Source organism: Gadus chalcogrammus, chromosome 7 (assembly GCF_026213295.1).
Source record: "Gadus chalcogrammus isolate NIFS_2021 chromosome 7, NIFS_Gcha_1.0, whole genome shotgun sequence".
NCBI classification, from domain to species: domain Eukaryota; kingdom Metazoa; phylum Chordata; class Actinopteri; order Gadiformes; family Gadidae; genus Gadus; species Gadus chalcogrammus.
Window position 1 is genome coordinate 15,910,177 of NC_079418.1, and position 120,427 is coordinate 16,030,603.

The 120,427-nt window shown below is 46.1% G+C and overlaps 18 protein-coding genes and 1 non-coding gene across 23 annotated transcripts; 6 read left to right on the forward strand and 13 right to left on the reverse strand.

Moving 5' to 3' along the window:
* Nucleotides 1-4,897: 4,897 nt before the first annotated feature.
* Nucleotides 4,898-6,666, forward strand: LOC130386005 (proline-rich protein 2-like). Its single transcript, XM_056594793.1, has 3 exons — nucleotides 4,898-5,445; nucleotides 6,374-6,408; nucleotides 6,491-6,666. Exons 1-3 carry the CDS (start codon nucleotides 4,898-4,900, stop codon nucleotides 6,664-6,666), a joined length of 759 nt encoding a protein of 252 aa, XP_056450768.1.
* Nucleotides 6,667-7,919: 1,253 nt separating this feature from the next.
* On the reverse strand, nucleotides 7,920-20,293 carry nf2b (NF2, moesin-ezrin-radixin like (MERLIN) tumor suppressor b). 2 transcript variants are annotated; one of them, XM_056594588.1, is made up of 17 exons: nucleotides 19,597-20,293; nucleotides 19,147-19,284; nucleotides 18,244-18,369; nucleotides 17,781-17,903; nucleotides 17,172-17,255; nucleotides 16,947-17,015; nucleotides 16,746-16,828; nucleotides 16,321-16,396; nucleotides 15,704-15,841; nucleotides 15,393-15,467; nucleotides 15,182-15,295; nucleotides 14,338-14,460; nucleotides 13,704-13,921; nucleotides 13,057-13,159; nucleotides 12,780-12,925; nucleotides 12,250-12,421; nucleotides 7,922-11,540 (listed from the first exon to the last, which is right to left on the reverse strand). In XM_056594588.1, the coding sequence occupies exons 2-17, from the start codon at nucleotides 19,234-19,236 to the stop codon at nucleotides 11,493-11,495; spliced, it is 1,788 nt and encodes a 595-aa protein (XP_056450563.1). In that variant the 5' UTR covers nucleotides 19,237-19,284; nucleotides 19,597-20,293; the 3' UTR covers nucleotides 7,922-11,492. The 2 variants fall into 2 exon arrangements, with proteins under 2 accessions (XP_056450564.1, XP_056450563.1); XM_056594589.1 differs by lacking the exon at nucleotides 19,597-20,293 and having other exon boundaries at nucleotides 7,920-11,540; nucleotides 19,147-19,246.
* Nucleotides 20,294-20,924: 631 nt separating this feature from the next.
* On the forward strand, nucleotides 20,925-24,205 carry mettl27 (methyltransferase like 27). 2 transcript variants are annotated; one of them, XM_056595321.1, is made up of 6 exons: nucleotides 20,925-21,131; nucleotides 21,411-21,541; nucleotides 22,225-22,353; nucleotides 22,444-22,579; nucleotides 22,886-22,981; nucleotides 23,072-24,205. In XM_056595321.1, the coding sequence occupies exons 2-6, from the start codon at nucleotides 21,422-21,424 to the stop codon at nucleotides 23,302-23,304; spliced, it is 714 nt and encodes a 237-aa protein (XP_056451296.1). In that variant the 5' UTR covers nucleotides 20,925-21,131; nucleotides 21,411-21,421; the 3' UTR covers nucleotides 23,305-24,205. The 2 variants fall into 2 exon arrangements, with proteins under 2 accessions (XP_056451296.1, XP_056451297.1); XM_056595322.1 differs by having other exon boundaries at nucleotides 22,889-22,981; nucleotides 23,072-24,203.
* Nucleotides 24,206-25,468: 1,263 nt separating this feature from the next.
* LOC130386408 (claudin-4-like) lies at nucleotides 25,469-27,933 on the reverse strand. Its single transcript, XM_056595320.1, has one exon. It carries the CDS (start codon nucleotides 27,591-27,593, stop codon nucleotides 26,676-26,678), a length of 918 nt encoding a protein of 305 aa, XP_056451295.1. The 5' UTR covers nucleotides 27,594-27,933; the 3' UTR covers nucleotides 25,469-26,675.
* A 1,150-nt stretch (nucleotides 27,934-29,083) lies between these two features.
* On the reverse strand, nucleotides 29,084-31,304 carry LOC130386190 (claudin-4-like). The gene has a single exon (XM_056594979.1). It carries the CDS (start codon nucleotides 30,963-30,965, stop codon nucleotides 30,282-30,284), a length of 684 nt encoding a protein of 227 aa, XP_056450954.1. The 5' UTR covers nucleotides 30,966-31,304; the 3' UTR covers nucleotides 29,084-30,281.
* Nucleotides 31,305-32,003: 699 nt separating this feature from the next.
* LOC130386512 (claudin-4-like) lies at nucleotides 32,004-33,214 on the reverse strand. Its single transcript, XM_056595458.1, has one exon. It carries the CDS (start codon nucleotides 33,091-33,093, stop codon nucleotides 32,467-32,469), a length of 627 nt encoding a protein of 208 aa, XP_056451433.1. The 5' UTR covers nucleotides 33,094-33,214; the 3' UTR covers nucleotides 32,004-32,466.
* A 186-nt stretch (nucleotides 33,215-33,400) lies between these two features.
* Nucleotides 33,401-35,445, reverse strand: LOC130386510 (claudin-4-like). The gene is made up of 3 exons (XM_056595456.1): nucleotides 35,134-35,445; nucleotides 34,640-34,888; nucleotides 33,401-34,355 (listed from the first exon to the last, which is right to left on the reverse strand). The coding sequence occupies exons 1-3, from the start codon at nucleotides 35,266-35,268 to the stop codon at nucleotides 33,960-33,962; spliced, it is 780 nt and encodes a 259-aa protein (XP_056451431.1). The 5' UTR covers nucleotides 35,269-35,445; the 3' UTR covers nucleotides 33,401-33,959.
* Nucleotides 35,446-35,786: 341 nt separating this feature from the next.
* LOC130386513 (claudin-like protein ZF-A89) lies at nucleotides 35,787-45,071 on the reverse strand. Of its 2 annotated transcripts, XM_056595460.1 has the most exons (3): nucleotides 44,657-45,071; nucleotides 39,554-40,167; nucleotides 37,551-38,062 (listed from the first exon to the last, which is right to left on the reverse strand). In XM_056595460.1, exons 1-3 carry the CDS (start codon nucleotides 45,069-45,071, stop codon nucleotides 37,664-37,666), a joined length of 1,428 nt encoding a protein of 475 aa, XP_056451435.1. In that variant the 3' UTR covers nucleotides 37,551-37,663. The 2 variants fall into 2 exon arrangements, with proteins under 2 accessions (XP_056451434.1, XP_056451435.1); XM_056595459.1 differs by lacking the exons at nucleotides 39,554-40,167; nucleotides 44,657-45,071 and adding an exon at nucleotides 35,787-36,638 and having other exon boundaries at nucleotides 37,812-38,373.
* On the forward strand, nucleotides 42,779-43,548 carry LOC130386511 (claudin-4-like). Its single transcript, XM_056595457.1, has one exon. The coding sequence runs from the start codon at nucleotides 42,785-42,787 to the stop codon at nucleotides 43,415-43,417; it is 633 nt and encodes a 210-aa protein (XP_056451432.1). The 5' UTR covers nucleotides 42,779-42,784; the 3' UTR covers nucleotides 43,418-43,548.
* A 2-nt stretch (nucleotides 45,072-45,073) lies between the features above and the next one.
* LOC130386006 (claudin-like protein ZF-A89) lies at nucleotides 45,074-45,531 on the forward strand (the record flags this gene model as incomplete). The annotated part of the gene is made up of 1 exon (XM_056594794.1): nucleotides 45,074-45,531. A coding segment is annotated over one exon (327 nt), but the record flags the coding sequence as incomplete, so codon positions are not given.
* A 765-nt stretch (nucleotides 45,532-46,296) lies between these two features.
* On the reverse strand, nucleotides 46,297-50,086 carry LOC130386509 (claudin-4-like). Its single transcript, XM_056595455.1, has 2 exons — nucleotides 49,383-50,086; nucleotides 46,297-47,144 (listed from the first exon to the last, which is right to left on the reverse strand). The coding sequence occupies exons 1-2, from the start codon at nucleotides 49,863-49,865 to the stop codon at nucleotides 46,503-46,505; spliced, it is 1,125 nt and encodes a 374-aa protein (XP_056451430.1). The 5' UTR covers nucleotides 49,866-50,086; the 3' UTR covers nucleotides 46,297-46,502.
* A 7,364-nt stretch (nucleotides 50,087-57,450) lies between these two features.
* On the forward strand, nucleotides 57,451-63,007 carry LOC130385803 (claudin-4-like). The gene is made up of 2 exons (XM_056594498.1): nucleotides 57,451-58,587; nucleotides 61,297-63,007. Exons 1-2 carry the CDS (start codon nucleotides 58,100-58,102, stop codon nucleotides 61,946-61,948), a joined length of 1,140 nt encoding a protein of 379 aa, XP_056450473.1. The 5' UTR covers nucleotides 57,451-58,099; the 3' UTR covers nucleotides 61,949-63,007.
* A 4,901-nt stretch (nucleotides 63,008-67,908) lies between these two features.
* On the forward strand, nucleotides 67,909-73,382 carry abhd11 (abhydrolase domain containing 11). Its single transcript, XM_056595358.1, has 6 exons — nucleotides 67,909-68,173; nucleotides 68,751-68,886; nucleotides 69,020-69,193; nucleotides 69,442-69,612; nucleotides 70,276-70,457; nucleotides 71,349-73,382. Exons 1-6 carry the CDS (start codon nucleotides 68,046-68,048, stop codon nucleotides 71,479-71,481), a joined length of 924 nt encoding a protein of 307 aa, XP_056451333.1. The 5' UTR covers nucleotides 67,909-68,045; the 3' UTR covers nucleotides 71,482-73,382.
* A 1,633-nt stretch (nucleotides 73,383-75,015) lies between these two features.
* bicdl2l (bicaudal-D-related protein 2-like) lies at nucleotides 75,016-80,331 on the reverse strand. Its single transcript, XM_056594795.1, has 7 exons — nucleotides 79,242-80,331; nucleotides 78,443-78,556; nucleotides 77,612-77,764; nucleotides 76,686-76,765; nucleotides 76,105-76,225; nucleotides 75,212-75,363; nucleotides 75,016-75,145 (listed from the first exon to the last, which is right to left on the reverse strand). Exons 1-7 carry the CDS (start codon nucleotides 79,821-79,823, stop codon nucleotides 75,016-75,018), a joined length of 1,332 nt encoding a protein of 443 aa, XP_056450770.1. The 5' UTR covers nucleotides 79,824-80,331.
* Nucleotides 80,332-80,989: 658 nt separating this feature from the next.
* sumf2 (sulfatase modifying factor 2) lies at nucleotides 80,990-84,916 on the reverse strand. Its single transcript, XM_056593859.1, has 9 exons — nucleotides 84,697-84,916; nucleotides 84,465-84,612; nucleotides 84,271-84,385; nucleotides 84,146-84,190; nucleotides 83,910-84,060; nucleotides 82,695-82,750; nucleotides 82,495-82,579; nucleotides 82,182-82,323; nucleotides 80,990-81,459 (listed from the first exon to the last, which is right to left on the reverse strand). Exons 1-9 carry the CDS (start codon nucleotides 84,788-84,790, stop codon nucleotides 81,357-81,359), a joined length of 939 nt encoding a protein of 312 aa, XP_056449834.1. The 5' UTR covers nucleotides 84,791-84,916; the 3' UTR covers nucleotides 80,990-81,356.
* Nucleotides 84,917-85,266: 350 nt separating this feature from the next.
* cct6a (chaperonin containing TCP1, subunit 6A (zeta 1)) lies at nucleotides 85,267-96,249 on the reverse strand. The gene is made up of 13 exons (XM_056593858.1): nucleotides 95,967-96,249; nucleotides 95,241-95,304; nucleotides 90,054-90,188; nucleotides 89,551-89,724; nucleotides 88,998-89,101; nucleotides 88,565-88,835; nucleotides 87,950-88,032; nucleotides 87,600-87,696; nucleotides 87,333-87,480; nucleotides 86,535-86,668; nucleotides 86,311-86,413; nucleotides 86,152-86,224; nucleotides 85,267-85,633 (listed from the first exon to the last, which is right to left on the reverse strand). Exons 1-13 carry the CDS (start codon nucleotides 96,101-96,103, stop codon nucleotides 85,561-85,563), a joined length of 1,596 nt encoding a protein of 531 aa, XP_056449833.1. The 5' UTR covers nucleotides 96,104-96,249; the 3' UTR covers nucleotides 85,267-85,560.
* Nucleotides 86,954-87,089, reverse strand: LOC130386761 (small nucleolar RNA SNORA22). The gene has a single exon (XR_008896209.1). It is a non-coding gene; the product is annotated as a small nucleolar RNA SNORA22 (small nucleolar RNA).
* A 394-nt stretch (nucleotides 96,250-96,643) lies between the features above and the next one.
* LOC130385373 (protein NipSnap homolog 2-like) lies at nucleotides 96,644-102,388 on the reverse strand. Its single transcript, XM_056593860.1, has 10 exons — nucleotides 102,212-102,388; nucleotides 101,244-101,383; nucleotides 100,572-100,617; nucleotides 100,266-100,360; nucleotides 100,055-100,125; nucleotides 99,591-99,731; nucleotides 99,187-99,218; nucleotides 98,584-98,678; nucleotides 98,285-98,368; nucleotides 96,644-98,208 (listed from the first exon to the last, which is right to left on the reverse strand). Exons 1-10 carry the CDS (start codon nucleotides 102,298-102,300, stop codon nucleotides 98,144-98,146), a joined length of 858 nt encoding a protein of 285 aa, XP_056449835.1. The 5' UTR covers nucleotides 102,301-102,388; the 3' UTR covers nucleotides 96,644-98,143.
* A 407-nt stretch (nucleotides 102,389-102,795) lies between these two features.
* Nucleotides 102,796-104,519, reverse strand: LOC130386180 (28S ribosomal protein S17, mitochondrial-like). Of its 2 annotated transcripts, none has more exons than XM_056594964.1 (3): nucleotides 104,342-104,510; nucleotides 104,108-104,241; nucleotides 102,796-103,829 (listed from the first exon to the last, which is right to left on the reverse strand). In XM_056594964.1, exons 1-3 carry the CDS (start codon nucleotides 104,355-104,357, stop codon nucleotides 103,512-103,514), a joined length of 468 nt encoding a protein of 155 aa, XP_056450939.1. In that variant the 5' UTR covers nucleotides 104,358-104,510; the 3' UTR covers nucleotides 102,796-103,511. The 2 variants fall into 2 exon arrangements, with proteins under 2 accessions (XP_056450939.1, XP_056450940.1); XM_056594965.1 differs by having other exon boundaries at nucleotides 102,803-103,829; nucleotides 104,433-104,519.
* Between the last annotated feature and the right edge of the window lie 15,908 nt (nucleotides 104,520-120,427).

Below are 120,427 nucleotides of genomic sequence, written 5' to 3' on the forward strand. Positions count from 1 at the left end.
AAAGCCATGAAATGACAGAGAAGGTGGACACAAAGAGAGGTGATAAATAATAAAAAGGAGCATGCAGACCACAGCAGACATTAAGAAAAGTCTAACAGATGTCACACTCAATATTCAGGATGGACTCAGAGAGAGAGAGAGAGAGAGAGAGAGAGAGAGAGAGAGAGAGAGAGAGAGAGAGAGAGAGAGAGAGAGAGAGAGAGGGAGAGACACAGCAAGAGAGCAAGGGATTAGAGAGTGGGAGAGAGAGCGAGACAGAGAGAGAGATAGAGTGAGAGAGTGAGAGATCAAGGGAGATAGAGCATGAGTGAGAGAGAGAGAGAGATCAAATGAGAGAGAGAGAGCGAGTATGAGCGCAATTGGGAGAGAGAGAGAGAGAGAGCGATTGTGAGCACAAGAGGGAGAGAGAGAGAGAGAGAGAGAGAGAGAGAGAGAGAGAGAGAGAGAGACACAGACAGATGGCAATAAAAGGGGGGCATAATGGGCATAATGACAGTGACATTTTCTTAAGGCTGGGGCCTTAATCAGGTCTACAGTCTCTGAAAGTTAGATATTTAAGGTTGAGAATGTGAACGCAGGTTGACTTGTGAGAGTGTGTGTCTTGCGAACGTGTGCGCCTCTAACAGCGTGGCCGCTGTGAGCGTTAGTGTCTCAGTGTTTCTGTGAGTGTGTTTGTGAGTGGGTGTGTCTGAGTGTGTGTGTGTGTCTGTGTGTGTGCGTGTGAGTTTGTGTGTCTGGCTGTGTGTGTGTGTCGAAGGCATAATGTGATTTCCGCGTGGTGGTTGGAGGAGAAGCTGGGGATGAAGGGCAGACTTAATATGGAGGAGTGCTCCCGCTCAACATGACAGCTCTCTGCAGCCCACCAAAGCCCCTCCAACACAAGCTTTTAAATCTCCTCCAAGAGACGAGCAAAGACAAAGGGAATGTATTCAGGGTGTTTGTATGGGGTTTAGAATATGATTTGCATTATTATTATTATTATTCAGACTTTCTAGGTTAACATCCACAGCTGAGCAGATATGGTGTACAGAATTAGGGGCAAAACATCAGGGCATCCAAGAGTCAAAACAACATCCCTGATCACCAACACTCTTTCCTTTGCATCCACAGCTAATCAACGTTACTTCCTGTATATCTTACTGAATCAAATACTGAAATAAGGCTTAATGTTCTGGTTTAAGGTCTGAAACTGGCTACCAGACAAGCATATGTGTTTATTCTGTATCTTCTGTGGTAAGGACCATATGAAGCCAATTAGCTGAACCAAACTTCTGATGTGTGTACGATGTAACATAAGAACAAATGAAGTCGCTCATAGGATGTGGCAAATCCAGCAAATACTAATAGTGTTGAAGAGATTGAGCGTGTTTTTTCACTTTTTGTGTGTAGAAAGGGTGAAGATGTCTTCAGATTCTTATCTTACCTTCTTGTCTCCTGCTGACGGAAGAAGGTCAAACTTTGTGTTTCTGTCTTGAGGGATCGGCTGTGTTTCGCTGGGTATGAAAACACTGAGAAAACACTCACACACACACACACAGACACACACACAGACACACACACACACACACACACACACACACACACAGACACACACACACACACACACACACACACACACACACACACACACACACACACACACACACACACACACACACACACGCCTGACGTGCTGGAGGTGATGGTTGCTATTTGCCGTCAGAAATGTTCTCTTGACGCATGACGACACAGAGAGGTACCCAAAGGATTCTGGGACCTGTACTACCCTCTCCAAAGCATGTGGGAACCTGTGCTTCTTCCATTTAATCACCTTGGACACCATCACATGACCAACAAAGTAAGTAGGCCACGACACACGACGGCACAATCCTCCAGAGAGCCCCTGTGTGTGTGTGTGTGTGTGTGTGTGTGTGTGTGTGTGTGTGTGTGTGTGTGTGTGTGTGTGTGTGTGTGTGTGTGTTAGAGAATGTGTGCCTTTACGTGTTTGTGTGTGTGTGTGTTAGAGAATGTGTGCCTGCAAGTGTGTGTGTGTGTGTGTGTGTATGTGTGTGTCTGTGAACATGGGTATGTGTGTGTGTTTGTGTGTGTGTGTGTGTATGAGTGTGTTTCTGAGAATGTGTGCCTGTACGTGTGTGTGTGTGTGTGTGTTATTGAATGTGTACCGGTATATGTGTCTGTGTGTGTGTTTATATATGGATATGTGTATGTGTGTACGTGTATGTGTATGTGTATGTGTGTTTGTGTGTGTGTCAGAGAATGTATGCCTGTACGTGTGTGTGTGTGTGTGTGTGTGTGTGTGTGTGGGTGCATGTGCATGTGTATGTGTATATGTATATGTGTATGCTTGTGAGTGTGTGTAAGATAATGTGTGCCTGTACGCGTTTGTGTGTGTGCATGTGTGTTAGAGAATGTGTGCCTGTATGTGTGTGTGTGTGTGTGTGTGTGATTGTGTGTGTGTTTGTGTGTGTATGCAGGAGTGTATGTGTATTTGTGTAAGTGTGTGTCTGTGTGTGTGTGTGTCTGTGTAAATGTGTGTATGTGTGTGTGTGTGTGTGTGTGTGTGTGTGTGTGTGTGTGTGTGTGTGTGTGTGTGTGTGTGGGGGGGGAGTTTGTGTGTGTTAGTGAATGTTTGCTTATCTTTATGTTAAAGACTGAGAAAGTGAGATGGAAAGAGTGAAAAAAATCCATATAGATATAAATAGAGAGAGAATGGAAATAGAAAACAGTATTAGCATGGCTGGACTCACATCACAAGAATAGAGAGACATTCACCCACGCACCGACAAGCACAGAGCACACACACACACACACACCTCCCAGGAAGATAGGAGCCAAGACATTTGGGAGCAGCCAAAACACACACACACGCACACAAATATGCACACATTCACACGTGCACCCTGGCACACAAACGCACGCACAAACACACGCACACGTTCACACACGCACCCACGCACACATAAGATTTAAAATGCATCATGAATACACACTGAATACACAAATACAGAATCAGAATCAATATATTGCCAAGTTCAATTTGCATGTACAAGGAAATTGTCATGGTGAGGTTGGTGCATAGAACCAAAAGCAGAACACTATTTACACCCTGAGCTCCTGAAGGATGATCCTAAAGGAGGCTGTGAGCATTGAGGCGGCTGGCGGCTATGAAGTGGATATGAAGCATGTGCTCTATAAGTATCATCGTTATAGCTCCACTTGGGTATGAATGTTTTATAACACATGGTTTGCTTACATGGTTGTAAAAGGTGTTGGTTGTGCTGGAACAGCAGGGCGTGCATGTACGTGTGCGTGCGTCCGTGCATGTGTGTGGGTGCGTTTCATAGACCAGAACCTGGCGCCAGATGGAAGACTTTGGAAGAGGTGATGACCGGGATGTGGTGGGGTCTGGTCCTGGAGGGGGATGGACCAGGACCACGGGACCAGGGATTATCCGTCTCCTCATGGAGTCATCACTGTTTAACCATGCCGTCTCCTCATGGAGTCATCACTGTTTAACCATGCCGTCTCCTCATGGAGTCATCACTGTTTAACCATGCCGCCTCCTCATGGAGTCATCACTGTTTAACCATGCCGTCTCCTCATGGAGTCAGCACTGTTTAACCATGCCGTCTCCTCATGGGGTCATCACTGTTTAACCCTGCCGTCTCCTCATGGGGTCATCACTGTTTAACCATGCCGTCTACTCATGGAGTCATCACTTCTTAACCATGCCGTCTACTAATGGATTGTTCCTAAAGGAGGTGTTCCTTTCTGTGGGCAGGATCCTCCTCAATGGAGATTAATCCAATGAGGGTCATTCACAAACTGCAGGAGTTTAACAAAAGTGTGGCTGGAGGTGGACTGTGTGTACTAGGAGGAGAGGAGAGAGCCCACAGCCGGGTGGTCTCCAGGGCTGAGGGTGTACTGGGAGGAGAGGAGAGAGCCCACAGCTCAAATGGCTGCAGAGCAGACCTGCTCTAAACCGGTCTACAGCCATTACAGAAACACAGGAAACATGTGCTATTAATTCCAGTGCAGATCTCCATGGGAAGCTCCTCACCAGAGTATGAGAGGAGGAACATTTCCAACCTAATAAATCATCGCCTGAATAGAGCAACCCACTGGGACTCCAGCGTGGGGCCTGACAGCGGTTTGTGTTCGCTGGTGGAGCTCAACCGCTGCCATCCATAGCTTATTCTCTACCTGCTGAGCTTTATATTTAGCTGCAGTACTGCTTTGATCCCGCTCATTTTCATTTTTAAATCATGCAAATAAATGATTAGCTGCTGCAGGGTTAATTCTGCACAACACTGGTGGATTCATAAAGAGGTCACAAGACAGAACCGGCAACATAGGACAGTATAATACAATATAGTACAGTTCAAGACAGCACCCACAACACAGGACAGTACAATACAATATGGTACAGTACAAGACAGTATCCACAACATAGAACAGTTGAATACAATATAGTAGAGTACAAGACAGAACCCACCACATAGGGCATCTCTCTTAAATGAAGATACACTCTCTCTCTTGAATGAAGATACACTCTCTCTCTTAAATGAAGACACACATATTCTCACTGAGCATTTACCTCGCTCAAAGCTGATGGATGCCGATGCTATTTGTAACAGAAATGGCAATTAAATAATAACTCTTAAATTGTACCTATAACCCTTTGAAGAACAGGTGGGAAAAAGTGATACCAGAGTGATGATCTGAATGTTTCTCTGCTGAATCTCCACCAATAGGAGGAGGCGTGACCCCTGAATGTCTCTTAGTGCTGGTGGTTTTGAGGCGTGAAGCGTACAGAGATATCGTCCCTCACCTCTCCGAACTAGGGTTGAAGTGGCACTGATATGATCTACACTTAAGAGCAGAATTATTTTAATGAATGGGCCCTCCTCCCAGCCTGGGGCCGCACCAGGGCCCTCCTCCCAGCCTGGGGCCGCACCAGGGCCCTCCTCCCAGCCTGGGGCCGGACCAGGGCCCTCCTCCCAGCCTGGGGCCGCACCGGGGCCCTCCTCCCAGCCTGGGGCCGCACCGGGGCCCTCCTCCCACCTTGGGGCTGGCCCGGGGCCCTCCTCCCAGCCTGGGGCCGCACCGGGGCCCTCCTCCCAGCCTGGGGCCGCACCGGGGCCCTCCTCCCAGCCTGGGGCCGCACCAGGGCCCTCCTCCCAGCCTGGGGCCGCACCGGGGCCCTGGTCCCACCTTGGGGCTGGCCCGGGGCCCTCCTCCCAGCCTGGGGCCGCACCGGGGCCCTCCTCCCAGCCTGGGGCCGCACCAGGGCCCTCCTCCCACCCTGGGGCCGCACCGGGGCCCTGGTCCCACCCTGGGGCCGGACCAGGGCCCTCCTCCCACCCTGGGGCCGCACCGGGGCCCTGGTCCCACCCTGGGGCCGGACCAGGGCCCTCCTCCCAGCCTGGGGCCGGATGATAGACGGTGCAGAGACAACATGTATAACTGCTATAAAATATAAAGTAATTTCTCCAAAACCAGTTTATTTTTTATCGTTATTCATTGAGGGACGCGTCAGCACATGTAAAAATAGAAGTAATTTCTATTTGAGCATTTTGCTCCGCGCCCGCTCGAGTGGGAGTGTTCCCTTACGATGATGTGATGCAGTGACACAGCGCAGGTTTAATGTTTAGAGGTTTTAAAGTTGAACTCCTGAAGACCTCTGGCCTGTGACGTCATGTCTTCTTTCATTCTTTCTATTTCATCAGAAGAGCAGCAGGGGAGTATATCTGACTAACCCTCTTCTCTACACAGATATGGAACATTTCTTTAACGCCATCTGAGAAACCAGTGGTTCTATGGAGCTCATTCTAACGGTTTGTCACAAGCAGAAATGAATGTTATCAATATCCTGCAGCATCCTCCCAATCTCCACGCACAGAGACACGGTCCCTTTAGGTCTGAGGCTCACTTTGAGGGGAACCGTCACTCATCCAAACTCGATGTCTATCGGCCCAGAATAAGGCAGGGGGGGGGGGGGGGGGGGGGGGCAGGACGTTTCAGAGCGGCTTGGGGGGGGTTGTCTCTGGTTCAGCACACTCCAACGGATTCTGACAGCCTGTTGGAGCCCCTCCCCCCGCCCCCATGGACAGCACGCCTGATCTGAGGGATTGACTGCGTCAGTCAAACACACACACACACACACACACACACACACACACACACACACACACACACACACACACACACACACACACACACACACACACAGACAGACACTTGTCCACTCTTAATCAAACAGACCTTCACAGGCACACTCCTCAGGCAGTGACACAGCCAGAGGAGCTCGACACACATCACCAGTCAAAGTTCTCCTCCACCTCCTCCTGCTCCTGTTGGACGCCATCTCCAGATGGGTTCTGGGGGAGAGCAGACATGACCAGAAAGGTAAACCAAACATACACAGACACAGAAATAAAGGATAAATTCACCCTCATTCCCTACCTTATGTGTTCGAACACTTCTGAAGCAGGCTGCAACGAGGACAACAGGAGTGAACCCAGGGCCCACATCGAGCCAGGACGTCAGCCTGTCCCAGCCTGTTCCTCTGAGTCCCCAGAGCGGCCCTGGGTCATCCAGAGCGTGTCTGTGCCACGCTGCGTGTCCTGGCGGGACGGCAATGCAGCGCCCGTCTGCTCGGACTGATAGCAGCCGCCCTGCCGGCCCGGGGGGGAGACACTGTCCCGGGCTCCACCGGGGTTATCACCCGGGCACCGGCCCACCAGCACACATCCACCGCTGCGGTAGTGTTTAAAGGGTGGTTGAGGGTCAACGGACCCCATTAGACAAAGCTACTTGATGTTATGTCATATTTTCAACCCAATTTCACCAGTTCACATCTTGGATGTCTGCGCTTGTATGATCACACACACACACACACACACACACACACACACACACACACACACACACACACACACACCTTATATTCGTTAGAAGATGTTAAGTAGCATTTTGTCTTTCAATAGAACTTTTGGAAATGTTCAACCTTTGTCAGAATATTGTGGTTTCATTTGGACAAAGTGGAAATGTGCAATGTTTGGTCTCTAGACCTAGACACCAACACTCCTCTTTCGGCTGCAAGACCAGTGTTTCAAAGATACAGATAGATTTTATATGTACAGTAAAAGAACAGCCTAGGAAAACACTTTGGATTAGGAATCTGCAGAAGGAAAAGAAAATGAAGGAAAATAGGTTTGGCTGAATCTGATATCAAATATCCCATTGGTATCTCTTCTCATCTTACAGGTGTAGTGTCTGTAAATAAAGCACTAACTTCACTCACATTGTTCTAGATCAGTAAGCCAGACAATAACATACTGAATATTCTGCCTAGGAACCAAATTGTCCAGTCTAGCTGTTGGTGACTAGCGGGGGCTTAAGCTCCCCCTGAAAATCCTCAACCCCCTCTAAGCCCTGCTCCAAAAAAAAACAGCCATTTTCTGATGAAAAATATGAATGGAAAAAGTATTATTTTAATTATGTGGCGATCAGCACGGGTATAACCAGACGGGAGCCCAAGTTATAGGAGTTCACAATTCTCGTGCACCATACTCTGCACGACCTGAGAGTTGCTGATATTTAAACACACCACGCACACACACACACACACACACACACACAACCCCCCCCCCCAACATAATTCTCTGACACCGCTGCTGCCTGTTTGGCCCCACAAGATCTTGTAACCAAGGGGTCATGCACCTTTTGATGTTACGTCTCCAGGCTTCTTACTCATGGGGTTAGTGTGATGTGTAGTGTTAGTTGAATAATGTGGCATGTGAAGCATCTGGTTACTCCCCCAACGCATGCAGGTTTACTTATTGGATAATCCAACATATGCTCCCGGCCATCGTCCCAGAGCCTGCACCGTTCAACATGGACATGATTGACTGCACGACCATGCGGACCAAGTGAAGCCAACCAAATTACACTTGCTTTTGATATCACTTATAATTTGTTCCAGAATTAAGTTCTTGAAAGTTGTTTAAGGGCATTCATGACAGATCTCTCCCGGTGCCTAGGCTGCTGTGATCGTCCGCAATCAACGCAAGCGCAGCCGAGGCATACTCGTTAGGTTCCAACTCATTAGGCTTCCACCTCAAGTGGAAAAAAGGCAATGTTCATCCCTGGAGATTAATATAAAGCAGCACATTGGCTGCCCTGCAGCTTGTAGAAAGGGGACTGATAAGAAGAAAACAGGCAGAAGTGACCGTATCTGCTCTCCCCAAATGACTAAGAGGACGTTCGCAACACGAGTCTCTGTTCCCTCCATGGAGGTTCCAGTTCATAAAGCAAGTATTATTCGATTGCATTCAAGTACCAAAAACTCAGTTGTTTATGAGCCACTTTCGGTTCGCAAGACTGAGGAGTTTCATTTTTTCAAGATATTGAAGGCCCCAGACTCCTTGCTGGGAAGATGATCATACATGACGGCTGCTTTGTGACAAACCAAAGGCCTGCCGACACAAAGGATACGAGAGAACTTAGGCTGGACCCAGTGACTCAAGGGCCATGAAAATCAACAGCATCCCCATTTAGATAGTTTTCACGTTGAGACTTTCCCGATCTTTATTCGTTGTGCAGTCGCTCCAAGTGTTGATTTAGTGATACCCGACAAGCGACGGCAGTTGGTGAGCATCCACCAGGTGATCTCCGACCACGCCCCTTTTAGAGGGACCAGTCGGAACAACACAGGCTCAGAACCCTAGGAACGAGTCTGCTCTTTTAGTAGGAACAACACAGGCTCAGAACCCTAGGAATGAGTCTGCTCTTATTACAGTGGCTAGTAGGAACACAGGCTCAGAACCCTATAGGAATGAGTCTGCTCCTGGTAGGGAAAGGAGCAAAGGGTGTATTCAAGTTTAATAAGGGTCAACAGAAGGCCGAGACTAGCGTGCTCCAATCTCAGGGCGGCCTCAGAGGGCTCATTAATGCAGGCCAGTGTTTAAAGGGTGGTTGAGGGTCAACGGACCCCATTAGACAAAGCTACTTGATGTTATGTCATATTTCCAACCCAATTTCACCAGTTCACATCTGCAGTTTAAATGGTTAACCTATGTGTTCAATCAAAATCGGAATAAAAAAACTTGTGCACGTTGAAAGGGTATGCGAGGTCAAGAAAAGTGCCTGATGTCTAGAAAAGAGCTTGAGGTCTAGAAAAGCGCTATGGTTGGAACCAAAAGTGAAGAAATCTCAGCCGATTTTGTTCTGAAATACGTTTTTCCAAATATAATTTACATTATGTTTGAGGAACCAAATAAGCTTCTGCTATTATTAATGTGGGCATACAGTCATGTTTTAAACTCAAATTACCATTCGGGAAATTGCTTTTACTATAAAAAGGAACTGTATTGAAATATTGTAGCAAAAAACTGAAACAAGGTTTTCAAGAAAGCTGCATTTTAGAAATACAAATGCTAAAGGTTATGAGGCAATCACAAGAAATACAAACGCGGAAGAACGCGTTTTCCATTTCAAACTGACGGTTTGAAAATGTTGTGTAATGAAATATACACTTCAATTTCTTTAAGAATATGTTCTGCGACATACAAATATGAAATACTTTACAGAATGATGGGGGGAAACAAACAGTAAAAAAAAAATGATATCGATACAAGCCGTAGACAGACTAAGCAAAACCATGACATTGCTTAGTTCATATTCCCATAGATCCAATACCCAACAGACTGATGAAGGCTGCAGTCTTGCATATCTCATGGAACACATGAAGGACTCATAAAACAACATGGGATGATGTCAACTGCAATAACTTAAATAAAGAACTTGGGGTGTACTCAAAGTTTTTCTGCCTCAGGTGAATAGAGACGTTAACAGTGGGCAGAACAAGTCAGGGATCCTAAAAACGCTGTTATCTTACTAAACCTGAGAGGAACACACACACACACACACACACACACACACACACACACACACACACACACACACACACACACACACACACACAAAAACATTAATCTGTAGTGAAACTTAATCAGGGCCGTCAATCTTCAACACCTCAAATCCAATATTACCACCAAAGCGCATAGGTATAGTATTTTAAATAGGAACACAGTAACACAAATGCGTGGGTAAAAACTAGAAACAGAAAACTCACATCGACAGTCTACAGTTACACAGCTAAAAGTTTGAAATGGCAAAGAGCTTGTAATTATCAAACTCGTGAAAAGCACGATAAGGCACTAGAAATGGTGTGGGCACATGGTGTACTTTCTACAAACAGGTGCAAGTCCAAAAAGAGGCCGGACATGTTCCAATACTGATTGGGGCAGTCTCTGATGTCACCGACCATGTGATCCCTTTCTGACATGTCCCAGCTGTGTTCTCGCAGCATGTGGACAGATAACTTTCCGATTAGGTAGGTGAAAGTCATTTAGTCCCAGAAGGAGGTCTTCAGCCCAACGCAGCGGGCAGCACCCGGTCTCAGTCCTCTGCAAACAGCACATAAGGCATGCCCAAGCACTGATCTCCAGGAGGGACATTGGGAATGCCCAGCCACTGATCTCCAGGAGGGACATTGGGAATGCCCAGGCACTGATCTCCAGGAGGGACATTGGGAATGCCCAGCCACTGATCTCCAGGAGGGACATTGGGAATGCCCAGGCACTGATCTCCAGGAGGGACATTGGGAATGCCCAGGCACTGATCTCCAGGAGGGACATTGGGAATGCCCAGGCACTGATCTCCAGGAGGGACATTGGGAATGCCCAGGCACTGATCTCCAGGAGGGACATTGGGAATGCCCAGCCACTAGTCTCTAGGAGGGGACACTGGGAATGCCCAGGCACTAGTCTCTAGGAGGGACATTGGGAATGCCCAGGCACTAGTCTCCTGATCTCCAGGATGGACATTGGGAATGCCCAGGCACTAGTCTCCTGATCTCCAGGATGGACATGTTTTCATGGTTCAGCTTTGATGACTGATAACCCATTTCATTTTTAGTCCTACAGGTTTATGCTGACTTCAGCGAGCTGGCCTGAGCTGGTTTGGGTCTTTAAAAAAAAGCCAGGGACTGCTAGGGCTTTAATGAAAATCTGGTGACATTTAAAAAAAAATAAAAAAAAACTCGCCAAATAACATCCCTTATTAAAAAAGTAAAAAAAAAACACACAGAAAAACAAATCAAATTCAAACAAACCTCAATCCATCCACGCACACCACTGTGGGTTTGGGCTGTCGGACGGGGCGCACCGAGAAGTCATGCGTTGGTAGTCCTGGCATTACAAAGACCTTTAGTGTACTAAATGGGCCATGGGCTTGAGGCGGCTGCCCAGGGGGAGCGGCGCAGGTCCAGGGGGGGGGGAGAGTCTCTTCATGGGGAACAGGTCACTCATGTCTTCTGTGTGAAAGTGTCTCATGATCGAAGGTAATATCACAAAGTAGCAAAAACATGAAATGAAAGATAAGTGTGGATAGTAAACAGAGCAGTGGAGGAGACGGCGGGCTGCGGATCACACCTCTTCAAAGAACGCCATCTGAGACATGTAGGCAGAGTTCCGCTGGACAGAAACACTCACTTTAGTATTCAGGTTACATTTCAGTACTTATAGGAACATATATAAATATATATACAAATATATACACATGTTCATGTTTCAAGTTGATTGATAGAATTGTCATTTTTACCAGCAACAAATCTCTCAACAGAAACAAAATGTTAAAAGCATGTCACTTGACCCCTCATTTCATTTCAACATGCATAAGAGACACTCATCATGATCTTATATCAATATCTCTACATAACCATCCATCTCTATAGATATCTCTATCTTTATAGCTATCTATGGATAGCGTGTCACCCGTCTCTGCAGTGGTTTGTGTTGACTCATCTCTGATTGGTCGAGCAGGAACCAGGCGTAGGGTTTTGTTTTCGAAAAGCCAGGCGTAAGAATACTATACTCGCATCCGGATCAATCTAAACACTGTTCTCAGTGATTGTGATCTAGCAGCCGTTTCTCTGCACGACATTTTATATTTTTCACACAGATGCTATTTCAACACGTGTTCATTGGAGCACTCGGTCTAGACCGTTCCATTTTCAGACGGGATTGAGATTTGGGTTGAAAGCTCTGTGCTGCCCCCATGTGAGCACGTTATGCGCCATTATAAATGCAGGAGGCTCCGACAAGAGGGGCGTCTCTTGGTCACCACGTGGGGACGCACTGAACCCCGTAGAAGGGTTAAATCTGGCGTGCTGGGCATACTCACGTTGCTGTGGGGCTGAGCGTAATGGGGCTGGGCGTACTGGCGGACATCCCCCCGCAGGCTGTAGAGGCTGGCCTGCTGCTGCTGCTGCTCCTCCAGCTTCAGAGACTCGATCTCCGTCTTCAGCTCCTTCAGCTGGTCCTGCAGGTGCTTACTCTTCTCCATGTACTCCAGCCTGCAGGGGGGGGGGGAGGAGAAGGAGCAGGTTGGTTTCAAGTGAGGGATGAAAAGGGAGGAAAGAGAGAGAGTGAAGGAGTGAGCGACAGCGACGGCAGAGGAGAGAGGCGGGGGAATTGTTAACACACGAGTAAAAACCAAAGGAACAGGGAGAAGAAAGTGTCCCAACATCAGTTAACAGAGTACGCGGCAGACCTCGGAGTGAGGCAGAGAGACGCAGGGGGAGCCAAGGGTGAGGAGGCGGGACGCGGGTCAGGGGGAAACTAAAAAGGGTACAACCCAACTGGGTGGACACCACAAACGAGAGGAGGAGAGACCCCGAAGGGCCGCGCACAGCGGGGGGGGGGGTCCCATACCTCTCCCTCTCGATCTCCATGGACAGCCGCTTCATGTCCGAGTCCTTGAAGTCCAGACGCATGGATGCCGCGTCGCAGCCGGCCTCCGCAGCCTCGGGGGGAGGGGGTGGCGGGGGAGGAGGTGGCGTGGAGTAGGCCGCTATGAGCTGCAAAGCACAATCTATTATCAACATGGGAGGAGGAACCTAGACCCAGGGCTGGACTGGAAGTGTGACGTTGAATGAGTGCAAACCCAATGTACGGACAATAAAACACCAGGGTATGAACTTGGGCGTACCGGGTACGTGGTCTTGGTGATCTCCAGGAGCTTCTGTTTGGCTCGGCGCTCCGCGTCTTTGGCCTCAGTCAGGTCCTGCTTCAGGTGATCCGCTTCCTTCAACCTGCACACCAGTTAGAGAGATAACTACAACAACCATCTTCCTTTAACCTGCACTCCAGTTAGAGAGGTAACTACAACAACCATCTTCCTTTAACCTGCACTCCAGTTAGAGAGGTAACTACAACAACTATCTTCCTTTAACCTGCACTCCAGTTAGAGAGGCAACTACACTAACAGCTTCCTTTAACCTGCAGACCGGTAAGAGGATAAATAACAGGACCACACCAGTTCATTCACCAGTGGAATGGAGGGTACCCTGAACAATGTATGGCAAGGGAAGATCAATCAATAAAAATACATGAATTGCCCGTCTATTGTCCTTCGCCAGGGAACATCAGGTGCATTACACACTGGTTTGAGAAGGTGGTGAAATTCTGAGAATTCGGGATTAACATGTTGGCTGTTGACTATCACCCTGGAATTGTACAAAATAACTTCTGACCACCTTTATGATGCTTCCTGACATACGTTTCAGCTTTGTTACAGGAAATGTGTGAATAAAGTTGTGCGGGGGAAACAACACAGTAAGTGGCCCCGCTGCAGACCTCCGCTCCGACTGCTCCACCAGCTTGACGGCCAGCTGCTCCGCCTCCCTCATCTTCTGCTCCATCAGCCTCTTCTCCTCCTTGGTCTTCATGGCCGTCACCTCCAGCCGCTGCCTCTCCTGCTCCGAGTCGGCGGCCTTGTGGGCCAGCAGCTTGGCCTCCTCCTCCGCTATCTGGGCCTTCTCCGCCAGCAGGTCCGCCGTCTCCTCCGACCGCAGCTGGGGAGGAAATGCCTTATTAGGTTAAAAAGGGTCGACTAACGTTTACGTATTATAATATTGGATAGGTTTTTGAGTGCTGTATTTACATTATCCAAATTGTATCCGATATTGTCCAAACACTGATAAATCTGTAGTTGTATTCATGGTAACGGTTAGGGTTCGTTACAGTTACAGCGCTTTAACCACCAACTTCCTGGGAAGCACTCCGACACAGTATTCCCGCAGAGACCTCCTGTGTTGATATGATATTTAAATAGAGATCTAGCTTGCGCTGCTTTAATAGGTCATGCCAGCCACCAAGCTCAGGCAGCGGTTTCAACATTGACCATTTTTGTAAATGGATCAAATGTTGGTCGCAGACGTGACGCGTGCAATGTAAAGAATAGAATCTTTCCAGGGAGTCCCGCCCTCACCAGTGCCTCATTGGCCAATCGTGCTTCGTCTTGGAGCTGAAAGAGTCTCCTCTCCATCTCCTCTTTGGCCCGCTCCGCCTCCTCCCTCATCTGCTTCTCCCGGGCCAGGATTTGCCGCTCCACCTGGCGAGAGAGAGAGAGAGCCAGCGAAGGGTTGAAACTAAGTTCAATTTAAATATGCAGACAAACAGATAAACCATTCTGTTAGTGTTGAAGTACTTGGCTTAATTAATGCATTTGGTCGTTTTTCAGAGACTTTTCGGAGGACTACAAACCATTTGGAGCGCAGTGGGTGTGGCCTACTTGAGTGCAGTGAATATTGATGCTGTTTTTGTCTCGATTAGTTTGTTTTGGATATAAAAGTATCACACCTAAATCCACCGAGAACATGACGCAGCAGGTGTGCTTTCATCGTATTCCATTAATCTTACTACTTCAATAGGTTCACTTCATCTAAAGAGTCCTTTTTCATGTTGGACCTCAGCAGGACTGCAGAGCACAGTTTGAATTTTAAATCAGTCTGGCCGTGGCTCGAGAGGAATTGATTTCCAAATATGAAATCAAATAAATAAAACTTGAGCCATGCCTTTTTCTTTCACCGTTGTTATTTCAGACCAAACTTTTTTAATTGCCCCTTAGTTCGCTACAACCTTCTTAGGCGCCACAATCTTTTTTTTTTTCTTTTTTTTTTTTAAGTTCAGCAGACTGTGGCCTTCTTTTTGGTCAGGACAAAACTCCCTGAGCACTGAATGGTCCAATCGTTTCGGTGGGATCAAGGCCACACTGATCTGCAGAGGGGAACGGGATGGTGGGGGTGTGTTGGGCCCATGTCTTAAAAGCGGACCTTCTTGCGGGCCTTCTCTTCTTTGGCCTGAGCCTTCATCTGCTGCACTTCGATGGAGTCCACCTTCCTCCTCCTCATGAACAGGTCATGGTTGCCGATGCACAGCTGCAGGATCTGGAAGAGTCCCGGACAAGAGCCCTTAGATGTCTCACCTCATCAATTAAGCATTTTTGTGAGAAATTCCATCTGATCGATGAAGAACCGAACTCACCAGTTTGTTGACACGCAGCTGGGAAGAGTAAAACTTGAACACATCTTTCTTCTTGTCCAGGGGTTTAATAGTGAACTGGATTGTGGAAATAAAGTTAGAAACGGCTTACGGGTAATATACAAGCCACAAGGAATTTAAAATAGAGGCCAACTTATTTGAATTATATGTTTTCAAAAGAAAATGTAAAATAATTTCCACCCAGGAAGGCGGTTCCATAGCGCCCTCTATTGCCCTATCACAGCTAGTCCAGATCATGAAACATCAGGGTGCACCACCAGAAAGTAATCATTAATACACAGCCCAGTCCCCACCTCCTTCTCGCTGTAGGATATGTTGCGGATGTCGCTCCAGGGGAAGGACTTGTTGGGGTTGAGCTTGCTGTTGGGGCTGTAGATGTGGAGACCCTGGGCGTCCACACCCAGCAGCAGGTCTGTGTCTCTCTTGTTTTGCTGTCATTTATCATTTGGACAAAAACAGGACGCAAGCAGGTAATCAACACATGTACTGAGTGGCTGTGTATCTGTGGTCTGCGAGGAGGTTACACTTCTAACAATTTTTTAATGGATCCAAGAAATGCAAAGTTGATTTTAGGCTTTGGTCGGGTGACTTAAATGGAAACACTGTTTCTGTTCTTCCACACTTCACTCGCATAACAATAAGCACGTTGGCATAAACAGACTAAATAATTTCACCTTCTTGGCGAGCCACATATTTTCATAGCCGGCGATGAAATACTTAATAGACTTCTGGTCAGGATTTTTTTGTTAAGATTAAATGGATTGCAGTGTTTATTCTGCTAGGTGTCCCCCTTCGGCTTACCACATGTATTTGAGAACAAAGGAAGCATCCCAAAAGAAAACTTCAAGGAATCTAGGAAAGAAGAACGAGCAGCAGTGTTTGAGTTTGAAAAAAAAACAACAATTCTTACAGTTATGGCAAAGTAGCTGATGCCGTACATCTCAAGGTCCTGGGCAATCTTGAGGTAGTCCATCTCAGCTTCATCTCTGCAGGGGTCCAAACAAAAGCAAAACAATAAGAAGAGTCTGACCTCATTTGACAGAAATCCTATTCCTTATTTATGACCACTTGATAAACTAATATGCATGTACTGACTAAATCAAACCCCATTAACACAATGGATGGAATAGTCCCACATGAACACACATGAACCGACAGCCATGTGGGCTTTAATGCTCAGTGTTGGTTAACAGAAAGAGGTACGTTTGCGAAGCCCTTGTTTAGATTGCATTTACAGCAACGCATCTCATTTGCCATGTTGGCAATGATACGCCTGGGGCTAGAGTATAGTTTAACAGCTTCTGTACAGGAGAGATTAGGATGATGATGTTGTACCTGGCGATACCTCTGTGCTCTGCATACCATGCAGTGATCTTCTCCTCCCACATCTCCGCTGTCATTTGGTACTGCATCAGAACCTGAGGAAGACAGACGTTTATACTAGGGCGACAGACAGACAGACAGACAGACAGACAGACAGACAGACAGACAGACAGACAGACAGACAGACAGACAGACAGACAGACAGACACTTACCCTTTGAGGCAACAGCTCATCTTGGGCTAAGAACCCAGGCTTGTGGAAGTTTGGGTCATAATCCCCATACTGCGTTAATTGAAAAGAAAGAAAAGAGATTTGGGAAAATGGTTACCGAGACACTCCAAAACAGACCTAAAGTACTTGATGCCTCAATGATATCTGATAGTGCAGAGCAGGAAAGGTTTCCACAAGGTCACCTTTGCTTCAGTAGGAGCTACTTACCTTGGCTTGGACAGCGTAGGACGCCAGCAGAACCGAGGCTTCGGGAGAGCAGAAGATCTCTTCATCCAAAATCTGTTTCTTCACCTATCAAACGTTATGTGTAAGTCACAAAGTGAACAAGGGAAAAACACTTTAACGCTTCAATTCCACCTGTTGTCTAGCCTAAATGACAACAGTCATGTCAATGTCTTACTGTGGGGTGAAACTCTGCAGAGTGTGACCAAAATAAATTAAGCTAATCTTATGTTGAAGGAGTTTTAAGAGGTAACGCTAGCCTATAAAGGGTAAATGGGCTCCAGTTTGAATAAAGGGCTTTGTCTTTAGCTTACTCAATAGTAAAGCTGAGGAATGATTGAATCGTGATTGCCCTCTCCTTAGCTAAAAACCCAACACCTGATGTTAATTCACAATAGCAATTGAGAACACCTTTAACACCTCCATTTTGTAAAATATTGTTGATGAAAACTTGATACTTGAACTAACCCTAACTGTAATTGCAACATTAGTTAACCGCCATCTGTGAAAGGTAAACCTGACCTGAATGCAGATGTAAATAACCCTGTTCCCATAGTAGTGGTTTACAAAGAGCAGAAGCAGTCGCATCCTCACCTGAAGGAAGAAGAGGTGCTGCGTAATCTCCTGGACCAATTCTTCTTCTACTTTTTCGGGGAAGAACTTAGCCAAGAAACTAAAGGTTATCGGTGAGTCCTTGGGAACTTCCTGATCGAGGACCTGCATCATCAGAAACATACAACAATATGAGACAAGCCCACCAGGTGAACTGGGGACTGGTAATCAGCTGGGGTCCTCCATTTCCCCGCACAACATACACTTCACTTCATTTAGAGAAGTCTGCCGTCTGCAGTGTTTGTTGAGCGGTGTCAGTCAACCTTTGCAGCTGATTGGCTTAGCTTCAGTAAGCGGGATATGGATGGACCGAATGGCGGCATTGCCCTGTTTTTAGTTCATTTCCTGCCCTTGGGCATTTAGAAATCAATGCATGCAGCTTTTCTAAATTGACACATTCAAGAGCATTAAATAAATTAATCTTTACTAAGTGATGCATGCTTACCCTCTTCTCAGGCTTCAGCCAGGCGTACGTGTCCTTCACGGTGTAGCGGAGGCCAAAGAACCAGGTCTCTCTCAGACCAACCGTCCTGCACACCAAATCAAACAGGTCCTTCCCCTTCCACTTGACCTGCAGGGGAGACAGAAAAACACCTGGCTTTGACTCTCTGTGTGGAGGAGGTCAAGTGAAATGCTAATCCTACATTTTGAATTGTGGTCATTTTTAAACCACTAAAACATATCCAATGGTCTCACACACACACCCAATAATATTCAAAAATATGTTTTAAATAGTGCATAATCCCCTTAGAATGACCCCTTTAATTCTACATAGGGGGCAGGTCCTCTTCAACGGAGCCCAGTGGTGAAGTTAAAAATAGTGAATGGCAGTTTGTGTGTTGTTGGGATCGTTTCTGAGGTTCTTTTCACTGTTCCACTCCAAAGATTGACCATCACTATTTCTGAGAAGGTTAGTATCCATAACCAAACTGTTGTGATACAACTGCAAACTGTCATGTTATCAAAAGTAAGCTATATTCACATCCTGCAGTGCAAGTTAACATGATTAGCTTGTAGACCCAACTTCTTGAGGTGAATGATCAATACAGAAAACAGATAGCTAATATGATAGGTCTCCGAATGTAGTTGAAACTATGAATGCATGGAGAGGACTGTGTTTGAGAAACGTGAATAGGCCGTTACCACTGCCATGTCCTACACCATGTATAGTCCCCATGAAGACTATGACAAAGATAGCTGATTGGTATTGATTGAGGTTCAACAGATTTATTCACAGAATCAGGCCCTCAAAACATGACCTTGCCTGCCAAGAAAGGGGCTAACTACAACCAACTGAAAAAATCAAAACAAATGGGAAGAAGTCGCTTTACTGAAAGTGATTCAATACCTCGCAGCTGAATTCCATTTCAGCATCCATGGTGATGACTTTGACTTTAAAGGTCTTTGGTTGTTTCTTTTTTAAGCCCAGTATAGACATCTTGGAGGTCTGAAGTTAAAAGGGAATCAGGAATCGAACGAAAACGGACTGTAAAATAAGAAACAGACATTATTCACTTCATTAAAAGATCTTTGTTTTGCACATTGCTGTAATGCATATTGCCCAAACCAAGAACGCTAGAAAAAGTTGTACTCGAGTTCATCACTTTTGGGGATACAAGACCCATCTATTACACATTAGGTTACAAAAGGACACTAGGACAAGAAGATTGTCTCACACTGGGCATACTTATTACATGCGTGTGAAAGATGAACGTGACATGGACAGATTGGCATGTGTAGGATAGCATACCATTAAACTGTGCAGAACAGATTACATTTTTACACATCCATAGTTTACCTTCGCAATGACTTAATCACGGGCTGGTCCTCTGGAAAAGTAATAAATCCTGTAGTTAAATTGTGATGGTGGAGACGATGGGACTCGTACAGTGGGTTGAAAAGTTAGCTAGCTAGCGTTAGTTTTCCAACTGTGCCACAAAAACAGACCAAAATAAATAATATAAAAAGTTGCAGACTTGGCAAATCGCCATAATTGCCTCACGCAAATAAAGTATTCTACGGCTATCTGGTTTTATTGCGTATTAATGGAAAGGATGAAGAGGTTAAAAGACAACAGGAGTAGCTACAGTTAGCTTAGCTGTTTTGGTTGGTTTGGTCAGACTACAGGCGAGAAACAGAAATGCATCTCCGCGCAGTGCGCATGTTCACCAGGGACAACAAGCTATGCTGGCGTGTCACGTTTAAAATACTATTTATTCTTTATTTTATGTGCAATGCGGTGTGGTTCCCGCGACATGACATTATGGACTTAACATAGGTTTTGGAATAGGAAAATATTGTTACAATATATCTTTTTGACATGTATAAAATAAAATACCTACCTGAATACTTACCAAATATCTTGAACATCAGAGGGAGATTAAGACATATTTAATTTACTGGTACCGTTCCATCCTCATCAACAGGCAACAGCTGATATGGGTCACTAGCACCTCCTTCCTCCTGGTTCCAGCTGTGGATCAGTAACACCTCCATTGGTTCCAGCTGGGTCACTACTAGCACCTCCTTCCTCCTGGTTCCAGCTGGGTCACACCTCCTTCCTCCTGGTTCCAGCTGGGTCATAGCACCTCCTTCCTCCTGGTTCCAGATGTGGATCACTAACACCTCCTTCCCCCTGGTTCCAGCTGGGTCACACCTCCTTCCCCCTGGTTCCAGCTGTGGGTCACTAACACCTCCTTCCTCCTGGTTCCAGCTGGGTCACTAACACCACCTTCCCCCTGGTTGCAGATGTGGGTCACTAACACCTCCTTCCCCCTGGTTCCAGATGTGGGTCACTAACACCTCCTTCCCACTGGTTCAAGCTGATAGGTCACTAACAATTTTACAATTAAATATTAATATAAAATAGAGCACTAAAGCATTAAATGATTTTTAAAAATGTGTGTCATGACATGGGAGCTATTGAAAAAAAGTAATTCTGCATTTATTCTTCGGTGAAATATTTATGTTATTATAACACATAAGCAATCAAAATAGGTTTGCTAGATGAGACCAATTCAGTTACATTATTTTATCTTTCTTTTATTTTTTAGATATGACCAAGTCAGCACGAAGGTAATGCAAATAACAACGATTCAAACTGTAATTGATTGACGGTCCCTAAGTGAAACCAATCCTCTGCTGCCACACTGCGTGAAACTGGGGGACAAGAAGCCGCTGAATCCGGCTCAATGTCCGTTGAATATCCAACTCCATAACGTCCAACGTCCACCGTCCTACCATAACTTTACCTAAGTCCGCCGTGTAAACCCTTCAGTAGCCTTGCTGTAGTCTGAGGAACACAAACTTCAAGGCTATAATAGACCAGCTGACGTAAGTACGATAGACGCTGTATACAGACCTACACTGGTTAAACTGACGTTGGTAATTATTGGTGGTAGTTAGGATTTCATATTACACTATGCAATAAGCAATAATGAATACTGATTGTTTCTATCGATTAATCAGCTGGAATTAGAATATTTCCCGCGGTGAACCCGGTCGATAGTTTGATTTGATGAAGCGCACTGATCTGCTGTGGTATAAACGGTTATAATTATAGTTATTTTGTGAGCTTGAATCAAAATAATTGGTGTACCTTTCTGTACATAGGTTGATTCAAAATGTCTTCTGAGACGAGGACGTTGGACAATGTGAAAGACGTTATTCTATCAGCTCACATGAACCTCTCACCAGCAGAAAAGGTGGAGTTCTACAACACGTGGTCAGAGAACTATGACAAGGTAAGCTTCTGGTTTGGAAAAAGTGGCAAACCCCTTGTTGGAGTGTGTGTGGTGGGCTAAGGTTAAAGGTGACATATTATACTACCAGGTGTGAGCGTGATTAGCTAGCGTTACAAGACGTTTTGAAATCTGCCTCTTCTGACATCACAAGTGGGCGTGTCCAGGTGGTAACCTTTAATCCAACCGTCAACACACACACACACACACACACACACACACACACACACACACACACACACACACACACACACACACACACACACACACACACACACACACACACACACACACACACACACACACACACACACACACACACACACACAGATGTTAACATGGTGAGGGTGCTTGTCAACACCAAGGTCTTTTATGTTTGAAGGAGCCCGGGAAAGACCCTAGGGGTGTGGCATGGGCCATGTTACACTCATGTTGTAATACAAATCATCATGATTCAAATTAAATCTCGTGAAAACAAAAATATCAGTTGCAATACTGTCAAACATTGCTTTTTGCCCGTTCAGATACATTTGTTGGAAATCTTAAATTTCTCTAGCCTGGAGTAACCTAGTTATACAATATTGCTATTTAATTTAGAGTATATTCCAGGTGCTAGCTATATTAGGCTCAACTCCGTATAAATGTAGCAGTCGTATACATCACTCCTCCTGTGGATGAACCGGCAGGATGTGTCTCTCCTGGACTACCGTGCGCCCCTTCTGGCAGCCGACCTGGTCTCCGCCCACTTCCCCGGGGAGCGGGGGGCGGCGTTGGTGCTGGACGTTGCGTGTGGGACCGGGCTGGTGGCTGCAGAGGTGAGAACCTGGGCTGGTGTGAACCGACTGCTTTTAATATCTGCCGTCACAGTATGTGGAAACTGTTAAGCGTGGCCCTTCTTCTGGCAGATGAAGAAGCACGGGTTTGGACGTCTTGTTGGCCTTGACGGAAGCAAGGGTATGCTCCAGCTGGCCACAAACACGGGGCTCTACGAAGACGTCAGGCAGTGCATGCTGGGAGAAGACCAGCTACCGGTGACATGGGGTAACGGTTCGCATAAGACATGTGTATCCGTTCACATAAAACATGTGCATTCCCTCCTAGTATAGATATTATTATTATACTAGATAGCCAATGTTGTACTTTCTGGAACAAATGGAACAACCAATAATACAATTTATCTAAACCTCTCAGAATCTTACATTGCGTTGTTCTATCGGGGGGTTTCAATCATGTGATCGAAAAATTCTATAATCACCAATGAACCAGTTGTTATTGTAGTTATTGTGAAAAACATGTGAAGCCTCCCTCTTACCACTAATAGAACGGTAACTACACCACTCTGTCCAGCAGGCTCCTTTGATGTGGTGTTAATTGTTGGAGCGCTTAGCGATGGTCAGGTTCCAGCTTGTATTGCCAAAGAGCTGTGGAAGGCCACCAAACCAGGTGAGACCTTTTGATGCCCCTCAAACCAACCTCCAAAGACCTGGCTCGTTAGAAGACACTTGACTCTATACTCCGACCTCTCTCCCCTAGGGGGCCTCGTCTGTATGACCACCAGAAGCAACCGAGACAACGTGCTGTACAAAGCGTGTTTGGAGCAGCAGCTGAAGCTCATGGAGGACGAAGGTCTGTGGAGTCGTGTGACCGCGACGGAGGTGGAGGAGTGGGAGAGAGCTGTGTCGGCGGATGAGGTGGGCTACATCGGCGGCTGTGTTTACATATACAGGGTCTCTGATGTAAAGCCATTATGCAGCCCTATGCTTTAAGAAACGAGGGCTGTTGAAGCCGAGTTTGCGTATACGTTATGCTGCACTGGGAAGATATCCTGCTGACACACAAAGGAATTCCTGATTGCGCCGTAAAAGGGACTCTGCACAGCCATACTGGTCTTAACAATTTCATGTTCATTTTTATCAGTCTAGCCATATTCCGATGAACTCATTACCTCGTCAAACTCAGGATTTCTGCAACCTCGGCAGGACAATGACGTCATTGGTCCGGGACTCACTTTATCTACAAATGTTCCCAGACGCTTTATTGGTCCTTGGACAGGAACATTTTCAACTGACAAAAGTCATCTTGTTGTTAAACTTTTAAACGGTCCTGTTAGGCTCTAAGTGCATATTAGCCTTCAGATGTAGCTCCAATGATGACCAAGTCATTGCATTGTTGTCATCCCTGGAAAATGCCGTTACACAACTTTGCACGACCCAATAAAAACGAGATTCAGTTTCCTTCTTATTATCGTGTTCGACTTATACACAGATATTGGTCAGAAACTTCCTAACGCATTTAGAGATCCACGGCTTACATCAAATCCGCTGATGCGTTCTTCAAGGGCCAGGCTTGTCTACTGGTGAGGGGGTTTCTCTCCTAGCAAGAGGTTTTGGGTTCAAACCTCAACGGCTGCAGTCTTACATGTAGACAGAGATGCCTAACCCCTGTAGCACCCAGGAGTTATGCACCTAGCTGTTTTCAAAACGCACAGAAAACATGAATGCTGAACTATAAGCCTTATTTTGGTTGCATAGGAACATTAAGCATGTCAGGTGACAACAGAACTTTTAGGATGTCTAAAAGTTAGAGATCCTATCTGCTAAGAGTTTCTGTAAATGTGATTAATTGTTCTTCAAATAAACTAGTTGTCCTTACCCTCAAAAATTCATAGATACAGCTTTTATCTGAAGGAGAATATGGATTATAAGGACCAAAACATTTCCTTTTCATGTTATTTGACTTTAACTATTATGAAAACATTCATTATTGATGAAAATGATTATGACCTGATGTTTTACACAGGCAGAGGTATCTCCTGCATACGACGCATATGCGTGTCGCCAGGGGCAGCGCATGCGTCAGGGGTTCAAGCTCCCCCGGGCCACCCCTTGGGGGCGCCACTGCACTGACATCAAAAGGATCGGGACTAGAATTAAATTGTATGGACCTTTTACTTTTTTGTAGTTCATCAGATAAAATCGGCTTTAGACTCAAGCTGAGAGCAACTAAGCTAGTCAATCAAAACAGGGATAGATACAAAATTCCAATTCAATGGTGGAATGAATAAAAAGCGTGGTAACAGAGTGGGCCCCTGGAAGAGGCCCCTGGAGCGGCAGGAACCAGAGAAACGGCCCTGTTGGCCCTTCACATGTAAAGAGCCCTCTAGAGTGGACGATATCCAGAATGAGGACGCTACACTTACACTTATTTTCTCCAGTAGAGAACATGGGATGCTGTAGGGGACTACATCTACAGGGGAGAAAATGAAAGAGGGACCCCAAAGAGGGGCCCCTCATGGATACCCCTCCAGTGGATTGAGTCCAGTGCAGTGTTGTAGAGGGGTCCCTATGTTTGAGAATTGGGATGGTTTCCTAAAGGATTTGAATTGTGATGTGGTGCCCTTTCAACAGGATTACTAGAGGTTCCGTTCCCTTACTGATGACAAAACGACAACATTCCCTCATAATAGTATGATTTAAATGTTTATAGTTCCCTGTGTGTTCTTATTGTAGAGGAGCAGGGGTCTGGAGTCTCTGGACCACCTGATAATATAACGTTAGTCCTGATCAAGGATGAACGCAATTTCATCAAACGTGATCATAGCTTTTTGCCCGCTGGCGGCCATGTTGCGCAGTAGCTGCTCTTAGTACTGAGCCTGACGCCACATGTAGCGCAGGAAATGGAGTGCAGAGTAGCCATTATAATCAGATCCAAAGTCAGTCATTTATTTTCTTACAATTTATATTTTTATTAGATGTAGAGCTTTTACAGCAGTGTCACATTTCTAAATCAAAGTGCTTCAATACTTAAACTATGTTTGCCTCCTTCCATCAGACGACCTCACTTCTCCTCAATATCGTTGATTGTTTTTCACCCGTGGGAAGAAGTTGATTTAGCCTTGCCAATGAAAAGGGGGGACATGCCCCCCCCCCCCCCCCCCCCCCCCCAGGATAATAACTGACAAAGTTAACACAAAACTGAAGCTTAAACACATGGGGTCGTCTACATAATTGACATTTATGAAAACGATCAAAATGGTGAGGAGATGGGAATGCGAAATAATAAATCGCTATATTGTAGTCATAGGATAATTTACTTAAGCCTTTGAAACTTCCTTTGTGCTGTCCATCTGAGCATTGTTAATATATTCATAATAAATCAAAAATAAAAACAAAAACATCACTCAAGCTGTCTTATCGTTTACAGAAAGTAAATCTCCAAGCCCATGAGTTGCTATTCTGGAGACCTAATTACCTGATATGAATGTCCTCTCAGAAGGAACTACCATAAGAAATGTTTATTTTAGATTGAAGATTGTAAATGTACAACAATTAAACTTGGTTTTAAAAGGATAAGCGGGCAGTTGTCTCGTACACAAATACAATATCAAAACTCATATGTAATATATCAATAATAACTAAATGTGCATTTTGCTCAGCATAAAAGTTCTTCTTTGCATCGAAACACCATATTTGAATATGCAAAAATGTTCCAATGCGGACAGCCAGAGCGCCCTGCAGTGAAACCTAATGTCATCCAAGGCCTCTCTGTATTGCCCGGCCTCGTGAAAGCTCACTTTCTGTCAAACCAGTTTACCATGTGGTTTGTAAAAGCATGAGAGCATTGTCAGATAGTGAGCTCCTATTTCAAACCTTCCATTGTTTCCACGAAAAAAACATTACTTTCAGTTAAGGTGAAAAAGGATATGTATAAATCTATCTAATCTATAAATGGGATACAACATACTAAAACATTGAATGTTTCCCTAAAATCTGAGTGCACGTTAACTTCATCGTCTTCATTAATTAAGAATAAACATTTACATCATAACAATCACAAATAAACATCTTCACCAGAGCTTTGAAGATGTACTTACACATCTTCAACATATCAAACATTTTTCAAAAAGGTTTTGAACAAATCCTTCATGTCTAAAGCATCTCATCACCCATTGCTAAACATAGCCAGGCATATGTTCTCAAACCATGTCACTGCAATGAAAAGTCAAATAGTGCAGGTTAACAGTGAAATGGTGAGTCCATGCTATATTGCTACACAGTGCAGTGTTTGTGGAGGAGCCGCATGGAGGCGGTGGGCTCAGGGCGCAGCATGGGGGTGGGGGTGGGGGGGGGTCGCGCTCCTATAAGTATGATTTGACCGCATTGGCCCGAGCGTCCTCGCTGCCCTCGGTCTTCACCGACTCCAGCGAAGCGTCGGCGGCGGCGGCGGCTCGCTTCAGCTGCGACTTGGTGGACAGGGCACTGCTCTGCTCAGACCTGGTGGACCCGGGTCTCTCCAGCTGAGACTTGGTGGACAGGGCCTTGCTGCCCTCCGACCTCGCCGACCCCTCCCCCCACGGCAGCTTGGCCGACCCCTGCAGTGCGGGCGGAGACACGGGGGTCCGGGGCGCCGTGCGGCCCGACCCGGTGGGCACGCGCACCGCCACGTAGCGCACGGCGGACCCGCTCCTCTTGTCGTCGTCCGGGGGGCGGAGCGGGCAGGAGGAGCCGATGAGCAGCGCCCCGCCCAGGATCAGCATGACGGACGCCGCCCAGCAGATGTACAGCGACGCCCCCATCTCCCGGCGCTGGGCGTCGTTGCTGGCGCTGTAGAACTTGCTGACCACCGAGGCGGCCGTCCACGACGAGGGGATCAGGAGCAGCAGTCCCGCGGCGATGAGCACGCCGCCCGCCGCCAGCACCACCATCACCTTGCTCCGGCCCGGCGCGTCGTCCAGGAAGCGCGTGCACTTGCCGCCGATGAAGGCCAGCAGGAGGCCCGCGGCGCCCGTGAGGATGGCGAGCACGGTCAGCGTCCGCGCGGCCTGCAGGTCGGAGCTCAGCGCCAGCATGGACTGGTACGGCTTGCAGGAGATCTGGCCCGTGCTCTGGCACACGCAGCTCATCCAGATGCCCTCCCAGATGGTCTGCGAGGTGACGATGGTGGACCCCACGAAGGCCGTGACCCGCCACAGGGGCATGACGCAGCCGAGGATGGCGCCCGCCCAGCCCATCAGGGCCAGGGCGCTGGCCAGCATCTGGATCCCCAGCGAAGCCATCGCAGATGGGGAGGCTCGAAGGACGGACGGCTTCCCCCGGGAAAAGCCTCTTCTGAGGGGTCGTAGGGGGGTCTTCTTCTCTTGGTCTTTATTGGGATCGCCGCTGTGAAGAGGAAGTTCTTGACATCCACTTCCTATCAACCTGTTTTCTCGCTCTCTTTCTCTCTCGCCCCTGCCACTATCTTTCTGTTCTGTTCTGTTCTTCTCCTTCTATCCTAGGAGGGTTTCCTCAGGTGGGCCTTTCTTCTGGGTCCCATCGGAAGCCTCACCCGTTCCCGCTGCCTCAAACCCCAGATCGTTCTCTTCCTCTCACAGCGTCAGTCCTGTCTGACCGCCTGCTTCCCTTCCATTCTGCAGCTGTCTGTGAGCGCTCAGGTGTATATTTCACCACGCCTACTCCCTGGGGTGGGCTGGGCGGGGGTGGAGAGAGAGCCAAACAGAGAAGGTAACTATGGTGGCCAATGACATCATCTGTTTGAGTCTGGGTTGGTGTGCATGCAGATTGAAATGAAAGTATGAATGTTTTCATTCGGTGGATTTGAGGGATAAAACCTGTTGGCATGTTGACTATGTTCCATTCTATTATTTATTATATTAAACTGGTGAATAATAGAGCTGAGAAGGAAAAGTAAAAAACAAATCTTATCTATGTCTATATTTATAATATAATTGTATTATAAATCCATCCTTAAACCCTCAAATAATGGCTTTTCTTAATTTAATTCTTAGGTATTTATTGTCCAAACAAAACCAAAATAGACTGCTCTTTGCTGTTTCTATTTGTATGCAAACAGTATTTTCCGTCCTCACCTGCCCCAGGTCTTTCAGAAGACTGTCATCAATCACTGTCATGAATTGTCATCATTTGAAGGGAAATTCTACCTTGTTATTTACCCATGCTTTTCACTAGGCTTATGTGTGTGTGTGTGTGTGTGTGTGTGTGTGTGTGTGTGTGTGTGTGTGTGTGTGTGTGTGTGTGTGTGTGTGTGTGTGTGTGTGTGTGTGTGTGTGTGTGTGTCCCTCAGGTTACTCTTTTTAAAGTATGCCACACATTGTTCTCAGACTTGTTCCTAAACCAGTTTACAAGTTGCCATCGGCAAATACTTCCTAGAGTGAGAAGCTGGACAGACAGGTTTCTTCAGCGTTTGTCATCATCACTGACACTTTATTCATTTTTTATAAAGAAATTGTACATAGATGTAGTACAATCATGCACACAATCAAAAAATAATAAAGTTAAACAAGGCAGATGCAGACATTCAGATTGGTGGAGAGGAGAAGCATTTCCAGGTCTACTCCACTGGTGGCTCAAAGCCAGGCCTCTCCATGGCAGCTAGTGAGGGACCAGCAGGCAGCTGCACCGACTCAGGCTTCATGGAGCAGCGTGACTCAGGACACACTTCGCAACGAGTTCAAATTCAATACATTCAACAAAGCGTCAAGCCAACAGTACACAGCATAGTTCCCCCACCCCCCCCCCCCCCCCCACAAGGATAATAACTGACAAAGATAAAACAAAACTGAAGCTTAAACACATGGGGTCGTCTACATAATTGACACTTGTGAAAACGATCAATATGGTGAGGAGATGGGAATGCGTAATAATAAATCGCTATAGTGTAGTCCTAGGATATTTTACTCAAGCCTTTGAAACTTCCTTTGTGCTGTCCATCTGAGCATTATTAATATATTCATAATAAATCAAAAATAAAAACAAAAACATCACTCAAGCTGTCTTATCGTTTCCAGAAAGTAAATCTCCAAGCCCATGAGTTGCTATTCTGGAGACCTAATTACCTGATATGAATGTCCTCTCAGAAGGAACTACGATAAGAAATGTTTATTTTAGATTGAAGAATGTAAATGTACAACACGTAAACTTGGTTTTAAAAGGATAAGCGGGCAGTTGTCTCGTACACAAATACAATATCAAAACTCATATGTAATATATCAATAATAACTAAATGTGCATTTTGCCCAGCATAAAAGTTCTTGTTTGCATCGAAACACCATATTTGAATATGCAAAAATGTTCCAGTGCGGACAGCCAGAGCGCCCTGCAGTGAAACCTAATGTCATCCAAGGCCTCTCTGTATTGCCCGGCCTCGTGAAAGCTCACTTTCTGTCAAACCAGTTTACCATGTGGTTTGTAAAAGCATGAGAGCATTGTCAGATAGTGAGCTCCTATTTCAAACCTTCCATTGTTTCCTTGAAAAAACAATTACTTTCAGTTAAGGTGAAAAAGGATACGTATTAATCTATCTAATCTATAAATGGGATACAACATACTAAAACATTGAACGTTTCCCTAAAATCTGAGTGCACGTTAACTTCATCGTCTTCATTAATTAAGAATAAACATTTACATCATAACAATCACAAATAAACATCTTCACCAGAGCTTTGAAGATGTACTTACACATCTTCAACATATCAACATTTTTTCAAAAAGGTTTTGAACAAATCCTTCATGTCTAAAGCATCTCATCACCCATTGCTAAACATAGCCAGGCATATGTTCTCAAACCATGTCACTGCAATGAAAAGTCAAATAGTGCAGGTTAACAGTGAAATGGTGAGTCCATGCTATATTGCTACACAGTGCAGTGTTTGTGGAGGAGCCGCATGGAGGCGGTGGGCTCAGGGCGCAGCATGGGGGGGGGGGGGGTCGCGCTCCTATAAGTATGATTAGACCGCGTTGGACCGAGCGTCCTCGCTGCCCTCGGTCTTCACCGACTCCAGCGACTCCAACGCCACGTAGCGCACGGCGGACCCGCTCCTCTCGTCGTCGACCGGGGGTCGGAGCGGGCAGGAGGAGCCGATGAGCAACGCCCCGCCCAGGATCAGCATGACGGACGCCGCCCAGCCGATGTACAGCGACGCCCCCATCTTCCGGCGTTGGCCGTTGAAGATGTAGAAGTTGTAGAAACTGCTGACCACCGAGGCGGCCGTCCACGACACGGGGATCAGGAGCAGCAGTCCCGCGGCGATGAGCACGCCGCCCGCCGCCAGCACCACCATCACCTTGCTCCGGCCCGGTGCGTCGTCCAGGAAGCGCGTGCACTTGCCGCCGATGAAGGCCAGCAGGAGGCCCGCGGCGCCCGTGAGGATGGCGAGCACGGTCAGCGTCCGCGCGGCCTGCAGGTCGGAGCTCAGCGCCTGCATGGACTGGTACGGCTCACAGGAGATCTGGCCCGTGGAATGGCACAAGCAGCTCATCCAGATGCCCTCCCAGACGTTCGGAATGGTGACGATGGTGCACCCCACGAAGCCCCTGACCCGCCACAGGGGCATGATGCAGCTGAGGATGGCGCCCGCCCAGCCCATCAGGGCCAGGGCGCTGGCCAGCATCTGGATCCCCAGCGAAGCCATCGCAGACGGGGAGGCTCGAAGGACGGACGGCTTCCCCCGGGAAAAGCCTCTTCTGAGGGGTCGTAGGGGGGGTCTTCTTCTCTTGGTCTTTATTGGGATCGCCGCTGTGAAGAGGAAGTTCTTGAACCTCCACTTCCTGTCAACCGGTTTTCTCGCTCTCTTTCTCTCTCGCCCCTGCCACTATCTTTCTGTTCTGTTCTGTTCTTCTCCTTCTATCCTAGGAGGGTTTCCTCAGGTGGGCCTTTCTTCTGGGTCCCATCGGAAGCCTCACCCGTTCACGTTGCCTCAAACCCCAGATCGTTCTCTTCCTCTCACAGCGTCAGTCCTGTCTGACCGCCTGCTTCCCTTCCATTCTGCAGCTGTCTGTGAGCGCTCAGGTGTATATTTCACCACGCCTACTCCCTGGGGTGGGCTGGGCGGGGGTGGAGAGAGAGCCAAACAGAGAAGGTAACTATGGTGGCCAATGACATCATCTGTTTAAGTCTGGGTTGGTGTGCATGCAGATTGAAATGAAAGTATGAATGTTTTCATTCGGTGGATTTGAGGGATAAAACCTGTTGGCATGTTGCCTATGTTCTATTCTATTATTTATTATATTAAACTGGTGAATAATAGAGCTGAGAAGGAAAAGTAAAAAACAAATCTTATCTATGTCTATATTTATAATATAATTTTATTATAAATCCATCCTTAAACCCACAAATAATGGCTTTTCTTGATTTAATTCTTAGGTATTTATTGTCTAAACGAAACCAAAATAGACTGCTCTTTGCTGTTTCTATTTGTATGCAAACAGTATTTTCCGTCCTCACCTGCCCCAGGTCTTTCAGAAGACTGAGAGATAGTCATAATTTGAAGGGAAATTCTACCTTGTTATTTACCCATGCTTTTCACTAGGCTTATGTGTATGTGTGTGTGTGTGTATGTGTATGTGTGTGTGTGTGTCCCTCAGGTTACTCTTTTTAAAGTATGCCTAACATTGTTCTCAGACCTGTTCCTAAACCAGTTTACAAGTTGCCATCGGCAAATACTTCCTAGAGTGAGAAGCTGGACAGACAGGTTTCTTCAGCGTTTGTCATCATCACTGACACTTTATTCATTTTTTATAAAGAAATTGTACATAGATATAGTACAATCACGCACACAATCAAAAAATAATAAAGTTAAACAAGGCAGATGCAGACATTCAGATTGGTGGAGAGGAGAAGCATTTCCAGGTCTACTCCACTGGTGGCTCAAAGCCAGGCCTCTCCATGGCAGCTAGTGAGCGACCAGCAGGCAGCTGCACCGACTCAGGCTTCGTGGAGCAGCATGACTCAGGACACACTTCGCAACGAGTTCACATTCAATACATTCAACAAAGCGTCAAGCCAACAATACACAGCATAGTTTCCAGGCAGCGGAAGCATGAGGCAATGCTTCATATCACATCGGACTGTATGTGTGAGCGCGTCTGTAGGGTTGTCTTTCAACAATTCAACCTCGCCATGGCTCCTTGCCTCTACACGTACGCCCGGCTGCTCGCCGCCTTGGAGTACGCCGCCTCGTACGGCCGGCGCTCCTCGCTGGGCGGGCAGGAGCTGCAGAGGAGGGCCCCCCCCAGGAGCAGCAGCCCGGCGGCCCCCCAGCCGATGTACAGCGAGGCCCCCAGCTCCCTCTTCTGGGCCCCCACCAGGATGGGGTTGTAGAAGTTCTGGATGACGGTGTTGGCCGTCCAGCACACGGGCACCAGCACCAGCACCCCCGCAATCAGGAACACCACGCCGGCCGCGATGCCGATCCTGCTCTTGGCCCGCTCCTCACTCACAAAGTTGGTGCACTTGCCGCCGACGATGCCCAGCAAGATGCCGACTACGCCCGCCACGATGGACACCACGGTCAGGGCCCTCGCCGCCTGCAGGTCCGAGCTCAGCGCCAGGAGAGAGTCGTACACCTTGCACTGCATCTGGCCCGTGCTCTGCACCACGCAGTTCATCCAGATGCCCTCCCAGGTGGTCTGCGCCGTGATGATGTTGGCGCCGATGAAGGCGCTCACCTTCCACATGGGCAGAGCGCACACCAAGATGGCGCCGATCCAGCCTACGATGGCCAGGGCCAAGCCCAGCAGTTGTCTCCCAGTAGAAACCATGGTGAGCACTGATGGAGGAACGCACCAGGAGGGGGAGTAAGCCGGAGCAGGTCAGGTGAGGGGACGGAGTGGAGGCACGGTCTGTGAAGGCTGTTTCCTCCTCGGCAGAGCTGGAGGTAACAATGAATGGCCGAGCTGGGTTTCTGGGCGTCACACTGACAACAGAGGAGTGGATCAGCCCTCCCCTTCCTCATGGATACCCACAACTGGTTTTTTCGAAGGAATCTCATCTGACGACATTAAAGTGAACAACAACACCAGGGAGGAAATGGTGTGATGCAAAGTAAACTACGACCTGTTGCCTGTCGACACGTTTATTGATTTTTTGAAATAGATAGAACCATTTATAATTAACACACACATGTACAGTATACATTCTATATTTAAATGGAATAGAAATTACAGCAAATGGTGTAGCAGAGATGTGCAATCTTTCTCTAGATTTGGTGTATTGAGTATAATAAACAGCAGAGGGTGACGGATCCCCCTCAGAAATTAAAGATGCTTCACAGGTTCTGGGATTGACCGTGTGCGAATGGGGTGATAAATAGATAGATAGATCATTTATTGTCCCCTTGGGAAGAAGTTTTCTCAGTGAATGAGACAGAGACACATGATTGTTAACCACAACAACAACATAAAAACAACCACTGACAAGACCCCAAAATCCTATTGTTGAGTGGATGTGTCCCAGTGATGGACAGAGTCCCACCAGGGGTTCAGGTTGAAGGAGAAAAGGATGGATGGAAGTTGTTCTATGAAGCATTCGTTTTGGATTCTTAAGTCGGCGTGTTGAAGTAATACGCCCGGGGCGGGGGGGGCGGTGATGCCAGGGCGTCCCCCTCCAGAGGCGCCCGTTCGGACCGTTATCTTGGGAAGGAGGCGGCGCTGGGCCCCGGGCTCCAAGCTGGGTACCGGGAGCCGTCCCGGGTCTCCAGGGGCTGGTCGTACGGCCCGTTCTTGCGCCACGACCGGCTGTCCTGGGAGGGGGCGGCATAGCTGTACTCTACCGGGGGGCGCAGGTAGACCCGCTGGGGGGCGCTAGGCTTGTTCCCGCACACCATGCAGACCACGGCCCCGCCCAGCAGCAGCAGGACCCCCGAGGCCAGGCCGATGTAGATGGAGGTGCCCACATCCCGCTTCAGGGAGGTCACAATCAGCGGGTCGTTGCTCACATAGGCGGTCAGCGCCGCCGACCAGATGACCGCCACCAGACACAGGACCCCGGCAACCAGACACAGGAGCCCCCCCAGCAGGGCGGCCTGGGAACAGGAGGACCAGGAAAACCGGGCAGACAGACAGAGAGACAGTCAGACAGACAGATACTGTAGTGCAGACAGAGAGACAGACAGTGACTGTAGTACAGACAGATAGACTGACAGACAGACACTGTTGTGCAGAGAGACAGACAGACAGACACACAGACAGACAGATAGATAGACGGATAGACTGTCAGAAAGACAGACAGTGTAGTGCAGACAGACAGACAGACCGTGTAGTGCAGACAAACAGACAGACACTGCAGTGCAGACAGACAGGCCCTGACCTTGTTCTGGGAGGACCGCGTGCCGGACTGACTGGTGGTGTAATAGTCGTCGGGTGGAGCGCTGCTGCAGTTGGCCACGCCCCCTCCCATGATGGCGATGATGAAGCCGATGAGGCCCAGGATGATGGACAGCAGCGTGAGGGCCCGCCCCGCCTGCAGGTCGGTGGTGTAGGTGATGCCCGACGGTTTCTTACACTGCATCTGGCCCGTGGACTGGACCACACAGGCCAGCCACAGGCCGTCCCAGATCTGGAAGGTTTGAGACATGGATGACGAGGCGGTGTTGGAGTGGAGCCGAGTCACTCGTCGGTCCAGCATGAAGGATGTGCTCCGTGACAATATGACGCTGCCGACCGGGTACAAAGTAACAAATACTTCTCCTACGTCTACTGGGGCAGCGGTTGAACTGCACATCTGATTGGATTGTAGAGTTGCTATTTCAAATGTAATAGAAAATACATATGAAAATACTGTAAACATATTTTACTACGTACCGTTTGTGCTGACACAATATTTGCACCCACAAAAGATGATTCTCGCCACATGGGCAGTCCCGTCGTCAGACCCACTCCCAGGATCCCCACCAGCACCAGAGCCAGACCCCCTATCAGTCTGCCTTGTCCTTCCATCCCAAATAAATCCTCTTTTCCCTGGAAACGTTTTCAAAAAACTGTTTTCTGAAAAGGAAAAACTGCCGCAAAAAGTGAGTTAATTTAGTTATACTTATTGCTTAAAAATGCCTCTTTGGCATCATGAAAAGAATCGTGTGTTGTTTGGTTGGTAGAGACACGTGAAGTGAAGCTGCTTCTCCCCTCATAGCCGACTGCTCTGAAGAAGCCAAAATAAGCTGGCTGCGTGGATCATGTGTTTGTGCTCTATGTAAATATGCATAGGGTGATTCCAGGCCCTTTCTTGATCTGGTTCTTCTGCTTATGTTTGAGACGGGCCGTAAACAAACCACAATGACACCATCCTATTTGGTCTTTCATTTTGCTGGACAAAATGGACAACCGTTCTTGAGTGCAGCAAAGCAGCAAAGTGGCATTGCGTTGTTCTTGGTTTCTACGAAGGGAAGACTATCAGGACAAAGACACCAAATAAAATGAGAAAATATATTCATTTATTTTCTTGCAAATGCCGGTAATACAAGAAATTACTAACATTCAATCATACATGTTCATTTCAAATATTACAAACTGTTGAAAAAGAGCGACATAATGTTTATCAATCAGTTTATCACGTCATGGAACAAGGAGACAATTCAGAGCTTAAACAATGTGGTCCTTTAACTAACTTCCATTTATGCAGGCAGACCGGTTGGACCCATCTACCCCTGCTATGTACACACACTGACCCAAGCAGCCTGGGTGAGCCTAACTTCCCCTGCTACGTATGCACACTACGCATGAACCATGTGGCTCTAGCTCCTCAGTATCTATAGGTGCTGCATAGCATTCCTCCACCAATCACGAGCAGCACTCCGGAGGCCCATCCCACGTAGATGGACGCCCCCAGCTCGCCCCGCCTCTCCTGGGTGGCGATGGGGTTAAAGAACCCTGTGATGATGGTGTAGGCTGACCAGCTGACAGGAATGAGGCAAAGGACCCCCGCCACGATGAACACGGCGCCTCCTGCGATGCCCACGCTGATCTTGGTGCGGCCGTCGTCGCGGAGGAAGTTGGTGAAGCGGGCGCCCGCCACCGTGAGCCCGATGGCCGCTACGCTGACGGCGATGGAGACGCAGACCAGCGCCCGCGACACCTGCAGGTTCTGGGGCAGGGCCAGCACCGAGTCGTAGGCCTTGCACTGGGACTGACCCGTGCTCTGGATCACGCAGTTCATCCACAGGCCCTCCCAGAAGACCTGCGCCGTGATGATGTTGGCGCCCACGAACGCCGTCACCTTCCACATGGGCAGGCCGCAGATCAAGATGGTTCCAAAGAACCCGAGGAGGGCCAGGAGGAGGGCGACCACCTGGTTTCCCATGGTAGTAGCAGAGCTGCCGAGCTTCAGAGAGCCGTTCCGCCAGACGAGGCCCGGTCAGTCACGAGTGGATCGTCAGAACCAGCATTCTTTCTCCCACTGGATCGAACAGGAAGCTGAACTAAGTCGGCCCCGTGTGTGTGTAGGCTCCGCTCAGTGTGGACGCAGGGCTCAGCTCACTTTAGTTACAAGGAAGACCAAAACAGGGGCGGAGACATTGCTAGTTTAAAGATCAGATTACCTGCTTGTCCTGATTCCTTTGATTTGAACAAGAGGGCGGGATAGTCGTTGCCATGGAGACGAGGTCTGAAAAGCCGCTTTGTTGCACAGAAAGCAATGATTTAGCATGGACATTGAGAGTCCCTCCATTTCGGAACAAGGGATGTCACCTATACAACATTATTCAACTGGTGAATTGCATTACAAGGATGCATGTGGCATTAGCCTTTCAGCAAGCCCCAAGGGCTCTAGACAAATAGTCTGTGGATCCAAGTTGGCCAGCAACAAACAATTAGCGCAGGAACAACCCATTTAAAGTGTAAATGTCAAAGAACGTTTCTTTTAAGGATTTCAAACAAAAGTAATCCCTGGCCTCCTAAATAGTGCAATTGGTTAAAACTGGCCAACTACCATGTTCGGTACCCCCTCTATTAGCAAACCCCCGTCTACGTCATGCATTTCTATGTGGAAGAGACGGAAAAGTCTCACATAAGGCAAAGGTTTTCTATTAATGCCAAGTCAGTGATGCAAAGTGGTAACATCTTCACTTGGACTGGTCCCCATTTTTATACAAAAACACAACTTTAGTGAACTAGAGGGTCAGAGCGAGTAAGATTTGTCTGCAAATAAGTTACAACTCAAACATGTGAATAAAAAGCCCACCACATTTAAACAAAGTTGAGACAAGATGTAAGATTTCATAAAATTTATTGAAACAATAAAATACTTAAAAAAATATTCATACATTTAAAAATGTTTTGCAAACTAAGTTAAAAGATCCATGCAGCAGGACGCAGCAGAACCGAACAGGATGCTGTCCTCTCAGACGTAGGCCCTACCGCTGGCGGCCGAGCGCGGCGCAGAGTACTTGGCCGAGTAGCCGTGCTCCTTGTTCTTCTTGCACTGGCAGCAGAGCAGAGCGCCGCCGATCAGAAGGAGCCCGGCAGAGCCCCAGCCGATGAAGAGGGACGCGCCCAGCTCCCGCTTCTGGCCGCTCATTAGGATGGGGTTGTAGAAGTTGCGGATGATCTCGTTGGCGGACCACGACACGGGGATGAGGCACAGGACGCCGGCCACGATGAAAAAGACCCCCGCCACGATGGCCACCTTGATCTTGGCCGCCTCGTCCTCAATGCAGTTGGTGCACTGGCCCCCGGCGGTGGCCAGCAGGAGCCCCATGACGGCCACAAGGAGGGAGATGATCACCAGGGCCCGGGCCGCCTGGAGGTCGGCGGGCAGGTTCAGCATGGAGTCGTAGATCTTGCACTGCAGCTGGCCCGTGCTCTGCTGCACGCAGGTCATCCACAGGCCCTCCCAGTAGGTTTGGGCCGTCACGATGTTGCTGCCGATGAACGCAGATACCTTCCACATGGGGAGGGCACAGATGATGATGTCCCCAATGAAGCCCACCGCGGCAAGGAAGATGCCAAAGATCTGGAGACCTGCAGATACCATGATGTCAATCGATTTGGTTTTGGGAGAGCCGGTTAAAACTGCTGCTACTGCTTCACTGCCAAAACTTGCCTTGATTTAATTGTGCGCTCACCTGTGTATTTTATACCCATTGCTTTGGCTGTGAAGCTTCTGATTGGTTGTTGGAAGATTGATTAATTGAAGGCACCTGTTGTGCTCAACCAGCACCCATAGGCCTTGGTCAGGGAGAGACCTGTGCTCTGCATCATCAATTAAGTCTAAATGTCAAATTTCCTCTCAAAGAATATTTTTTTAGGATGCCTCGTCCATAGGCCATAGGCGGTACTCCATGACCGCCTATGATAACGCAATGGTTAAAACTAGGCAACTATCATGATTAATCCCTTATATGTGTAAACCCCAGTCTAACATACGCATTTCTACATGGAAGGGACAGACAAGTCTCGCTAGAGGCAACGGTTCAAGTTTTCTACAAATGCCGAATCAGTGAGGAAAGTAACCCATTCACATGTATATATGGTGAGCTCAAGAGGCCTTGTACACAACACGCACAAGTTTAAAACTGCGATATCTCCCAGCTTGTGGCATTCCACTGACCCACGCCCCCTTTGTGTTAATATCTTGGGATTCTGAGAGTCCACAAAGTTCAGTGAGGTTGACCATGGGACTCGGTAGGCAAAGATGGCTGCGCCCATAATGAGATGTACTTTTTGTATATGCATTCCGTACCACGTTAGTCGTTCTAAAATGATCTCAAACTTGATAACATTGCTGCTTTAATCCTGTCAATTCATGCATTGCACGGTCTTGCAATACAATGTAAAGTTGTATTCGACCTGGTTTGCTAAAGAGGCAAATGTTGCTTACAATAACTTCTTCCGACTAGTCGTATAGCGATTCCCAAAAAGACGAACTGGTACGCTAACAGTCAGGAAATTAAATCACAAGAGCATCATGTTTGGATGATGAACGATGCCTCTCAACACAAGTAGGCCTACTTAGTTTAAGTGTAGGCTACTAATGGGTCAGAGTAGATTTGTTTGCAAATAAGTTTGATCCCACAGTCCTGTCTGAGGAAGAAGCCAAAAGCATGCAACAATTTTAGAGACGAGATAATGTAAGATTTTCATAAAATTTAATGAAGCAATAAAATACTTTAAAACACAATCATAATTTAAAAATGTCCGAGTTTTACCAAACTACTAAATGCAACTTAAAAGATCCATGCAGCAGGACGCTGTAGTCTCAGACCCCCAACAGGATGCCGTCCTCTCAGACGTAGGCCCCGCCGCTGTCGGCCGAGCGCGGCGCAGAGTACTTGGCCGAGTAGCCGTGCTCCTTGTGCTTCTTGCACTGGCAGCAGAGAAGAGCGCCGCCGATCAGAAGGAGCCCGGCAGAGCCCCAGCCGATGAAGAGGGACGCGCCCAGCTCCCGCTTCTGGCCGCTCATTAGGATGGGGTTGTAGAAGTTGCGGATGATCTCGTTGGCGGACCACGACACGGGGATGAGGCACAGGACGCCGGCCACGATGAAAAAGACCCCCGCCACGATGGCAACCTTGATCTTGGCCGCCTCGTCCTCAATGCAGTTGGTGCACTGGCCCCCGGCGGTGGCCAGCAGGAGCCCCATGACGGCCACAAGGAGTGATATGATCACCAGGGCCCGGGCCGCCTGGAGGTCGGCGGGCAGGTTCAGCATGGAGTCGTAGATCTTGCACTGCAGCTGGCCCGTGCTCTGCTGCACGCAGGTCATCCACAGGCCCTCCCAGTAGGTTTGGGCCGTCACGATGTTGCTGCCGATGAACGCAGATACCTTCCACATGGGGAGGGCACAGATGATGATGTCCCCAATGAAGCCCACCGCGGCAAGGAAGATGCCGAAGATCTGGAGACCTGCAGATACCATGATGTCAATCGATTTGGTTTTGGCGAGCCGGTGGATACTGCTGTTACTGCTTCTCTGCCAAAACTTGCCTTGATTTAAAAGTTAGCTCACCTGTGTATTTTAAACCCGTTGCTTTGGCTGGGATAGCTTCTGATTGGTTGTTGGATAATTGACTCATTGAAAAGCACCTCTGGCATTTATAAGAATTTTATTAGAGCCACTTTGAACGTTTGTATTATCGTTGGAGAGGAATCGTTTTTGGATTAGAAATCAACTCTTAATGTTAGTGGGGGATTGCGTTAGTATAACAGGATATTGGTTATGAAAAGGATAGAAGCTATATCAGAGTTACACTTCAAACACTTCAAATTTCCCTCTCATATCCACTTCACATTCCCTCCCACGTTGATTGATAGACACGCCCTATTCCCTGAGTACCCACTCAAGTCAGGAGGATCTATTCCTCTGATGTGGTTCTGAGGCAGAAGCTGTTCTCCTTTCTCATGCAGACCTTTGCTAAGTACCTACAAAGGTCTTGAGCTTCTTCTAGTTTGTCAGTCTTTTATGTTATTTTGTTGTGACTTTTATCTGCTGTTTTAACTGATTTTATCTTTAGGGTAAGTGATCATTAATTAATCTGATGGGACATTGGATATTTATAATGCATAATTCTTGATTCAATAATTGGCATGATTATAATAATGCCTACTTGCCTTTCAATATTTACTACTGTATTATCTTTTGAGCATGCTGTTAGCATTGTTGTGTTTAACCTAATCTTTCTACCTATAATCTTGTACTTGGTCATGAACTCATCTTCACCATATGGTTCTCATGTTGGATTTCTTGGGCACAATTCAATGTCTAGAGGTTGTTGACTTCAGTATGCATACATTGACCAAGATAAGTTGTATCTGAATAAGTCATGTTTTGGATAAAGTTTTCATTGGAAGAGCCAGTAAAGGCTCCTCCATAGTGAATGACCACACCACTACATAATGTTTATTGAACTTCACATGCCATATGTTGTGTTGTACCTCATCTACACTATTGACCCACTTCTACACACTTTTCCCAGGACCAGCAGAAGATGAGATGGTGCTCATTAACCCACATGGCTTCTTCAGGGGGCTCAAACCCAGAGTCTCTGGTTCCCCATTAGCCTTAACCATCCACCGTCTTTAATAGGGCTTTATCCATGCGCCACAGTTGGTCTTCATAAGTTATTTGTTAGTTTCATGAGTTCATTTGTCCTTACAATTTGTAGACAAAACCTTTTTGTGGTCGTTTCGTAAGAAGAAATTCTCAACTTCCAATGATTGTCTTTACAAGTGTAAGATTGTTTAAATGTTCTTTTAAGCGCTGTTGTACTGACCCTGATTGCTGCTGGGTTTAGATTTAATATAATATAGTGCTGGGATTAGATCCAATATATTGCTGGGTTTAGCTCTGATATTATACTGCCGGGTTTCAATGTTATTTTATAGTGCTGGGTTTAGATATTATATTATAGCGCTGGGTTTAGATGTTAAATTATAATGCTGGGTTCAGATGTTATACTATAGCGGTGTGTTTAGATGTTATATTATAGCGCTATGGTTTATATATAATATAATAGTGCTGGGTTTAGAAGTCATATTATATTATAGTGCTGGGTTTATATATATATATATATATATATATATATATATATATATATATATAGTTCTGGGTTTAGATGTCTATGGAAAGCACTGGAACATTTGAGACCCAAATGGTTTGCATGTGGGCGCTACTTGACATTGCTACAGGTGATATTTCCTAATGTTTTAAACTGAATAAAATGAAGTTTCTCCACCTTGAAGTGTTTTATTCCTATCCCTGTTATTGACAAGCAAGCTGGATTCCCCAAAGAAATCACAAGAGATTCCAGATGGGTTAGAAATGAGCTTGGTGCGATCTATAATAGAAATGGTCTAAAACGGAGGCAGGTGGCATCATCATGAAATGGCCATTCTCTCTGCCCAGTTCACCCACTGAGAGCTGATTGGTGGCTAGGCCATTCCTAACAACTGAAACTAAAACAATAGCGCTCAAATTGCACGCAACAAATTTAAACTGAATTAAATGTGTCAGAATTGCACTGAAGCCCACTGCAGATGGTTACTGGTCGCATCGTATGAAGAGTAAGACATGCCATGGTAGAGAGACACCAGTGGTCCTAATGAGCTCGACGAGACAACGTGAGTATCCTCATTAAATCAGCCTGCTGTCCCTTCACAGGAGGGGGTGGTTGGAGGGCAGAGGCACATGGGGGCGGAACCTGTCTGTAAACGCTGTTAAATGTTGTCCCATGTGACGTAACAGTGTTCTGAACCAACAAAGGCTTCTTTCATGCCTCCCTGGTAACCATGTCAGCAGGCTAGGCTCCACACGGTCTGTAGCCGTCGGGCTCTGAGGCTGGGGGGCTCTGAGGCTGGGGTGGCCCTGTAAATCTCCACTGGGGCTGAAGCCCACCCATGGGTGGCGGGGTCCCTAGGGGGGGGGGGCTCTCCCATTATAAAGCCCCTCTCTCTCTGTGGGAGCCCCATCTTCTTGGTGTGGGTTGAGTAGGTTTCCAGTCCGCGGAGGAACCCCCGGCCAGCCATGGCGTCGATGGGGCTTCAGCTCGTGGGCGTGGGGCTGGCGGTGCTGGGGTGGCTGGGCACCGTCACCATCTGCCTGCTGCCCATGTGGAAGGTGTCGGCCTTCGTCGGCAACAACATCATCACGGCGCAGACCATCTGGGAGGGCCTGTGGATGAGCTGCGCGGTGCAGAGCACGGGCCAGATGCAGTGCAAGATCTACGACTCCCTGCTGGCGCTGCCCACCGACCTGCAAGCGGCCCGCGCCATGGTGGTCATCGCCATCCTGCTCTCGCTGCTGGCCGTCCTGCTGTCGGTGGTGGGGGGGGAGTGCACCACGTGCGTGGGCGACCCGGCCGCCAAGGCCAGGGTGGGCCTAGCGGCGGGGGGGCTTTTTGTGCTGAGCGGGGCCCTGTGCTTGGGCACGGTGTGTTGGCCCACCCACACCATCATCAAGGACTTCTACGACCCCATGGTGCCCGACGCCCAGAGGAGGGAGCTGGGGGCCTGCCTGTACGTGGGCTGGGGGGCGTCCGGGCTGCTCCTGGTGGGGGGGGTGCTGCTCTGCTGCCGCTGCCCCTGCGGGGGAGACCCCTACCACGGAGGGAGATACGCCCCGCCCAGGTCCACCGTCCCAGGGAAGGAGTTTGTGTGAGCTCACACGTCTGGGGCTCAAGGTCACGGGCTACTGTGAAGTAACTTTCATTTTATTTTTTGCTTGGAATAATGTTTTGATTTGTCGACGCACTTAAAACGTAATAACTGTACAACCATTGTATTTTTATATTATGCACTGTAATGCTATATAATTTTATGGGCCTATGGACTAGCAAACTAGTCCACTTGTTTTCCGACTGCAGAACTGGCGAAAATGTTTCCTAACTTCCTGCCTACTTCGTTATTATGTTTGCTGTAGTCTATGTGTAGATCTAACCTAACTTTTTATCAGATTAATGGACTTCTTTATACTGGGTTTTCCACTTTGGAGGAAACCACTTATTGTTTGAATAATATATTCCACTCCGATTATTGTTTTAATAATATATTTGTATACCCAATCAAAAACAAAATGAGTAAGCTTTGTCAAATGTCTATATGTCTAGCCTAAGGGTTATCTGTTCTTATCCCTGTCTTTAAAAATAAAATAAAAGACAATTATCCACGCTGTGAATATGTGCAGCAGTCGCTTGGCAATATCTCTCCCAGCATGCAGCAGAATAGTTCTGGATCTAAGAGCCAGAGTGTGCATGGAGCCCCTGACGTTCTGTTTTGGCCCCAGCTGAACCAAGAACACGTTAATGTGGGAGCGTTGGAGAGACAAACTAAGAAGCAGAGAAAACATATAATTTTTCTACAAATTGTAATTCTTTAATGTTTCTTTAAAGGATAGAAGAATAAAACATAAAATAATTTGATAAATTTAAACCTTTTAAAAAGCAATGTACTTACAAAAGGAAGAACAATAAGCCCTGTAGAGCCTCTGTTATCAGTGTTATATGTTATTAATACAAATCATACACTAGTATCATGCATCAGGCTTTCACAACATGCAAAAGATATGATGGAAAAATAAAGAGCTATCTATAGGAATCAAATCAAATATACACATGTCAAGCGCCTGTAGCTTGGATTGATTGTTAAGATACTTCAAATACATTGACAGACACTGATCAAGTCCTAGTCATTTCTATCCTAGTACTCCCTCTCATTCCCACAGGACCCAACATGACCCACATCCTGTCCTCACCGTGAGAGACTCACACATAGTCCTTGTTCGCAGAGGCCGACCTGAGGGGCGCGAACTTGGCCGCAGTGTAGGGCCGGTTCTCCTTCGGGGGGCAGTTGTTACACAGCAGCCCCCCACCCAACAGGAGCAGCCCTGCCGACCCCCAGCCCAGGTAGAGCGAGGCGCCCAGCTCCCGGCGCTGGGCGGCGTTCACCAGGGGGTTGTAGAAGTCCCGGATGATGGTGTGGGCCGACCAGGACACAGGGATGAGCACCAGGAAGGCGGAGATGAGAAAGATCACCCCCGCGACGACGCAGGCTTTGGCCTTGGCCGTCGGGTCCTCCATGCAGTTGGTGCACTTCCCCCCCATGATGGCGGTGAGCGCCCCGAACACGCCCACCACCACCGAGACGATCACCATGGCCCGGGCCGCCTGCAGGTCCGAGCTCAGCGCCAGCATGGAGTCGTAGATCTTGCACTGCATCTGGCCCGTGCTCTGCACCACGCAGGTCATCCACAGGCCCTCCCAGATGGTCTGCGCCGTCACGATGTTGGCGCCCACGAAGGCGGTGACCCTCCACATGGGAGTGCACCACGTGCGTGGGCGACCCGGCCGCCAAGGCCAGGGTGGGCCTGGCGGCGGGGGGGCTGTTTGTGCTGAGCGGGGCCCTGTGCTTGGGCACGGTGTGCTGGCCCACCCACACCATCATCAAGGACTTCTACGACCCCATGGTGCCCGACGCCCAGAGGAGGGAGCTGGGGGCCTGCCTGTACGTGGGCTGGGGGGCGTCCGGGCTGCTCCTGGTGGGGGGGGTGCTGCTCTGCTGCCGCTGCCCCTGCGGGGGAGACCCCTACCACGGAGGGAGATACGCCCCGCCCAGGTCCACCGTCCCAGGGAAGGAGTTTGTGTGAGCTCACACGTCTGGGGCTCAAGGTCACGGGCTACTGTGAAGTAACTTTCATTTTATTTTTTGCTTGGAATAATGTTTTGATTTGTCGACGCACTTAAAACGTAATAACTGTACAACCATTGTATTTTTATATTATGCACTGTAATGCTATATAATTTTATGGGCCTATGGACTAGCAAACTAGTCCACTTGTTTTCCGACTGCAGAACTGGCGAAAATGTTTCCTAACTTCCTGCCTACTTCGTTATTATGTTTGCTGTAGTCTATGTGTAGATCTAACCTAACTTTTTATCAGATTAATGGACTTCTTTATACTGGGTTTTCCACTTTGGAGGAAACCACTTATTGTTTGAATAATATATTCCACTCCGATTATTGTTTTAATAATATATTTGTATACCCAATCAAAAACTAAATGAGTAAGCTTTGTCAAATGTCTATATGTCTAGCCTAAGGGTTATCTGTTCTTATCCCTGTCTTTAAAAATAAAATAAAAGACAATTATCCACGCTGTGAATATGTGCAGCAGTCGCTTGGCAATATCTCTCCCAGCATGCAGCAGAATAGTTCTGGATCTAAGAGCCAGAGTGTGCATGGAGCCCCTGACGTTCTGTTTTGGCCCCAGCTGAACCAAGAACACGTTAATGTGGGAGCGTTGGAGAGACAAACTAAGAAGCAGAGAAAACATATAATTTTTCTACAAATTGTAATTCTTTAATGTTTCTTTAAAGGATAGAAGAATAAAACATAAAATAATTTGATAAATTTAAACCTTTTAAAAAGCAATGTACTTACAAAAGGAAGAACAATAAGCCCTGTAGAGCCTCTGTTATCAGTGTTATATGTTATTAATACAAATCATACACTAGTATCATGCATCAGGCTTTCACAACATGCAAAAGATATGATGGAAAAATAAAGAGCTATCTATAGGAATCAAATCAAATATACACATGTCAAGCGCCTGTAGCTTGGATTGATTGTTAAGATACTTCAAATACATTGACAGACACTGATCAAGTCCTAGTCATTTCTATCCTAGTACTCCCTCTCATTCCCACAGGACCCAACATGACCCACATCCTGTCCTCACCGTGAGAGACTCACACATAGTCCTTGTTCGCAGAGGCCGACCTGAGGGGCGCGAACTTGGCCGCAGTGTAGGGCCGGTTCTCCTTCGGGGGGCAGTTGTTACACAGCAGCCCCCCACCCAACAGGAGCAGCCCTGCCGACCCCCAGCCCAGGTAGAGCGAGGCGCCCAGCTCCCGGCGCTGGGCGGCGTTCACCAGGGGGTTGTAGAAGTCCCGGATGATGGTGTGGGCCGACCAGGACACAGGGATGAGCACCAGGAAGGCGGAGATGAGAAAGATCACCCCCGCGACGACGCAGGCTTTGGCCTTGGCCGTCGGGTCCTCCATGCAGTTGGTGCACTTCCCCCCCATGATGGCGGTGAGCGCCCCGAACACGCCCACCACCACCGAGACGATCACCATGGCCCGGGCCGCCTGCAGGTCCGAGCTCAGCGCCAGCATGGAGTCGTAGATCTTGCACTGCATCTGGCCCGTGCTCTGCACCACGCAGGTCATCCACAGGCCCTCCCAGATGGTCTGCGCCGTCACGATGTTGGCGCCCACGAAGGCGGTGACCCTCCACATGGGCATGGCGCAGCTGGCGATGGTGCCCACCCAGCCCACGAAGGCCAGGAGCACCCCCATCAGCTGGAGGCCCTGGGACGCCATGGTAACCTGCCGGGGAGCCCGCTGCGTCTCAAAAAGATGAGGAGGAGGAGGAGGAGGAGGAGCACGTCCACGGCTTTGCTTGAGACTTTGAGGAGAGTTGTAAGTGCAACCGGCGCTGTACGGCGGTTATGCAGGTGCAGGCGATAAAGATGGAGCCTCTGGTGTTGCACCTGGACTGAGGTCTGGGTCTGGCTGCGTAGGTGTGCTGGGAGGGAACCTTCCCTGATCTCTTATAGGATGAACTTTCAGGGTGGAGTTTCTGCCCTCCCGAAACAAAAGCGGAAAGCCGACACTGGAACCCCCCAGCTTTGTGCGCTGCGCTCCTTCATTGTTCACACGTTTGGTTTCTTCAAGCACCGTTCACAGAGCCCAGGACAATGCGTCAGTTCTCCCACCTGGGCTAATGCCGGCCAACACACACACACACACACACACACACACACACACACACACACACACACACACACACACACTTACATAATGTAAGTGTGTGTGTGTGTGTGTGTGTGTGTGTGTGTGTGTGTGTGTTTGTTTGTATGTGCGTATGTGTATGCAAGTGTGTGTGTGTATGTGCTTGTGTGTTTTTGTGTGTCTGTGTGTGTGTATGTAAGTTACATACACACACACACAAGCACATACACACACACACTTGCATACACATACGCACAAACACACACACACACAACGTACACAAAAAGACACAAACACACAAGCAAATACACACATGCATTCATAGACAGGCACACAAGCACCCAAACACACACGCAAAAGCTTGCATGTTCACACACACACACACACACACACACACACACACACACACACACACACACACACACACACACACACACACACACACACACACACACACACACACACACACACACACACACACACACACACATGCACGCAGACACAATAACCCTTATTACTGAGGTTCTCTGCAATATGTTGTATTGTATATATTAGTACATCTTTGTAACAAAGAAACTCTTCACCTAACAGCATTTTGTCCCCAACCTGTTCCATAAAAGACAAGGTTATCAATGCTTGACAAGGTTCCACCCATTGATAGAGCTTTTCCCGCTCATAATTACGTTATTAAAATGAACAGCAGAGGGCACTGTGCTGTATAATGTCTTTTGTTGTTATTCATTCCATAAAAGGCGTTGCACCTGCCTCTTCAGCAGGTGTAATTCACAGGTGCAATGGTTGACGTTGTCGGTATGGAAACTTGAAGAAAAATCAAGCTTGTAGATCAATCACATTTTCAGAAGAAATGTGTTGTTGTTTTATTTATTTAAAAGTGAATAACATTTGTATTAATAGAACAGCAACCAAAAACAATCATAATACCTTACTGTAATTTAACCCAAATTAATAAATGAAAAGAAAACATTTTCAAGGTTTGTTCAATGTAAAGTTTGAACAAAGACTGGTTTTCAACTAGCCGCTAAGTCTTTGTTTTGCCACGCCTAGAACTGATCCACAGGAAAATGAAAGAAAAGAAAATGGATGCTTGCGTGAAGGCATACTGAGGCTTCTTTCAAAATGGTGGCTTCCTCCATGTGTAAATAGCAGAATTATTTAATGTGATCATAGCAAAACAACATCATGCTGTGATTTGTGATTAAATCAAAAACAATTCAACAAGAAAGTCTACATTATACAAATGTAAACCAATCTTTAGGGCGTTACAGCGAAAAAACATTTAAAAAATAAATGACTTAATCATAAACACAATACAAGAGGATTATATTTGTAAACAAAATATTTATTCTGATGCAGTGTTTCAGAAAAGAAAAAAACAGTCGTAGTCCAAACAAACTCGTTTGACAGACAAAATGCACTTGTTGGGTGTGGTTTGGTCTGAATACCAAGCCCTGCATTCAGCCTCCATACAACTGCTTTGACATTTAAACAGCACCCTTAACCGTGTAAAAAAAACCACTTTAATATGCTGGCCCCTGGTCAGAGAGTCTTTAAGATGCTTAGCCCCTCTCAGACAAAGTCTTTAAAATGCTGGCCCCCTCTCAGAAACAGTCTTCATCTTCATCATATGCCTTCCTCCTCTCTCCCGCCACCCCTTCAGACATAGTCCTTACTGGGTTTCGCCGACGGCGCCTCAGAGCTGGCTGCCTTGTATCTGGCCTCGTACGGGCTGTCGTCCTTGGGACAGTTGGCGCAGAGCAGCGCTCCTCCGATCAGCAGGAGTCCCGCCGCCCCCCAGCCGATGTACAGCGAGGCCCCCAGCTCCCTCTTCTGGGCCCCCACCAGGATGGGGTTGTAGAAGTTCTGGATGATGGTGTTGGCCGTCCAGCACACGGGCACCAGCACCAGCACCCCCGTCACCAGGAACATGACGCCGGCCGCGATGCCCACTTTGGCCTTGGAGGACTGGTCCTCTATACAGTTGGTGCACTTGCCTCCGGCCACCGCCAGCAGGATGGCCACCACGCCCACCACGATGGACAAGATGGTCAGGGCCCTCGCCGCCTGCAGGTCGGAGCTCAGCGCCAGCAGAGAGTCGTACACCTTGCACTGCATCTGGCCCGTGCTCTGCACCACGCAGTTCATCCAGATGCCCTCCCAGGTGGTTTGCGCCGTGATGATGTTGGTGCCGATGAAGGCGCTCACCTTCCACATGGGCAGAGCGCACACCACGATGGCGCCGATCCAGCCCAGGACGGCCAGCGCCGCACCCAGCATCTGCAGCCCGGCAGAAACCATGTCGGATCAGGTGGGTGGATGGTTTGAAGTCCTTCTTGATTCGGCGAGGGAAGTTGGTAACAGTGTTGATAGACGGCTACAGTGCTGTCCCTGTTGATCTCCCTGCTGTTGTCTCTGTGACGTAAAGCCCCCCTGTGTTTTTTTGTCCCTTGTACCGTGGTGGAGAGAGCGAGAGAGAGAGCCTGTCAACCAGTCCAATGCGAGATGAGGAGCCGAGGGCCGGTTCATATGATGTCCCTTGTCACAGGAGGGGGAGGTCCATGGAGGGGAGCAGCTCACCAGCCACCCGACCGGCTCCACAGGTTCGCCCAGCCCTTCCCACACACACACACAGGAGCCCGATGTACACCCACACACACAACACTTCCTCACTCCATGACGTCAGCTGGCCACACACTTTCTGGTTTGACCAAAGCAACCCCAGAGTTTAAGCATTATGTCTGTGTCTTGCACACCAGGGGTTTGGTCAATCCCTGGAGTTTAAGACACAACATCAAGTACACAACTTGATCAATTATACAATGCAATTAAACAATCGGATGGTAATCAGATCGGCTATCAGCATTTGTTGTGGAACCCTTCACTCCTGGGATGGACTCCAGCACAAACAGCCCGGGGGCCGGCGGACTGTGGCCCCGCCCTCAGGGAGTCATATACAACCTCTGTGACATCACAACATGTCCCTTTGAACTAGAATCCTGTGTTACCGCACACACACACACCCACATGACTCGTAAACAATGACTTATACATTGTTAGAAGTTGAATCATGCCCTGAAACATGAGGCACAACAAGTAGCTGACTTGAAGGTTTCTCTTACGTGCCACCGATACTACTGGGCCCCGAAAGCTATTTATTTATTATCACATGATCTTACGTCAGAACCATATCTTATCTCTCTATCTGTTTTCACACTACCGTTTGTGTGTGTTTAAGGTTGGAACATCATACAAGTCTTAACTTTACCTTCAGAATTACACCTGTCTGAAGAGTTGACCAGAATAGAACCATGAGATGTTCTCTGGATACGTTGTCTTGCGGGTGCATTTTATTCCTGAGAAACTGGTTCAAGTATAAGTCCATAGCTGCAGTAGTAGAGTTACGTAGAGCATACCAGACACTAATCCGACCCTGGGGGCTGTGGGGGGTTTTGGGACACACCGGTTACCATGGTTGCATCTGATTGGCAAACATTTGTGCCAAGGGAATTGTCCTTGGTCAACTGTTGAGCTAAATTTAGCAGATCTGTATAACAGGCCTTGGCCTATGTCACACTTCCACACACTGTGGATGACATCAAGTCCAGCTTCCAACTCTTTTTACCAGAGTCCATTGTGGAAATTATACTGGCGATGACAAACCTGGAAGGTTTGCGGACACATGGAAGACATTGGACCAGGTAGACCCCCAACACAGTGGACCAGCGCAGTGGACGAGCGCCTGGTCCCTTTCAGAGGTCGCTGTCCATTCAAACAGTACATCCCAAGCAAACCAGGCAAGTATGGGATCAAGATCTGGGCAGCATGTGATGCCAGGAGCAGCTACGCCTGGAATATGCAGGTTTACACAGGGAAACCTGTTACTGGAAGGCCAGAAAAAAATAAGGCATGCGTGTAAGGCAAAGCTCACCATGGCGGGGACAGTGAGGAAGAACAAGCCTCAACTTCCCTCTGCACTGGTTTCGACCAGAGGGAGAAATGCACTCTCATCCAAATTAGCTTTCACTGACACATAGTCTTGTGTCCTATTTGCCCAAGAAAAATAAGAATGTCATCCTGATGAGCACTCGACACAAATACGCCGCTGTCAGCAAAGCAGAGCACAGGAAACCCCAGATCATCCTGGACTACAACAGAAACAAAGGAGGCGTTGACTGCCTTGATAAGGTAATGTATATTTCCATCTGTCATTGTTCAAATCTAGTCATTGTGAAGTTGTGCAAGTGAATGACAGCTCATTGGCCTGTGGCAGTGTTCCACAACATCCTTGATGTGTCTGCATGTAATGCATATGTGGTGTGGACAGCGATTGACCCAGCCTGGAATCAGGGGAAATGTTTCAAGAGGAGACTCTTCTTGGCATTGCTTGGGAAAGCTTTAGTGACTCCTCTAATTCAACGGCGCCAGCACCTTCCCCGCACACCAGCCTATGGCAGTCTGGTGAGGAGTCTGCAAGCCCCAGCCACTGCCCTGGCCGCTCTCCCCCCAAACGAGTGGCAGAAATGGAAGAGATGCGAGCTCTGTGCCCCTAGAGACAATGCGACAAGTTTTACATGTTTCAAATGTGATGCATACGTTTGCAAGGCACACTGCGACCTGATTGCAAAATGCCACTCCTGTGTTTGAACACACACACACACACACACACACACACACACACACACACACACACACACACACACACACACACACACACACACACACACACACACACACACACACACACACACACACACACAAACGATGTGTTCATGTTGATGTTCTGTGAATTTGGTCTCTGTTTTGATTTTTCTGTCATTTTTTTAACAATAATTCCTATTGTAACTCCTATTCACTGCAGTTATTCATGTAAACCAGTAGTCTGGAGACATTGTTTACAGGTTAAAAGGAATTCAAAAAATGTGGTAATGATCATTGGTTTTTTTGTTATTGTAAGGGCAGTTAAAACAGGCCGGTCAAATTTGACCGGGAGCACCAAAGTAAGGGGAGAGAAACGAACACGACACAAAGGTTAACACCGTCTGACTCCCGGATCGTGGCCGGGCCTTGCTGTGGTGATTATCCACCTGCAAAATCAACCACATGCAATCAGTATCCAAATAAGGTTGTGTTTCCTGTTTGTTATCTTTAAGTCTGTTTGGCTGTGTGACCATATGTCTACATTGGTAAGTGATTCATTAACTTATCAAAGTTATACTTAGATAAAGTATGTCGCCCAACAGAACCGTATCTCACGTCTGAAGTTGTTCTTATTAATTGTAGATAATACAAGATTGCAACATGAGGAAAATCAACAATCTACATAAACTATGGCTATCAGGCCAGGTACACACAGGTGAGACACAGATGAGACACATACAGTACACACTGGTGAGACAGGTACACACAGTTGAGACAGATGCAAACAATCGTCTCAGCACTTTGAATTTCATTTATTATGCCGACTGCTCTGGTGACCAACTAAGATTGCCACCAGTACCAGTTAAATCTACTGATATGCTTTCTCACGCTTTCTCCCAGTCTCATGAGGTAATCCTGTTGGGTGTGTCGGCTGGTTAGAGCAGCCTCGCCTGGCCGAGTCAGACTGGTAGACTCTGGGGCTGGTGAGGCTGCTCACCTGTGTACATTGAGGAATCAATGGGCTGGTTAGACCAGTGATCACCACACACTCACGACCAGTGATCACCACACACTCATGACCAGTGATCGCCACACACTCATGACCAGTGATCACCACACACTCATGACCAGTGATCACCACACACTCATCATGCCATGCATTCTGCCATGCAGAATGCATGGCATGATGAGTGTCACATCGATCACTATCTCATTGATCATTGTTTTCAAACTCTACAATAAACGGGTTTCCAACCCCACCACACTGCGTCCTGGTCTGGAGGAGCCCGGTGAGCCGCCCAGACTGCGTGTGGCAGGGTCATTGCTTCACATTCATTCCAAAATGATGAGCTTAACTTATGTAACTTTAAAGTCATAAAGAACAAAGAATGAACTACGCCTCTGAATATTCTAGAAACTGGTGACGATTAAGAAGCAGATATGATGTGTTCCTGGAGATCAGCCATGTCCCAGGGGACTGATGGAGGCCCCTCCCCTCATCCCCGGGCCTGATGGATGCTCCTCCCCTCCTCCCCAGGCCTGATGGAGGCTCCTCCCCTCCTCCCCAGGCCTGATGGAGGCTCCTCCCCTCATCCCCAGGCCTGATGGAGGCTCCTCCCCTCCTCCCCAGGCCTGACGGAGGCTCCTCCCCTGTACCCCAGGGCTGATGGAGGCTCCTCCCCTCCTCCCCAGGCCTGACGGAGGCTCCTCCCCTGTACCCCAGGGCTGATGGAGGCTCCTCCCCTGTTCCCCAGGCCTGACGGAGGCTCCTCCCCTGTACCCCAGGGCTGATGGAGGCTCCTCCCCTGTTCCCCAGGCCTGACGGAGGCTCCTCCCCTGTACCCCAGGGCTGATGGATAACATGTTGAATGTGCCAGCAGATGAACCAGGACCGGGCTTTGGGAACAGGGCTGGAGCATGAACATCATCACCTTACTTCCAGTCCTACTCCCAAATACTCTTTTAATCATGTTATTTTGTGGCTGTGTATTTTTATTCACGTGTGTGTGTGAGTGTGTGTGTGTGTGTGTGTGTGTGTGTGTGTGTGTGTGTGTGTGTGTGTGTGTGTGTGTGTGTGTGTGTGTGTGTGTGTGTGTTTGTGTTTGTACATGTGTGTGCATATACGTGTGGGTGTGTTTGTGGGTGTTTTTCTTCAGACGTACATGCCGTGACGTTTTGATTGTCATTGTTCACAAAGTGGTGGAGTGTGACATTGCCAGTTCATTGCTTATGCATGGCGTGATTGCATCAGTATGCTCCTCACAAAGCACTGCCAGCACTCTGCCCTATCAGCACTGGGTTCCCCCCGGTTCCCACGGAGAGAGAAGCTCTGAGACTGGCTCCTCACTCTGTGATCAACAGCCTTTTCACCGCAGCATTTTCAGGTGGCCATAAATCTCCTCAAAAGACCCCAGACTAGGAAGGCCTCCCAGTCCCAGAGTGCTCCCTGCCCTGCTGGTCATACTGGGGACTGCTAGTCATACTGGTATGATATGAACTTGAGGACTGCTGGTCATACTGGTATGATATGAACTTGAGGACTGCTGGTCATACTGGTATGATATGAACTTGAGGACTGCTGGTCATACCGGTATGATATGAACTTCAGGACTGTTGGTCATACTGGTGTGATATGAATGATGGGAGTGGATATAAACCACTCAATCAAGGGGAGGAGTTAGTTTACTGCGCGTCGTGTGACGTGAGTGGGTTCCTAGAAACATGGAGACATCTCCTGTCCCCTCTGAGCGTCTGGCTTCATGGCCCAGGGGAGCGGGTTACAGACAAAGACAGAGAGGGAAATTAATAAGTTTGTGTGAAAAAGACAACCTGAAATTCTGGTTCGGGAGATGTTGCTGGGATCCATGATGGACCGGTTGAGGCAGTCCGCAAAACATTCAACACAAACCAGTGTAAAAAAGTCTTTGTGGAACAACAGAATGATTTATTCTATCGGTAACACAGTAACTCTTCTCCCATCTTAGGAACTGTAGACTATTTTCAGTTTTTGTATATGTGTGTGTGTGTGTATGTGTGTGTGTGTGTGTGTGTGTGTGTGTGTGTGTGTGTGTGTGTGTGTGTGTGTGTGTGTGTGTGTGTGTGTGTGTGTATGTGTGTGTGTGTGTGTGTGTGTGTGTGTGTGTGTGTGTGGGTGTGTGTGTGTGTGTGTGTGTGTGTGTGTGTGTATGTGTATGTGTGTGTGTGTGTGTGTGTGTGTATATGTGGTTTTTTTTACAGGAAGAAGCATCATTAACTAGAACGGTGGCTCACCGGTTCCTAGGCATGCAGAACAAACAGATTGAATGCGTTCCAGTTGGCAAAGGAATTGTATTTCTCTCCTCTTATCGCATACATACGAAAATATTTAAAGGGCTTGTTTACAATAAAAAGATGGTAACATTCAAAGGCATTTGGAATACACATCCATAGTCTTTATTCATTACTGCAATATTGTATTATTAATTAAATTATATTATATTTTCTTCGGTCAAGTGATATTTAGGCTAAGCTAAATCTGAAAACTGTAAACATATGCTTTTTTTTAGCAGCTCCAACCAAAACCAATCTTGTGGAATTAGTCATTATTTAGTACAGTTAATCAGGGTTGTGTTATGTCAATGATAATCAAAAAGCATTTGATGTCTGTATTTAACAGTAGACAGGGAAGTGGTGTCCCACTTGCTCAAAGCCAACACTAACCAACGTATGCATGAATACGTAAATATGAGTATTATTAATATATTTATTTATTTTGCTTTTATGTATCTAAATATACCATAAATCGAATAAGGCTGTCATCGATTAAAAAGAGTATCTTATCAATCATATGATATGCTGGTTGCTGTGCGGGCTCGCGCAGTTTACAAACGGCGACAATAACTGATGTTTGACTCCCAGTGCCATTAAACGCATCTAAAGAGCTCTGGACTAGAGAGCATCTCTCTAAAGAGCTCTGGACCAGAGAGCATCTCTCTCTAAAGAGCTCTGGACTAAAGAACATCTAAAGAGCTCTGGAATAGAGAAGCAGTATGACGCAGCCCACAACCATGTGAGAAATCACATCCAAACCTGTTGGGCCTTTCCCCCCAGACAAGGAGATATCAGACAGCACCAATCGAACACCAGATACGGTAAGCTGGCAGGTCTGACTTTTCCATCACAATCAGAGCGGTAAGGCACAGAATAAGGAAGTGTGACATTGGTTCAGGTAGTAAATGAACTCGTTTGGGTTTCTAGATTAATCACAACGTTAAATCGTAAACCTTGACATCCATATATATACAAATACAGGTATATCCAGGTATATATATATAAATAAATATATATATATATACACAAATAAATATGACTTTATTATTTCCTTCAGCGGCCCACCGTGGCCGCCTGGCCCAGGTTTATTCGGTGGTTCAAAGTCCCCCTCGGTGAGATGGACCATGTGACACAACAAGCTCGATCGGCTCCACAATCCAGACAGCTAATCAACGTTTCCTGGTACTCCACAACAGACAACATAGAACTGCCTATTTGTGATACGAAGCCCTGAACAAAGAATGTGTGGTCTTTATGTAGGCATAGAAATTAAAGTATAAGAAATTAGTTCATCAATGTTCACTACACTTTCTTTATTTCTTTTTTTCATGTTACTATTTTTGTTTTACATTTTAAAATTCATTTCCGAGCACTTCACATTCTGTAACCATGACCAAATCGTTACAGCTAACTGGGAATCATTGACAGAGACAGGGAAGGGTATCTTGCAATTCCGCCGGATGGAATTATCATGATTATATTGTCGTTTATACATCTTTAATCCTATATATTATAATTCTGTATCATGATCTTAATAGAAAACATTACAAATATTTTCTACTCCTATAATGCAATTCAGTGGACATTATATTCACATGTGCGAGCTATATATATATGCCATGTTATATTACCGCAAAAAGGCATATCAGGCAATATTTAGCGATGCATATTGTAAATACACTGGATAGGTGGAAAGAAGAAGTTGATGAAGAAGGGAGTAGTTCCACACACACTCAGATAAAGTCACTCATCAACCACGTACACAACCTGCCATGGCCACTCATTACCCACACACTGCCATAAAGGGGCCACCCCATGCTACCATAGGGCAGGACGAGTCGTCTTAGTTTGAAAACACACACATCGTTTCTTTGTGTTTTTTTAAGTAGAGCGAAGGCTAGCTCTGCTTCACTCTGATTGGTCTGGTCATGAGTGACGTGGCTGGGGGTGACGGTTTCTAATAAAAAGTTTATTTATAAGAATCCGAATTGCGTTACAACATAACAGCATAACACTGATTCACTACACGTCCAGGGTGGAGAGATACTGAGTGGAAACACAGAGAGAGACTAAGAGGGGCCGTGAGAGACCGAGAAAGACCAAGAGAAACAGAGAGAGACCAAGAGAGACCGTGAGAGAGAGAGAGATACCAAGAGAGACAGTGAGAGACCGAGAGAGTCCAAGATACACCAAGAGAGAGCTTGAGAGACGAGAAAGACCAAGAGAAACAGAGAGAGACCGTGAGAGACCCAGAGCGTCCGAGAGAGACCAAGCGAGACCAAGCGAGACCGAGAGAGACCGAGAGAGCACACTGTGAGGCGTCAATTATTTTCTTCGTGATCAACAGGTACAGTTGATAAGAGTTTTAGCAGAGGAATCCTCCTCAGGAAGAAGAGGCTAAAAGCTTGAGTAAAGCTTTGGAAAGTCAAGGTCCGAACGAGGAACAAACAACAACAACTAAAACAAGCAACGCAGCACAGAAACATCTCGAGGAAGACGACCAAGCGAGTACTCATCGTCCCCGAGAAGATTTCGGAACAGCAGAAGATACTTTGGGTTTGTGCGTGACTGTCTCGGGGTGAAGAATGGCCTCCTTTGCGCTGGAGCTTGTCGGGGTCCTGCTCTCCGTGCTGGGGCTGCTGCTCGGCGTGACCAGCTGCGCCTTGCCCATGTGGCGCGTGTCCGCCTTCATCGGCGCCAACATCATCACGGCCCAGGTGTACTGGGAGGGCCTGTGGATGAGCTGCGTGGTGCAGAGCACGGGCCAGATGCAGTGCAAGATGTACGACTCCATGCTGGCGCTGCCCACCGACCTGCAGGCGGCGCGCGCCCTCTCCGTTCTCTCCATCGTGGCGGGCGTGGTGGGGCTGCTCATCGCCACGGTGGGGGCCAAGTGCACCAACTGCATCGTGGACGAGGGGGCGAAGGCCCGGGCCATGGTGGCGTCGGGCGCCACCTTCCTGCTGGCCGCTCTGGCCCAGCTGGTGCCCGCCTCCTGGTCGGCCCACAGCATCGTGCAGGAGTTCTACAGCCCCCTGGTGCCCAGCAGCCAGAAGATGGAGATCGGGGCGGCGCTGTACCTGGGCTGGGCCGCCGCCGCCCTGCTGGTGATCGGGGGGTCCATCCTGTGCGCCAGCTGCCCCCCCCCCCGGGAGGAGAAGACCCAGAGGTACTTCCCCTCCGCCCAGAGTGGCATGGCTTACTCGGCGGCCCCCAGGTCCGTGGCCCAGAGCTCCTACCCCAGGAAGGATTATGTGTAGGGGCGCCCTTTCTTCTGGAACAACTGGAATAACTTTGTGTTTATGCAACATTGTTTATCTATAGCTCTCTATATATAGTATAAATAACATCATGGATATACAACATATGTGGTTTATCTAAAGCTCTATATATATTGAGTACATATAATATTATAATGTGTATATATATTCGTAATACATAGCTCTATATATATTGAGGGGATATAATATGATGTCTATTCTATATATATATGTTGTTTATCTATAGCTCTTTGTGAATTGAGTAGATATAACATAATGTATATACAGCAATGTTTATCTATAGCTCTATAAGTAGATATAATATAATCTGTATATATATTGTTTATCTATAGCTCTGTTTTTTTTTGTATTCAGCTACTTAGCCTGAAATCCACTTTGGAACAATTGTTTATGTATGAGAGAAAATTGGTGAGGGTTAAATGGTTAATTCATGTCCTAAATTCTGATAAAAATATGAATAAGACTGGGAATGATATTAGCAATGTTTTGCCATGTAAGCTGTGGTTCATCATAAAATGGTTTGTAAAGTACAAATTCAAGCTGTAATATATTTATTAAAGTATTTTAGTTTCTTGGAGGTTGGTTTTAAATGTCTCTTATCCATCACTATGGTTACATGTCAATCGACTCCCTTGGTGGTTCATAGTTCACAGAGCATCGGCCGTGTCATGCTGGGTTCTTGTTGAGTCATTTTATTGGTGGTTATAGAGCTCCATAGCAGCTATGCAATTATAGTTAGAGGAAGAAATGAGAAACGCTCATTGGCAGGGAAGACAGGCCGCAGTAAAAGCATTAGTTATTCTATGAAGCTGAAAACATAAAACCATTTATTGCCCTTCGTGAGCAGATTGAATTTACCCTGATCATTCCTGAACTAGCAGGTTTCTTGGTGTTTTTTTTTTATACGCCTTATATAGATGTTAAAACACAGTGTACAAGGTTGTTTAGGGGTCAGCCATCGGGCCGCCCTTTCACTTCACCAACACTGAGCTGTGACCACCCGGATCTGACAGAGAGCGTCTCCCTCTTTCACTCTCAGATGCTGCACTCTGGGCCCTGGGAATAGTTAGCACAAGGACGGTAACCAGGGAGAACTTAAAAAATAGCAACTCTCTTTGTCTCTGCCTCTCTGCCTCTGTTTGTGTTCCTCTCTCTCTCTCTGCCTCTGTTTGTGTTCCTCTCTCTCTCTCTCTCTCTCTCTCTCTCTCTCTCTCTCTCTCTCTCTCTTCACTCTCTGTCTCTCTCTCTCTCTCTCTCTCTCGCTCTCTCTCTCTCTCTCTCTCTCTCTCTCTCTCTCTCTCTCTCTCTCTCTCTCTCTCTCTCTCTCTCTCTCTTCACTCTCTGTCTCTGTCTCTCTCTATATCTAATACATATACATATATATATATTATATATATATTTATATCTATGAAGGACTCCGTAAGTGTGGGATTGGACCACCCCCCCCCCCCCCCCACCAGGTGTCTGGTGACACTTTGGACTGGTGGGTATATGACCGATACTGGGATGATCGTGTGGTCTGTGTGCTCAGGGAAGGCCAGCCTATCATGTTTTCTTTTCCCGGCCTGTTTGCTCTGGGAGCAGTTAATCTGGTTTCAGGAGCTGGGACGGTTTCCTAACACAGCTTCAGTCGGACGCCGGTCTTATCCGGAACAAGGAAGAACCAGAATCGGTGGCCGGGCCAGGTATATTACACACCTTCAGCAAGGGTGTGTGTTTGTGTCTGTGTCTGTATGTGTGTGGGTGTTTGTGTGTGCTTGTTCGGTGTGTGTTAACATATTTCGTTTCCATGCGTACTCACAACAAGGTATCTTAGCAGCCAGGGGCCTGTCTCTATTGTCCTAAACTGCCCTTAACAATGGAGGGGGATGGGACTGCGGGCCAATCAACTGTCTACCTCAGTGTTTGTTGTCAAACACAGGCCCCTCCTCATTCATCAGTTCATCATCACACAGTGATTGGATCTTAAAGTGATGGCGTCTTCAGAATTAGCTTTGTAAATGGAAGTCTCTTGATTATGCTAATCTCTTCCTTAGTGTGATCCAAGTCTCCATAGATCATTGTTCCTCCCCCTGACTCAACTCCCCCTCCTTCACCCACTCCTCAGAGGACTCATTGAGAGCACACAGGTGGTGTTTTTGTAAAAGCGGCTTCAGGCAAGCTACCGTGACATTATGAACACTGGACTCCTCCTTGCTCACCTGCCTCCCTCCCTCCCAGGTATAATTGACCTCTGTTTCCGTGGCAGTATCTGCCTCGATCCCGCCCTCTTCCAAATCCTCACACCTTCCAAAGACAAACGTTGGAGCCCAGCACAAAGGAGTTGGTAGATAGAGAGAAGGAGCGAAGGAGAGAGAGAGAGGAGAGAGCCACTCGACACTCACAGTTTGGGATTTACATTTGATTTGGAACTTGAAGAATCGCTGGACTTGCTGGACTTGCTGGGCTTCCTGGACTTCCTGATCTGATTCTGGTGCTGTTGTCCTCACCGATAATCCCAGCATGTCTATGGGTATGGAGATTGTGGGCATCGCCCTGGGAGTGGTCGGCTTCATCCTTTCCATCGTGGTGTGCGCTCTGCCCATGTGGAAGGTCACCGCCTTCATCGGCGCCAACATCATCACGGCGCAGACCATCTGGGAGGGCATCTGGATGACCTGCGTGGTGCAGAGCACGGGCCAGATGCAGTGCAAGATGTACGACTCCATGCTGGCGCTCAGCTCCGACCTGCAGGCGGCGCGCGCCCTGACCATCGTGGCCATCCTGCTGGGCGTGCTGGCGGTGCTCGTCTCCATCGTGGGAGCCAAGTGCACCAACTGCATCGAGGATGAGGCGTCCAAGGCCAAGGTGATGATCATCTCCGGCATCTTCTTCCTGCTGGCGGGGTTGCTGCTCATCATCCCCGTCTCCTGGACGGCCAGCACCATTATCCAGAACTTCTACAACCCCCTGCTGACCGACGGCCAGCGGCGGGAGCTGGGATCGGCGCTCTACATCGGCTGGGGCGGGGCCGCCTTGCTGCTGATCGGAGGAGCCATGCTGTGCAGCTCCTGCCCGCCCAAGGAGCAGAGGTACAAGCCCCCGCGCATGGCCTACTCTGCGCCGCGCAGCGCCAGCGCGGCCGCGGGCTACGACCGGAAGGACTATGTGTGAGAGGGGTGGCGGCAGGCCAGAGGAAGAGGGGCCAGAGGACGGGGGCCTTCAGCGTGTGAATGTGAAGCGCTGTGAGAAAGAAGCGCAGCTTGAATCTCCTGAGTTGACTCCGACATGAAGGCTTATGGTGTGTGGTATTGGTTTTGTTTGAAGTTTAGTATGCGCATTATATAAATATATACTTATAGCAAAACATTTGTATCCAATAAATATATATACATATATCTATATTTATTGGTTACAAATGTTTTGTCTCGTTCGAATATTTGTACATACTTTTTTTGTAACATATGATCTGTACCTCTCCACGTGTAATTCAAAATGTCTGTGTCACTGTGTGTGAGCGTGGAGGGAAGGCTAGGGCTAGGGTTAACCCAAACCCTACCCCTACCCCTAGCCCCAACCCTAACCCCCAAAGTCCCCTTCTGAGAGGGGTGTCGCGTTTCACTGAAACCAGTTTTTAGAAGAATCACTTCCCAGCGTTTGCAGACAATGACAGGGAAAAGCCTGTTGGTCTGGGAGCGTCTGTGTGTGGGGAGGGGGGTTTTTTGCATGCGTTTGCTTACCTGAGTTTCTGTTGAGACTGAAACCTAAGCTCCAGGTGTCCGTGGAAGGCCCCGGTCACGGATATTCTTGGTTCTTGGCCAATGTTACTCTTGAGGACATGGGAGGAGTGGACGACATTTCAGTTTATTTATTTTTATCTTTGTGTATGCGACTGTGTGTTTGTGGGGCGTCTGTTGATTCCATACAACCCGATACACAACCATTTTGTATTTTACAGTCTTCGTTGCAATAATGAAGAGTAGTGTCTGTTGTTGTGATCTGTGGTGTTCTGTGTACTGTAAGACACGAAGCAGAACGGGTATCTGGGTTGTGGCCCAGCAGCCCTCTGTTTGACAAACATGCAAATAAAGAAAGGCAATGTACAGCAGGGAAGAGCAGGGGACATAAAGACAGAGAGGAGGAGGCGGTTTCTGAAAACCTTGTATATATATATATATATATATATATATATATATATATAAATATATATATATATACGTGGAAAAAATATATATACGCATATATTTAAACATATATATATATATATATATATATAGATGTATATATAAACATATTTATATATAATTATATATATTTGTATATTTCAACTTATAATTTTCGTCCTGCAAAAAGAATGACTCTTTAAGTCCAATACTTTGATGTTTATGTTTTTTAATGCATTGCATATATTCATTCCACTTCGCATCATCACGGTTCTGGGTTCAAGGACGATTCCAATTTACAGTCTGAGTGTAGAAGTTTTGTTATGTTTAATAAAAGTCAAGTGTTGTAATCATGGAGTAACTGGTGTTGTTTTGTGTTCTGCCTAGAAATGTATATTTCTAAGGTCGGCCGAAGTGATATCTTCAGTCCAGAGGTCGTAAAACAGAAAGACCATTATAAAAAACAAAATCTACTAAGAAAACTGTACAGATGTGACAAAAGATTTTACCACCACTCCCGCAACGCACACACTAACAAACACACCCATACACGCAAACACACATAAACTAGGGCTGGGCGATATTGCAAAAAATATTATCACGATTATTTTTTCGATATCGATCGATATCGATATTAATCACGATATATAATATAAAAAATATATATATATTAAAAAATATATATATCTTTAAAAAATATATTTTTTTCATATCGAGCATTTATGTCTAATGCTTATCGTCGTAATCGACTTGAGATTTATCGCGATTAATAATCGTAATCGATTTTTCGCCCACATAAACCCCCACACACACACACACACACACACACACACACACACACACACACACACACACACACACACACACACACACACACACACACACACACAAAGGCAAGTACACAACACTTTATTGAAGCTACACTTCATTGCAAAGCGATATTCTTTCTCTGGATGCCACGGACCTTCTTAACACTCCCTTCTAGTGCACTCTCAAATATATTAAAATCAAAGCATCAATGTGATCTGACATACATATTCATCATGTTATAAATCACCAAAGATGGAGCGATTGTTTTTGCACGCTGATGGCAGCTTATATAAGGGAAGGGTCCGATTCTGAAGCAAACTGCTTATTTTTACTGCCAAATAATCTGTTGGTAAAAGATCCAAAGGTGCTTTCATGTGATAGGAAATTACCTCCTGTCCTCACCTTCAGAAACCAGCCTCTTTCACCAGGAGCAAGGAGCTGCCCTCACCGATGGCCTGGCCACATTTCCTTCCTTCACTTCCAACTGTGTATATATATATATATATATATATATATATATATATATATACATATATACACACCTATATATACACCTATATATATAGTTATATATATATATATAGACATATATAGAAATATGCTGTATATCCATATATATTAATATATATATATATATATATATATATATATATTAATATATAGATATTCATATATACATATTTAGTTATATGTATATATATTTATATACTGTAGGCAGAAGCAAAGTCCAACTGATAGGTGGTATTAGCACAATCACCCAGTTTATCAAAGATTATTTAACCTCCATAAATGTTTAGGTGAAGCAGAGATAACTGTTGCAAACATCCCAAAGAGCTCCTCTAAGTTTGCACATAATGAACAAGATAACAGGGATGCTGCCGAAAAGGGGAAGAAGAGAAGTGTGATTCACCTAACTCAATATAAAGTGCCATTCCATATTCAATATTTCAAATATTCTCTTTTTCGTTTTGTATCTTTTAACCAAATATATTTAAAATCCAGGCCAGCTGAACCCCCGTGCCAGTGTTCCACCTTTCCTCCACCTTTATGTTGGAGGAGCTCTATTTGACTAACAAACCTCTTCTCAAATAAGGGAAATTAATTTCCATATTTAGACCTACAGGGACGCAGCTCTTGTCCACCCACCCGTTTATCAACGCTTTTTGAATCATGACGTGATCAAAATATGGAACCAAGCTGCCATCGTTGCCATGGAATGGTGGTGTAGCTGGGAAGCTTCTGGAATTAAAGGAAGGAAATGGCAGAGAACTCTGAATTCTACTAAGCTATACATGGAAGCAACAGCCTGAAAGACCTGTCGTCATATCATTCATTCCTTCATATGATTCATAGAAGGAATGAATCCTGTGTCTGGCAGGGTCCTGCAGGGCACTAAAACTGACAGTTCCTTTCTGCTTTCTGTCTCTCTCTCAATACCATCTCTCTTTCTGTCTGTCTCTCTCTCTCTCTCTCTCTCTCTCTCTCTCTCTCTCTCTCTCTCTCTCTCTCTCTCTCTCTATACCATCTCTCTTTCTGTCTCTCTCTTTCTGTGCCTCTCCAAATCATCTCTCTTTGTGTGTGTCTCTCTCTCTCCATACCATCTCTATTTCTGTCTCTCTCTCTTTCTCACTTCATCCCATCTCTCTTTCTGTCTCTCTCCCCATACCATCTCCCTTTCTGTCTGTCTCTCTCTCTCTCTCTCTCTCTCTGTCTCTCTCTCTCTCTCTCTCTCTCTCTCTCTCTCTCTCTCTCTCTCTCTCTCTCTCTCTCTCTCTCTCTCTCTCTCTCTCTCTCTCTCTCTCCTCTCTCTCTCTCTCTCTCTCTCTCTCTCTCTCTCTCTCTCTCTCTCTCTCTCTCTCTCCGTACCATCTCTCTTTCCCCAAACCATTTCTCTTTCTGTCTCTCTCTCCATATTGTCCCTCTTTCTGTCAGTATCTCATATGATAAATGACAACAGCCGATACCACGAAGAGAAACTCCTGTATGAAACAAGGGCACTATGACCTCATTAAGTGTGACGTGTGACAGATACTGTTTTTCAGTATCTTTCAGTAGCAGGTGTTTTTCCTGGGCTGGTGTCATGACACACACACACCGGACGTGGGTCATTTTAAGAACTTTATGATGTTTCGATTCAGATATAATCCTATGATATTTTATGGCCCAATTCAGCTGTTCATGTTTTTCTTCAAAATCACATCAGTCAGTGTTAGTTTGAGTTCAGGTTGGCATTTTATACTTTATTGGGGGTTATCTTCAATAGAAACCTGCAATGCTGGTTTCTCTCGATATATACCTGTATACAGTATCTCTCTCTCTCTCTATCTCTCTCTCTCTCCCTCTCTCTCTCTCTCTCTCTCTCCCTCTCCCTCTCTCCCTCTCTCTCACAAACAAAACACACAAAAATATCAGCACACACGCATCCACATCCACATCCACACCCACACGCAACCCCTTCTCCCCCAGCTTTGGGGATATGTCTGTTCCCAGTGGGTTTCACTCCAAGAGACCATCCCCATGGCAACAACAGGATGTAACCACACACAGTTCCATCCCAGTGGGCTTGTCACGGTGAGAGAGGAGTAGCTACTGCAGGGCCCAAGCGGGTGCGCTTCGGCCCTGCACGGCTTGGCCCAGTAGTGAAGTTGCGGTTTTGCCCCAGTTCAGTAACGGCTCGCGTTGGTAGAGCGGGGTTTAAGCCGGAAGGCGATAACCTTGACAGCTACATAAGCATCATGACCTCATAGCAGCCTGACACATTGTAGACTGCTAATAAATCCAAGGAAAAAGAAGAACATGACGCAATGAACAAAGAGCAATAAACTAAGCTTCTGCTGTTGTCCAGAAATAACTTGCGGGTACTGTGTTTGTTATTATCCCCATGTCGCCCGGAAGGGACAATTCTGTCGACCAATCAACCGACGGTGTGTGTAGCTCGAACTTGCCGGCACCCTTTCAGGCGTCTCAGCACCCCAACGGAGGATGGGTACTGAGACGGAGGAGGGGTACTGAGACGGAGGAGGGGTACTAACGGAGGAGGGGTACGGAGGGCGCATTTCCAACGCACCCTCCATTGGAAATGCGCCCTTAGAGGCTCCTCCATGTTTCACGGGACAGGGCTCCTGTCAGGAGAGAGCAGTGAAACATGGAGGCCCCTCCATGTTGCTCTCTCCTGTTCTTCAACTGCCCGCTGCAGGGATCTCGCTGTATATACTAAATACTGAAGGTGAAGAAAGGAGCAAGTAGCTGATTATAGATCAGCTGTTCACACAACTACACATCACACAGGCAAATGCGTTTTTTTGTCAAAGATGTGTTTCAAAATGGAGCTGTAATGCAAATCATAAATAGTACTGATTATATTGTAAATAGGAACAACTTTCAATACATTATTCACTACATGGTTGTTAGCATTGCTGTTACTTACGTTTTTGTTTGAACAGATGTGATGTAGGGTCGAGTTACATCATCTCTAACCTGGCAGTTGGCGTGGACAACATGGACATTTAGCTGCTTGCAAAATGAAATATGTTACCTTTCCAAAATAATAGGTAAATTCATTTAAATTTGAGGACATTTTGCACACTGATAAAGGAGGCCAAACCCCAATAGGGAAACAGTGAAACGTTTCCCCATGTCAACCTTTGGTTACAGGTATACAATGTCAGGACTCAAACACGTATCCCAGTAACACGGCCAAGAGAGACTCTTGAGGCACATATGATGTAAGATAATTGGCCTTATCACGACAATGTAATCCGTTGTATTCCAATACAGCTCCCCCTGGTGGACGGTGCAATGAACTCAGCATTGTGAAGGCAGTGTTACAACAAGTCCCAATTAGTAAGAACTATTGATTACATCTCAGATATTATACAATAGGATACATAACTAATATTACAATCCATGTTTTATTTCATTCTTTCTAAACTAAATATGTTTCATATGATCACAAATGTTTTATATTTAATTTAGGGCTGGAAACTTGGGCTGGAATTATATGTTAGTTACAACAAAAACATGTGCGCATGAAAGACCCATAATAAAATGGATCTGAATTGCATATTTGTTATATTATATCATGTCATATAATATACTCCGCCAGTGGTTTACGTTGCGTGACGAACGTATTGTCTACGTCATGACGCATGACCAGCTGTCAACGCGACGCGATGACTCCTCATCCTGGCATCCTGGGCAGCGGGCACGAAGGTGGACGCACAGATTTACGTTAGCTTCTGTTGCGAGATTGATCATCGCATGTCCTTGTCCCGACCCTGCGCCGGACCGATCGTACCATGAGTGTGTTGCGTCGCTGGTTCCAGACCGGTCTGTTGTGCGGGAGGGCGCAGTGCCGCTCAGCCGCGGGACGGGGGTCCATGTGCGGCGGGGCTCCTGCTCTGGCCCGGTTCTCCAGCTCTGAAAGGTACAAATGATATCTGAAAAAAAACCTCAGTGTCGACTTTTATCATGAGGGAGTTTTCCATAGCTCTGTTATCGATTAATTGGCCATACACGTCTTTAAAAAGCAGGAGCGGATAATGGAGGTTAGTGATGCAGCGTTATGTCTGATGGTCCATTAGGGTCAAATTGACTGGATGACATTCAGAAGCAGCTACTTGGCTAGCTCCGACTGTGATCCAGTGTGTTGGATTCCTCTGATGAATTAGGCTCAGACTTGTCTAGACATGGCAGTTAAATAAAGCTCAATGTCGAGACAGTTGTTTGCGATAGGACCCCTGTTGAGAGGGACGAGGACCAGCGAATGGCGATACAAAAATTATCCTCTTCCGGGTGATGGAACCAAATAGCATTTGTATTGCTTACATATTTGTAAAACAATTATGTGACAATGATAACGGCAACGATCGCAACAACGACTTAATGCTCACGTAATAAAAGCTTATGAGCGGTTCTCCCTCCTCAGCGCGGTGAATTGGACCTATGAACGGTTCTCCCCACAGCCCAGTGAACCTGCCCTCTGACCTGTTCTCCCCCCTCAGCCCGGTGAACCTCACCTATGACGTGTTCGACGGGAAGGGCGAGAGCACTCCGCTCGTGTTCCTCCACGGCCTGTTTGGGAGCAAGTCCAACTTCCACTCCATCGCCAAGTCCCTGGTGCAGCGCACCGGCAGGAAGGTAACGCAGGGAGGGGGGAGCGCTGTAGCAGCCCTGAGTGCGGTTAGCTGAGAGCCTGTAGTAATGGATGGGGGTCTCAGCCACCTTGTTTTCCCCCCATCCCAAGTGTTGTAACCATCTTTTGTCCAGTTAGGTGCTGACCATTGATGCCCGTAACCATGGTACCAGCCCACACCATCCGGTGCTGACCTACGAGGCCATGGCCAGCGATCTCAAGCACCTGCTCACCAAGCTCCACATTGAGAAGTGTGTTCTGATTGGCCACAGCATGGGAGGGAAGGTAGCCATGACTACGGCGCTGACACAGGTAATGTCCTCAGTATAACAGGAGTTTAGGGCCAAAGCACGGGGTATTGAATTGAAAAGTATGACCACTCTGGCCCATTATAGGTACCACAACAACAAATCCATGAACAGGGGCAGACAGTGTTTAGTCAAGGTCGTTGTTCCTTGTCCTGCTCACCTTCTTCTTCTTCTTCTTCTTCTTCTTCTTCTTCTTCTTCTTCTTCTTCTTCTTCTTCTTCTTCTTCCTCCCCCTGTTGTCTGGTCCTCCAGCCTGACCTGGTGGAGAGGCTGGTGGTGGTGGACATCAGCCCCGCCCAGACCACCACGCGGACCAACTTCCGCTTCTACATCAACGCCATGCAGGCGGTGACGGTGTCCAGCACGCTGCCCCGCTCCACCGCCAGGAGGATGGCCGAGGACCAGCTCCGCAAGCAAGTCAAGGTCTGACCCAGGGCCGGCCCTCCTGACCCAGCGCTGTCTCCCCTGACCAAGTGGAGTCCCCCTGGCCTAGTGGGGTCCCTAGTGGGGTCCCTCCTGGCCTAGTGGGGTCCCTTACCTAGTGGGGTCCCTCCTGGCCTAGTGGGGTCCCTCCTGTCCTAGTGGGGTCCCTCCTAGCCTAGTGAGGTACCTCCTGATCTAGTGGGGTCCCTCCTGGCCTAGTGAGGTACCTCCTGATCTAGTGGGGTCCCTCCTGGCCTAGTGGGGTCCCTCCTGTCCTAGTGGGGTCCCTCCTGGCTTGGTGGGGTCCCTCCTGACCTAGTGGGGTCCCTCCTGACCTAGTGGGGTCCCTCCTGGCCTAGTGGGGTCCCTCCTGTCCTAGTGGGGTCCCTCCTGGCTTGGTGGGGTCCCTCCTAACCTAGTGGGGTCCCTTCCGGCCTGGTGGGGTCACTCCTGTCCTAGTGGGGTCCCTCCTGGCCTAGTGGGGTCCCTTGTGGGGGCTAAAGTAGAGCCGTCCATGCTTGTGATCCACACTGGTTCCAAGCCAGACCGTCCTCCTCACACCTCCCCTCTCCAGAGCCCCCAGACCCTAACCCTAACACTGTAGGAATCCTACGCTCTTCCCCTTCAGGAACACTATCTGAATCCTACGCTCTTCCCCTTCAGGAACACTCTGTTCGCCAGTTCCTGCTGACCAACCTGGTGGAGACCAACGGCCAGTACTCCTGGAGAGTCAACCTGGCGGCCATTTCGGCGCACCTTGATGACATCATGAGCTTTCCAAGTCTGGACACCACCTACGACGGCCCCACCCTGTTCCTGGGTGGAGCGAGTTCTGCCTATATCAGGTAGGACCCACGGACCTGTCATGGACACAGACGGCTGGATAGAAGGGGGACTCTGTAGGAATGGCTGATCTGCACTGGTCTGGTACTGGTTGGTCTGGTTCTGGTTTAGCTGTACTGGGCTTGTACTGGTTGAACCGTACTGGCTGGTCTTGTACTGCTTGAGCTGTACTGGTTGAGATGTACTGGTTGAGCTGTACTGGTTGAGCAGTACTGGTTGAGATGTACTGGTTGAGCAGTACTGGCTGGTCTTGTACTGGTTGAGCCGTATTGGTTGAGATTTACCGGTCTTGTACTGGTTGAGCTGGTACTGGTTGAGCTGAGTCGTACTGTTTGCTATGACTACCTCAGTGTAGAGCAGATGCTTGTATTATGGATAGGAAGTGGTCGCTCAGTGCAGCAGTGGTCCAGGTCCTGGACCACATATGAAGACGTTACATGATATGAATTGGTTACATGACAGGAGGTGGTTACATGTTATGAAGTGGTTAGTGTGCCGAACACACTGCTGTTGTCTGACACGAGGCACCAGACGTGGATCATTAATTGGATCATGGCATTAGGCGTCTAATGGATTAGATATCTCTGTTTAGAAGTCTGCGTAAGTATCAGCCCTTTAAGTGGTGTCTGTGGATTCCTAAGTATTAGCATGAAGTATAAAGCTAGTTGTGTTCCACCAGAATCAGGCACCGAACAGAACAAATCCCCTGTAATGGAAATGGATTATCTCATAATGTGAGTGTGAATAATAGTATCAGGGACCCTAGTGGTTCCTAAATTCGTTCTCTAGCCATTGCAGCAACACGTCTATCACAGATGGTGCAGCCTCTTTCTTTTGTGACAGTGCTGGTCTTCCTGTCTCCCCCCCCCCCCCCCCCCCCCCCCCCCCCGCAGCTCAGAGGACTATCCAGAGATCCAGCGGTTGTTTCCCTGCGCTGACATCCAGTACATCCCGGACGCAAGCCATTGGATCCACGCGGACAAACCGCTGGACTTCATCAGCTCCATCAGTTCCTTCCTGCAGTAGTAGGGAGGCTGAGCGGGCTCCCTCCCCAGCCTCGCAGCCTCCCAGCCCCCCTGCTGAGGGGGGGGCCCAGAGCAGGGGGGGGCCCTGGCTGCAAACTCTCATGGTGCAGATGGTTCCCAGGTCCCCAGGACGTCCACCCGTGGTCCTAACAAGACTAATGTTTAAAGTTCCGGACCCAAACCCTTTCTCTAATGCAGTCGGTTTGAGTTCAACATGTGTAGTGCATAGTAGCGTGTTTGTTGATGATGTTTCCGTCTTTTTTACTTTGTGCATTTCTCATCAATGGCTGGCAGATGTAGAATGTTGAGTTTGTAGAGTTGGTGTTAGTTGAATTAGTGGACTAGTAGCAAGGCGGCATAAAAGTACTTGATGCTATCGGGTCTTAATTGAGGGAAGTTGGAGATAAATCCTTATCCAAAGAATTTGTTTGCACAGGTCCGTGGCGGTGAAGGATGTGTGTGGAAATGTCATTCCTCCCTGCTTCTAGAACGGCCTTGATGTAGTTAAACAGAGGGTCCAGAATGATGATAGAGAGGCTTGTCTCCTTTGGAGTAAGTCAAGAATGTGCGTCTTCAAACCAGACTGCAAGAAAGAAAGAATTGTGTACGCTAGTGTAAGTGTTTTGTGACGTGATCCTTATAGTCGTGCATTACTGGTGTTGTAGAACTCATGTAGTTGTTTACCGCGTCACCTCCTCCATGTCAACCTGGTCCATAGATGAGGTGCTCTCCTGGGTCGCTGGAATAGCTGGCTGTGCTTTTATATAATGCCAACCAGAACAGCTACGTCAAGCTGTGTGCTGAATATTTCAGGTTACAACTGTGTGAGTGAGTGTGTGTGTGTGTGTGTGCGTGTGTGTGTATGTGTGTTTGTGCGGGCGCCTGCTTGGGATAAAGAAGCCGTATTGTGCAGTCCTGTCTTTTCTTATTTCTATCCCACCTATCAGTGTGGAGATGGTTGTTCCTAAACCATGTACATGTATCACCCTTATCTTTGGGGGTAAAGGCTGTATAGTCTTCTGTATGCTGCAGTGTTTCATGTTGGGTCATCATCGTGTTGTTAACGGCGTTGTTTTCCTTATTTCAGAAGGGACTTCTTGGTGTTTTATCATTTCAAATAGGAGTAGTTCAGCTACTGCCATGTGTCTCTTGTCTCTTGGTGAGTAGGGTGTGTTTGACTCAGGGTGTCGTAGGTCAGCACCTTCCTCCCCCCCCCACGCATGGGGGGGTCTGTTCCTTCAGGGAGCAGGGTGTACATGGAGGAGCAGACCAGAGGGGGTCCTGGCGGAGCCCTGCAGAGCTCGGGGAGTCCTCTTTAACCAGTGGGCAGCTGGGCTGTCGCTTGGGGGGCAAATGGATTGAATCTCCAACGTATTAAAGGTCTAGCACAATATCGTTTTTTGTACACGATTATAACGGCACTTGCTATTAGATCCAAGCAATCCCATTTAGTTTTTTGTTATGACAATTTTCTGAATGACTTGAAATATAGGATTTGTATCTGAATGCAACCAGAGGGGCAAAGGCCCTTTATGACATGAGCAACTTAAACAGTGTCAGCTGAGTGAGGGTGGTTGAGAATGTCTTCAGAGCTCCAATGTAAAAGTATATGAATTCATTTGATTTAGAAACGGGCCGAAGTGTCTGATGCTGTAGTCTAAGCATGCCTTTCTCCTGGTTCTATGTGGATGTTTGCGTCTCCAGGCTACATGTTTTTTAGCCGATTTGATTTATTTTTTAAATGATATTCCTTATAGACAATGAAATAACATAAACAAAATGCAGAATTAAAAAAAGAATATGGGATGTGTATATGAGTGAATTATTTAGATGTACATTATAAATATATATATTTACAAAATGTATAATGGATATATACAATAAAATCGACCTAACATTGAGTCTGTTAATCACCATGGTGTGTTATATATAGATATATATTCATATTGATATTTATATAAATATATATATTTATATAAATATATCCAGAGGTGGAAAGTAACTAATTACATTTACTAAAGTAAATGTAATGAGTTTTTTGGTATTTTTTCAGTACTTTTACTTTTAGTTGAAGTATTGTAATTAGTTACATATTAAACCACACAAGTTACTGAGTAAAAAATTGCAGGCGAGTATGTTGAGAACTACAAGCTGCATTGGCCTGAGAATTTCTGAGTTCACCTAGCAAAAATCCTACCTTTCAGCCCTCAGTGCAGTCAGACTCAGGTGTAGTCGGTAGGCTGAATGGATAATGGCTGACTGTCTTATTGTGTCCAGCTTCAAAATTAGACTTCAGTTATGGACTTTAATTAGTTTGAGTCGTTTCGTGTAGGCAATTGAACAAATGATTCAGAGATAAGAGGAATGTTAATATCACAGATTTCACACTCCTTCAGGGTCAAAGTAGGCTATAGACTAAAATAGAAGGCCTTATTGTATGTTTTGTTGGGTTTGAAAAAAGCTTATTAAGTCACGATAACCAATATATTCAAGTTACGTTTTCAAGACGTACAGGATGTCAATTTTACAAGATTTAAAATTGCTATGACAGGATGTAAAATGGATATGACAGGATGTAAAAATGCTCAAAATCATTGTCCAAAGTTAACCCTGATTAGAGATTTTGGATCACCCCTTGCAGTTGAAAACATTTGATTGGTAAGGCAATAAATATGACCAGTTAAAAATAACTAGTAACTATTACTTTTGAGTAGGTTTTGAAAAGAGTTAGTACTTTTGAGTACTTTGTACTTACACTTGAGTAAATTTTAACTACAATACTTGTACTTGGAATTGAGAAAGATTTCAGTGATGTAACTGTACTTTAATTTGAGTTTTTCCACCTCACGCTATATCTATATAAATATAGATATTTTTATGTATTATATATATATGTATCTATATTTTCTTATTTATGTGTATATAAATATATTTATATAGAAATGTATTGATACATATATATATATTTATATATAGAGATTTGTAAATATACATATATATATTTATTTTGGAAGCTTCAATATTTAAACCAGTTACTCAGTTAAGTCTGAGTTTTAAATTTTATTTGTTTAAAATATGATATGACGATATTTTGTAAAGCTATTTTACTGCTATATATGAACATGTTTAGCGCTGGGTGAAGGCGTGTCAAACACCTGATGAGCAGTCATGTATTAGCCATGTATATCGGCCAATCAGCAAGATGAAAACACATCCTAATCTGTTCCGTCACACCAATACACACTCAAGAGCACTTGATTTAGGCTTTATGTGTCACCATTCTTTCACTTTTAAGGTTATACCATGGTTAAATGCACTTTGGATGAATGCGTCAGCCAAACAAATATAACATAAAACAAATCCTTTGGGGTAGTTATGAAGCACCCACTTATTATAAAAGATAATAAAAGATAAAAAAAAGATATCTTATAGGATATGGTTTGGCGATAATTATTGATTAATCATTCATAAAAATGTGTGTGTGTGACTGTCTGTGTTTGTGAATGTCTTCTTAGTATATTCTTGACTGACTGTTTTAGTCCAGCGATACAGTCTGGAAACCAGTGGCTGACGCCTGCTGTACATCGGGGCCCGCCGGCTCCTGGTCTCCTTGGCGACCGACCTTGCCCCTCCTGAACCGGCCCTTGAAGGCGCGGGACAGCGAGCTGAAGCCGTCCGAGGGGAAGGCCTTGGTGACGGCAGGAGGAGGAGGCGGAGGGGGGCTCGGGTTGGGGGCGGGGGCGGGGGCGGGGGGGTCGGGTCTCTGGACCGGCACCCGGTGGGTCCTCCTCAGCAGCCCCCCGCGGCTCCTCTTCTGGGTCTCCTCCGCCTGCTGGCTCTGCTGCTGCTGCAGCTGCTGGTTGAGGATGTACTGGAGGTCCTCCTGGAAGACATGAGGGGGGTAAGAACAGAAGGCCGCTTCCCATGGGACCTGCCTGGCTCCTCCTTTTCTTTCAAAACATGCTTTTCAACTCGAGGTCGTCCAAGGAAAAGGGCCAATGGAGGCAGTGCCCGTTCCAGATGAATGAATGAATGAATGAATGAATGAGGAGACTAGCGGGGCTAAGCGCATCACTCTCTCTGCTAGTGCTACACCATGCTGCTTAGCCTCACACGAGTACAGTGTTTAGTTATATCAAGTAGAGTCACTCTAAAGACTATAACAGTTATATAAACAGATTCATTCTAAAGACTGTATAATAGTTATATAGAGTAGAGTCAATCTAAAGACACTATAATAGTTATAAAGAGTAGAGTCACTCGATAATAGTGACTCTACAACAGAAAGACCTCTAAAGACCTAGTAAAAACACTCTTCCGTTTACTGCATCATTTGATGGTGAGTGCAGCAGGTCGGTCAGCCGGAGGTCCTACCACTGGGTCCTATGAGGTGCCTGGTGGTGTGTGACCGGGGTCAGACCTACCACTGGGTCCTATGAGGTGCCTGGTGGTGTGTGACCGGGGTCACACCTACCACTGGGTCCTATGAGGTGCCTGGTGGTGTGTGACCGGGGTCAGACCTACCACTGGGTCCTATGAGGTGCCTGGTGGTGTGTGACCGGGGTCAGACCTACCACTGGGTCCTATGAGGTGCCTGGTGGTGTGTGACCGGGGTCAGACCTACCTTCCACGCCTCCAGCTCCAGAGAGAGCTCCAGTCGTTTCTGCACGGCTTCCAGAAGCTGGTTATTCAGACACATCATCTCTGACTTACTGCGAAGCAACTCCGCCTCCATTCCTTTCTTCCTGCAGAACAGAACAGGAAGGAGACACCGTGACACATTCCTCTGAGACAGCTGCAAACAGCTCCTTGACTTCCTTTTGTATCATGAATCACTTTCTCGTGATTTGACCAGATACATCTGTGTGTGTGTGTGTGTGTGTGTGTGTGTGTGTGTGTGTGTGTGTGTGTGTGTGTGTGTGTGTGTGTGTGTGTGTGTGTGTGTGTGTGTGTGTGTGTGTGTGTGTGTGTGTCTGTGGTGTGTGTGTGTGTGTGCGTGTGGGTGTGTGTATATATGTGTGGATGTGTGGGCATGGTGTTTGCGTGTGCGCATGGTGTTTGTGTGTGCGTGATGTGTGTGTGTTTGTGTGGTATGCCTGTGGTGTGTGTGGTGTGCGCGTGTGTATTTGGGTGTGTATGCGTGTGTGTGTGTGTGTGTGTGTGTGTGTTATGTGCGTGTGTTTGTGTGTGTGTGTGCTTGCCCACTTCTCTATAGCCTCGTCTCTGTCTCTGAGGGCTTGCTCCAGAATGGCCATGTCCTCTGACCTCTTCCCCACTCCAGATGACTGAGAAAAAACACATAAGGAAAAACTTGATAGCATGTATGCCTGTCTTGTCTGTCTATGTATTACAGTGGCTTGTATTCTTTGAACAACTTGGACCAAACAGAGCATATTCATTCCTGCAGCCCAATATTAACTAGTTGGTTAATGTAATTGGGTTCTTAACATAATGAGCTATTATGGCTAATTGAAGAGTTTATTGTATGGTATAAATGTATTAGTTTGAGACCAACTCATAACCATAAAGCCAGCCCTAAAGCTGGCACTTATGATGACAGATGATAATCTAGCTAGATGTTAATAGTGAAGATGATAACAGCAGAGGAGAATGTACAGGAAACTAGGGTTCCTCTTAGCCAATGATATTCCAGCAAAATGTATCCAACGATATACTGCAACAACAATACTTCAGTTGAGAAAGCCTATCCGAGCCTCAGACACGCCCCCACCTCGGACATGCCACCATGTCAGACACGCCCCCGCCTCAGACGCTCCCCCATAGCAGACACGCCCTCGCCCCAGGGGAGGGCTGGTATCTCCCTGACAAGACACTGTCTCTCATTCATGTCAACATTGAAAAACCTATTGCCGGGTTCTTATGTTTTGTATTCATTATACCGTCATATCTATTGTTGGGTTGTTTTTGATCTGTTTATTGGGTTTTCAGGACAGCGCATTTACACATTATAAGGGCGCACTGTGTTAAACACAAAGGCAGGAGCAGGTCATGTCCGGGTCAAATAACATGATGAAAGAAGGTACATGTACTAATACAGTTAGAAACAGGATTCACTAACTAACCATCCGTGCAGACGGACAGGAAGGCCTTATAAGGCGGCGGGACTGTACCTGGTTGCCGTGGCTGAGGGCCAGCGAGCGGGCGACGTGCTGCAGCTGGCTGAGCCCAGCGTCCAGCCGGTCGGCGCTGGACGAGGGCTCCACCAGCCTGGCGTCGCTCAGAGGACGGAGCAGCTTCAGGATGGACAGCACCTCCTCCGTCACCTGCCCCCAAACCAGAAGCTTCTTATTGGCATTTCCTCAGAGCATCGAATACAAAGCTCATTTAATTGTCGACACAAACTGTTTGTAACCGTACATAAAAAAGATAAAACAAAGGGACTCACAAAGACAACTAAATCACTTTTGTGAAGAGCAAATGAAAGCAAATGCTAAACAGTCAATTCTTAAAAGTCTAGCTTGTAGCTTAAAATAACCCAGACATATCTGGAGTCAAAGCTGGTTGCTCTGAGTAATGTTCAAATCACATCCTGTAACTGATCAATTCTACCAATAAAAAGTAACCGTCTTTGTTAAAAACCAATCTCCATCCACACTCCCAACCAACCCCTCCCTCCCTCGGGCCCGCCGAGCTACACTGCCGGGTCAAAGAGCTGCTGCCCTCCTGCTGGAGTGGAAGCACAATATTACCTCTGCCATGTTTTAAGATTCAGAGAACCAAGCTACAGAGACAAATACTGGATTACATTTTTGACATTTATGATAAAATTCCCCAAACAGAGTACCACTGCAGGAAACAGAACGTCCTCTCTCTGCTGCATTCCGTGGTGATGTCCCATACCATTGTCAGGGATCACCTCATACTAATTTGAACCAATGACGGGGCAGCTCCAGCATGTGATGCTGTGTGCAGGCTGGAGGCTGATATGAAGGGTGTTTTACCCTCTCTCTGTGCTGGCTCCATCCGGGGCCCTCCTCCTGCAGCTTGTCCACCTGAGCCTTCAGACGGATGCTGCGGCTCCGGGAAAGAGCCACCTCCCGCCGCACCTCCTTCAGCTGGACACACACACACACACACACACATATAGACACGCACACACACACACATAGACACACACACAGACACGCATACATAGACACGCACACACACACACACACACACACATAGACACGCACACACACACACACACACACACACACACACACACACATAGACACGCACACACACACAGACACACAAACAGACATGCATACATAGACACGCACACACACACACACACACACACACACACACACACATATAGACACGCAAACATAGACAAGCACACAGACACGCACACAAAGACACACACACACACACACAAGTGGCACACAAGCACATTCAAAGTTTAGCATGCTTATATAAATAAATTCCTTGCTGGTCTGCATTCACGATCAAAACCTTGAGAACAAATCCTGTCTTTCGAGCTGAGACCAGCTGCTGCACCACAAACCATAATACAGTACTCATAATCAGGCCCAACCATTACCCTGTTCAGGTGATGATGTTCAATGGGCTGTACATAGCGAGCTACAGCGCACACAGAGCTGCATGTGAACTGCTCTTGAGAGTATCTTAAGACCGAAGCTTCCCTGTGTTTGTTCTTTAAGGGGACTGAGCGTGGTTTGCCATGAAAGTGAAGACACACATCATGTTACACAACCAACCAACAATACTTGGAGCGTCTGTTTGTCAGCCTACCGTGTCCGAGACGGGCCCCAGCGTCCGCCGCCTGCTCAGCGGCCGCCCGCTCCCCCGGAGCAGGTCCGGTAGGCTCCGGTCCGCTCCGCGTGGGTCCGCTCCGCGTGAGTCCGCTCCCCGTCCCGTCTCCCGGGCGGGGCAGGAGGAGGAGCCCTCGGGGAGGTCGGAGCTCCTCTCCGTGGAGGAGGGGGAGCTGGCATCGGGCCGGCCCTCGGCCGGGTCCTCCAGCCCCTCGGAGCCGGTGTCTGTGAGCCTCATGGCGGGGTCCAGACACTGGGTCAGGAGGGACAGGAGGTCCGAGCGGTTCCCTTGGTCTTCGTTCATGGAGGACCCGCCGTCCGAGTCCAAGCTCCCCGTCTCTGAGTCCTCCTCGGCGGGCTCTTCGGACCCGGCGTTAGACTCCTCTGGGTCGGGCCTCCCCTGGTACGGCGTGGGTCGGGCCCCCCCCCCCGAGGGGCCCTCCCTGAGGGGGCGGGGGGTCTGTCTGTCCTCCCAGATGCTGGGGGGGGCGTACAGGCGCTGCGGGGTGCTGTGGGGCCTCAGCCTGTCGTTGAGCGCGGAGAAGGGCAGGGAGCCCTCCATGACGGGACGGGACAGGACCAGCCACCAGGGCAGAGCAGGACCGACGAGGACCGGGCCGCAGACGCAGTGGAGTGGAGTGGACGCAGTGGAGTGGACGCAGTGGCGTGGACGCAGTGGCGTGGACGCAGTGGAGTGGACGCAGTGGAGTGGACGCAGTGGAGTGGACGCAGTGGCGTGGACGCAGCGAAACGTCCCCAGCTGCTGTCAGGCCCGTGTGTCTGAAACAACTGAGAAGAGGAAGACAGAGAATAGAGCGAGCGAGGGAGGGAGGGAAACCAACAGAATGTCCACCGACTTGTTTTTCCTGAACGGCGTGCGAGTCTGCCGTCTGACGCGAGTCACAAGGTCATTGGATTCCTCGCGATGGATCGCGCTTGCATGGCGTTCTCTCTTCCTCCTTCTTGTGTAAATGAAGGCAGAGTGGGAGTATGGCGGCAGAGAGGGAGAACGGCCGTGACACAGTGTTTGTCCACACACCCCGGGGGGGGCGGGTCCTGGCCCGTCACCGGTTAACAAAGGTCTGACGAGAGCAGACCTGAGCTATTTTAAACTGTTGTATCTGTCAGCAGGGTTGGTCACAGCAAGTCAGTGTTGGAGACGGATGACGTGATTGAAGAGATCACATGTCTCGCTGTATGCTTCTAATGAATCCCTGTGGGACCTTTACAGAAACACTATGAATGTAGTGAGGGCCACAATGATTCAAAAAAGGGTAAAAAACGATTCATTTTACGTTAGAATTGCCCCCGTTTGTGTAATGGTATAAGTCGACAAGGTTCTATCCCTAGTAACTCTAGGTTTCTCAGATAAGGATTGAAGGACAAATTCTTATTTTGACTGAAACTATTAAGCTATTTACCAATCCAAAAACTTGCATAAAGAATTGGACGTTTAGGCTCAAATTTGCCTATTATTATTAAATTTGTTTTAATATTTTACATTCTAAAATCTCTTTTTGTTGTCAAACATAGTGGTTCACATGTCTATCTGTCGCCACTGACAACAAAATGAGCTGAAAGACAACTCGATTGAAGAATGACTCAGGACTTTGTACAGGAAGTTCTTGTTCCCATAGCAACAGATAAGATCCCATTGTAAGAATATCCTAAGTCCTTGTGTTGCTTAGTATATGTCAACATATATCCTTACAGATTTAGACTGCCCAGGTCAAGTTCATATATAACCTCATAGATTTTGCTTAGTAATATTTGTAAAATTCAGATTGCATGCAAAGTTATGCAAGGAAAACGGCATAGAGATATGATTCATATTCATATTTATTCAAATGTATTTCTTTACAAGGTCTTTAACAGGTCAAATATGTTTGGAAATTATACAATGTCAACCTTTTTAAATCTCCAGAAGTTCTCCTTGGGAGAAATAGCAGCGAAATGTTATCATAATCATCACATTTTTCCCTCCGTATGTCATCGGCTTCCTACTCTGCCTACTACTACTAACATCAAAATAGAAAATAAGAAATTGCACATTTCATTTCATGCATTATATAGTCAAGCTGGACAATTGTTGTGACTACAACTCAGAATTTCCTTTGTTCTTGGCTTGTTTCTGTTCCCCGCTGGCTGCACACCTGAAGCCCAGGTTATCTGAGGCGGAGTCAGGGGTGTTCCCCATCCTGCAGAGAACACAAACAGTGAAATGTACTGAAACACAGTGAAATGTACTGAAACACAGTGAAAACATAGTGAAAACATACTGAAATATGGTGAAACATACTGAAAACATGCTGAAATATGGTGAAACATACTGAAACATAGTGAAAACATAGTGAAATCATACTGAAAACATACTGAAATATGGTGAAAGATCCTGAAAACAGTGAAAACCTACTGAAAACATAGTGAAACATAGTGGCCAACAGGTGATCTTGAAAGATTAGTAGTATTTAACCTGTAGTCAACAGGTGATCCTGAATGATTGGCAGTATTTAACCTCTTGTCAACAGGTGATCCTGAATGATTGGTAGTATTCAACCTCTTGTCAACAGGTGATCCTGAATGATTAGTAGTATTTAAGCATTGAGTTTTTATTTTGCTTGACAGCTCATGGCTAAGGAGGTCAGTATAATTCCACTTTACTAGCATATACTATATCATATCAATAAACTTGACTTTTTCTGGTTGCAAAATACATCAACTTTGAGAAAGCATGAGACCGGAACAGACATTCAGCAACCAGATTAAGAGTACAATACAATACAATACAATACAAACCACCAAAGAGCTCTGAATATTGTCGCTGAATCATCTAATTAGAATAAACATCTGGAGAATTAAGGAGCTGCGTCTGACATCACATAAAAACACGACACCACGCACAACATAGGAACCCACTCACCTGGTAGTGATTCTTGCCTTGTGATTGGCCGAGCCGTCCACAGAGTCGATCCAGGAAGCACCACGCAGGACGTACATTGGCTGAGCTCCAGGAAAGGAGGTGGAAGTCCATTCCCAAGTGTTTCCCATCATGTCATACAACCCTGTGGCAGACGGCACGTTCACACTGCATCAGAGCATGGATCCAGGGTCCAACGCAGTAGCTCACTGTTCCACTGCATGAGATGGATTCAGTCCTGTCTGCCTCAACAGCGCTACAGCTGGGACACGCCTTTAACAATAGTGTGGTTCTCATGGATGTGTGGATGAAGTACCGTAGTTATTCTGCGGAGGAAAGGCCTTCACAGGGGAGACGCCATGGTAACCGTCCTCTGCAGTGTCTCTATCAGGAAACTTGCCCTGAAACACATCAGTTCACTTTGAGACAAAAGGTGAGATGTTTTCTGCAACATGTTATAGTGACACATGTTAGAGCAGGGGGTGCCAATGATGTGTGTTTTGACTGCAGGCCGACCTGCCAGAGGTTGGTTTTGTTGGACTGGAACTTGTTTCCCCAGGGATATGTCCTTCCTAGAACGTTGGAATATGATGTCAGGATGGTACTAGCGGTCAGGTGTTAACTCAGGATGCAAACACACGAAGACCTGAGCCTGTAGGATGACCCTGTGAGCGGGTGGTGTGTTTATATCTCGTAGGTAACAAAACAGAGTGATAATACTCACTAACAGATATCGGAACATTTATAATGGATGTCAGTGGCTGTGTCTCAATTCAGGGGACGCATCCTTCAAAGGATGCATTCAAAGGCCGATTGCGTCACTGCGACGCGTCCAGGCTGTCCCATTTCGAAGGCTCCTTCAAATGCCGCCGACAAATGCAGCCTTCTTTTCCCGGATTTTCCACCGGCTGGATCCTTCACAGCCCAACGTATCCCAAGATTCATTGCGCGTAAGGATTTTTTCAGAAATGGTGTTGGAGAGAGCGGAAACAGCAGTTGCAGCAAATTACATATTTAATGACAAAACTGTTATCTATGTAAAACTAAATTTTTTATACATTAAAATAAAGTTGGGAATATTTTAAATGTGTAACTTTATTGTCAAAGTTCAATGACATTAACACGAGCCATATAACTTTAAACTAATTTACGTTATATTTTATATAATTATTATATCACGGCTCCATATTTCTCCTCTGCCGTCCGGTTTGAACCGCAGCTGTCAGGGTTGCTAGGTGACAGGAGCGGCGCATTGTCACGCAAGGTAAAGGGTGTTACCGGCTTGTTAAGCAAACTTGAAATTCTCCGTAGGCCAGACCGTCTCATTTAAAAACGTTTGTTCGGCCATCACGGTCTACGAAGGCCACACCTTCGAAGGATGCGTCCCCTGAATTGAGACACAGCCAATATCAAATTCCTGATTCATTGTAAAAATTCTGCAATCTCACAATTCAGGAAAATACTTATTTTGAGTGTGGCAGATTAAAGGATTGTAAACGTTAAGAGAGTTTTAAGCGATGTGAAAACGCTTTCCCCTGGACCAACATACCTAGACCTAGAACTGGACCACGAGATCATACCTAGACCTCGACCAAACCTAGCCCTCACCCATAACTAGACCATACCTCCACCCACCCTAGACCTCAACCATAATTAGACGATACCTAGACCTAGACGATACCTAGAGCGACCCAGGGCCGTTGGAAGGTCCCTTCTAGCTAAGCCACGTACCCTGCAGCCCCCCGCGGGCAGCCCACTCCCACTCCTCCTCCGTGGGCAGCCGTCCGTCCCTCCAGCGGCAGAAGGCCAGCGCATCGTTCCAGCTCACTTGGACCACCGGGAAGTCCAGACGCTCTTTGATGCCAGACCCTGGTCCTGCGGGCTGGAGTGCGATGAACCACATCAAGGTTTACAATCTGCCCTTGGATTTTTTTTTTTTTTTTGCCAACAAATATATTTGACCTCACCTGTCGCCAAAAAACCCTTTCTATTGGCAACCACCAGGGGGCAGACTGTTGAGGAAATCAAAAAGTCAAGCAGAATTCATCAGTGGCCAAAAGGATATCATGTAGGCTTATAGGAAGATAGATACCTTTATCGTTTCTGTCACTTTGCTTTTCAGCTCCACGGATACAAAGTCTTGGAAAACAAAACTCCAACCAAACTTCTCAGCTTCTGTTTTGTACTTATGTGCTCGCACGAAGTCTCTGATGGTTAAAGACCAAGACATCATGGTTAAATCCTTACCTTTCAGTTATTATTCTAACTTACAGGTTTAAAGATCACCTAAAATCCGCATTAGTAACTGGGTATTTGTCGATGTTAAACGGTCCGACTGCGACTCCTTTAGTCGGCGCCTCTCCATCTCTGGCGTCTCCTTCATTGGTCCCCATGGTCATCTTTCCTCCTGGAATGTGAACCATCCTCAGGTCGTCTTTCCGAGGACATGATACGGACAGTTAATCACGCGAGTCAAGTTTCTAGAAAATAAAGACTTGTTTCACGTTGAATAGCTTACCTGCCAGTGCCAAGAAAGAAAATGCACATATCCATAATACAATGTTTACACACATTTTGAAACACTTATATACTACTGGGGCATCAAAGGGCATTTCATACGTTCATGATATGGGGTACAACGACATAAACACCGATGTTTCATCTACCGATGTTAAAGTTGTCCAATTCAAGACGGAACGATTTCACCGGCAAACCGGAAGCTGGTGCCACGATAAAAAGAGTCCGTGGCATCTGGATTTCGGTCAGTTTCCATTTATTTGGAAACATACCATAGTTAAAGCTTTCCGAATGCAGTGGAAGCGTTCACCCCTAGACCACTGGGATATTACCTCATTTATTTAGACTTCTCTTCCTCAGCCCAAGACCGAAAAACGACAGCCGCGAATTTGAAACAAACGTCCCATAACAAAGTATTTTCCCCACTAACGTTTAACTTGTGCAATTAAAGAAATATAGCAAGCGTTTTAACTTGTATTATAGCTACATCAATTTAATAGCTTTTCAGCTAAAATTGTAATCTTTCAGACTCAATCCACTTATTGTTAACAAATAACACAACACAATGAGCTTCATGAGCAAGGAACACTTTTAATGAGTAGAAACAAAACTGGATGACCGTTCAGTGCTTAACAATCTCTTAAATAGACAAGTCATTTAAAAGAAGTGATGACAAATCCATAAACTGGGAGCTAGCAATTATCTTTGACACAGATAATGGACAAAGGGACATATAATAATGGGCTGTCCATCAGACTGCAGGGTGCATCATTGTGCCACAAGCAGTGAGGCGCTGTGGACCATCCGGTTTGCTAGAGGACCATCCATGGGGACATGGGACAGCGACGTGGTCTATAGGCAGCGCTTAACCCTTCAGAGAAGACATTCCAGCTCTCATGATCTCATCTACCAGCAAGATGTTACTGGCAATCACCGTGCTGGAAAGAGGCAGAAAGGTTGACAACGTTATCAATAAGCGCCCCCAAGGGGAAGGATATTTTTTGGAGATTGTGAACCCCATATTGAACTCCACCCCATATTGAACTCCAATCAAACACACAGAAATATATGCAGACAGGTTTAAGTGCCATCTTTTTGTGGGAGCATTATAAGGAGGGCATATGAGGAGCATTATACTACTAGGGTCCAAGCAGCTTAACCCTTCCCCCCACTGCCATCAATAAACCGCTGCCCAGAAAGTACACCCCACTGCAGGGGACTTCCATGAGTAAACTAAAGAGGTCTTAGTTTAACAGAACGGGACGGAGCACAGTGGCACATTCACACGAGTAAAAACTCAATTTTAGTCCCATCTTCTCTCTTAGTGACATGTTATTTCAGTTAGTCACTAAAAGGTAATTGATATCATGTCCAAGATCATACCAGAAATATTAGCTAATAAATATAACTTTTGGGGTCATTACCCCTTTAGAACAAAGAAAAAGAGTGAGCTAACCATGAATGAAGGAGCTGTTTCTTGACGCTGTAGTTATCCCAAACGCCTGCTTCTGAAGCCACCATTGGTTCACCTGGGAAGAAGGGAAAAGGTCAGTTCACAGAGAGGTGGATGACTACGCAGCGTCTCGAATTAGATTTGTCATGGCCGGTGCCTCACCTGTACTGAGGTCCACTCCCACTAGCTGGCCAGACTCCTTATACTCCGTCTGCAGCTTCACCAGAGTCTCCATGGGGTCGTAGCCAGAGTTCTGGGCCAGAACCTACAGTCAGGAGCAGAAGAACATGAGATACAGACGAGTCGGTAAGGGAATCAGGAGGCTGTCAGTGAATTCAGAGAGCTGGGAGTTCAGAGTAGATTCAGAGAGATGAGGTCAGACGCACCTTGGGAATGATGAGGAGAGCGTCGGCGAAGGCCTGCACTCCCAGCTGGGCCCTTCCCTTGACCTTGGGCTTGTGCTTCACCAGGGCGTCGGCCACTGCCACCTCAAACGCCCCTGCCCCGGACACCACGCATCCTGCAGAGGGACACACCAGCGGCTGGTCAGTAACAGGGAAGTCTAATCACCAACCCCTGAGCAGGACCGGCCTCCACATCAGGGTATTAACGGCCACCCATCATGTGTCAATATGCAAACACATGCCAACTGTCATCAGCTTGGGAGGAATGGTGTGGATAGACATGCATCTTTGTGAGTTCACACACCAGATTTACACAGAAACAGCATCTAACGATTCAATAAGACCTATATTTGATGGTTTAAATGGGGAAGGTAAATCTCTCTAAACCTTCCTCCACAAAAGTTTGTACTGATCCGCTGAATACATTTATGGAGACGAGGACTCTCCTAATGCAGAGGTACAGAGCAGAGTTACTGTAGCACAGAAGTAAGAGACCAGAGAGAGCCACACTAGCGTCCCTGGGTGTTCTCCGTGCAAGAAACAGTGTAGCGTTACCAAACCTTTAACTGGTTAGGCATTGGGAAAGGAGCATTTTCTCGAGAAGAGAAATTATGTAAACTACGTTTGCTTTATATGCATCTATGAGATTATGTTTCTCAACACCCCTATAACATTTGCATGAAGCTAATGAAAAAACAGGGGGATGATGAGGGTGTATTTTGTCCCGGTGAACAAGCAGACGAGTGGAGCCTCGAGGCGGCTGGCAGACCGAGCCCTCACCGTCCTCGATGGCGTTCTTGACGGCGCGCAGCCCATCCCTGACAGCATCTTTGATCTGTGTGAGGGTGTGCTTGTTGGGCCCCTTCACCAGCAGGGTCACCGAGCGAGGGTTACCACACTTCTCCACAAACGTGTACTTCTCCTCTCCCTGCAGAGAGATGGCCCGTCAGGGTTAGAGGCTGACTAGAGCATCAGACAACAGGAAGAAAAGGCATTTGAAACACTAAATTAGCATGCAAACCTGACCAAGAGATGGCCAACACTCACCAGTGTGTGTTCGTACACAAGTCCGGCATGGCCCAAGCACTCTGGAGTGAGGTCATCAACGGAATTCATTGCAATGCCACCGCAAGCTAATGTGAGTCTGCAAACAGAGTCAAGCATGTGACACTTTGGTTAATTTCGTCCCTCATGTGCTCTAGAGGTATTAATCTGTCCTTTACCCGTGATTGTGCTACACGTTTAAGATGAGGAGACAGCTGAAAGGTAGTCATCCTCCATCTTTAATGTTTAGCACATTTAAGATAAGGAGACAGCTGACCAGGAGGTCCACCTCACCAGCTTTATCAATAGATTTGTTGAGAAGTTAGTCTATTCATGAGTCCTTCTCGCCATACCTCTCCATGTTCCTCCTCTTTGCTCTGCGCAGAGCAACAATGCCTTCCTTGGCGAGGGAATCCAGAGAGTATGGATCAATACCCTACGAAAGGCCAATTGGAAAATAGGGAAAACATTAATGTTGTTTCAATATTAAGAGCAAAGACAGACAATGAGAAGGCATTAAGCACCTTGACATGAGCTCAACACCACAACCTTGTTGAGTGCTAATTCTGTCCATACATATGATTTATTTTGGATGCCCGCCAAAACCAATATAGTTGTTGTACCCTTAATGGGAGGTCTTCCGTCACGTACCATCCATATGGGTAGATTTATTCAAAAGATTCACTTAAAATAAATTGTTCAGTGTTTTTATCTGTCGACCCGCTATACATCAAAGCTCTGCCGTAACAGAGAGGCACTTGAGATTAAAAGTCGATCCACATTATAAAGGGTTGCACTCCTGGTCCCTGGCCTATAACAATAAACAAAGTCCTCTGCATCCAGCTTCTCATCTCATACTGAGAAAAACTAATTTCTGGTCTTCATCTACTAGTCCTTAATGCCACTGTGCATTCTACCTACAGGGTGGCAGCCCCCCGTATCACATAGCAGAAACCTCACAAGCATACCTTCTGGTTGATGACCACAAAGCCCTTCTTGCCATCGGGACAGACGGCTTTCTTGAGCGCGATGATCTTCTGCACGCGCTCCTCTATGAACTTCCTCTCCGCCGACACAAGCTTCTCCCGGTCCTCTGCGCTCTTGTAGAAGAAGCCGGAGTTAACCTCCGTCTTCTCGTACTCCAGGGAGAGGTTGCAGGTCAGCACAAAGGCGTCCTCCACCCTCTTCTTCATGTCGGGGTGTCTGGCACCGTGGTCCAGGACCAGCCCTCGGATCAGCCTAGTGAAATGAACCACAGGAACGCTCATGAGGAACACTCGCATAACGGCTAGTAAAACTAGGTAGACATTTTTATAGCCAAATATATAAAAACATTTTTAGACTAGGAGTGGCCACAGCATAATGAAACAAAGGGTAGGCATGCAGCCACTGCAGACTCACTGAGTGTCGCTGTCGGTCTTGTGCCTCATCTCCATGATCTCCACCATGTACAGGTCAATGGACTCATTGGGAACAGCGATGGCAAGCACAGCATCGACAACAGCCTACAGACGAGACAGGAGGTGGCGGCCCGGTTAGCAGAATCAAAGGGTCTTCTATTACATTTCTGCATACTTCCATGGTACGATTTTTATTTAGATAACTTAAATCAACGTAGAAGAAAAATCTAGAAAAACTTGGAAAATGTGTACTGATCTGTTGAATACATTTATGGAGACGAGAACACTCCTAATGCAGAGGTACAGAGCAGAGTTACTGTAGCACAGAAGTAAGAGACCAGAGCGAGCCACAATAGCGTCCCTGGGTGTTCTCCGTGCAAGAAAAGGTAGCGGAATCAATCCTTTACTGGCCAATAAGGGAGACCCATCAACAATTATGGTACATTTGTATGGTTGTCACACATGTGCAGAAAGACAACATATGCATCCATTTGATTTCTTCAAATCTAAACAAGAAGTTGACGACAACATGAGGTCAGTTCCTCTATGCTCACCTCAGTGAGGAGGTCGGCCAGCTCCTTGTGGACCTTGGTTCTGAGGGAGGTGCGTGCTACGCTGATCAGAGTCTCCCTGTCCATCTCTCGCACCACCTTCACCTCCTCCAGGAAGGCCAGGGCCTTCCCCTTGGCCTCCTCAAAGCCCTCGGCGATGATTCTGGGATGGAGGCCCTGGGTAGATGGGGACCGGCAGAAATCATTAGACACTGTACTCAAACATTGATTATAGTAAGCATTGATTGGTCTATGACATTCAGATCCTGAACGATTAAAGTGTGGCGCGGTGATGCATTTTGGATTATGGTCGAGTGTACTGATTGGTCTTAAATAGGAAACATTTCTTTTGGACATTTTGTGGCATAATTTGTACAATAGAGAGCCTTTCATTTGACTGCAATTCAAACATGTAGGTAATGGATTCCCTCTTCATTAACAATAAATGAAGGGCTTAACCAGTGAACTGTAGTCAGTGTGGGCGCTTTGCCATCCTGAGGCCCTACCTCTGACACGTAGAGGTCAGCCTGCTTCAGCAGTTCACCGATGATGAGGACATTGGAGGTGGTCCCGTCTCCCGTGATGTCATCCTGCGCCGTGGCAACCTTAGCGATGAGTGTTGCAGTGGGATGCTGAATTTGCTTTGGGAACAAAAAAAAAAGAACATCAGAGCGAGACTCTGGATCTTGAGTCAAGTTCCAGACAATGAGAAAACCAGGGCTTTCAAGTTTTGGTTGGTTGGTCGGTATGCATTTGACTAAACTCCTTGGTCGGCCAATCGCAGATGATCCGTTCATATGGAGAAAGCGATTCTCAATGCACTGATGCATTCCAAATTGAGTGATGGGCTGCATTGTGTTTGAAATAACGTATAAATCAAAATAATATTCAAGGCTCTGTAGTTTCTGATTTAATAATCATACATTTTAATATAGTAGGAATTATAAAACGGGTCAAAGCGCCCCGGTTATCACAACTTGGGAATCTCCAATGTTAAGGACTGCTTGTCTTAACCCATTTAGGCCTAAAACGCCTACTAAAAAAGGCCTTTTTATGCCTAAGAACTTTTCTGTAAACCCCCTCTCAAAACCTGAAGGTTTTCAGAACAATATTCAAAGTTTGTCAACGCCTAATAAAACCTTAATTTCTCAGGCTCTATAGCAGATAAAAACATGAGGTAAAAGGCATTTGAGAGATTAATTCTTTGGCTGTCAACTTGACTGACTTGCTTGGCCATAAACTTCAACTGCATATTTTTAAAAAATCAATAGACATCAAAAACATCAAGAACATTTTGAAAATCTATACAGATCTGCTTCTATGTCATACTTTTGAGGCACCAAAGTGACAAGTGATAGACACTGAAACACAGATAGAACAAAACAAAACAGAGGGTTACTTCTTCTTTACCTAATAATTTCAATTTTTATTAATGTTCATTTTCTTTGTATTATTTTGATGGATCATATTATCATCATATTATTATCCATAATCATCCATTATTATCAGTGACTTGTGACATAACGTATTGTAATTAGTATCAGGATCAAATCATTATCATCAGACATGAATTATTATCGTAAGAATAATCTATAATTGTCATTTGTATTGTTTTTATGTATCATATTATTATTCAAATCATCCATTATTATCAGTGACTTGTGACATAACGTATTGTAATTAGTATCAGGATCAAATCATTATCATGTATCCCCATGGCCAGACACAGTCCCACGAACGTCTTAATTTCATGGATTGTGACGGGATCCCACTTGCTGTTCGAAGGCGTTGCACTCCGCGTTTGCTCAGCATAGAGGTTGGTTTGCGTTATAAGACGCATCCACATTTCTTCCGTGAAGATATTGGAGAATACCTGCACCGGTGTTATAACATCTGGCACTGGCAGCTCGATCTTTATGCCAGGTTAGCGATTGAATGGAATCTTTTCCCGCGAGTGAAAGTTGCCACTCTTCCACTCGTTCGCGAAGCCTTCAAACTCGCTCAAATCCTCTTCTTCCCCAAACATCACTTGAATCCATTGCTCTTACCACGCGATCAGATGGTAAAATATTTTCTTCCAAGTTATCTAATTCATCTAAGTTATCTAATTCAGTGTCTTCGATGTCACTAACTTCACTCGAATGTGTGATGTTCGATGCCATATTCGATCGCTTCGGCGATTTAAAGTTTAAACGTCCCACTGACTAAAACATGATCCACGTGTATTTCGACCAATAGAATGCTTCGCTATTAATTTAAAAAAAATCCCAAGCATCTCGTTCGCTCACCCCAAGAATATATCAACCAATCACAGTGAGTATAACTGGTCATTTGCCTTGAAAAAGACTGCATTGCTGAAAATGACAGACTCGTTTCCCGGTCTCAATGGTAACAACGCATAGATGCGTGTTCCGGTCTTAAAGGTAAATACACACGTATGCGTGATCCGGTCTGAATGGGTTAACCAACATCTCTGCAATTTAATAAGATGGATGTATTAACAAATGGGGGCAAATCTTAAAAAAAAAAAAACGTCTGGCATAACTAACTTATATTTATTAATTACAAGATCCCATGGCATGAAAATGTCCCTTTAAAAGTTAATCTAACATTAGTGCCTTCAAGCGATTAAAATATTTAATCGCGTCAGCAAAGATGGGAAATACTTTAACATTTAAACCAGTAGGAATATTCCTACCGTACGTAGGCCTATACACATTACCAGGCTACACACACACACACACACACACACACACACACACACACACACACACACACACACACACACACACACACACACACACACACACACACACACACACACACACACACACACACACACACACACACACACACACACACACACACACACACACACACACACACACACACACACGAGAGTCTGGAGAATTCCCGGTGGGCCGCTAACGTTTCGGGGCTGTCGGGCTGATTACTGCGGGATAACAATATTGCGTTTATAAAAGTTCCTTGCAGCGCTGGCCAGCAGCCTGAGCTGTGCGCCCACAACGGCTCTCACTCACTCAAAAGACGCGACACTCACAAAAGTCAATTTTGTCTAGAGGGGAGTATATTTTATATATTTTACATTTTATGTTATTTTACAGGTTACACTGTTTACAATGGCAGGGCTAGACCATATCGCCCAGCCCTAGTGTGCTTGTTGTTTTCTGTGTAGCTAGATCCGGTATGGTGTTGTCGTTTTTCTAACGTGACTAGTTGTTGCTAGTCAGCAGTTGAAAAAACAACGACGTTTGCCAAGCCAAAAGAGCGTTAATCGCGTGAATTAACGCTGTTAAAATAGGTTTGCGTTAACGCCGTTAATAACGCGTTAAACTGACAGCACGAGTTCCCCTAGCCTGATTATGGTCGCCAGTAGCTAGAAATGTCGTTTGGTATAAAACGAGCACTAGGTATGCTGTTCTGCCTTTGAAAAAAACAAAGCTCAGAAGCGCCGATTTGGAATCGCGGGCAACAATCCCTTTCTCCTCCACGTAGTGGTTCAGGCTACTTCAGATTGATGTGAAAGAACCAGAGACGTAGTAGAACCCGACGCAGTCATTTGAGATTCATAATATCATCTGGAGGCGCACACAGCTTTTGGCCGTGATAATATGCATTATATGATAAATATCTATGCATACTATGATATTATTAAAGGGGACATATTATACCACCAGGTGTGAGTGTGATTAGCCTTACAAGCAGTTGCGGAAATCTGCCCCATATAACATCACTAGTGGGCGTGTCCAACGAGATCTGTGCTGGATAGATCAGTCTACCAGCCTACCCAGTGGACTGAAGTAAGCATTGCTCATCTATCAAGCAGAGATCTAGGTGGACAGGCCCACTAGTGATGTCATGTGGGGCAGATTTTCAAAACGGCTTTTAAGGCTACTCATACTCACACCTGGTGGTATAATATGTCCCCTTTAAGATATAGAGCTCCAGTACTGTAACGCAAGTGTTGTACACTTCTTTGTTATTTGGATAACCGTTCTGCTGTTGGTGTTTACACGTCGGGTTCTGGCGTCTCTGGTATTTCCACAACGAGACAATCGTAGTGGGGGTTATCTCAGCCATGGTTGAGAAGGAATTGGGGGGAAAGGAACTTTGTGTGACTGGCTGGTAGTAGCTGTCATTCGGCACCACGGCTGAATTTCAGGAACGTCTTCAAATACGGTGTTAGGGGCCCAATAACACCTATATTAAAGCATCCATAAAGTAGCATGCCATGGGACCTTTAACACTGCGTAAACTTTCCTGTTCAACGCTCGATGGCTTGAATGTGAAACTATCAGAATTGGCACCTTGGAATTCATCAAGTGAATTGGCTCATCTGGTGTGTGACCCACTTTACTTCATATTGAAGCGCTGCCGTAAACGAGTCTTACTCTGACCGAGAGTTGATCTGAAACCCACCACTTTTATTATACAATCGGTTTGTCACAGTTGGTCCCCCATGATTATCTTAGGTTGACTTAAAGGGGTAGTTCGGAATTTTGGACATAGGGCTAAACTGTCATCACTGGAGACAGTTTAACACATTTCATTCAGTCCTTCTAGTTGCAGAGTTCGCTCGTGCTAGGCTAGCGCAGGTCAACGCTAGCCTGCTATTAAAAACAGTCTTACCCACTCCACAGTACACCCGAGGTAAATCAATTATAACGCCAGACTATAGATTTAAATGTCTGTGTTGATAGAATAATGTTAGAAATAAAACTAACCTTGCATCGCATGAATCATCGAGTGACTACTTTCTCAGCAGAAGCGGAATTTTACTATGCGCTGGTTAGGTTTCTAACCGAATCACGACAGAACGTAAACAGAGACGCGTGGGACAGAAGCGCAATTGAACGACCTAGGTATCAGTCCGCCGCTGCCGTAGCCTACTACCAGGAATATAACACTGCTGCTGAGACCCAGCAATTCCCTCAAAATGCAATGCAAGGTTGGTTATATTTCTAACATTAAACAGACATTTAAATTTATAGTCTGTCGTTATAATTGATTTACCTCGGGTGCACTGTGGAGTGGGCAACACTGTTTTTAATAGCAGGCTAGCATTGCCCGTTGACGTGCGCTAGCCTAGCACGAGCGAACTCTGCAACTAGAAGGACTGAATGAAATGTGTTGAAAACTGTCCAGTGATATAGAATACCAATGCTCACTTGGGAATCAGGCCCTATGTCCAAAATTCCGAACTACCCCTTTAAGCCCTAGAAAAACATGTAATCCTGTGTAATTAAATTGTGTCCTAGTCTGTTGAATACATGAGGGAGTGAAAATGTTCCTCAATGCAGCGGTACAGAGCAGTTACTGCAGAACAGAAGACCCGCGGGTCCTCCTAAAATCTGTTCTCTGTGCAGCACTGAACCTTTTAAATGGGACTCCTCAATGTATACATTTTCTGTGGTACAACCTGAGAGTTAAGATAAGGCCTGCAGTAAGTTAAAAGCATCACTGCCTTATCTTACACATTAGAAACAAAGCAGTATACCCCTTTCCCACCTATGCAGGAATGGAAGAATAAAACCTACAATCCCGTCAGAGACCCACCCCATATACCTGCATGGAAAATACGACCTAGCATCTTGCTAACAATAGAGGTGTGGTTATATAGCAATCAAAAAATAAAAATTTGGGGCAAAGGCCTTCGTTTATCCAGTTCTTACCATCTCGTGTAACAAAACATTTCCATCTTTGGTCAACTTGATGTCGCCTGCGCCGGAGACCAGCCTGCGGTAGACAACACAGGTGTCATTATCAGTTTCTGTAGCTAGAATAAATAGCATTTTATTAATTTAAGCCAAATGGTAATCATCATATATTCAAACTGACTGAACTCAAGTATATTTATTTTACGGCATGTTAGTTGTTCACATTTGATGTGTCAATATGTCAGTTATTCCAACCACTATTGCCTTTCTTTAATAATCGGTAGCATCACAGCATCATATTTCCGGAGAACTCAACAGCTATCAAGGAGCATTCAAACAAGACTAATTAAAACCACCCCAAAATAGGACCAATCTTAAAAACGCTGCTCTCAAGACACTGCCTGCTGACATGCGTATGCTAGCCCTAGCTAGTTGAGCTAGCCCTAACTATTGGGTTTGCGGAGCCGTGACACTGCAGCGTGCAGAGCAGGGACCCGCTAGCGACAGGATGCTAATGCCGATACATTAGCTTGGCACCGCTCAGGAGCTGCAATTATAGTTTAGGGAATTTCACAAATACAGTAATCGTTCATTTATATCAGAAGGTCCAACACATTTGCAAAGTCACTTCACACATATTCTTAGTTTATCCAACATCATCTAGTTAGCAAACGGGGCGCATAGCATTAGCACGCGTGCTCAACAAAGGTTCGGCTGTGTGCTACGAGTAGCGGGACTCACATCTTCATGGTGCCTTTCGGACCCAGGTTGCTCTTCAGCACGTCCTGGAGCCCGCGGGCCGCGCTGATGTTGACCGCAAGGGCGGCATGGGCGCGGGCCACTTCGGCTTTCGGGTTCAGGGACTTTATGGCCGACATAGTGGAGCAAGAGAGCCAGCGACGGAGTGATGTTTCGCCGGTAGGGAGTCTAGACTGCTTGGCCTAGGCGGCTCGTGAAAAGGGAGCGATCTTCCAGAAGCATCCACCACGTGCTCTTGGTCACGCCCTTAAAGACGCACCCATGATGTGTCTTATTGGTTCAAGCGTGAGTCAATCATATGTTCGTAATCTTTTAAACTCATTAAACGATTACTATACTACTACAAACATATGGATATGTATTATATGTGAAGCATCGTCTCACAAAAGTTACCTATACTATAGCAAGTATAAAGAGGAAAGCGGATTGATCCAGCAGGTGATTAACGTTTTATAATGGTCTGTCCTAGGAAAACATTAATATGCTCAGATATGGCCTTGTGTGAGAAGAGTAGTGATGTGGTTGAATACACTAAGCCAAACACAAATGATCTGAGCAATGTGCCCAGACCCTTTTTAGAGTCAGACCTTGGACTGTATGGTTCATCAACGACTTTGATCACAGCCAAACAAAATGAGGAAACATTCAATTATTTTGCATCAAAGGTTTTATTTCATATTTACAAATAATCGTAATAATCCACTGCATTTCACCTCTGCCACATGGAGATTAACATCACACATAATTTACAAATAGACTGACCTGCTGTTAATAGTAACTGTGCCAGCTATGCACATCTATGTGCATCTACATTTTCCTTCCTTCCTTCCTGCATTTTGATGCTGACACATTTCAAAACATTTGCCGGATATCATGTGCTGCTCCTCCACTCGGCTAGCGCAGAAGCCTCCAGGACATAAACTACAACGGCAGTTTCTGATTGGTTCAAACCAGGAAAGGTGGGACCCTGTGTGTTCACCCGAGGGTCCTGTCCCAAGCTCCAGGGGTCAGTTTATATGATACCGTCTGGCAGGTTGTGTTCAACACACAGGCCTCAATAACCAAATCTGATCAAAACATCAGATTAAAGTTCCATACATTGGTCATATCCTTAGGAATCCACATGCTCTTTGCTTTTGAACAAGGCAATGTCTTTCTTTAGAAAACTTTTCTTATAAATTGGCCAAAACAAGGAGACATTATTGTATTACAGACAATGATCATTTAAAGACCAAATATGGTTAGAAACGCAGGTTTCAATTCCATGGTGAAATCACAAACAATGAGTAGCGACTAACAGCTTAACATTGTTTAGTTATTTTGTCTAATGTACAAAGAAATCTAACCCCTGGCAACAAATGCTAATGGCGTTCGGGTCCCCAATGGTTGATATCTTGATGAGTTTACTAACATCCACCACTTCAAACTAAACAGCATTTTAATATACATTTCTAAGTGATTTTTAAGATCCAACCAGTTTTTGTTCCACAAACTGAGCTTCTGAAGTATTCCAAACACAACCTAGGTTATTATACCCAAATAGAACACACGTCAACAACCCTTGCTTTTATTGTTTTAAGACATGACACTGAATATAAGACGGAAGTCTACTCATTCATTACTCCATCAATAATACATTTCTACATTTGGGAGGAAAGACCACATGTGTTCAATTGCTTGGGCATGTCAACTGGCTGAGCCACTTGCATTTAAAGGAAAATGATTTCCACAGAGGATTTAACACCCAGCTGGGTAGTACAAAACAGAGGATCATACTAGACCAATTATCCACATCATTCTCATCCTCAAAAGTAAACTCAGAAGTTTGCTTATAGTGCCTTTCAGAGGGAATGGTACTGCATCCACTTCATCCTAACTTGGTTTATCAAATCCTGAACGGATAGATACATTCTCATAATGAATGATCACAGCATATCATTAATTAGTCACAGAACATCTGCAATATGGCATTATATTAAATCACCATTTTAGGCCAAAAGCAGGGGAGAGAAAATGTACGACAGCTAAGACAAAGAAAAGGAACAGGCGATGACGTGTTTCGATTTCCCTGGTTGTGCTCAGTCAGTTAACTCTGAGTAGATTAACAGGGGCGACTGGAACTTGGTTGGTCGATGGTTAGTTTGTTCCTGGCCGGGATGTTACTTCAAGGGTGAACCGTTCATAGGAATCATAATTCTGGACTCCATGTGCTGGATGAGAGGAACTGAGGGAGGGGAACAGAAGGCTCTTAGGCACTCATCTCTGAGACACAACAACCACAACCACTAACTGAGGCTTACCTGTGTAGTAGACCACCTCATCCCAACCGTCGTGCTGCCAGGCTGCGTTCCTAGTGTCCTCTCTCGACTGGAGATCTTTGTAGGCTGAAATAGATGGAGGAATACAGTGAAAGAAAGAACATTTAAAAAGGAATAGGTCACATGACGGCATCAGTCACGAGTGCTGCACTGTTTTACAACACACATTGATTAAAATGCCATGCCACGAGGATTAATCAAATACATGTAGATTAAGAGACATCCCTAGACAATAGTGCTTGGGCTGTGGTTCTCAAGAGAGCCATTGGAACTCAGCTCACCCCATAGGTGGTGGACCATGTAGAGATCTCCAATCTGGGAGAAGAAGCCGCCCACTGCCTCGCTGTTCTGCTGGCGGAACTCTATGGCGCGGGCCCTGTGGACCACAGCGGTTACGCACAAGAGAAACAACTCCAACACATGAGGACTAAGGCCCTGTGGACCACTGCGGTTAGCGCACATTCTAAGCACCTCCCACACATGAGAATTAAGGCCCAGAGATAATGTGAATGCGTCCACTTATTAACAACCCCATTTTTTTTCTGTCCAATCCAAATCGGCATGTTATCCCATTATTGCAGTTTCAATGATTCGGTCCATATCGTTATACTTACAATCACCCTGTTCCATTTTATGATGTGATTATGGATCGTTTTCAGCACAAACCTCATTGTTTTATGAATCAAGTAAATATAATCAATTATATAGCCTGTTTTCCACTCATGCATGGATGGACGAGCAAGAAATACCGTGAATGTGGCTTCAAACATCTGAAAAAGGCAACAGTATCTCAGTGATATTCCTCGATGATTTTAAAATAACAAGGATTTATTCTAACAAAATCCATCAGGTCAACCCCAGTATCAGGAAAGGTGATTTCTTACCAGTAGTTTCCCCACTCGATCATAGTACCTGGCTGAGAAAAAGAGCAGAGATGGAGCGCATTAGGTGGTGTTCAAAATAAAAATAAACATCTTGCAGGGTTGGATTAGAAGCAAACTGCAACCGAATACAGATCTGCTCAATCATAAAACTTCCAACAACTTAAAAATAACCTGTTTTAAAATTTCCATTACAGCTCTTAAATAATACCACAGTACAGCAAACATTGATAAATCATTACAAATGAAGCTAAAGAGCAAATCGGTCTGATTACAAGGGCTCACTGGAAAACTATGGTTACAGCACCAATACATTCATCTGAATACTTGTTCTTAAGGAGATGAAGGCACAGCCACAGAAAGCAGCCCAGGCGTTAAGGCCATGCATGCAGGCAGGGTGGGTTTACCCTGAGCTGGTATGAACGCAGCTCGTAGATGTTAGGGCCGGGCCGGGCCACCGGCTCGTTCCAGAAGCTGAACTCCAGGAGCAGCTGGTTCCTGCGGGACAGCAGCATCTTCCCCCTCTCCTTCCTGTAATCCACAAACTCCTGCATCCAGCAGGGCCGCGGCCACACACCAGAGCACCCAGAGGACATACGCTCAGATCCAGAGACCCACCCGGAATAGACACTCCAAAACTGCTTTTGGAGCGCCAATATCATTTGTACTAATCTTAGCGGGTGATATTGAATACACAAGTAGTAGGATATGATTAACCTTACAGGTTAAAACGATCAGATTCAGAAGATAACCAATCCATGCTGTAATCCATACTTCCGTCACATCAAGATTATGGTTAGTTTTTTCCATCAATCACTTTCAAACAAAGGCTTAACATGGACAGTTAACCGTAGAGACAGTGGAACCATACCCGATTCTGCCGCAGTTTGTTCATGACCTCCGTGAGGGCCGGGTACCCCCCCCGGTATCTCCACAGGTGGACTAGGATACAGAGAGGGAACCACAGAGCTTGTTTGTTTGTTTGTTCTTCTTTAACAATACTCAGTCATGCTATTCCCATCGGTCGGCTAATGGATCCGCTGAGTGTGTGCTCGTGCTGCCCCAAGGTGGACCCTTCTTACCTGCCTGGTCCTGCTCGCCATACCAGGTGTTCCAGGTGCCCACCAGCTCACAGGGGTAGTGGGGGTCCGCGTGGACGGAGGGAAGGACGTCCTCGCTGAAGACGCACACACACACACACACACACACACCAAACAAACACACCAGTTCAGTGAGGAGAGAAATTGCACACGAAAAGGGTCCCTTCCAAGCCTGCTTCACTTCGTGATTTAATTCTGCAGTTTTCCAAACTGGAACCTTAGCTAACCTCAGCAGTGGTTGTCATTACAACAGTTTTACACAGCTGAACATAACCATGGGGGTCTTACCAAAGCTTGTTGTAAGCATCAAGGCACTCAGGCTTGACATTGTGAACTGCAAAAGAAGGACTTGAGTTACGCAAACGCAGCATGCAGCAGACTCTTCGGACTGTTCTAGAGCAAACGTCTTTTACTAATCCAGTACAATCCTGTGGCATGGAACTAAATAAAAACCACAGCCAGACTGTCCAATTTCGATGATTAATAGTAACTTATGTTGTGTCTTTTTTGGTCTATTATTGTTTATTGTCGATTGTGCTTCCTGCAATATAGGGACTAGTATCTTAGTTTGACACTAGTCAAAACACAATGTGTAGGGTTTGTGCCAACTATCCCAGCCTAGTATTTTTAGCATTCAAAACTAAAAGTCAGCCAAAACCCACAATTTAGCAAAGGGTAAAGTTTGGAATGGTTAATTCCTTAGTCTGTTGATGATATATGTCATGCCTGGAGGATTATTGCCAAAACTAAATTTGCATAATATCAGCCAAATGGTTCAGTCAAGAGAAAAGATATGATGTACAAGATGAATGTAATATTTTTTCAGATAAGATGGATCAGTCGTTCCTTGCCGTACAGAGAGGGTTTAATCATCAGAAGAGCTTGGTGATCGTCCGTAATGTGCCAGACACAGGTAGCACATATACTAAGTACGGAATGAAGGACTCAAGTAATACATACACTGAATTTTGTAGAGGTTACTTTCTTCCTTCTTGGCCAGCAGATGAGAGTGAGCGCCTTTTCTGGGATCAACTTTTCTGACAAACAAAGACTTGAACCAGCTGTCTTCACCCGGTCTGTTATTGGAGGCACAGAGGCTCCTATATTGCAAGGCACCCAAGGGAGAAATAAAAAGAAAACAATGCATCTAAACGGCAATGCAGAGTAAAATGTCTCCATCTAAACATTGGCAAAATATATCTGACATCGGTTTGTTAATTATTAGGGATATTGGGATATATCCAAGAAGAAATGCTCTTCTAAAACAAATGCTGAATATTTCAAGGATTACTTTAAACTAATCTTTGTAAGATTTACAGATTATTATTGTTGTTCCCCTGTACTGGTAGAGTATTAACACATTCTTCTTCTGCATAAAACATGAGCCTCAATGTTTGAATCTCTACAGGAGGTTCAATCTGAAGACAGACGTTCCCCATTTAAATTGCTGATATAATGAAGCAGATGAATACCAGAAACTACGGTTTTGATAGTTTAATCGATTGATAGCTGCCAATGTTACATCCAGATAGCAACAGAGAGTATGCAACGATCATGAGTATGTCGAATACAATACCGCAATGGTGAAACATTTCACAGTGCACAGGGTTGCGCCCACAAAGTAAACATACGATAATTTAGAAGTTGACCTTGAGGTGAATTCAATGAGCGACCCACAAGTAACTTCAGCTTTAATGCGGGTCTGTAAGGTCAACGTGTAGGACACACACGTCGACGAGTTTAAACTTCAGGAGGACTCAACCAGAATAACCTGCAGAAGAGGCTGGTGAGAAGTTCACCATCAACACCTCGCTACTTCTGGATGCTATCGGAGCAACACTGAATGGGGAAATCAATGCAAATGGACACGGATAACCGCAAGCAGTCTGGGACACCCAGCAGCATGTTCTCTGAGCAACATATCTAACCTGATGACCATGGAGGCATGTCGGGTTACTGGTCTCACACTCGTCTGTTTCAGGCCGTTGCCCGCACGTTGAAGAGCTCGGGTCGCCATCTTCCTGTGTTGCTGTAGTGAGGAAAGCCTCTCATGTTCAGCATCAGCTGACTGCTAATCCTGCCCCCCCGTGGCTCTAGCGTGTTGTTCTGCAGGTCAACTGCATGTCATTACGAAGCAGTTAGGGCTGTTTATTCTTTATACCCGGAATACATATACATATATATATACATATATATATATATATATACATATATATATATATATATATATATATATATATATACATATATATAGATATAGATATATACACATATATATATACATATATATATATATATACATATACATATATATATATATATATATTATATATATGTACATACAAATACATATACAATTAGGTATATATAATATATACATCTATAAATACATATATATACATACACAATTGTGCATATATAAACACATACATGTATATACATGTATATATATACACACATATATATACATCTATAAACAGTATCTCACAAAAGTGAATGCACCCCTCATATTTTTGTAAAGAGGTTTTCTGGAACTCTTGATGGGAAAACACCATAATATGTCTCCTTTAAACCTATAGAGCATCGTAAAACAGAAGGTGGAGGATCCCAGGTCTCTAACATCCATCAGCTCGGTGATGTCGTCAAGGACGAGTGGATGAGGATTCCAGTGACAACCTGTGAAGCTCTTGTGAACTCCATGCCAAGAGGGATAAGGCAGTGCTGAAAAAATAATGGTGGCCACACAAAATATGAACACTTCGAGCCAAATTTTGACATTTCCACTTTGCCTGTTTGTCCCCATCCAGAACCATATAAGGAAATATCATATTACTTATTTACTGAGCGATGAGGTTTGGATTTAAGAGGACAGATCCATTACAATCAATATGAATAGTTCCCTTCAGGGCTAAACAATAAATAAAGAGCAGCTATTTTAAACATTGTAAACATCCCAATCCACTGTTAAATTCTGCAGAGGGCTGATGGTCTGCATTCAGACACAAGTAATACATGATCAGGATTCTAGAAGAGAAAAAGTACCAAGAATGGATCTGGAAGTTGTTGATAAAACATCATTCCAGTAATATGACAGGAAAGTCTTTATCATTAAACATACAACAACAAAACAAACAGACCTCTGCTGGCTTACATTTTAATGAACCACACATCATGCTGGACAAACATAAACATTATTCAATTAAATAAAAAATATGAGTGAATTTCAGCTCAAGGTGTTCGTGGCTCCAGGGATGAGGCTGTACTGGATGAGGCAGAAGAGTCCCCTTCTGGTATTTGATCTGATAATGACATCTTCTTATCCAGGTCGTCTGCTAGGTCAGCAAAAGGCTCCAGAAACTGAGTTCCTTCGACTTTCAGTCCAGTAAATGGGTCAACAACCCTGCCTACTTTATACACAATCTCGACCAGTTCATGTTTCACATGTTTGGACCGTGGTTCCGGTAAGGCCTTGAGAAGAACAACATCTCCCATGGTGCATTGCTGTATTGCATCATGAGCAAAGTAGGTCTTCCTCTTGTTGTAGTACTATGGACAAAAAGTTATATTTAGTTATATGAAAAACATAGTTATATATACTTTACGATTAACACTACTATATATTTAGATTCTACAAACCTAATTATTGGTTACCTACACTATAGCACAGACTATGAAAATAAACAATAGCACCAACTGGACTCAGAGTCAGACCACTTCAATGTTAAAACATGAGAAACAGAGCTGCGTGCTGTCTCGACTTGAGGAGCTAGGGAGCCAGCACCAGTCTGGTTGTTAAAGTATGAGAAACAAGGCTGTGTGATTACCTTGAGGAGGTAGGGGTCCAGCACCAGTCTTGTTACTCGGACCTTGGCCGTCTTCAGCATCTTGGTCCCGATCACTCTGCCGATGATCCACTTGGCATGGACTGATGCCTGCTTGGCCGACATTGTGGATATACCTAAAGACCACAGTAGAAAAACAAACAACACACTTTAACTTATATTAAATGCAACCAATCCTGCTCTGCAGCGAACGTTAGCAAGCTGATGTCTTTGTACCTTGAGCTATAAACATGAACAATGACGTTGATCAGCAGAGACTAATCTTATTCCATGATTTTGTCAAATGGTCAATCAAATATCATCTCACCTCTCAATACTATGTTAATGTTTATAATACAGAAGGTCACACTTCAATACGAATCCTCCATGCTTTTCCTCTTGGCTTATTCTGATGACGTAGCTACGGCTAGGAAAGAGGGACAGATATTACTACTAAAAGTAACATCCCATTTTAATTTTTAAATGAATTAAAATAACGTGTAAACATATAAAATGTCGATATCTTCTTACAGACACCATACAATAAATAACTGTCAAGCAAAAAACATAAAATAATTGAAATAGCTCGCTGCAACTACCAGTCTCTCCGCCAGAGGTCAGTATTTCACTCAAATAAACTTGGGGCACCAAAAGTGGTAATTCTTGAAGAATATACCCTGCATACCGTTTACATAAGTGCAACGCTTTGTTCTTATTGTTATTCCCATAGGTTGTACATTATTTTTTTTTAAAGTATCTATCGGATACTACTGCAATCTATATTTATAACTTGGCCATTATGCATAGTATAACCTATAACGCATTTGGCCTCAAAGCATGACAATTACAGCAGTAATCCACACTTTTATGGGTCATAGCGGCTGCAGCCATTCAACATGTAAGATACAGCCTATTACACATGAGAATGGTGCGTCAAAATGGAAAAAACATATATACATGATTCTATACATGAACCTCAGCGTTTGAGGGGCGCTGAGTGGGGACTTGGCCGTGGACCAGCAGGAGCGTGGGCCTAATCAGAGCCATGTCATGGTCCGGTGGTTAGGTACGTCTGCCTCCCTCTGGGTTCCCATTTAAGGCAGTGCAATAGGGGGAACTCATGACATAATCGCAGCATGGAGCATAGCACCCTTCATTAGACACTCTCATACCGACACAAACCCCATGTGGCTCAGCCTTCACTAAACTACACTATCGCTTAATTTATTTTAAATCGTTCTATCAAACAATCGTTAACCATAGCAACGATGGCTCATGTTAAATATGTTCTCAAGGGTATGAGGTTGGACTTTGGTTTGATGCATTGTGGGAGAGACACACTAGAGCATTTTAATTGCAACGTCTGTGCCTTAACGAGCCAGTGAATACGCTCACAGACACAAACCACTTGATATATTTACACAATGATAACCAGGGACATATCCTCTGGTGCTGTTTGTATTGTATTATATGGGTTGCTTACATTAGAGTTATCAGCTCTGAATTCTATTCATGGTTTGGGTGACATAGCCCAGGCAGGGAGATTACACAGCCCTGTTGTGATAACACATATATACTTTTATGATGACATAATGACCACCACAGGGAATTCATTATGGCTGTTCCCAGATTTAAAGGATAATATGCCGTTGGCATACATTCTGTGTTTTGGAACTAGCCTGATGTGTTTTCTTTGGACTATTTGATTGCAGACGTCCTCTGCACCCTATATCTTCCCCTGCTCCCTATATCTTAGCCGTGTAGCCATTACGTCAAATGTCAGTAGAAAAAGAGTTTGAAAGTACCATTTGCAATTGAGTTTTTGAAGTTAAAAGGCATTATAACATTGAAAGAGTATCAGTGAAGTTTGATGTAGCCTAGTTATCATTTACACATCATGAATATAGATTTGAGCTATCTTGAACCTAAAAGGTACACTAAATGCTCTGTAATTCAAAGCGCCTGGTAGATGAACACCCTTCACTGTGACCAGGCATCTGTTGGGCTTTATTTCTGTGTGGGCAGATTACCCTGATGGGATACTATGCATGCACTTCCAGTGAACTTGAATGATTGTATAAAACATTAATAAAAGCAGCTGGGCTGAGACCAGAAATCCTGAATAATCCTGAACAGACAACTGAGAAACCACCCTGCCCTGACTTTGTGATCTCTCCTTCAGGTTGCCTATTAACTGAAAATTATTACTTCAAGACGTCAATGGTTCATCACCCAGTAATAATATCTCTCTCACAAACACACACACACACACACACACACACACACACACACACACACACACACACACACACACACACACACACACACACACACACACACACACACACACACACACACACACACACACACACACTCACACGCACACGCACACACAAAAATCCCAGGCAAGGGCTGGAGTCTACTGTGAGTGGCTCACTGGAGGTCAGAGAAGAGGACAGAGCAGGAAATCCCCTGACACCAGCCATGACAACATCATCATCATCATCATCGGCTTCGGCATTCCTCCTCCTCATCTTCATCATCATCATCATCATCATCCAGCCATTTTAACGGTAAGACAGTTCATGGACCATTAAGCCATATATCTGTCAGGTAAGGCCAGAACCACTAAGAAAACGTTGGAAGGGGAGTGAGAGGAGAAACAATAACTATTTTGCATTGCGGATGGTGATAATGAATCATAATGAAAAATATATAAGCTGTATTTTTTGGTTCTCTGGACTGTTATACACATAAATCAACACAGTAAAATTGGTTTTACGTATCAATTCACTAGAGACAATATGCCACACTCATAATTAATAACTACTACTAATAATAATGATAAATCATGGTTGCCCTGATTGTTGTAAGAGAAAAATCCTATTGCCATTGGCAACAATGCTGCATCACTCTGTACTTGGCCTTCAAGCTTGTTTGTGCTTCTTTTGGGGAGAGGTGTGAGGTGTTTTCCATTTTACAGGGAACCTAACACAGAAACAGATACCTCCAGCAAAACACATAATGAAAGAGTATGATAAAGCACAAACCCAACATCCTGCCCTCCTCCTGCCCTTGTTGTAGGTCAGGTCTCCGAGTTGAAAAGATAGTGAGCGGAGGAGGTGAGACTTAGATTCTAAACAACAAAATGTCCCTCCCTCTGTGCTCACTCCCTCTGAGCTCACTCCCTCTCTGCTCACTCCCTCTCTCCTTACTCCCTCTGAGCTCACTCCCTCTCTGCTCACTCCCTCTGTGCTCACTCCCTCTGGGCTCACTCCCTCTGTGCTCACTCCCTCTGAGCTCACTCCCTCTCTGCTCACTCCCTCTCTCCTCACTCTCTCTCTCCTCACTCCCTCTGAGCTCACTCCCTCTCTGCTCACTCCCTCTCTGCTCACTCCTTTCTCCTCACTCTCTCTCTCCTCACTCCCTCTCTGCTCACTCCTCTCTCCTCACTCTCTCTCTCCTCACTCTCTCTCTGCTCACTCCCTCTCAGCTCACTCCCTCTCTCCTCACTCCCTCTCTCCTCACTCTCTCTCTGCTCACTCCCTCTCAGCTCACTCCCTCTCTCCTCACTCCCTCTCAGCTCACTCCCTCTCTCCTCACTCTCTCTCTCCTCACTCCCTCTGAGCTCACTCCCTCTCTGCTCACTCCCTCTCTGCTCACTCCTTTCTCCTCACTCTCTCTCTCCTCACTCCCTCTCTGCTCACTCCTCTCTCCTCACTCTCTCTCTCCTCACTCTCTCTCTGCTCACTCCCTCTCAGCTCACTCCCTCTCTCCTCACTCCCTCTCTCCTCACTCTCTCTCTGCTCACTCCCTCTCAGCTCACTCCCTCTCTCCTCACTCCCTCTCAGCTCACTCCCTCTCTCCTCACTCCCTCTCTCCTCACTCTCTCTCTCTGCTCACTCCCTCTCAGCTCACTCCCTCTCTCCTCACTCCCTCTGAGCTCACTCCCTCTTTGCTCACTCCCTTTCTATGTTTCTCCACCGTGGTGAAGAGTTGCATTCCACGCACCTTGTTTGACAGGCCATATGGGTTCAAGCTCCTGGGTCGGATTGACCCCGTCCAAGATGTACTACGGCTCATCAGAGACAGGTGTAGCCAACTCAAGGCAGATGTTCTCACACAGCAATTTAATCACTAATAGCTGATGGATGGTTTTACCATTCGTAACAAATTACACTCATATAAAAGCTCTTAAATCGTACCAACTTCCCCTTAAATCGATCAGCAGAATACCATGCGTGCCTCTGGTAAGGCCTGTGATGGTGTTGTTCTCATTAGACACTATAGTCTTTAAGTTCATATGCATACAATATATACATTCACAAGCAAATCTGTAAGAATATGGGGATTTTGTAAATATACTCTCTAAATATCTTACAAAGCTATATTCGTGTTTCCATACTCTCAATAAAAAATGATGACCATATTTCATCATCGCAACACACATATACAGGTATTTGAATATTTAAATTCGTATGCTTCCAAATCTATGGTAAATATGGCACATAATAACATGTAACATGTAACTATTACCCCCCTCCACCCCCATACACCACACACACACACACACACACACACACACACACACACACACACACACACACACACACACACACACACACACACACACACACACACACACACACACACACTCTCACTCTCACACACACACACACACACACACACACACACACACACACACACTCACACACACACACACACACACACACACACACACACACACACACACACACACACACACACACACACACACACACACACACACACACACACACACACACATATCTTTGCCCCCAAGAATTCCCCATGTTCATAGTTTAAGCATTTACATCACAGTTTTAGTTGCCAAAGTGTCTTAATTCAGTATTTATGTCCTGGCGTCTGGCTTGTTTCTATGTATGGTCAGGGAGAACGAGTGCACTGCAGGTATGCACTGCTGGGCTGATCAGCCTGCTGCCAGACTGCTGACTGACAGACCAGCACTGCTCCAATATCCCCCCTTCCTCGCTCATTGTGCTCTCTCTCAGCTCTCTATCCCCCCCACCAACCCACACACACACACGCAAACACAAACACTCACACACACGCACACACACACGCACGCACGCACGCACGCACGCACGCACGCACGCACGCACACACACACACACACACACACACACACACACACACACACACACACACACACACACACACACACACACACACACACACACACACACAAACATTCCTCAATCTTTCATGATTAAATTCTCCTTTTGTGTCTCGCCTGTGATTCATGAATTTGGTATGTTGGCTGACAGAACAATCACACACACAGGCATGCGTGTGCACACACACACACTCGCACATACACAGACACACACACACACACACACACACACACACACACACACACACACACACACACACACACACACATACACTTACACACAAACACAAAACCTGTGTGCATGCACACAGAGACACACACCCCAGTTGTAATGATTTGTGTACTGTAGATAGTTTTAAGTTGATAGTGTTCGAATGTCAGTCTTTTCTTTTTCTATAAATAGTGTCTGAAAGAGGGATTGTATTTGTTAAACCTCTATGGTTGAACAAAGTTGGACTTGACTGGATCCAAGTCCGAGATCGACTTTGAAAATATCCTTTGTCCTTTTAGATGACTTGTTAAGAAGGATCATAACCTTTAGACAACCTCCTCCCGCCAAAATGTCAGACAGCAACTGGAAACGAAGTCGGTCTGAAGGCCAAACAGAACCTATAAAAACACACTGAAATTTCAAGCGGGGAGTAATTCATCATTCATTCGATATGCTCACTATTGTTTTATTGTTGCCCGTTCCTCGAAACAAATAACATGTTCTCACAGCGGTTAAGAATAGTGAAGAGAGCGGGCCAATGAAAAGTCAGTGGTATCCTGATGCAGCCCATGCCTGATAGCGATGCAAACTTTCTCTATGTGTGTTACACTCGCACCCGGGATGACACACGTCTTGATGTGACTGTGTAGCATCAGCCTCCGCCGGACCTCAGCCCGGACCACCAGCCCATTCTGGGGCGGGGGACTGTTGACTGATGTGTGATAAGTCTCCACCACTCAGTGTAGCAGCCAGCCAGCCTCAGCCTGCCACACTAATGGTTCATAGAGAGGGTCTGAGGTACGGGCCCTCCCAAGGTTTCCCCCTGGGCTCCTGAGAGTTCCTCTTCAACCTGTTGAGAAATGGATTAGGCTAAATGGGGGCTGTCACATCCCATTTGAATGGTAACTTGTGAAGCCCTGGGGATTGATCTGCAACCCTCTGTACCTCAAAAGCCTCCCCCCCTCATAATGACCGGCGCTCTGGGGTCACAGCCCGCTGTCTCACTGAACTTTGTGTACACAAAGGACCAATGTGCTTTTCATTAAGCACCATTCACTTTGTGTAGTCTTATGTCTCTCATTTAGCGATGTTATGTCAAAGCAGAATGAAAGACAATTCAATATAATGTGGTGTTGTGTTAAGTATGCAAAACAATTTAGGTGTAATGTGCAGGATGTAACACACGTTAACGAGATCATAACAACGTGGGATGGAAAGAGTGAGGGCATGTTCTTCGGCAAATAACGTTCCAAGTGTGTGCGTTATCTTTCGATAACGGGATGCCTTCCTACAGTTCCAGATGAATGCACTACAAATCCAACATGACCAACAACAGTAGTTTAGAACTGTCCACCACATGTTTCATGACAACGCAAAAAATGACATGCTAAAAGTGCTGCTGGAGAATATTACAATTCCAGCCGTGGATAAAGAATCAATGATGTCCTTGATGCAGTAACTAATATCTAATCATTGCCGATCATGGTGGTAAACCAGAATAAACCACTGCCGGCCCCACCTCGGCCCCACCTCCTCAGCTAATGGTTGGTCCTACTTAACACAACATAAAGTAGAATAGATTACATTAAGAGTAGAGCAGCATAATGTTGCATTACCGTACCAAAGATAATGCAGCGTGACAAAGGGTAAGAATGGACAAAGGACGTAGAAGTGCTTCATCTTTTACTACTGAACCACATTTGCCACTCTCTAGACATTTTTCTACTACGCTGTGCACGGAGGTGCGTGCACGTGCGTCGTGCATGTGTGCCTGTGTGTGTTCTGTCAGCCTTGCGTCAGCACACTACAGCCAGCTCGACACAAAGCTGGTCATCGCTCCATCGGGGAAGTGATGCCAGATCTTTTTATCTGGCTGGCACACTTCCAGCCCTGTCTCTGAGGAGAGGGAGAAGCTTTAGGGGGCTTACCTCTGAAAGTTCCCTTTCAAAGAGTACCTCAGTGGGGCCCGAGTGTACCTAAGCCTTGGTAAGCTTCTTGAAATGTTTTTTGCTCGCTCCGTTGTTATCTTCTACATCTTGGAATCTACGCCTAGCTCGGTCAGAATGCCTGCTTGCTCTCTTGCACAAACGCAGACCATAAAAGCATGTTGGGAGAGCACCGTCAGCTGACGTAGGGTGTATAGATGTGTTCGTATGTGTGTGGCCTTGCTGTTGTCTCACACTTTAATGGTTTAAAGTTCTGTTTTTGTTCAATTTGTTATGTTTTAGATAAGCCTGGTTGTTGTTAAGAATATTCTTTAAAAAAATTCACACCCCATCTGCCCTTAGATCTGAACCAAATGGAATTGACCCATGATTACCGCACACAACGTTTGTCTGATTGCGACCAATCAGAGTAAGGTTAAGATGCCCCCGCAAGAGCACCACTAAGGTGTGAATTGCATCACAAGAAGACTTTCCCCGGAGTTTGAGTAAACACTTTATGACTTGGCAAGAGGAGCGATGAGCTCGTCCTATAATCGGTCCGCAATGATGAAGTCAGAGGAAGAATGAGGGCAATGAGAGAGGCCAAACCATCGATAGCCCTAAGGGCCAAACAATCTCCATCTATAGCCCTAAGGGCCAAACCATCTATAGCCATAAGGGCCAAACCATCTATAGCCATAAGGGCCAAACCATCTCCATCTATAGCCCTAAGGGCCAAACCATCTCCGTCTATACTCTGAGTGCCAAACCTTCTCCATCTATAGCCCTGAGTGCCAAACCTTCTCCATCTATAGCCCTGAGGGCCAAACCTCCTCCATCTATAGCAGTAAGGAGGGATCATCAACTCTGCCTTTCTGCGCTCTGGCTACGCTAGCGACTAGCTACACCTCTCCTCTCATCATGTTCACCTCTGGTTGAACATGATGAGTGAATGAGAAAATCAATCAGCTGCTCCAGTGCTCTTCAAGCAGCCTGCCCCTTTGCAGACATGACCTCCTCCTCATTACTCATTACTACATGGATGAGGAGCCAAATACAGCTAAATAACCTCTTCTACAGTTTTTGCCAACAAAGTATTTATTCTGTGCAAAGACTCTGAAGATCAGTGAAAACCTTAAAATATACATTCTCAGTTCAAATAGATTCGCCTTAAAACAAAAATGTATTTGTACACTTCAATATTTACAATTAAATAGTGCAGGTGTCAAAAAATAAGGTTGGTTAAAGAGTAAAAACAAAAACCACAGGACACCCCATACAGATGTTTTTCTTTACTGGTCTCTGTTTTCAGTTTCTCTATGATCAAATAAACATTTGTTTTTCAGAATTACCCCGAAAATTGACATTCTTGTCTATGACTAGATGCGGCAACATGGATGTATGTCCACTTCATGTCAGAGAAATCGTGCATTAGGGCTCTTCCTCATATTGTGCTGAGATCAGTCCACTTCCTGTCAGAGAGAGCGTGCATTAGGGCTCTTCCTCATATTGGGCTGAGATCAGTCCACTTCCTGTCAGAGAGAGCGTTGCGTGAGGCCTCTACTTCGTGTTGTGCTGAGGTCACTCCACTTCAAGGGGAGGGCCGCTAAACATTAGCAGCCCTGTGCCTCACCAACGGTTCCTTTCCATCCGCTCTGGGGCTCCACTGACCCTCTGACCCGTACGGGGATCCCTGCGTCTGATCTCACAGGCTGGTTCAGACCGGCATCGTTCACCTCTAGTGACTTTATACGAGGAATGTGACGCTCATAACACAGAGCATGTTGGGAGCCTCCTGTCGTCAGTCATACACACGCACACACAGAGACACACACACACACACACACACACACACACACACACACACACACGCACACACACACGCGCACACACACACACACACACACACACACACACACACACACACACACACACACATGCACACACACACACACACACACACACACACACACACACACACACACACACACACACACACACACACACACACACACACACACATTCACACACATACACACATAAACACATTCACACATTCTCACACACACACACACACACACACACACACACACACACACACACACACACACACACACACACACACACACACACACACACATACAATCCCCCCACACACACACACACAGCACACAGACACACACGCGCACACACACACACACACACACACACACACACACACACACACACACACACACACACACACACACACACACACACACACACACACACACACGCACACACACACACACACACACACTCACATGCATGCACACTTGCACACAGACAGACAAACACAGACAAATATACATGCTCACCAGTAGTGTATCATACTTGAGAGTACAGATATTTGAGTTTAAAATGTACTTAACCAACATTCATATTTATCTGGGTAAATAATAAACAGGGGAATATTCCCATATCCCGTGTGGGAGGAGTATTGGAGTTCTCCCTCCCCGGCCCACGGGTCACTATCAGTCCTGGGAAAGCACTGTTATGCCTGTGTGCATGTGTGTGTAACCATTTGTGCATGTGTGTGTAGCCATGTGTGGGCATGTGTGTGTAGCCATGTGTGTATATGGGTTTATGTCCCTATATTTACATTTAGTCATCAGCGTCTGTGTGTATTGGTGTGTGTGTGTGATTGTGGTGTGTATGTGTGTGTGGGAACAGAGACTACGACTGATGGACACCTGGAAGGGCGTGTTTTATTCTTTTAACTTTCTAGTCTAGATATTATTATTATTTTAAGTAAAAGTGGAACAGGGCAGTTTTAACGTGTCTATATTCTCTCTTTGTGAATCAACTGCGGTAGTCCGATTTAATACTCGATGCGTTCTCGCTTTGATGTTGTCTCCATGACAACCATGACAGGTGCACCTGCACCAGGGAAGCTGAGGGTTCTGCTCGGCTCCGCTGTGAGAAACGAATGGTCTTGGCTGCGATCAGCGGGAACCTGATCCTTTCCAGACGGAGAGACTGACATACAAAAGCAATCTGGCCGTTTTATCAGGGTAAACAAATGGAGTTCCGAGTGTGTGAGCGCAAACGTATGTCTGTCTGTCTTTGGGGCCAAACGTCTGTCTTTAGTGTTTGCCTATAATTATTTTCTTCTCTCTCTCCCCCTCTTTCTTTCTTCTCTCTCGTTTTCTCTCACTCTCTTTCTTTCTCGTTCTGTCAACCACAAGGAGTTCATTTATTCCGGAGGGGGGTATTGGTCTCCAACACACACACACACACACACACACACACACACACACACACACACACACACACACACACACACACACACACACACACACACACACACACACACACACACACACACACACACACACACACACACACATATTCAGGCCCAACACGCCCATATATAGGCAGCAGACATTAGGTAAACGCTAGGTAGACGTTATGCAAACTAAAAACACTCAGTGCTCAGTCGGCAACTTTATTTATAACTGTGATACGCTGCGTGGAACTGGCAGACCCTGGGGTGCTGGGGGGCACGCAACTACAAAGAGTACAAGTGTGTGAGGGTTAGAGTGTGTGTGTGTTTGTGTTGTGTCCCTTACCCTGCATGGGTTCATGAATAATGGATGCACATCAATGGAAGTGAATGTGTTGCTGCAAAGTCTCATGAGGTAATGTTCATAAACAGACCTGTTTATGTTTAGTGTGTCACACTACGTGTGGGGAAGAGATTCCTTTTTATCCTTCTCCTTTGAGTACATGCATTGTTTACTGGGTGTGTGTGTGTGTGTTTGTGTGTGTGCATGTTCAGGCTTGTGTGTTTGTGTGTGCGTGTGTGTGTGTGTGTGTGTGTGTGTGTGTGTGTGTGTGTGTGTGTGTGTGTGTGTGTGTGTGTGTACATACCCATCAAAGGCCAAAAGTGTCAAAATTATCTACTTGTGTATTCATTAAAATTGACATAAATACAGCGTTTGAGCTTTCAGAACGCCGTGTTTTAGGTTGTTTGAGTGGTTCAGAACGCCGTCATTAATTCTCATCGTCCTTAGTTCTACGTCCTTTTTTCACGGTCCTATAGTAACAGTCAAATTAGCTCCTCCTCCTCGCAATAACCTGACATTTTTTCACAATCAGCGATGACCAAAGCCAGACCACACCAGTCCATTAATGATCTTTCTCTCGTTTGCACTCTGCATTCACTCCTCTGCACGATGTGGAGGCTATATCGGGTGTTTAATCATCTTTAATTCAGTGATGCACTGAAGACTTACCATCATTTCAAATTTGATGAACACGTTTATTTCTGCCTTTTACGACTGTGTTCAATGTGAATTCAATGTAGACCTACAATGTGTAATTGCAGGCCTACATCTATGACACAAGGCAATATTCATTTTAATTGTATTAATTAAAATAAATTCCGACCATTGTTAAAATAAATGTATGTTCACATGAATGAGGTCTACTTGGTTACTGCATAACTGCCTATGAATTACAATGTGGGTCCACTAGGTGTCATCAAAATATTTTATATCGAAAATCCACATGTCACTGATGACATTGATGTCAGCTCCATCCCGAATGAGCAACGAGAGACTCTTCAATGTGCAAGGGGGAGGTTATATGGTTTGACTACGGTTTAATCTGCTTTTTATATTCAATTACTAACCGAGTGAATGTGGATTTTCTGTTTAAAGTATTTGGATGCAGTAGCCTATTAGAGCATTCATGCTTACATAACATTGTCTCACAATCTTCACTAGTGATTTTAGAAGGTCAATTAATATTGCTTATTGGTAAGCAGCCACATTGAACAAGAAGAAGAATAGATGTAGGCGTACAGCTTATTCCAAGGAACCATCATAAAAGTTGGAAATATGATCCATACACTACTTTCTTAGAACTAAACAGAAATAAAATGTGGTGATATAAGTGAAAATAATGTTTAGTCTGGAGTTTATTTCTGAATTGAACATGGATTAATCACTGTGAATGCCCAGTGCAAACGCACTATTGCGCTAAAGCTAGCGGTATTTAACGCGCTAAAGGCCCTCCAAAATACCGTCTTTTAAGCTGTGGTAGAGTTGAGGAAAGTCTGCGGAAAATACAGCGTTTTGAACCACTGAATTTTACGGGCGTGCTAAAATATTGATGTTAATGAATACATGTCTGCAAAGAGGCATAGTTTGACCCTTTCGCAATTCGTATGTATCCTGAGGTTTATCTGTTTGCAAGCCTTGTTATTCCACTAAACATATCTTCTGTGCGACTCTGTTTACCCTTGATAAATAAACAACTGCCAGCCATTAGAAGCCCGGTCCTAATGGCTAGCAGGGGAGCCCTCACTGACAAACACCCAGCATGCGCTGTGTCACCTGGGCTCTTGAACATGAGAGCTCCCTGGGAACAGAGGGACACTGAGCTCTATATGAAGTGTTTGTCCCGTGTCAACGCTAGGCTTGGCAGCCAGGTAAGAGGTAAGCCGGCTGGTCTTACCCCACAAAGTGGTGCATGTGCATGCCAAGCCTGCATCACCTGAGGGGTTTAGCGTGAGCTACAGCCCTCTTTACATCACAGGCTCTCTACAACTATTTACCTTACGAGCAGTAGCTGCAGCCGGTGCAGTATAGCTTTCATTCCTCCATTTCTTTCCTCTGACTAAGCTATTCGGTCACTGCATAAGTATGTGGTTCCATCAAACCCAAGGCAGAAGGGCCTAGGTTAAAGCTTTAAAGAACAACAGTACAATAACAGTTTAGGACCAACTATGGTTTTCCAGGTAGCTCTGCACCACTTGGTCTGACTCATGCATGCACACGCACATACACATATACGCACACACGCCGACACGGGCACACATGCATGCACAGCTTGCACGCACACACATACACACATACACAGGCAAAACAAGACGACAGAGACTAATCTGGATCACTAAAAGTACTTTTTGATAATAAATAATAAGTGCAGAATAATGATTCATGCAGGTACAATGCAGTGTTGGTGTGTGTGTGTGTGTGTGTGTGTGTGTGTGTGTGTGTGTGTGTGTGTGTGTGTGTGTGTGTGTGTGTGTGTGTGTGTGTGTGTGTGTGTGTGTGTGTGTGTGTGTGTGTGTGTGTGTGTGTGCGTGAGTGCGTGCGTGAGTGCGTGCGTGTGTGTGTGTGTGTTTGTTTGTTTGCATGTGTATGCCAATGTGCGTGTGTAGGCACAACAAATGAGAGGATGGCTAGTCTCTATTTATGAAGCCTCAGGAACCAACAGGATGACCTAATGGCAGAATGAAGAGCTTTGTTCTGTATTAGACATGGCCCAGTATTAGACAGTATTAGACAGTATTTGACATAGCCCAGTATTAGACAGTATTTGACATAGCCCAGTATTAGACAGTATTAGACAGTATTAGACATGGCCCAGTATTAGACAGTATTAGACATGGCCCAGTATTAGACAGTATTAGACATAGACCAGTATTAGACAGTATTAGACATGGCCATGTCTTAGCCATAGCCCAGTATTAGACAATATTAGACATGGACGAGTATTAGACAGTATTTGACATGGCCAAGTATTAGACATGGTCCAGTATTAGACAGTATTAGACATGGCCCAGTATCAGAGAGTATTAGACATGGCCAAGTATTAGACATGGCCCTGCATTAGACATGGCCCTAAATTAGACAGTGTTAGCAATGGCCCGTTATTAGACAGTATTAGTCATGGCCCAGTATTAGACAGTATTAAACATGGCCCAGCATCAGACAGTATTAGACATGGCCCAGTATTAGACAGTATTAAACATGGCCCAGCATCAGACAGTATTAGACATGGCCCAGTATTAGACAGTATTAAACATGGCCCAGCATCAGACAGTATTAGACATGGCCCAGTATTAGACAGTATTAAACATGGCCCAGCATCAGACAGTATTAGACATGGCCCAGTATTAGACAGTATTAAACATGGCCCAGCATCAGACAGTATTAAACATGGCCCAGTATTAGACAGTATTAAACATGGCCCAGCATCAGACAGTATTAGTCATGGCCCAGTATTAGACAGTATTAGACATGGCCCAGCATCAGACAGTATTAAACATGGCCCAGTATTAGACAGTATTAGACATGGCCCAGCATCAGACAGTATTAGTCATGGCCCAGTATTAGACAGTATTAGACATGGCCCAGCATCAGACAGTATTAGACATGGCCCAGTATTAGACAGTATTAGACATGGGCCATTACTACAGCTGAACTTGGCCTGAAAACACTGCCTGCTTTTCTGCCTTGGAACAATGTTCTTCTCTATGTGTCAACAAAAGTATCCCAGAATCATCCATCTTAGCCTCCATGCTAAGGTGCAGGCTCATGCATTCATAGCATCACTGCACCTGCAGGCACTCACCCATGCATTAGTCCACCTTCAAAATAATCTGCGGCAAAATGGTAGCGACCAATGCTGCGCATCGCCTTTCAACCTCCACCGAACAGTGAGGGACTGGTCCAGGCTGCTGGGGGGGCCAGGTCGGCTCCGTCGGGAACAATAGAGTGGGGAGATGCTCAGAAAACAGGAAGGAGCAGCAGGGTGCGGAGAAGATAGACGATGCTAACACACTGAATGGAAGGGTAACAGATCCAAAGAGATGAGTGGAGGAACAAAAGATCACTGATATGATCGCAGCCGAGAAGGATGTGTTCTTTTTCGAAGAACAGATGATGTTCCAGCTCGAGAGGAGGTCATGACATAAAAAATAAACTCCATTTCTACAAAAACTTTTAATTTCACCTTTTATTATTTCAATGTTTTTCTTCACTCTTAGTATTAAGCTTGTTAAATAGAGGAAGTGTTAACCACAAAATAACAGTATTCCACAAGACATATTTAGAAGAGACCAGATGCCCCGGATACTGACTTATGAAACGCTTCTCTGGAGCATCTGCTAGAGGAGGCAGGAAGGGGCGTTCACACCAGTAGGACTAGGCTGCAGTCTACTAGGGTAACTGGGCACCAGTCCACTAGGGTAGCTGGTCACCAGTCCACTAGGGTAGCTGGTCACCAGTCCACTAGGGTAGCTGGTCACCAGTCTACTAGGGTAGCTGGTCACCAGTCCACTAGGGTAGCTGGTCACCAGTCCACTAGGGTAGCTGGTCACCAGTCCACTAGGGTAGCTGGTCACCAGTCCACTAGGGTAGCTGGTCACCAGTCCACTAGGGTAGCTGGTCACCAGTCCACTAGGGTAGCTGGTCACCAGTCCACTAGGGTAGCTGGTCACCAGTCCACTAGGGTAACTGGTCACCAGTCCACTAGGGTAGCTGGTCACCAGTCTACTAGGGTAGCTGGTCTACAGTCCAACCTGCAAAGGGGCATGTAGTAGGGGCCCCAAGGGCCCCGAAAGGTGTGTAGCAGGGGTCCCCAGGTGTGTAGCAGGGGCCCAAACGCATGTAGTAGGTGTCCCCAGTCGTGAATCAGGGAGCCCAAGGCATGGAGCAGGGGTCCCAATGGGCCTCCAGGCTCCTTGGTAACTTGGCCTGATGGACAGAAGATCCTCGACACCAGCGACACGGTCTGAACCTGGGGACCGGAGACTTTTTATCAGATCAATTTCATAAGCTTCAGGTCTACAAAAACACACACACAGACACACACACACACACACACACACACACACACACACACACACACACACACACACACACACACACACACACACACACACACACACACACACACACACACACACACACACACACATCTTGATAGACCCCATGATGAATGATACAGTTTGGACACCGAGGACGCTAAATCCAACATTTAAAGATAATTTAAAGTTTTCTGTAAACTTGCCCATTCCTCAAAGGAACATGTTGAGCTCAGAAATGATAACGTTATGCTTCACTCAACATTACCATGCCGAACAAAGCGTGTTGAGGTAACAGGTATACATTCATCTGTTGCCATTATGTCATGTGTTGAATTCGGTTCTCCACTCAGTAAGAGGTGTACATTAG

Excerpts from the sequence above, each read along its gene's own strand:
- LOC130386408 (XM_056595320.1), bottom strand. The coding sequence starts at position 27,593 with ATGGCTTCGCTGGGGATCCAGATGCTGGCCAGCGCCCTGGCCCTGATG.
- LOC130386513 (XM_056595460.1), bottom strand. The coding sequence starts at position 45,071 with ATGTGGAGGGTCACCGCCTTCGTGGGCGCCAACATCGTGACGGCGCAG. Across the intron at positions 40,168-44,656 it reads GGGCGCCTCGCTCTACCTGG|GTCTCCAGATCTTCGGCATC; the intron begins GCTGGGGGTCGG and ends TGGTATCTGCAG. Across the intron at positions 38,063-39,553 it reads CCGACAGCGGCGGGGCCTAC|GCGGCCCGGGCCCTGGTGAT; the intron begins GTCTGAGAGGAC and ends GCCGACCTCCAG.
- LOC130386511 (XM_056595457.1), top strand. The coding sequence starts at position 42,785 with ATGGCGTCGATGGGGCTTCAGCTCGTGGGCGTGGGGCTGGCGGTGCTG.
- abhd11 (XM_056595358.1), top strand. The coding sequence starts at position 68,046 with ATGAGTGTGTTGCGTCGCTGGTTCCAGACCGGTCTGTTGTGCGGGAGG. Across the intron at positions 68,174-68,750 it reads CGGTTCTCCAGCTCTGAAAG|CCCGGTGAACCTCACCTATG; the intron begins GTACAAATGATA and ends CTCCCCCCTCAG. Across the intron at positions 70,458-71,348 it reads GCGAGTTCTGCCTATATCAG|CTCAGAGGACTATCCAGAGA; the intron begins GTAGGACCCACG and ends CCCCCCCCGCAG.
- LOC130386180 (XM_056594964.1), bottom strand. Across the intron at positions 103,830-104,107 it reads TGGACCCCTACCTCCTCAAG|TACTACAACAAGAGGAAGAC; the intron begins GTAATCACACAG and ends TTTTGTCCATAG.
- LOC130385803 (XM_056594498.1), top strand. The coding sequence starts at position 58,100 with ATGGCCTCCTTTGCGCTGGAGCTTGTCGGGGTCCTGCTCTCCGTGCTG. Across the intron at positions 58,588-61,296 it reads AAGATGGAGATCGGGGCGGC|CATGTCTATGGGTATGGAGA; the intron begins GCTGTACCTGGG and ends CGATAATCCCAG.
- LOC130386509 (XM_056595455.1), bottom strand. The coding sequence starts at position 49,865 with ATGGTTTCTGCCGGGCTGCAGATGCTGGGTGCGGCGCTGGCCGTCCTG. Across the intron at positions 47,145-49,382 it reads CCCAGAAGAGGGAGCTGGGG|GTTACCATGGCGTCCCAGGG; the intron begins GCCTCGCTGTAC and ends GCTCCCCGGCAG.
- LOC130386512 (XM_056595458.1), bottom strand. The coding sequence starts at position 33,093 with ATGGTTTCTACTGGGAGACAACTGCTGGGCTTGGCCCTGGCCATCGTA.
- LOC130386190 (XM_056594979.1), bottom strand. The coding sequence starts at position 30,965 with ATGGCTTCGCTGGGGATCCAGATGCTGGCCAGCGCCCTGGCCCTGATG.
- LOC130385373 (XM_056593860.1), bottom strand. The coding sequence starts at position 102,300 with ATGGCGACCCGAGCTCTTCAACGTGCGGGCAACGGCCTGAAACAGACG. Across the intron at positions 100,618-101,243 it reads TAACCTCTACAAAATTCAGT|TTCACAATGTCAAGCCTGAG; the intron begins GTATGTATTACT and ends CTTCTTTTGCAG. Across the intron at positions 98,679-99,186 it reads ATCGAGTGGGGAAACTACTG|GGCCCGCGCCATAGAGTTCC; the intron begins GTAAGAAATCAC and ends TGTGGTCCACAG.
- LOC130386510 (XM_056595456.1), bottom strand. The coding sequence starts at position 35,268 with ATGGAAGGACAAGGCAGACTGATAGGGGGTCTGGCTCTGGTGCTGGTG. Across the intron at positions 34,889-35,133 it reads ATATTGTGTCAGCACAAACG|ATCTGGGACGGCCTGTGGCT; the intron begins GTACGTAGTAAA and ends CAAACCTTCCAG. Across the intron at positions 34,356-34,639 it reads CGCGGTCCTCCCAGAACAAG|GCCGCCCTGCTGGGGGGGCT; the intron begins GTCAGGGCCTGT and ends TCCTGTTCCCAG.
- nf2b (XM_056594589.1), bottom strand. The coding sequence starts at position 19,236 with ATGTCTATACTGGGCTTAAAAAAGAAACAACCAAAGACCTTTAAAGTC. Across the intron at positions 15,296-15,392 it reads AGCTGCGTGTCAACAAACTG|ATCCTGCAGCTGTGCATCGG; the intron begins GTGAGTTCGGTT and ends GGACTCTTCCAG. Across the intron at positions 13,160-13,703 it reads GTGGAGCAGTCGGAGCGGAG|GTTGAAGGAAGCGGATCACC; the intron begins GTCTGCAGCGGG and ends ACTGGTGTGCAG.
- cct6a (XM_056593858.1), bottom strand. The coding sequence starts at position 96,103 with ATGTCGGCCATAAAGTCCCTGAACCCGAAAGCCGAAGTGGCCCGCGCC. Across the intron at positions 89,102-89,550 it reads TGGCCGACCTCCTCACTGAG|GCTGTTGTCGATGCTGTGCT; the intron begins GTGAGCATAGAG and ends TCTCGTCTGTAG. Across the intron at positions 86,225-86,310 it reads GGGAGTGGACCTCAGTACAG|GTGAACCAATGGTGGCTTCA; the intron begins GTGAGGCACCGG and ends CCTTCTTCCCAG.
- bicdl2l (XM_056594795.1), bottom strand. The coding sequence starts at position 79,823 with ATGGAGGGCTCCCTGCCCTTCTCCGCGCTCAACGACAGGCTGAGGCCC. Across the intron at positions 76,226-76,685 it reads AGAGACGAGGCTATAGAGAA|GAAGAAAGGAATGGAGGCGG; the intron begins GTGGGCAAGCAC and ends TCTGTTCTGCAG. Across the intron at positions 75,364-76,104 it reads TGGAGCTGGAGGCGTGGAAG|GAGGACCTCCAGTACATCCT; the intron begins GTAGGTCTGACC and ends CATGTCTTCCAG.
- LOC130386005 (XM_056594793.1), top strand. The coding sequence starts at position 4,898 with ATGGGCCCTCCTCCCAGCCTGGGGCCGCACCAGGGCCCTCCTCCCAGC. Across the intron at positions 5,446-6,373 it reads CTGGGGCCGGATGATAGACG|ATGGGTTCTGGGGGAGAGCA; the intron begins GTGCAGAGACAA and ends CGCCATCTCCAG. Across the intron at positions 6,409-6,490 it reads GAGCAGACATGACCAGAAAG|CAGGCTGCAACGAGGACAAC; the intron begins GTAAACCAAACA and ends ACACTTCTGAAG.
- mettl27 (XM_056595321.1), top strand. The coding sequence starts at position 21,422 with ATGTCTTCTGAGACGAGGACGTTGGACAATGTGAAAGACGTTATTCTA. Across the intron at positions 22,354-22,443 it reads CCGGGCTGGTGGCTGCAGAG|ATGAAGAAGCACGGGTTTGG; the intron begins GTGAGAACCTGG and ends TTCTTCTGGCAG. Across the intron at positions 22,982-23,071 it reads GTGGAAGGCCACCAAACCAG|GGGGCCTCGTCTGTATGACC; the intron begins GTGAGACCTTTT and ends TCTCTCCCCTAG.
- sumf2 (XM_056593859.1), bottom strand. The coding sequence starts at position 84,790 with ATGCCCTTTGATGCCCCAGTAGTATATAAGTGTTTCAAAATGTGTGTA. Across the intron at positions 82,324-82,494 it reads TCCTCCGCAGAATAACTACG|GGTTGTATGACATGATGGGA; the intron begins GTACTTCATCCA and ends CGTCTGCCACAG. Across the intron at positions 81,460-82,181 it reads AAGGCAAGAATCACTACCAG|GATGGGGAACACCCCTGACT; the intron begins GTGAGTGGGTTC and ends TGTTCTCTGCAG.